Consider the following 144179-nt stretch of genomic DNA (forward strand, 5'->3'; position numbering starts at 1 on the left):
AGAGATCGGACAACCATTTGTCTGAAATGGTATACAGGGTTTCCCGTCAGAGCAGAGGGCTGGACTAGAAGACCTCCAAGGTCCCTTCCAACTCTTTGTTATTCTGTTCTGTTAAGTGACGCCTATAAGGTCTGCCTCCGGTGATGGCACCTGACGTCATTCCCGTCACCACGAGAACTCACCCAAAGGGGAGGCGCCATGGGCAGGGCGAGCCGTCTGTATTGCCGGGAAAGGGAAGCGTTCGTGCGCGGCGGAGGTTCCATGGATCGCTTCGCCTGGGCTACTGGCCTCTTGGAGATCCACGAGAACCTCGTCACGCAGCAGCGCGGGGTCCGCCTGTACGATGGGGAGGAAAAGGTCAGGGCGGCTAGTGGCAGCTGCGCCAGGAGGGAGGGAAGCCGGCGGGGAGGGCGGAGGGGCCCCGGCCTCTCCTAAAGGCAGCTGGCAAAGTGGGGAATGGGGATTGAGGAGCCCACCAGGTCGTTCTTCGACCGGAGAAAGCCGCGGGTGCGCTACTGAGAGACGGGGAGTCGCCTAAACAGGAATCCACTTCCATCCCGGATTTCAGGCCCCAGAGAATCATGCGTATGGTAGATCCGGTTCCTCGAATGTCCTTTTCCTTTGGTTTAATTAGCTTTGCCTTCTTTATTCGTTACTCAAAAAGTGGCAATTGTGTTGAAATCGATTTCTCCATGCCCTTTTGCACTAATGTCAGTAGTCCCGTATTTATATATATATATACATTTATGCAATCTCTAAGGAAAGCTGTAATCTTGTTAGGAATGTTATGCATCTTCGTTGCCCTGCTGTGTTGCCTCTTCGATCATATGTGAAGTTGTTTCTTAAGTACTATAGTCCATCTCTTGGGCATAAAACATCTAAAACGGTGTGCAAATGCAATGAAAACATAATAAAATTACAGTGTTAAAATATGGGAATGTAAACGTCCCCCAAATCTTTCTTACAGGGCAGTTGCTATTGTTTCCTATTTGAACTGAACTGATTATTTGGCCAGGTGTAATTAGACATACAAGGAGTTTGTCTCTGGTGCAGAAGCTCAGAGTGTACATACAAAACAATAGAATCATAATCATAATACCAATAAGGGTAGTAAAGAAGATGAAGGATAAATAATATTGCAGCCATACTACATGAGTAAATACATATAGACATTAAACAACATTGAGAATTAGGGGTTCATCAACGTGAAAGCACAAAAGAAAAAACTGTCCCTGTGTCTAGTTGTTTGGGCATGGATTGCCCTATAGTGCCTCCCAAGGGGAGGATTTGAAACAGTTTATGTCCAGGTTGTGAAGGGCCTGTAGATATCTTCTCAGCCCTCTTTCTGACCCACCCAGCATACAGGTTCTCTCTGGAAGGCAGGCTGGTTGCAATTGTTCTTTCTGCAGCCTAGTTAATATCCCTGTCTGTAACCTGTAGTGGAGTCTGTAATTGTAATTTCTCATGTGTTTCCCATAGATTCCTTCACCTTTTACCAGCAAAAAGGAGAAAAAATCCAAACCCTTAAAGATAAAATGCTTGGTTGAGAAACTTTCAATACTCAATACTACCAATTTTTCATGGGTAGAATTAATAGTTTTGAAACAAGAGACATAAAACTTTGCTCTTGAATGATACATGATATTAAAGCATTCTCTGTTTAAAAGAAATATTCTCTCCTTCACTTTGTCTTCTGTGAACCCAGCTACTATATTTTGCAAACGATGGTCTGTGAACATAAACTTGTGGTTTATTAATAAATCATAATTAAACAGAATATTGCTTCTCACAATATGTGAATCAATCCAGTATAGTATCTTAATTTTTTTCCTTACTGTCAGCAGTGACCATGTCTTAAAAAGGAAGTAAAAAAAGTATTGTTTGTATCAAGTATTGCTCAGAGTTTTAGACTTCTTTTCTGTATATGTCTGTTTTCGGCCTGGATACAGCACGAAGACAGCTTTGGTCGCGTTGGTTGATGATCTCTGGAGGGCCCGGGACGGGTTATTCCTCTGCCCTGATCCTGTTAGATCTCTCAGCGGCTTTTGATACCATCGACCATGGTATCCTGCTGCACCGGCTAGGGAGTTTGGGAGTGGGAGCACCGTTTATCGGTGGTTCTCCTCCTACCTCTCTGACCGGTCGCAGTCGGTGTTGGCAGGAGGGCAGAGATCGACTATGAGGCGCCTCATGTATGGGGTGCCGCAGGGGTCGATTCTCTCGCCCCTCCTGTTCGACATCTATATGAAGTCGCTGGGTGAGATCATCAGTGGCTTTGGGGTGAGTTACCAACTGTACGCTGATGATACGCAGCTGTACTTTTCCACCCCAGGCCACCCCAACGAAGCTGTCGAAGTGCTGTCTGGAAGCCGTACGGGTCTGGATGGGGAGAAACAGGCTCAAACTCAATCCCTCCAAGACAGAGTGGCTGTGGATGCCGGCATCCCGGTACAGTCAGCTGCAACCACAGCTGACTGTTGGGGGCGAGTCACTGGCCCCGATGGAGAGGGTGCGCAACTTAGGCGTTCTCCTGGATGGGCGGTTGTCCTTTGAAGACCATTTGATGACCGTCTCCAGGAGAGCTTTTTATGAGGTACGCCTGATTCGCCAGTTGCGCCCCTTTCTAGACCAGGATTCCTTATGCACAGTCACTCATGCTCTTGTTACCTCTCGCCTGGACTACTGCAATGCTCTCTACATGGGGCTCCCGTTGAAGAGCACCCGGAGACTCCAGTTAATTCAGAATGCAGCTGCGCGGATGATAGAGGGAGCTGTTCGGAGCTCCCATATAACACCAATCCTGCGTAAGCTGCATTGGCTGCCTGTGGTCTTCCGGGTGCACTTCAAGGTGTTGGTTACCACCTTTAAAGCGCTCCATGGCTTAGGACTGGGTTACTTACGGGACCGCCTACTGCCACCGTTTGCCTCCCACCGACCCATGCGCTCTCACATAGAGGGACTCCTTAGGGTGCCGTCAGCCAAGCAATGTCAGCTGGCGGCCCCCAGGGGAAGGGCCTTCTCTGTGGGGGCCCCTACCCTCTGGAATGAACTTCTCCCTGGACTCTGACAGCTTCCTGATCTTCGGACCTTTCGCCGCGAGCTTAAAACCTATCTATTTTTCCGCGCAGGACTGGCATAGAATTTATAGATTTTTCTATGGGTTTTAATTTTTAATTTGTTTTTAGGGTTTTAAATATGTTTTAAATTTTGGGCCAAATTTTGAATAAGTTTTTTAGTTTCTGTTTTATTTATATTGTATGTACTTTGTTGTTTTTAAATAAAAAAATTGGCTGTTAACCGCCCTGAGTCCTTCGGGAGAAGGGCGGTATACAAATTAAAATATTATTATTATTATTATTATTATTATTATTATTATTATTATTATTATTATTATTATTATTATTATTATTATTATTATTATTATTATTATTATTATTATTATTATTATTATTATTATTATTATTATTATTATTATCATTATCATTATCATTATCATTATATTATCATTATCATTATTATTATTATTATTACAGTGCCTTGATGGGTATCCTTAGAAGAGATTCATGTATTCTCAGATTAAGCTTTCATTTTAGCAATGCTTGGCTTAGTTCATGCAGTTTCATTGGAATACAGGTGTCATGGATTTTCATTCTAGCCACTTACATTTTTCAAGTCTTTTTCAAGTTCTTGGAAGGAAGGAAAATTGAACAGTGAGTCTGAATGATCCTACTGGGCCATTCAATTAAAAAACTCTACAATTGGGATCATATATGTGGCTGTGGCTGCCGGCATCCTGGTACAGTCAGCTGAGTCCTCGGCTGACTGTTGGGGGCGAGTCATTGGCCCCGATGGAAGGGGTGCGCAACTTGGGCGTCCTCCTGGATGAACGGCTGTCTTTTGAAGATCATTTGACGGCCGTCTCCAGGAGAACTTTCTACCAGGTTCGCCTGGTGCGCCAGTTGCGCCCCTTTCTAGACCGGGATGCCCTATGCACGGTCACTCACGCCCTCGTGACGTCTCGCCTGGATTACTGCAATGCCCTCTACATGGGGCTCCCCTTGAAGGGCATCCGGAGGCTGCAGTTAGTTCAGAATGCGGCTGCGTGGGTTATAGAGGGAGCCCCTCGTGGCTCCCGTATGACACCAATCCTGCGCAGACTGCACTGGCTACCTGTGGCCTTCCGGGTGCGCTTCAAAGTTTTGGTAACCACCTTCAAAGCGCTCCATGGCATAGGGCCGGGTTATTTACGGGACCGCCTACTGCTACCGAATACCTCTCACCGACCCGTGCGCTCTCACAGAGAGGGACTCCTCAGGGTGCCGTCAGCTAGGCAGTGTCGTCTGGCGACGCCCAGGGGAAGGGCCTTCTCTGTGGGGGCCCCCACCCTCTGGAACGAACTCCCCCCAGGACTCCGTCAACTTCCGGACCTCCGAACCTTCCGTCGCGAGCTCAAGACACATTTATTCATCTGTGCAGGACTGGCTTAGATTTTAAATTTATAGGGGTTTTTAAATTGGTTTTTTAATATTCATATTTAGATCTTTTAATAATTGGGCATTAGAATAAGTTTTTTAATGATTATCTTAATTTGTATACAAATGTTTTTATGTGCCTGTGAACCGCCCTGAGTCCTTCGGGAGATAGGGCGGTATACAAATTTGAATAATAAATAAAATAAATAAATAAATATATGATACATTGATAAGGCAGAGTGATTGGGTTCATGCTAACAAAAAAAGGAATCATGAAACAGGCTAGCATGAACTCTTATATTTTGACTAAGGGAGTCCCTTAGATAGGTAGGTAGAGCTAGTTACGAAAATACCTTGAGGAAAACATACAACATTAATTAAAATGACTTAGATGTGGTGACAAGAAAATATTTCTTTTCCATAAGTCTGCTACAAAACACAAAAGCTCAGCCATCATTTGTTGTTAGTTCTTTATATCTTGAATTCTTGCATTACATTTTCTTTTGACTTTTTTTTTCAATTTGTCACCTTGCACTTTATTGTTTTTCCTATGGAAATGGATGTACACCATGAAATTAGAAGGAATGTAATTTCTTCTCCCTTTCTACAGTCTAATTTTGAAAAATTAATTAACCAAACACATGTTCACAAAGTATTTTCCTAACACAACATGTATGATTCTACAAAAAATAGCATATTGAAAGAAACAAAGGTTCTGAATATCTTAAAATCTACTCATTTTTTTTCTCTAGTTGAAGTTTGAAACTGGAGTATTGCTCCTTAGTACACACAGATTGATCTGGAGAGATCAGAAAAATCATGTAAGTAGATCTATTGTTGCATATGTAATTTTCCTGTAATATATGATAAATATATTGATTGATAATTGTATGGCCAAAATAAGTCTTTATGTTCAACTTCATATTTTTCAGTTTGTTAATTTTTTTTAAAAAATAGAAGTTTTATGACAAGCAAAGTAAGCTCAGAAATTAATGAGTGTGATTTATTTGGATCATTCAACAAGTTCTCAAAATAGCTGTGGGTTATCCTACATCTAAGCTCTTCTCTGAGGGATTGGGACCAGAAAACCAAAAACATTTCTAGCAAAGAAAGACCAGCCTACCGCCGTCCATTCCTCAAAAGACCAATAGTTTTTACTATTGGTTTACCTCAGATTCTATTGGGAGATTCTGCTGCAATTGCTTGATAGGTACAGAAGCCATTGGGAGGAGAGTTAGGTCTTGATCCTTCCCAGCTCAAGGACTAAAGAATACAAAAGCCTCCAAAAGGCCATATCTGCTTATCCCCAAGAAGATTGTATAGATCAATGTTGCTAAGGATTGTTAGCTCAGTAATTCCATGCAAAATTTGGAGAAGCCATATTATTGTATAACTTCTGTGACATAAGTCATTTATTTCTGTGAATTGGTTTCTATTTATAGAATGAAGCAGAGTAATTCTTTTCGTACAGTTCCTGTGCATTCTCACTGTTGGCTCTGGAGGGTCCCTCAACCCACCACAATAGATGATGAAATGTTGGCGGGATTTCAGGGGGAAAAATGGTAAAATAATAAAAAGTTGGTGTGGTGATTGAACTAGTATTGGGAGACAATCCTCAGCTCCAGAATGTTGCTGCTGTGAGAAAACATGGGAAGAGGGAGCCCTCTATATACCACCTTGAGCTCTTTGCACTTGTATTCATGTCGGAAGCGCCTAAGGCGTTTCTGGGTTGAAAATATTAGCGGGTGACATGACTGTTGCCAGGGAACACCTGATTGGGGGCTCCTTTCATGTCTCCGTTAATGTGCTCACTGAAGTGATATCTATCTACTTGTGATTGTTCGATTTCGAACTGCTAGGTGGGCAGGAGCTGGAGCAAATGGTGAGAGCTCACCCCACCATGCAGCAGCAATCAGGTTTTGAACATGGGATTACTAATCAGCCCAGCGTCCTAACCTCATGAGCCACCATGCTTCCCATCTTGAGCTCTTGAATGAAAGGGAGGACATTTATCTAACAAATAATTTTAAAAATGTGCTGAGTGAATAGAATCTGCATGAGTAACTTTGGATTCCATTCCCTATGTTTACTGGGAAGCAAATCCTTTCAAACCTTCCGAGTACCTGCATGCAGGTGTAAACTGAATTTGAGTACAAAAATATGTATATGCCTAATCATTTATTTAGTTATTTGACCTGCTTAGCCTTATTATTGAGAATTCAATGAACATTTCAAAAATATATTAATAATTAATACAATACTGTAAACTTTGTAACTTATATTCTAAGAACTTTCAGTCTAAGCTGTTGAAATAGCTGTGTCCAAAAAGTCCTGTGATCAATTAATAAGAGTTACTTATTAAAAACAACCTCTTGCTTTTTATTATTAAAGTTATCAAATAATAGTAAAACTACCTTCCAAAGGAATCTGGTAAAGGAATCTCAGTTTATTTTTTGAATGTCCAAAACAGAACAATCCACAAAGAGGATTTCCCATTATTAGAAAGTTGCTAATACCAATCAGGTTTAAGGATGCTGTTATCTTTTAGGATTATACGTCCTTATATCTATCAAAGTGAGAATTCTTACAAAACAAATTGGTAAGACAGCATACACCAAGGATCATTCTGATATATGACTGGATGGTTTCAGGATTTGTTCATAATCTTGATTATTCTCTCCTGTGCTCTAGTCCAGTCAGCAACTGCTCCCCCATTATTTAAACTGCTATCTTCCTTTCCATATTATTGGATAGTGATTACATTTATAAATGTATTGCTGCCAATTGTCTTCTTCAACAAATAGATAAATGGAAATCAGAAATCCAGTGTTTTTTTCTTCTGTGTATGCTATTGAAGTACTAAAAAGTGTAATCGCCCTGAATACTGTGAAATTGGTGATCTTGTTTTATCCCAGATGTTTGCCGTATAATTTGCACTTCCATCTTATTCAGGACTAGTCAGTTGTAAGCCCAATGAGTTCACTGGGTCTTACTCTGCATTGCAGCAGGTGAAAGCAACAATAAGTTTATATTTTCTCGTAATTTAGTTATTGAAGGGCCTTCGAAACTGCAGTTAACAGATTACATATTTACCACATTTGTATCTTCGCTGTGCTTTTAAGATCACTCTTTAATCTGTGAAGAACATTTCATGATGTCTATAAGTACAGGTAGTCCTCGACTTATGACCACAATTGAGCGCAAAATGTCTGTTGCTAAGTGAAACATTTAAGTGAACTTTGCCCCATTTTACATCCTTTCTTGCTATTGTTGTTAAGTGAATCACTGCAGTTGTTAGCCAAACTGTTGTTAAGTGAATTTGGCTTCCCTATTGACTTTGCTTATCAAAAGATATCACATGACTGTGGGACGCTTCAACCGTCGTAAGTACGAGTCGGTTGCCAAGTGTCTGAATTTTGATCACATGACCATGGGAGTACTGCAACGATCGTAAGTGTGAAAAACAGCATAAGTCCCTTTTTTCAGTGCCGTTGTAGCTTTGCATGGTCACTAAATGAACTGTTGTAAGTCAAGGACTACCTGTAAAATATTTATGTCAGCATTGATTCTGAGTAGCATCCCAAGGCATCAGATGAAAAGAGGAGGAATCTGCTAGAGTATCTTTTTCCCAGTGTTGCTTTCTAGATCTGCTGGGGTTTACACTCCCCACTTTCTCAGGCAACATAGAAGAAAATAGGAAGATAGAGCTTGCAGATGTTCTTTGGGTTGACAGATGGGTTCTTATAAGCTTTCTTTAAAAGTGCCAAACAAAAAATAATAAGATTTTACTGGATATTAGTTTTATGCTATTGAATAATATTTTTGCATAACGATACCATGTAATTTAATATTTATTTGATGACAGACCCTGTTGTGGGAACAATATTAGCTATTTACAGTTTATTAGAATAAATACTGTGTTCCACCAAATACGTCTTCACTTTACCCTTTGTGTCGTATTGCAGGAATGCTGTATGGCTGTTCCCCTTTCCCAAATTATCTTCATTGAAGAGCAAGCAGCGGGGATAGGAAAAAGGTAAAATACCATCAACAAAAATCTTCGAAGGGCACCTAAGATTTATTGGCCATTGCTGTATTTTCTTTTGCTAGTAGCTATTCGGTCAGTTTTTCCCCCAGAACAGGGATATTGTAAGGAAAAGTGGAAAGAATATGTCACCTTGAACTCAAGATAGGAAAGGATGTAAATTAAATATTTGCCTCCTATCAACTTGATAACTTTCTTGCAGGAATTTTATATACTGTGCCATCTGATAATTGGAAATTTTGATTGATAGGTTTTGGCTTTCAGAGGTTTATTTGTGCCTTATTTTGACCAAGAATGATGTTTCTGTCCCAAATATTCCAGTAAATATATTCAAAGTGTAGGATTTTAAACTGATGATTAAAAATGCAAAATTATTTAAAGGTTATAGAAACTTTCTATTTCCCCATTTACTTTTTGACTTGTTTTTAAATGAAAGGTAATCTGAATGAATTTTTTAAAAAATTGATTTTTGATTTTAGGAATTTATTCTTTAATAACAAAAAATACATTTTCTCCTTTTCTCCTATTTTTTTTTAATATATCTTTAGTGCCAAAATAGTAGTGCATCTTCATCCAGTAGGTTCCAATAAGGATCCTGGTCCATTCCAGACTAGTAAATACTCATATATCAAGCTTTCTTTCAAAGAACATGGTCAGATTGAGGTAGGTATACTTTCTAAATGACTGTTCTATAAAAATAACAGGAAATTTTTTTAGTGTGGTTAAAAGAGAGATAAGGGAATTTATTATACAGAATTCCAAGATGGTGATGATTATGGTTCGTTGCACAGTAAGCCAGATGTTCAGACTGGATTTGGCATTTTTATAGACCTATCAAGTTTTTTCCAAGGTGCTGGGTAGACAGATGTTGATGTTTGATGGTGTTTAGAGCAAGGGCCTCCAACCAAGCTTTGCTGGCTGAGGAATTCTGGGAGTTGAAGTCCACAAGTCTTAAAGTTGCCAAGGTTGGAGACCCCTGCTTTAGACTATTGTCGCAGGATGTAAGCTGAGTAAAGCTGCGTTTACCAATTGAATAATTCTGAATTATTATTATACGTTATTATACGTTTTTCTGTGGTTTGGATCAAAATGGACTGAAGTACTTTTGGATTCTTTCAGCAACGAGTGATACATTAAATTTCACATTATTACCTAGTTTAGGTTTTATGAAAGCAACTTTATCTATTTGCAGCATATACAAAATATTGAAATTTTAGTTTCAATGCATTTTTGTAATTACTCACTTTTGGAAATTATTGCCATATACCCAGTTCTTCAGGAGGCTTACGGAAGAAATGTCTCAGCGCAGATGGGAGAACATGCCAGCTTCCCAAACCATAGATGTTGACAGGGCTTCACAGGTATCTATTTAGCTTGGATATCTCATTTCTAAGTAAGATTGATATTTAACACACGATAGAGAAAATATCAGAGGAAGTGGCTGCCTGGGAGCATAGGAGGTGATGTGTTGTCAAGCAAGTATATTGGATTAATACACTGGTCTGCAACCTTAAACACTCAGAGAGCCATTTGGACCCATTTCCCACAGAAAAGAAAAGACCAGGAGCAACAAAACCTTTCCCATGCCTGACTATTTCTTGAGTGGCCACAAAACTAGCATATGTAGTTAAATTAAACATTCTGCTTTCTTCTGAAACGTAACTTTTCTTGGATTTATCCATGGTTGGTCAACTGGGGGTTGAAAAGCTCAATAAATCACGTGCCAGGTGTCGCACATTGGCGGTTGCGACGCATATTTTGAGTGACAGGGAGTTGCAGCAGAGGGGTGTAAGAGCCACATGCGGCTCCAGAGCTGCAGGTTGTTGACCCCTGGATTAATACAATAATAGTTGCAAGTGAACCTCTTTCAAAATAATATAAAAGATATAATTAGGTCTTTATTTCATAAAGAAGTACACACTACATAGTTGATAACTTTTCTTATTAGGTAAAAGGAAAAATATAATAATTTAAAATGCCAATATAATTGATATCCTGAAAAAGATTTTAGGAAATCAATGATATCCTGTCTTTATTTGGATAGTGAATTATGATTAAAGTGAAACTTGGTTTAGCAGACTTTGAATGCAACAGACAAATGTCCATTGTGTTTGTCATTTTACAAATTTGCATAAGGTAATCACGCTGATAACCATTTTAATTTAGCAAACCCATCATGAATGACGGATATCCATTTTCCCCAGGTGTTCTGTTAAATCAAGATTTCACATATACCTACATGAGGCTTAAACTCATCAGTTCCTCTCTCTTTCTCTAGCACAGCCACAAGGAAACAGGGAAATATTTCTTCCCTTTTTAACTACCTGGAATTTAGCTTTATCTCTCAACACAACAATTTGTGTTTTTCCTTAACAGAGATTTTCTGAACTTTAAAATATAGTTTATGCAGTTTATATCAATAATATACAACTGCAATTAACCCCTTTTGTCATTAATTGAAAACTAAAGGAAAGACATCTAATCTGCATTGGATAATGAATGAGAGGTGACAAGTCCCTGTCCTATGCACATTCATTCTGTTCATATATTGCTCAAAGAGCCAGTATGGCCTAGTGCAGCGGCGTCATGTGACATATCAGATTTTCCCTGCCTTTACTAAACCAGACATGGGTATAGCCAGTGCGTGACACATCCGGCCCATGGGCCAGGAGTTTGACAGCCCTGGTCTAATGGTTAAGGCATCAAGTTAGAAAGCAGGGGACCATGAGATCAAGTGCCACCTTAGCCATAAAAGCTAACTACATGACTTTGGGCCAATTCCTCTCACTCAGCCCAACTCACCTCAGAAACCATGTTTTGCCCTATGGCAAAAATAATTGTATTGCTTTAATTATTTATTTATTTATAAATAACAAATCATGTACCAAACTTGGTTTGTTGGTTTATTTTCTCTAATATTACTGATGTTGTAAGCATTTTCTTTTCCTATGGGGTTATCTTTTTGCACTCTACCTAGTTCACAGATACAAAACAAAGAAGGCAGAAAGAAGGCAAAACAAACTAGGAAACTGTCAATATTATGTACTTACCTGTCAGCAAAATATTATGTTTTTTTCCCTGTCTTCTTCAAACTGTGGTTTTAGTTGGATACAAAAGATGGTCACTGTGTAATACTGCTTCTAAATGAACTATCAATGTTTGTTGCATCTTTCCTTACATTGCTTTTCCATCATAATTTGTTCATCATATGTTATTCAGAGTGGAAGAATAAGAGCTGCAGGAATTGTTGGCATTGAGAGGAAATTAGAAGAAAGAAGAAAAGAGATGGATAAAAACATTTCTGAGGCAAGTAATTTTCTTCAGAACTAATATAACTGTAACCATTTCTAGTTTACGATTTTAAGGGACCAAAATGCATTCATGTTTTGGAACAGGGGACCTTTTCCAAAACCAAATATTTTGTCAAGGTTAGGAAAACCAAGAGCTATCACTATTTGGGGCAGGCAAAAAGAACAGAAATAGAGAATTCTATAAACCTGAGGATTTTCTATTGTGAAAAGCTTTTTCTTTTTTAATTTGTATTTTTTGTAACTTTAGTCTCTTTTTTTCTTCTGTACTTTTGGTTATCTTATTTTTGGATGTTCAGTTTGGGGAGAATAAATCTTTTGTGGAGAATGGTTGTCACTGGAAATTGTTACTTTATTATTGGATATATTTCTAGTCATGATTCAGGATTATGTACATGTTTCTTCAGCATGGATTATGTTCTTTATTCAGTTAAAATGCAGATGTTCCCTTTAGGCCAAACTATGACTGAACACATAAGCACAAGTAGCCTCTTGCTCACACTTGCTCATTCAAGAGGGGGAACTGTTTATTGTTGCTTTTGGTAAACCATAATCTCTTCTTTTGTCTACTGAGGATCCTGGTTCAGCACATACCCTGCTCATTTCTAATATAAGGCAACTTTTAATCATAGGTTTTGACACTGACTTTTATATTGGCCTACAAGTTTCTGATTCAGGTGATAAATGAAAGCAAATACAATTGAAATCAATTTCCTGGCCATATAGAGATGAAGGCAAACCAAGGGCTTTCTGCATCTGGTAGATGCCAAGTTGAATTAAGTTAAGCATCCTGCAGATCGAGTCATGTGTCTCTCACTGGTTAATTTTCTACAAATCTTTACAAGAAACAGTCATCTCACTACTGTTCAGCTTGTGAACTATCAACGCAAAGGAGGCTCTTTTAGCAGATTTACAAAAATGTACCAATATTGCATTTTTCATATGACCATGAGCCACATGTAACTCTGCTGTCTCTTTCTTCCTCTGTTTATCGGAGGACACAAGGAATGGATGTCACCTGAGGGAAACCATTGTGAAGTAATGCTGATTTCAGATCATTCAGTTTTAAAACTAGTGCCCTGAATTTTAGAATAGACTTCCTGCATCTGCTAGTTATTGTTAATTTTTTTAAAGTGATTCCGTTAGTTGTCTCAGGAAGTTCCTTTCAGGTGTATATACATTTTTCTTTGTACTAAAGCCTGAATCATTTGGTGGAAGGATTATTTAAAACACACTTGTCTGTTGATCTAGATTTTTGTTCTTTTATTGTTGGGTAAGAAATTTTTTCATGTTGAGAGCAAGGCTAAATATGCAATTTTAATTAGAATAGTGAGTTTTGCAAATATATATATATGTAGAAAAAACTACATAGCACCATGCCCTATTAAATTCTTCCAGATTTTCCTACTGTTAATTTACTTTCAGCTTGTAAAATTATGGTATGTATAATTACAGATCAGATGAGAATATTCCACTTTAGTAACTACCTGTGTTTTCCCGAAAATAAGACCCTGTCTTATATTTTTTTTGAACCCTGAACTAAGTTCTTGGCCTTATTGCCATGCGCTCAAAAGCCCGTTTGGGCTTAGGGGATGTCTTCTTTTGGGGGAAACAGGGTATTTACTTTCAAACCATGTTGAAAATGAGTTGCTAGAAGAAAGGAGGCTTTTTAAAGCTAAGTTTCTAGTATATTTTTCTAGTCAAAAGAAATCCATTTAGATTACAAAGCAGAAGCATGTATATAATTATTTATGCATTAAAATTACTGATACTTGAACTCCAAAAATGGCAACCAATTGTTTTTAGTTTTTTTAATTTGGGAGGAAAATTAATGGTGAAGTTACAGGTGTGTTGCAATTGCATTTTATTGCAATATGAAGGAATTATGTATTACTAAATCAGTTTATCATTTCAGGCTTTTGAAGACCTCAGCAAGCTGATGGAAAAGGTAATACCTCCACTTTATTAGTAAGCATGCTGATTAACTGGGGACTGGAGAAACTAATTTTATTCAACAGACTCAAATAGGGGAGGAAGGTTCTGTGACTCGGCTATATAGAAGTATAACTTGTATCATTCCATATATATAAATACATGCACGCACTATAAATAAACTGCATTATTTGAATCATCATAGCTTAATGATTACTTATGAAGTTATTATCATATAAAATAATTAAATAAAGTGAAATATTATTGACAGTATGTCTAGATGGTAGATATTTGTCTATACAGCGAGCAATTGACTCCAACTCAATAATACCTAACTGGATTGTGAAGAAAGGGAAATGCCAGCCAAACCTAATCCAAGAACTCTCTTTCCTAGCTTTGACCTGCTGAACAGTTCAGCAACTCAGGCTTGTTCCATGAAGAGTGTTCTCAAAATAAAGGAGCAAGATCATGATTTTGTGGTTTATTTTGTGTCTTACAGGCAAAGGAAATGGTGGAATTGTCTAAATCAATTGCTAGCAAGATAAGAGAGAAGCAGGGTGACATCACTGAAGATGAGGTCAGTTAATATTCTGCTAAATTATGATTCCTTCATCATTCTAAGTTGTAAAACAGCTCCTTTTTCGATAAACTAGGTCAATGTGATTTTGCTCAGTGAATATTGGTAAACAAATGTTAACAAGGTAAATAAGATTGGTGTTATGTAAATATAGCCAATTTAGTGGAGTGCCATGTGGTCCACAATATGGTTGCATATACAAGTGGGGACTTATCAACATTCAGTTTCATTCCATTTCTATACTTTATCTTGCCCTTGAGTTCAAATCTCTTTTCCGCCATCCCAATTTTAATAAACACAAAGCTGAGACTCTTATATTATTAAGGGAAGCTTTTCAAAAGAGAATATCCTCATGGAAAATCTATCAATCCACTGTGTGGATTAGCAAGCTTCCTCAAATCTGTTTACCAGAAAGTAAGCGACAAAAGAATGATGGGACTTTTTTCAAATATGCCACTGTACATCATGACCATGTCAGGCTGAGGAACATTTCTTTTTCTTTCCCTCCTTCCTTCCTTCCTTCCTTCCTTCCTTCCTTCCTTCCTTCCTTCCTTCCTTCCTTCCTTCCTTCCTTCCTTCCTTCCGTCCCTCCCTCCTTTCTTTTATGGTTCTTCCGTACGGGGACATCATTCTTTTGTTTTGAATTTTCCCTCTTTTTGTGTGTGTGCATTAGGATCTTCCAAGTTCACGTAATCTATTTTAATTAATTACTGTTTGATAAAGAATCTGATATTCTCAATTTTAATTTGTCATTTTTTTTAGACAATAAGATTCAAATCCTATTTGTTGAGCATGGGCATTGCCAATCCAGTTACCCGGGAAACCTATGGATCTGGCACTCATTACCATATGCAACTGGCAAAGCAATTAGCTGGAATTTTACAGGCACCTTTAGAGGTAAAGTACTTAACTGTCTTTTTTTTTATTTTTATGTGCAGCCTTATATACCAGCACATTGTGACTTTAGCCAAACATAAAAGGTCAAGGAAGTCAAATCTACTTAGCATGTGGATCAGAGAACATATGAAATCCTGAGGTTGTAGTCTAGATACAGAATTTGAAAAAGGAAATCTTGGAAAATCACTATTGAACTGTTGTCAAAAAAATTAAGTTAACATATTGGATTCCAAGGGAGTCTTTATTTTATACATCCATACATCATCCGGAATCTACAGATCCCAGTTCCTCCACTATAATTCTGTTTTCCTTTCTCAAAATAGAGAAAAAATAATAATAGCTTACCTAATAAGATAAATATACTGCTTTATGAAATCAGAGCTGTTTATAAATAAATCCATTAAAATACACATAGTCCTCATTTAGCCACCACAATTGAGATTAACAACTTGGTCACTAAGTGATATGGCCATTAAGTGGAACACCACTTGACTGCGACCGTGCTTCCAATTTTCCTTCAGCTTCCCTTTTCCCCCACTCCTGCGTCCTTTGGGATGCTTATCCCAGTGCTGGAATAATCAGCAAGAAGAGCATTAATGTTTGTATTTATATTCATTTGAGGAAAAGGGATTACAAGATAGGAAGGAAGCACACAATGGAAAAGGAATATGCTGGGGCCTGCTGTTTGCCTGATGGCACTCCTGGCTCCCAACCCTGAGCCATTTAGGAGGCAAAACAAAAATCAAGGTGTGAAAATAATTAAAATATTTTCAGTTTTTAAGCAGCATCTGCAAATTAAGACTATAGAGCTTAGCTTCTTAACTTGAGGTAAGCACTTTTATGGGAAGCACTGTAGGTAAAAGCTCTGCACTGAAAAACAACTCAAAAGAGATTTCTTATTTAGGCAATTTCTCCATTCCTTTCTCCAGGGGGTGGGGTTGGGGATGGGGAGAAAAACTTCAGGTCAGGCCCAGGGCATCAAGTTCTGACTTACTGTGATGACCCCGGTTGTATGCTACTGGTCACGTGCTCTCCAGCCGAACACAACAACCCCGGGCGTGATACAAAGGCAACACAGCCAGAGAACCGATATGACTCCCTTTATTATCACCAACTGTGGCCCCAATGTCCCTTTCAATTTTCCGGCCTGGAGAGAGCTATTCCACCAACCTGGAGTAGTCTTTGGCTGGCAATACTTCAGTTCCAAGCGTTGTAAGCAGAAAACTTATAACAAAAAAATCCAAAGGCAAGACAAGGTAATTAATCCAGCAGGGCAAGCAAAATAAGGAATTCCACAAGTAAAGTAGCACGGCAATAAATCAAACCAGTTGGGAGGATGCCAGGGTTCAAAGAAACACCAGATAAATTCCGTGTTTGTTCCTGACAAACGCCCCTCCCATTTGCCTTTCCTTTTAAACTCTATCAGCACCTGTGCCTTGTAAAGAGGATTGGGTCCCTTTCCTCCCTCGTAAGCCACACAACCCATGTTGCTCTCTTCTCCGTTCCTCCCTGCACTGTCTAGGATAGGGGTCTGCAAACTTGGCTCTTTTAAGACTTGTGGACTTCAAAGCCCAGAGTTCCTCAGCCAGCAAAGCAACACACAAGGAATTTGTCTCCGGTACAGAAGCGCTCATTAAAAACTATTGTAGCATAAATGTTATATTTGAATGGCATAGAATAATGGAGGCATTTTGAAAGAAGATTGCAGGACACTAATGTGGTTATCCACATCCATGCATGCTAAGAGGAGAGAGATTTGAATGCATGACAAATAAAGTAACACAAGTTCTGGGAAAATTCAGTTCAGAATAAATATAGATCACATTTCTATTTTTTCGCTTTGTATACTACTAAAACTCTCGATTCCTATAATCTTTAATTGGGTGAAATGGTGCACCATAGGGCAAAACGTTTTGAGCCAAGTTAACTCAAATGAACTAATTTGCAGAATGTGTCCAAAATCCAGGATCTATGATTCCCATAAAATTGAAATTTGGCAAATTTTATAAATATTTTATGACATAAAAATTACCATAAAAGAGTTTGTGGCATAATTCAAAATGTCATAAAACATTTCCCGTACTGATGTTTGACAGTGCTATACTGTTCAAAGTAGGCTATTTTTAAGACAGATACACCTGAATGCATCCCAGCTTTTCCAGTAAAGGAAGTACGTTAGAAACACTCACATTCTTGGAAGCATTGAGAAATCTGATAAGGAAATACCTCTGAAAGGATGACCCAGGGAGTCACGGGTTATCTAGTATTTTATTAAAAGCTAAATCTTAGAAAAAGGATTCTTATCATCATCAGTCTTTCATGTCTCTGCTAGTGATAGAAAGAGACGGCTGATTTGAGGTATATTTTTGGCAACGTTAAGTACCACTGGCAAAAAATGACTGGAAGGACTTGACACATTTATGCCTCTGTTGAATGTTCTGGTACTGTTGTCCTCTGTACCACTGTCCTGCACCTGTTGGTTTTGGCACCAGATATGTTGCTGCTGCGAAGCTACATCTGTTCGGGTTATAACTTCAGCACCATTTTTAATTTTCCAGTCCTCTCTCTGGAAATATTGATATTGTCAGATTGCCAGATTTGCTTTGTGTTTTAAGAGCTGTTCTTAAATCAATAGGAACGGGGAGGAATAATGTCCCTCACAGAAGTTTATTGTCTGGTGAATCGTGCTCGTGGCCTAGAGGTAAGGAATGCATTGTCTTCTGCACTTTAACAAAGCTATTTGAGCTGCACTAAATATGCCAAGGAACTTTTCTGGAGTAACTGCTGATGGTAAATATTGGAACTTAACCATTAGTTGTGCTATTGGTCAACAGCATAAAGATTGTTCTAGCATGATAAGCCATCTGGCAATGCATTAGAAATCAGTAGAATGTAAACAAGTCTGTAGATTGCCATTTTTAAGGCTACAACTCTATTCAAATTTACCTGAAATGAAATTCCATTGAACTCACTAGGGTTATTATTAGGAAACAGAGAAACATATATACCATTATATTGTTAAAATATAAGGAAGATCCTATGGTTAAAAAAAGTTATGTAAAATGGTTAAAAAAAGTTATGTAAAATGAAAGCCAGAAAAAGATGGGTCTGCCGATTGTTAACGTGTGTGTGTGTGTGTGTGTATGTGTATGTGTACATTATACACATATAAACCTCTGCTTTGAGAGCCTGGGACTGTTGATAGAATAAAATAGCTAAAGGATGTGCACAAACTTGGTTAGGAGATGTAAACATCTCACAGAAATTTAGTTGAAACTAGAATATCTGCAAGGCTTTCTGCTACAAATCAGCTAGCGGGAGACCCAAGGGATGTTCCATTGCCAGCATCTTGTTGTGAAATTGCCAGATGCGCAGGAGGAGGAATGGATTCCAGCTATTGTGCATTTTGAGGCTAGCACGTTTGAAACAAAGAAGTAGATGGTGGCAAATTCTGCTCTCCACTGTTCTTTCCAGGGGCTCAGTAACATGGTGATAAGGTAGGACAGGCTTCCCCGATCTGGTGCTGGCTGACTGCATCAGTTTTTAATGCCTATTATCACAGCTAGCTGGTAGTAAAGACTGGAGGACTGTAGGTTATGTAATCCAACACATCATGTTAAAGAATGACAGTAAAACATTCAAAAAAGACAAATACGCATGTCTTCAGCATGTACCTTCTGAATGTATGCTATTCCCCATTCTTTAAGTGTCACGCATTCGTATTTTTAAAGAAAGAATGGAGTTTATAATACTTGTCAACATTACTCAGGTGTAATCATTGTCCCTTAATTGCTCTTTAAATCTCATAAAGGACTGCAAAGGCCTTGTAGGGATATCCTAAATATATGTATAATTATTATAAGATTAATCTTATGTATGTTTTCTCATTAGTTGCTTTCCCCTGAAGATCTAGTAAATGCTTGTAAGATGTTGGAATCGCTAAAGTTACCTCTAAGGTAAGAAGTCTTCAAATTCTAATGGGGTGCAGGGGAAACCTCAAAGGGTGGGATGGGGCTCAGTCCCTTTCCTTCCTTAGCAGGAATAGCAATAGCACTTAGATGTATACACTGCTTCATAGTGCTTTACTGCCCTCTTTAAGCAGTTTACAGAGTCAGCATATTGCCCCCAACAGTCTGGTCCTGACCTGGGATAAAAGGCTGAGTCAACTGTGAACTGGTCAGGATCAAACTGCTGGCAGTGGGTAGAATTAACCTGCAATACTGCATTCTAACCACTGCGCCACCAGGGCTCTATTTACTTGTTAGATTTATATCCTGCCATTTGTTCAGGATCTCCAGAGGTGCACATAGAACCTATTTGATGTGTTTTTCAGATCCTTATAAAACATATGTGGAGAAAAAAAGATTCAGAATTAGGGAGCAGCAAAAAGCAAAACCCAAATCTAAGTGTGGAGTTTTCTCATCATATGAAAATGCCCATACTATAGTCCGATATCATTCTCATAAAGCTGGCCATGCTGCTTTCTCATGTATTTATGTAGAAATCATACTGGACTAAACCTTTCAGTTCTTCATCCGCCCTGTAATGTCTTTCACAGTACTCTGACATATGCAATTAAGTTATGTCAAGTTGTTATCACTATATATAGAAAAAGCTTTGCTAACAGAAATTTTTTTGTCAGGCTATTAAAGGCACTGGAATAAAGAGGATTTTAAAAAGTTGACAACTTCATGTTCCAGTCTAATGAAATGGAAATACTACAAAGAGATTTGATTTTATTTCTTTGCCAAACACACAGCTATTTATCTTACCAAAAGGAAATTTTACATACATACATACATATCCTTCCAAATAGAACTGTAGTCCTCCAGTTTAAGAGTTTAATATTTAATAGACTAATAATTATATGGGAGATCAGTTTAAAACGAATAGTTTTGTAGGTTTTATTGTTAAAAAAAAATAGAGAAATTAGCAATTAACAGTATAAATACATGAGGAAAGAGTTATGTGATATTTGGATTGACACAAAAGTTTACACATAGGGAGGTTGTAAATCAAGCAGAGTGTGCAAGTCATGGAGATGCTACGGATGCACAGTGTGGAAAAGACATTGGAAAGGTGGATAAATAAAGAACATTATTTCAGGAACAGGAAAGAGGAAGTGTGGAATTGCAAAGAAGGACCTAATTGATCAGGAGGGGCTCTGGGAAAAACCCTCAGTGTTTTTAGATCAAAGTAGGCTGCATAACAATGAGGAAGGAGGAGGAGTTTGGGGAAGGCTAATTAAAACGGCTAAAGAAAGCAAGACAAAGTAACCCATGGTAGGAAAACAGGAACTTGAGGAAACCATGGGTGATGGAGATATGAGAAAAAGCAGAGCAAAGAAAAAAATCTAGTAGGGGCACTGCCCATTTGCAAGAAAGGAACTCAGCAGGCATCAGTATATGGGCAGCAACTAATTTTAAGCTGTGTTCATACAAGATCAGTTACAAACTTGGGCACTGCTTTTATGTAACATGCTAAATGTGATAAATTTTTTCAGTGTATTAATGTGGAACAGCTTACAAATCTATTTAAACCAACAAGACAGGTTAATAGAATAGAATAGAATAGAATAGAATTTTATTGGCCAAGTGTGATTGGACACACAAGGAATTTATCTTGGTGCATATGCTCTCAGTGTACATAAAAGAAAAGATACGTTCATTCAGTATAATGAACGTATAATACGTTAATTCAGTATAATTCATTCAGATAATTCAATATCCAGGTGGAACCTATTGTGTAACTGAAGCCACAGAACTGCTAGGACTTCTGCCTCTAAATCCTCATATGGAAGTATTCTATTTCATTGCGTCCTTGTAAGCAAAAAGGGGAAGCAGAAGGTACCAAGGCATAGTATTAAGAGCTGTGGTGGCATAGTGGTTATAGAATTCAGTATTGTAAGCTAACTCAGCTCACTGCCATCAGTTCAATCCTGACGGGGTTCAGGATTGACTCAGCCTTCCATCCTTCTGAGGACGGTAAAATGAGGACCCAGATTTTGTTGGGAGCTATACACTGACACTATAAACCGCTTAGAGAGGGCTGTAAAGCACTTCAAAGCGTTATATAAGTCTAAGGGCTACTGCTAGTGCTATTAGCATTTGGGCATCATATTGGTGGTAGTCCAACTCTTTGGTGACAGATTAGCGTTCAGATTTGTGTTTTTCTTTCTTTTTGGGATTTAGGTTACGTATATTCGATAGTGGCGTTATGGTGATTGAACTCCTATCACATAATGAAGAAGAAATGGTGGCTTCTGCTTTAGAGACAGTATGTATTTTAAGGGAAGAGTCATATTGTTATTGCCCAGCCTGGCATCTAGATGGGCTTCTTCCTTGTGCTTATTATCTTTTGTTAAGCACACATCCGTAGAGACCCACACATTTAAACCTGCCAGGAGAAAAGACATCTATCTGGTTTGGGCTCAGTATATTTAACTTTAATGTTGACAGATTCCCCTCTATCTGCATATATTATTTCCTATCTTTATTGAAACAGGTTTCTTATGCTGCAAATACAGACGTCGTTTTAACCCTTGTTTCCACCTAGACTATTCATCATGAAAATACTTGTTTGGAAAACTTCTAAATTCATTCTAAACCCCGTTTTTAAACATTAGACGTTTTTGTTTTTGCCTTACTTTTTAAAATAATAAATGAATTTGTTAAATTAAATTGCAAAGCAGGAAAGGCCTGGTAATTGACCCAAAGTTTAGGGGCACAGGCCTGGCTTCAAAAGGTTTCCTGTTTCTGGGAGTAGGAATAAGTTTTATGTGAAAAAAGGGATGGTGGTTTCACATGTATTGAAGATAAGCTAGATATTTATCAAATTTGTTAGCCTTTTGTTACCCTTTCTTCTGCCAACAACTTGATTGTATATGGGTCCATAGGCTCTCTCTCATAAACAGTACTGCTTTGTGCCACAAATTGTATTTCTTTTGGACGCTCACATTGCATTGCATCACATACATGTAGTCTTCGACTTACGATCACAATTGAACCCAAAATTTCTGTTGCTAAGTGAGACATGTTACGTGAGTTTGGCCGCATTCTACAGCTTTTCTTGCCACAGTTGTTAAGTGAATCACCACAGTTCTTAACTTAGTAACATGTTGTTGAGTAAATCTGGCTTCCCCATTGACTTTGTCTGTCAGGTCACAATTGGTGATCACATGACCCCAGGAGATTGCAACTGTCATAAATATGAGTCAATTGCCAAGCATCTGAATTTTGATCACGTGACCATGGGGATACTGCAATGATCACAAGTATGAAAAATGGTTATGTCACACTTTTTTCAGTGCCATTGTACCTTCAAACAGTCACTAAATGAACTGTTGTAAATCGAGGACTATCTGTGCAGAAAAGAGGCAATGCTTGCATCAGAATCTTGCAATTCTGATCTTTTCAATTTGAGCCCTTTTCCTCCCCATAGATACTCCTGATATCACATTGACTCACCACATTCTTGGGGAAGAGGACAAGAGAGAATTATTTTCTCAGAACTCTCAGGATTTGTCAAGGCCAGACAAGGATTGTGTTTCTCATGTAAATCCCACAGACAACTTACATATGGAGAAAGCCCAACATATAAACTTAAAAAAGTTCCACGTTTCCTTAACCCACAATATCCTCTTCCTCTTAGTTTTATAGCTCAAGTTCCATAGAACAGGCCAGTTTGCATGTCACATTAAGTTATTCAGAGTCGAATCCACCTGGGAGAAGATGGTTGACTGATAATGTATTGGCATGATTAAGCAAGTTTAGCATGACGTGTGGTAAGCAATATTCTGACTTTGCCCAGAGCAAGCTAGGTAACACAATGAATAATAAACTTATTAACCTGTTATTAAAAATTATCAGATTATGGTGTTTCCAGGGGTGGGTAGTAGATGGAACTAGAGTCTTGTGTTTGTGTATCTAAGCAAGCCGTTGATGACTTGTGAGCCTTAATCATTCAGAGGTGGAATCCATATGTCTCCTGGTGGGAATGTTTACAAAGCCAGCTTCAGTGTTATTTGTAATTGCAATTACATACTCACGTGCAAGAGTCATTCTTTCTTTGTAAACATGTGCTAGTATCACTGTGGCCAACAGAAGCATGCAGTCTTCTTCAGAAAGACCACTCGATTATGGGAATTCTCATTGCTTCACTCTCTCCTCATTTTATCAACCGCTTCTAGGGCTTGGGTTAGGGGAAACTAGCTTTTGGATCCCCACTAGACATCTAAGGCTTAAGGGTACAGTCATAACATGACAGTGTCTTATATCTCTAAAAGCAGTGGTGTTTATTCCTAGTAGACAGTTACAGAACTGCCAGGTTTATTTTGGGGAATTCTTTGATATCAAGTTTGCATGGAAAAAATGTGTGGAAGTTTTAACAGTTGCTCAGAATGGTAAAGCTGTTGAATCAAGGATAGTAGAAAAATAGATATTCACTATATGATATATGAAAAAAAAACCCAATAAGATGGTAGAAAATCATTGTAGTACAGAATATTTATTCCGCTCTGAACCTTTTCTTCCCTCTTAGGTTTCTGAGAAGGGATCTCTTACCGCTGAAGAGTTTGCAAAGCTTGTAGGAATGTCTGTGCTTTTAGCCAAAGAAAGGTAAAACCCCTCCACATATTCTGATTTTAATGACAGAAGATATTATAATTGATGAATTAATTGATTATAATTCAAAAATCTTTTACTCTTTTTTTGCAGGTTGCTGTTAGCTGAAAAGATGGGTCAGCTTTGCAGAGACGATTCTGTAGAAGGCTTGCGATTCTATCCAAATTTATTTCTTACCCAAAGCTGATTATTCATTTTCTTTATTTTTCTCTTATTTAAATATGTTTGCTAGATGCAAACATCTAGCTAGTCTGAAGAAAAGAATGTCAAGAGATATATACATTTATATCATGGTTTTGCTAAATTGTAATGATGTATGAGTAATTCACCAGGCAGGGAAGAAGGGATTAGCTATGTGTAGAAAGAGAATAACACTCCTAAAAGCTTATAGATATCATGAAACTGCAGCTATTTCAGATCTTGAGAGCAAATTGGCTATGAAGGTCCATTTAATGACCTTTTGTTTCAAGAAGGAAGGAAGAAAAAGTGAAGTGATTTAAAAAAACATGGAGGGGAGGTTAACTGTGGGCTATTTGCAAGGCTAGACAAATCAACAAGCAGTCTATTTGTTAAATGTAGTCTCCCTATTCCATCTTTTGCCATGGATTTGCATCTGCAACTTGAAATCAATAAAATATTAATAGAAGGAAAATAATATTTCTAGAACAGTTTAATACAAAATAATGTTAAAAATGTAATTTATTTTAGAAATGTCCGTATTTTAGGAACAAAACTTCCTTATCTACATTTGCTTGTAATTCTTTTCAAAGGAAGAATGGATCAAAAAACTTTTTTTTGTATGGCTTCATGTTGAATGTTAAGACAAGGAGCGCTGTGAACTCAAATTTCCTTCCTTCCATTCTTTGATTGTTTGATTCTACAAAGTTTCTATTTTTGTCTTTTCTTTGGCATAGCTGTGAAGGACATTTGCCATGAGTCCTTCTAAATCAGACGGTGTTTTATGTTTCATCTTTATATTAAAAAATAAAGATGAAAGATTGAATCATTCTTTATCTTGGAAAAGTTTGCTGGTACTGTATCAGTTTTTATATGAAACAAGAAGAGAACTTTGGTTTCACAAGTTATCTGTTATTTTTTTACTAAGATTATATCCTATTAAATACCAATAATCTCATTGCCCTGTTGTTCTGTTTCCCCACCAGATGCACAGTTCACACTTGGATAGCCAATAGAGTTTTAACATCAAGAGTGTCTAAAACATACATTAATACCAAAATAAGGTATTTAAGTTGTCAGTGTGGCTATTTGTATTCATAGAAATCATTTGAATGTTTATTCTGATAATAAAGTTCAATTCAATTTTAAATGTGTAAACTAAAATACAAATACAAGGATTGTACTTTGTTACATTACATTTCTGACTCTATATTTGTATTTTCAGTTGAATTCACTGAAATTTTAAAACCTAGAGAATAAGTCATTTTGCCAGTGCAATCTTTTTAAAAGTTGCTGTCATCTCCCATTTTGATTATTTGATGAAACTATATTTTTGTTGTGCAAAATAACAGCTGATTTTATACTTCTAATTTTTTGCTACTTTCAGATATTAAAGTGTATGTGAGGCATTCCTGCTTAAGAAGGAACACACAGTATTTTTCTGTGACTATAGTTGGCAGCAGTTTCTGTCGATTTCAATAAATCTGTTTAAAGCAACCAGTGTTTATATTATAAGTGGTGTGCTTGTCAGGGAGTCTTCTGAATAAAACTTAGCTGGGTGGGCTCATTTGGAGATTGGTTGTCCATAACTGGGAAAAATACATTAAGTTTGTTAATTGTTCATGTCTTAATTTGCAAACAGAATCAGTGTCTTTGTTCTTGACATTTTTCTTTTCAAGAAAATATGTGAAGAAGTAGGCCACCCTCCCTTTCCTTGTGTGATTACTTTGAAGGAAGGGTGCTGATTATATATCCTGTTGTTGAGACAGCATTTTTTGTGCTATTTTTTTGGTACACTCTGTTAAATCCGTTAAGAAATAGTGCTTGAACATTGTTCTGATTATTAGAAAATTGGGATTGTCCCTTTTTAAATTTCTCAATAAAAGTGCAATGAAAAGTCAGCCTACTTTCCACTATAAAAGAAAAAATAGGGAGAAGAAACTGCCAGAACCATCAGTAAACAGCCCAACCAAACAATTTCTAAGACCGCCCCCACCCACACAGACAGGCAAGACACCAAAATATAAACTGCAAGAAAACAAGCAAGCTAAGAGAACACCAAGGATCCCCCTCAGGAAGAAGATGGCATAGGTGAACTTCCTTACTGCTGGGAATCTCATCACATATATTGTCTGCCTGTTACTTCAGGGCTGCCATGGAGTGGAATTAGCCGAGCTGTTCTCAGCCAGTGCAAGTTCCTCATCTCAGTGGGCAGCAAAGAAAATGAAAACTCCACTGCAACGCGCTTGACATATGGCAGAATTCATAGAATAGAATAGAATAGAATAGAATAGAATAGAATAGAATAGAATAGAACAACAGAATTGGAAGGGACCTTGGAGATCTTGTAGTCCAACCCCGCTTAGGCAGGAAACCCTATACCACTTCAGACAAATGGTTATCCAACATCTTAAAAACTTCCAGTGTTGGAGCATTCACAACTTCTAGAGGCAAGTTGTTCCATTGTTCTAACTGTCAGGAAATTTCTCTTTGGTTCTAAGTTGCTTCTTGATTAGTTTCCACCCATTGCTTCTTGTCCTGCCCGCAGGTGGTTTGGAGAATAGCTTGACTCCCTCTTCTTCGTGGCAGCCCCTGAGATATTGGATCACTGCTATCATGTCTCCGTTACTCTTTTTCATTAAACTAGACATACCCAGTTCCTGCAACCGTTCTTCATGTTTTAGCTTCCAGTCCCCTTATCATATAGTTATGTTATATTTATCCTATATATATAATATTTATCCTTGTTTAACTGAACCCACAAAGTTCAGTTCATGAAACAGCTATGGGGAGAATAAAGAACAACCCACTCACCCCCGGGGCAATCATTTTGCTGATGTCTCCATATGTATTCGTTTTTCTTGTACAAATGCCATCTTGGACTGATGCAGAAATGTATTAAAATGGTAGCAAATCTTAGTACAAGGACGTTCCTGGGGACAAACCCTTGAGGTTACAGCTCTATAAACTCTTGTAACCTATTTTAGAATGACTAAACAGACGTCTCCAAGATGCTTACACAAAGGACAGAAATCACTAGTACCTCCTGTTCATGTTGCCCATCAAATAAACATACAGCTATTATAAGTAGGAGTCATGGTTTGTCTCAACCTACATTAATTTGACTAATCACATATTGAAAGCATCTTAAGTTGGTAGCAACAGTAACTATGATCAGCCCTTGCATTTATGATCTTTGCAGATCTGTATACTTCAGCAAAGGATAGCTGAAGGAAGAGGATAAGCCCAGTTGTGGTTTCATTTAGTAACTGCTTTGCTTAATGACTGAGTTGCCTGTCCCCATTGCGGTCTGTAAACAAGGAGTGTATCTCCAGCTCTCATAACGCATCTAAAGTATTTCATTCACCATTTTTGACAAATTTTCAAAAGGTCTGTTCATTTATCACAGAGAGTGCTTGCCTTCATTCCTGCAAAGATGATCAATCTCTCTGGCATCTCTAGCCGCAGATGGCAGGGCCCATTTCCTCCTCGAGCATATAACCTTTTTCAGCTGAATAGGCTCTTACAAGCATTATTTAGCCTTTTACAATAGTTTATTTAATGTTTCACCCATTTTCAGATCAACTGAATGGTCCTTCAATTAGAATTCATTAACAAACCATCATTCCTCCTGTCAATTGTCAAAAGCCCAGATCCAATAGAGAAATCTTGCTGGCTACTATTATGCTTAGGTTAAGGAAGGGAGTGTGGTCACTGGTGTGTGTTTCTGTGCAGAAGTAACGAAATACGCGCATCCTAGCTTCAAGGGAAAAGTCAGTGGCCGGACAGTCACCAGCAAAAACCGTCAGGCTTCCTCGCACCTTCCCACGGTAATCGAGGCAGCCACTTAAAAAAAAAAAAATCCCTGAAAACTACACGGGGGGTGGGAAACCCACCCAAAATCTCTTCTACACCCTTCGCGCCAAACCTCCACCTGTCTCAAAGCATTCATTGCTGCCCCGCAGCGCGCGGGACCTCCGGACTCTTCCCACCGCGCTTCTTTCCCGCCTAAGAGGCGCGAGGGAAATTTTTCAGGGGAGCGAGGCGAGCGCCTGGGCACTTGCCGGGGATTCTCTCATCTCGCCGATGAACCCGATTCTCTGGGTTCCCACGAGACCGCGTGTTTTTAACCACGGGCAAACTTTGCGGGCGCCATCGCGCGCTATCCGCAAAGCGCTGGTCGTGGGGAGAAGTCCTGTCCAGCCTTACAAACCAGTCCCGCAATTCTGAGCCGGGGAGGGTGTGTGGGGTGGGGGCGGAATCGGCCTTTTCCCGCAGAAGGGCGCGGTGAGAGGCGGCGGGACGCGCTTCTTTCCCGACCCGGCTGGGCTCGGCGGCTGCGCCGGCGCTTTCCAGTGGGGCGGGCCAGCCAGCCAGCCAGCCTGTCCGCTTCCCGTCTCTCTCTCTCTTTTGCGCCACGCCCGAGGCCAGAGGCGCATCTCTCTCCTTTCCAGCTCGGGCGCGCCTCGTCCGGTAGCCAAGGAGAAGTCTCCGCGGTGCTCCCGTTCCAGACATGAGCCCCCAACGTGGGGAGAAACGGGCGAGACGTCGGCGGCGAGGCCAGCTGTTGTCGCTCCCGCGGCTTTTGCTCCTCAACTTCTTCACCTGACGTCCCGCTGGGGAGCTCCTTCCCTGAGCAAATTGGAGAGATCCCCTTCGAGGATCAAGTTCGGACTGGATCGCTTTGCGCTGCCGGGGCGCGCAGCCGAGGATACGGCGGCCCGCACTCCTTCAGTGAGCTCGCCTCTCTACCTCCTGCTCAGCCTGTTAATGCCTCTTATCCCGCAGTTGCCCAGCGCGCTTTTGAAGTGGTAGGTAGGCACTTAAGTTTATGGGTCTGTGAAGAAGGAAAATGCAATGTATATTCGTGGGATGGTGGAGGGTTGCTTTTCTTATTATCTGGGTGGCTTGCTTTGGGAATGTAGGTAATCCTCGATTTATCACTACAGTGGAGCAACTGTAGTGATTCACTTACCACGAAATTGAGGCAAAATTCACTTAACAGCTGCCTCGCTTAGCAACATAAATCTTGGTCGTAAGTTGAGGATCACTGTCCTGTACCATGTTGCTTGCAATAAGGACTTCTGCCTTTTTGAAAACTCTGCAGATGCTTCTTTTTGTTTGTAAAATAAATTCAAGGATGCTGGCACTGGCACACATAGAACATTTTTTGTTCATGCTTATTCCAAAGTACAGGTACTCTTTGATTTACAACCACAATTGAGCCCAAATTTTTTTGTTATTAAGTGAGACCTTTTTTAACTGAGTTTTGCCCCATTTTACAACTCTACTTGTCACAGTTGTTAAGTCAATCGTTGCAGTTGATAAATTACTAACCTGGTTGTTAAGTGAATCTGGCTACCCCATTGACCTTGCTTGTCAGAAGGTTGCAAAAAGTGATCGCATGACCCTGGGACGCAGCAATGTTCATAAATATGAACCAGTTGCGAAGCATCTGAATTTTGATATGTGATTGTGGGGATGCTGCACAGGTTTCAACTTTGAAAAATGGTCATAAGTCATTTTTTTCAGTGCCTTTGTAACTTTGAGCAGTCACTAAATGACGTGGTATAAGTTGAGGACTACCTGTATAGTTTTTAAAAGACTTGTGATTTTTTTTATGCACCGATCTGTTTCTGCTCTGGAGTTGATCAATTCAGTAAAATCTGGCCATATGCAGTTGAACATGAACTCATTCTTTCTTGTCCCAACATGATTTTCGGATTTCTCTCTTAGTGTTTCATTGATTGCTCTAATACTCTCCACATTTTTTTCTCTCTTCTTCTTTCATTGAATTTCTGAGCTAACCAATAATTTCTGTGCAAACTAATGAAGTATGTAATTGAAACCCAGATCCCCCAGGCTAATAGCAGAAAAATTAGAAAGAATCAAGACAGGAGCAAGTCTGCAATGGGAAAATAAAGTGATCATGAAAAGTTAAAATAACTTTAAAGGATCGTCATACATACAGAGAGTAATGTATTATTGTCAGTACTGAAAGTATGTTAAAGGGCCTAGCTCAGCTTTGTGTCCTGAAGTGGAATTGCATTGTGCATGCATAAATTTAACAATTTTGTAGTGACACAGAACCTTTGGTTAAATACACTGGCAGGATCCAGTCTGCTAGAGGCATGGATTGTTCATGGACAGTGGGACTTCTCATGGGATACAGAAACCACTTTTTTTGCAGGTGTGTTTCTGTTCTAAAACAATGGCATTGCATGCAGTGTAAAAGCATTTTGAATTGCTTATGATGCCAAGGCACCTTTTTGGATGCTTTTGCCATGCTATGGCAACACAATCTGTATCTATCCAGGCTAGCCCAACCTACATATTCAGGTGTATTGTTGCTGAGATCCTGAATTCATTTAGTTAGCTTTTGAACAACTTAATTAAGTATAGAGAAACACCAGTTTCAAATGTCTGGTTCCCAGAGGTCTTCTTTGCCGTTCTTAGTTTCTTATTTGCATAAAAGACTCAATGATAGCTATATGGTGGAGGCTGATGCTCCAGCCACTCAGACCACAGACTATACTGGACGAAAATGCTGGACATTAGATTGAAACTACAACTTCAAGGGAAGGTGATTGGAAAGTCTAAGAATTAGGACTGCAGGTCCTCCAAGAGCTAATAGACATTGTCTTTTGATTTTTATTTCCATGGCTTTTGATTTCAGAGAAATGTGTAAGAACTGAAGTTTGTTTTGGGCTGGAATAGGACATGAAGAATAAAAGGAGTTGGGAGATCATCAAATCAGGATGAAACAGAGGTTGAACATTTTTCCAAACCTACTTCTAGTTGTGCTCTGTGACTATGGTGAGTATGAGGAAACATTAGATAGAAATTACACCACTATTGTCATTTTGAAATGTCATATCCAGTTGGATGGACTGGCAAATCCCATCATTCCTTGATGTATGTTAAAAAGCACTAAGTTTGTCAGTAGGTGACTTGAGGAAACTTGAGTTATTCCCCTTTCCTATAATTCTAAACACCTGGAGGAAGTCTGGGGCAAGCAGACTAACCTGTTGTCCTCTCTGTTTTCTCTGCCCTCCATATATGAAGGGTGAACTCTCTGTAAAAAAAGGATCCTCCCCCAATGGTGGTTTTGGATGGTGGGGAAGCAGACAATGTCATGGATCCAAAACCACATTTCTTTATGAATTTTAGATTTAACAGCAACAACATTGGCCACAATTGAATTGAACCAAACAAAAGATAAGGTCTCTTACCTTGGTATATACATTACAAAACAGTTTTTGGCAAATATCAAGGGAACTATTTAAAGTTTTAGCTAGGAGCTTTAATTTTAGCTAGTTAATGGTTTTTAACTTTCTAGAAAAACAGATGTTCTTTCTAAAAAATTGAAATCCAGTATGGGACAGGGAATGAAAAGTAGTGGAGATAGATTTGGCCAATGTAGTTGCTCTCTGTTACATTGTATGATGTAGCAGCTTTAAAATTATTTGTTTGTAAGAATGGTAAGAGAGAGAAGATTTAGGAGAGAGAAATGGAGACAGTGGGGGTTTCTTGCTTGTGGTTAAGAGATGTACTTACTTTTATTAAAAACAGCTAAGAATCAGAGAATTAATGGACCTAGCACATTATAAATGCAAGTTCATTACTTCATCTTAATTATTGTATAACCCAGCAATTGTACATATGCACACAGTTTGGACAGAATTACTATTTTGAAAAACAGGACAGGGCTTTTTGAATCTTTCACCTGTTCTACATATGAACATTGGTATTTAATTACATTAAATTAGGATTAAAACAGAATAACAGAATGACAGAGTTGGAAGGGACCTTCGAGGTCTTCTAGTCCAACCCCGATTAAATTAAATTGGGATTGTAAATTAAGCAGATAATAGGTTGTGAGCCATTTATTCTGTAGATTAAGATAGGTAATAGCAACCTTTAGAGACGTAATTCTAGCATCCCTTCCCATAGAGTATAGTTTTCAGGGATGTTGAGAATTGTCATGCCGTAGGTGGAATACTATACTTGGTTAAATTTCCTGAAAAGCATGTAAGTTCTATGTCTTCATGCTCTTCTCATTAATTGCGCTATCAAATTCTTTTTTTCTCCAGTTCTCGGAGCAATCAAACTTCTCTTGGACCAACAGACTCATATAGCTTTAAGCAATGTTACAGTATCTGTTAGTTTTCAAAATTATTATGATGCTAACGACACACTGAAAAACACTTCTATTCTACTCATGGAGGCCAGCAGCAACCAAACTATTGCCAAAAAACAGCTCCCGGAAGACCATCGTCAAGGTGTAGTTGGTTTTGAGTGTTCCTATTTTAAGAATGCTGGGAATTACTGGTTGAAGCTGGCTTCTGAAAACATTGGAGAGTTTAATTCCCAACAGAATGGAGAAACTCTTCTACTCAACGTGAAATGGCCTATATTTGACTTTGATTTGAGGAGGACGTCAGGTGGTCATGGGAATTCCCTTCAGCTCGGGCTGTTTACTAACGAGTTATTATGTCCCATAAATAAAACAGTGATTTCTCTGGATGTCATTCTAACCAGCAACCTATACGAAGTAGGGACATTGATCTCAAATGAGACTCTGGGCCTGAGAACAAGGAAAAGCCTTTCTCTCTTTGAGTCGCAGTGGGTGAAATTGGACTGCCATGTGATTAGCCCAGAAGCATACATCACTACACTACTGAAATCAGCAGAGACAGGCTCAATCATTGCTTCATCAGGATCTATAGACCTTGTGCGCAAATTTGGATACAAGCTAGCCATATCAGAAGAAGTGCTATGCGAGTCATCGGTTGTGGCTTCTGTTATTTCTCCTCCATGCACATCTTCTGCTGGACACATTGCTGTGTTTAAGTATAACCCTTTGGGTCAAATGGTGTCAAAGCTATATGAAAGCATCTTGAATCCAGAGGACCATCAGCTAGAACTCAGTTGCACGTTGTTCGACAGTGGCACAAACAAATACTGTTTTGAATTTAGCTCTTCCACCCAAGTGAATTCCGCACCATGGGCAAAAGAATGTGTACTAATCCAAAGGAATGTTGGTTTGTATTACTTTTCCAAAATGTCTCATTTGAAACTGAAGGATTTCAGGGTCTTCTTGGATGCATATTCCTTCTGGAAACTAGAATATAATACAAAAGCATAATCCATCAACTTTTGCAAATAAGCCTGCAACAGTGCTGAGTTGCACATACAGGATAGGATTTCTGCTAAATATGGTAAAATTTTTGCCGTGACAGTTTGCTAGATGGATGAAAGGACAAGGAGAAAGGATTGTATTCTATGTTCCTATACCTATTAAAGGAATGAATATCTTATGAATTTTTAAAACATCTAGATAAATTGTATATTCTATATACAAGCTCTCCTATGTATGCAGTTCTATAGATGGTGCTGTACTATGCCACTGAAATCTTGCTTTTCTTCTTTAAAAAGAAAGAAATTTTCTTGTACATTTTTTTTCCCTGTGGCTTCTAAAGTAGAGGCACCAGATGTGAGCTGCAAAAATCTACAAGGCCACAAGATAGCTGTGAAGAAAAATACAGATAGTCCTCAACTGATGGGCACAATTGAGCCAAAAATTTCTGTTGCTAACTGAAATATTTGTTAAGTGAGTTTAGCCCTGTGAAAAACATCATAAGTCACTTTTTTCAGTGCTGTTATAACTTCAAATGGTCATTAAGTGAACTGTTGTAAGTGGAGGACTACCTGTATTTTTCCCTGACATCTAATAATTGTCCAGATCTTGAAATCCAGATCTCATAACCATCTAATTTGTATCCTTTGCCTCATTTCAACTTTTACACCTTCTCTTGTTTTATCTAAATATTTTTTTAAAAAGTATTCCCCATTCTAGGAGACACGTATTGTATGATGATGAGTAAATTTAAATAATGCAGAAATTTGAATGTGTGAGCATTGGCTTCAGATCCAGATTAGTCACAAAGTGTTCCAGTTGCCTTGGGCAAGGCATGGCAAACCGCTTTGATTTTCTACCAGACTTTATGGTGCAAACTTCAGCTAGAAAAAGGAGAGTATCTAGTCACTTACAGAAACATGCTAAGTTGCTCTGGTGAGATACAAGTGGTTTGCTCAACCAAGTAGGAAAATATCTTTCTTTTGCAATTAATTATGGCAAATATCCAAAGAAATGTGATGATGGTGACTACTATGTGACATGCAACAGAGATCTTTTTTTAAAAATGTAGCCTTACATGGTCTTAAGACATGAACCAACAGCCATTTTGAATCTCTTCACATAGTAAATAGATCAGTGGTAGGATTCCAATTTTTTTACTACTGGTTCTGTGGTAGAGGCTTGGTGGGCGTGGCAGGGGAAGGATACTGTAAAATCTCCATTCCCACCCCACTCCAGGGGAAGGTTACTGCAAGATCCCCATTTCCTCTGGATCAGCTGAGACTCGGGAGGCAGAGAATAGATGGCGTCAGGGCCAGTCAGAGGTGGTATTTACCGGTTCTCTGAACTACTCAAAATTTCCACTAGAACTGGTCAGAAGCTACTGAATACCACCTCTGAAATAGATGAAGCTTAAATAAGATTATTATGGAGATCATAGATCACACATGGTGTCTTGCAAAATGTGTTGGGATTACAACTGCCAATATTCACAGACCAACATATCTGTATAGTGCCAAATTATGACAGCGCGATATAAGGGTATTAATGGCATTCTGTGCTAGGATTCTGCAATCAAACTCCTACACAGTACGATATGTTCCAGGTTCCATTGCCCACCAATAGAATTTGTGTGTTGGGGCTCATTTGGGCAGACTCTTCAAGCTACACATGAATGAGTTTACACTGGAAGAATGTAGGCTGTTGCTTGGCATTATTAGAAATTCCTTTTCAGGGAGGGAGGGCACAAGGCAGTCTCACCATGGCAATAATTCTGGCAGTTGAATAGGTAGCTGCTTATTACTGGACCTTCTACTTTCTCCGTGAGAGAAGGCTTCCAGGGTAAGCCATTGAAAATCATATTGATGTCATTTCTGAGGTAAATTGTCTTATTTATTAAATGTTCCACAATTATGAAGAAGTTGTGATCTCTAATTGCCAGGCTTTTTTTTTAATTAGTTCTGCACCTTTTCTTCTCAGCAGCCCAACATAAAAGAATTAAACATTACTTCTATGCCAGGAAATGAATCACCTATTTCTCTGTTTGAAACTGTTACTAAAGGCTTAGAACCAGGATTGCCATCATAAGCCCTCTGGTAATTCTAGTAGAGCTGCATGTTCCCTCTGACTCAGTCATCACCCATCCAAGCGCTGTTCTTATCTATTTTATACGGAAATGAGAATTAAGTATAGTGGACAAAGGAGGAAATTATGACATAAACAAGAGACCTCAGAAAGCATTGTGATCAATATATTGGTATAACTGTCTCTATTTTGAGGTGGCCTAATTATAAAAACTTTCTCAACCAACTATTTCAAATCATTTGCAAGAATGATTTCTCCCATTCCAGTAGCTCATTGACCAGGAAGAAAAGCAGAAAGGAAATGGTTCAGAGGAAGACATTCCTGACCCAACAGAGATGGAAGGGGCCTTTGACAGCATTCTTGAATTTTGATGTAGGGGAATTTGCTAATCTAGGTTCTTCTAGTATGGTAACCAGTGTGACTAACCTGAGAGCTTTTAATCTGGAGAACTTTGATGCAGCTGACATACTGAGGTTTCTGAAAGTTGACTGAAGCATTTCACTTGTTCCTAGCACTCCCAGAAGATAGGGCTCATTGTTACTTTTCATTTCTTGAATTGTTTCTATGGATTTTTTTTAGAGGAAGGGTGAGAAACCTATAGCTCAGTAGTATGTGGCTAATATATGTGACCACAATAATTGGGAGTAATAGAGGTTGGAATCCAACAGTGTGTGGATGACCATAAATTTTTGAATACTTCTTTAAGTGGATGAAACTTCTGTAAGTTTTGAAGCTTAGTGGATATAATTTTGAGCTCAGCCTTATCTGCTCCGATCTTGGATCCTTACCTATTTTGACACAGTCTGATTTATTTACATGAAATTAGATCTGAATCTAGGAAGGTCTGTTCTTTTTACCAAGTATTCAGCTATTTTTTTCCCTTGTTTATAGAGGAGTTATCTGGAGATATACGCCAGAATTAGCATATTACAGATACCGGTATTTGCTTAATGGGCAATTGTTGTAATCAAGAAGTACTACGTTTGAACAGATTTTGAGTAGCACATTTTTTTCATATCATATTTGTCTACATTAAGTGTTTCTAATGTGAAAATTTTTAAATTTATATAACATCAAATTATTTATTGGGCCTGCTGCCCAGGATTGCCTACTTTGGATGGCCAACAAGTCTAGAGTCTATTTTTTATTTATTTATTTATTTATTTAGTCACAACAGTATATGTAGGTATCATACAAAAAGATTATATAGTATATAAACACATATATGAGTAAATATAAGGAGGTATAAGCATATATATAGGAAGAAGAAAAGAAAAACAAACAATAGGACAGGAACGGTAGGCACATTTGTGCGCTTATGCACGCCCCTTATGGTCCTCTTAGGAATGGGGTGAGGTCAATAGTAGAAAGTTTTTGGTTAAAGCTTTTAGGATTATGGGAAGAGACCAGAGTCAGGTAAAGTATTCCAAGCACTGATGATTCTGTTACAGAAGTCGTATTTTCTGCAATCTAGATTAAAGCGGTTGACATTAAATTTAAATCTATTAGTTGCTCTAGTATTATTGCAATTAAAGCTGAAGTAGTCTTTAACAAGAAGGACATACAATAGATGATTCTGTGAGTTAAGCTTCGGTCTTGTCGAAGGCGACGGAGTTCCAAGTTTTCTAAGCCTAGGATTTCAAGTCTGGTCTTGCCACTTCTTATATGCAACTTCTTTAACTGAAGATTATCTTCTTTAACCTTATATGAGGGACTGAATCTAGAAGCATTGCATAGAAAAAGGTTTGTTCCATCACCACATGGGACTCCTCCATCATTAAGTGACAATCACTTAATGCTTCAATAACATGATATATCACCTATTAGGTGTCAGTCTGAAGAAACTGCAGTGTTGATCACCACAAAATGGAGACTTTTTCCCAGGTCAGTCATTCTACATGTTGGTTTTACCTATGCGGAATGTTGAAAGCCACCCAAAAACAAGACGGCATGAAAATGACAAAATTCTTGCTTGTAAAATTAGATCATATTATGCTGCAGTTAAGAGTGTTTGGGGGTCTCTGCTTTTAGATTTATGTAACATGTATCTACTAATACCCAGTTAGTAACACTTTTAATCTCTCAAGCATAAGCGGTGAAGACAAGAGTGTTGTTTAAGGAACAAAAGTCAATGTGCAAATGAGATAGAAGCAAGGATGGTTTGCAAGGTTAAAAAGGGATGCAGTGGCACGCGGAAGAAGGTAGAAGCTCAATTTATATATTTTTTATCTTATGTCTTCCGTTGGTTTGACTTATTATTAATCATTTTCTTTCTGCATTTTGCATAAAGTTTTTTACCCTAAAAGAAGAGAGGATGATGGGTATCTACATAAGCATATGTGTAGAGATGTTGTTTCCTGCTAATTGGCCTTTGGTTATTTTCTGGTCAAGTAGAAAAGCAAGTTCATCACAAAAATGCACTTTCCTGAAGGGTCATCAGCTTCAGCTGTTTTACCTTGCTGTACGGCATTTATATATCCCAGATCTTCTGCTACCATTTGCAGTCTGGTAAATTTCTCAGATTTTTTGTCTACCCCATAACAACTGATGCCACTAATGGCCTACAGTTAGTCCTCAACTTACAACAGCTCATTTAGTGACTTCAAAGTTACAACGGCACTGAAAAAAGAGCCTTTTGACCATTTTTCACACAACAGTTGCAGCATCCCCATGATCATGTGATAAAATTTTGCATGCTTGGCAACCAATTCATATTTATGATCGTTGCAATGGCCCAGGATCATGTGATCTTTTGCAACTTTCTGACAAGCAAAGTCAACGGGGAAGCCAGATTCACTTAATAACCGTGTTACTAACTTAACAACTGCAGTGATTCACTTAACAACTGCGGCAAGAAAGGTCGTAAAAATGGGGCAAAATTCACTTAACAAATGTCTCGTGTAGCAACATAAATGTTGAACTCAAACTGTGGTCGTAAATCAAGGACTATCTGTATTTTTTTGTGGAGAGGGATAATTTCAGTTTCCACAAGGAATTTGAATCCATCTACTCTCTAGAACAGGGGTCTGCAACCTTAAACACTCAAAGAGCCATTTGGACCCGTTTCCCACAGAAAATAAAACACTGGGAGCCACAAAACCCTTCCCTTGCCTGACTTTTTTGAGCATCTACAAAACTAGCATATGTAGTTGAATTGAACGTTCTGTTTTCTTCTGAAACTTTTATTTTCTTGGATTTATCCATGGTTGGCCCACCGGGGGTTGAAAAGCTCAATAAATCGTGTGCCGGCGGTTGTCGCACATTGGCGGTTGAGTGACAGGGAGCCTCAGCAGAGGGGTGAATGAGCCACAAGTGGCTCCAGAGCCACAGGTTGCTGACCCCTGCTCTAGAAGTAATAAATTAATCTATCTTGCTTTTTCTGCAGGATGGTTGATAGCTTTCAGTGAACGTTTCCCTACAGTAATGTAATTTATGTTCTCCTAGGAGGATCCTGGAGCACTTGGCAAGCCTGGAGCTCATGTAGTGCCACTTGTGGAGGTGGCATTCGTGAGCGTTTTCGGGAATGCCTCATGCCTTTCCCAGTCCACATGAAGCAAGGTTGCCCAGGAAGGCAACAAGAAACTTCTCCATGTTCTTTGGAGGAATGTCCCAGTATGTAAGATGTTTAAAAAACTATAGTCTATACAACTTTGAATTATTTTTGAATGTGTTCAAGAGATCTCTCTGCCCAATATATTTTTTTGGGGACAACAGTCAGCATGGAAGTCTAGGGCAGGCAGCTTTGAAGGAAGGAAACACGAGTAAAGGGCTGTGTCTGATTAGCACACTTGCATATACTCATGTAATCAACATTTCCCAGGGTACTGCCATTTAAGGTCACCTAGAGTCCAGTGAAAATGTGATACAATATTTATACATGCACTGGAAATTTTACAAGTTGCAAGGCCATACATCTAGAGCACGGGTATCAAACTCATGGCATCAAGTTGCCATCACGTGACGTATCGTGACGTTTTTCCCTTCATGGAGCTAGGGTGGGCGCAATTTGACACCCCTGATCTAGAGAGCATTGTTGGGAAAGGCTGCCATGTATTGTTTACATATTGAGATACATATTGACCAATCAATCAACTGACCAATTGATGTCATAAAATTATTCTTGACTGACAGCTATGCAAATACATGGTCTTTTAACAGTTTTTAACCTTACCTCCAGGATTACAAAGGATTACAAAGAAACCCAGGATAAGCCCTATTTGGAATTGCTGCCCACACATCTCAAGCTAAAAGATTTAGTTGATACAGAACTTGCTCCATCTCAAAACAAGATTGACTGCAAGTCCTACTTTAGAAAGAATATTTCTGTGTTTGGTGTTGTTCACTTCCTGGTCAATAGAGCATTGTGTGGGCCCAAACACCTGATTAAGTTGAGATGGCAAGCTTATTTCTTTTACGCAGTCTTAATTTACATATCTCAAAAATGTTTCACAAAATCGTGAACACGAAGAGCAACTCCAAAATGTCCCAGTAAATATTTTTTTTACAATAAATACCTTGTTTCCTGAATATCTAGATCAGCCTTTTTGAATGAGGCTGTCACTTCTGCACAAATAGCACACATTTGTACTATGATTTAATTGTGCAATAAATTTTAGTTACAAAAGAGGTAAAATTGGCTTCAAACCTATTTTGGGCCAGCTCCAACACCACATCTGAGTAAAAAGCAGTGACTACAAAGCTACATATATCTAAGCATCGGAAATCAGTCTGTTAAAAGATTGCATTTCAACTAGTGATGTTCTGGCATACAGTGATATCAGGAAGCCAATGCTGAAGTAGTTTACAAAGTGCTTTAAGGCCATAGAGTGAGAAACAGTAAGCATTTTAATTTGATGGGTTGATTGGCATTTATAAACTGTCTGTTATGTGATGTTTTTGCTCTTTGTTTCAGTCACCACAACTGGCCTCCTCACACCACTGTCTCCTGAAATGGAAGGAGAAAGAGCTGCCAATAATCTAATAACTATCACTGGGATATCATTATGCTTATCTATCATCTTTGCAACCATCCTTATCACCTTATGGCGAAAGCTTTGCAGAACCCCGAAGTGCAGCAGTCCAGTTAACTGTGACTCCCCTCATTCATCTGGCTTCCAAAAAAATTCCGATGAAGAGGATATTTGTCCAGACAGACGTCAACAAGAAAGCTTTTCTGAGAGAGAAGCCTCTTGTTTTCCCCCAGGAGAAGCGTCTGATATAACCTTGAATTTCAGGAGTAGCCTTCATTCAGTCCCTGAAGATGGAGGAGGAGGAGTTAATGAGAATTTGCAGTCCAACGCTCAAAAAATCATCCCTCCTATTTACAGCTATCGCCTTGCCCAGCAGCAGTTGAAAGAAATGAAGAAAAAGGGACTTACAGAAACAACCAAACTTTATCATGTGGCTCAGAACTCTCTCATGGACACAATGAAAACAGAAAACCAGGAGGTAGCTGCTGCAAGTAAGTTTAGAATCAAATCTCCATTTCCAGAACAGCCACCCAATTACCTAAAGTTATCAGGGGACAGACCCTGTTCTAGAATGGATGGTACATTTTTGCAGGCCGATTCCGTCTGGAGCCCTGGTCATTCCTCAATGAGGAGAAGCCATCACAGATATTTTGATAACAAAGGAGAGTCAACAGACAGAGGATACCAAAAAAGTTCACAGTTCAGAAGAACAGCAAGTTTTCATGAAACTAGAAAAGCAAAGCCATTTCGGAAAAGAAGCATGTCCACTCTTACGCCAAGTCAGCCTTCATTCAACCACTGCAGAGCCAAAGTGTGGGATCATGTTATGGAAAAGCAGCATTGTGTTAAATCTAAAAATGCAGCACAGAACTCTACGGAACTTGAACTGTATCACAGCATTCCATTGACCACAGAGTCATTGAGCTGGGCAGGACATATTGCTCACAAACAGAAGCTTCCAGAGAAGAAACCAGATCTGGTTCACAATCGTCCACTGGGATCTTTCGTATCTTGTGTCGATAACTCAGAGCACAAGAGAACCAGAAGTGGACGCTTTTTAAACCCTGCCAGTACTTGGAGGAAAGAGTCTACTTTCCTAACTCTCAAGGATGATCACCAGAAAGCAGAGACCCTGAGTCCCTCGCAGTATAGAAAGAGCAAATGTCAAAGTTTTCCATCAGATTCTGGGTGCCACTTCTATGACAACACTTCCTTTGCTCTGATTGACTCAGAACAGCAAATGTATGACCTGCCTGGATATTTTGAGTTAAATGAAGGTGAAATAAGTACTTTGACTGCTGAAAATTTGGTGATCTGAATTTCTTGTGGGCAAAAGGGAAGCTGCAGCATTAGCAACTGCAAAAGCTCTTAAACTTTCAAAGTGTACTTTAACAGAAAACTTCTTAAGAAGAAGGGAAGGAGACCTAATTATCATTCCATTGAAGCAGGCCAAAACTTGGGAAAAGTAAATGATACCCTAACACAAAAATAATGACTAAATATGTACTTGTGCAGTCTCTCTCTCTCTCTAAACTATCTCAGAAATAGACTCTTTAAGGCCAAAGTTAGCCTGTATGCTTACATATACAGTTTACAGTATTGGACAATGGTATTGGAGCATATAATACATTTTAAATTGGTTACCCTTACAATCCTCAGAATTCCTCGTCAATGGCTGCTAAGTGACTGTGAAAATGTCTATGACATTCTATACCATGGCATTCAGTGGCCTATAAAATCAGACTTGGAGGTCTGCATTTGGTATTAGTTAAGAGGTTAGTGTGGTTACAGGCACAGCTGGAATATAGCCGGTCTATTCATTTCTATTGGACAAGCACTGGATGCTTCTTTAACCACTGTTTGCATCACAGCAACTCCAATTACAAACTTGCCAAGCCTGTTAGATATACTTGGTCTCAAAGCAATAGTCTGCTTCAGAAGAATCCACTTTAAAAAAGATTATTCCCCTTACAAGGAAACTTATCTTTTGCAAATTTCAATAAATTTCAGTTGAAGAAACTGTTTAAAATTAAGTAGTTTGGGCTTGGTTTCTCCCACTGGCATATAGTTATAAAAAGTGTTTGTTTCAGAACATGTAAGTGAAAAAATGTAATGTGAAACAAGAAATGTTATTAGTGTTTTGTAATCGACAAATTCTATACATTGATAAACAGTGAACTAATGTTTATTTTTATGCTGTTTGAAAGACAATGATATAATTGTGATTACGACTTTTTGCAATTGCTGCTGGTTTAATTGCATTAAATATGGCTGATGTAAATGTACTAAATAATTTCTCACACATTAGGAATTAATATAATTGTTCACATTTTACCAGAAGGCTGAGAGAACATCCATCCCAAAGCTACACTTAGCCCATCATGGAGTTGCAATATTTCAAACATTATAAATTGAAAAGTGACAGCTTTAAACACATGGTGCTTATTCAGAATAATAAAAAAAAAACCTCTTGTGAAAATGCACATCTAGCTTTATATTTAATTAGGCAGCTGTCAAGATTTTCACTTTTCTTTCCTTTTTTCAAATTTAAGAAAATCATAAAAATACAAATTTAGAAAGGACAAGGAGATGCCAGGTAAAACTGTCTTCCCAAGCTAACATTATTTCGATCTTTTACAGCAGCCAGAAACCCCTTCCCTTCCTTAGAAGGTCTCTGATGGGATTCACATGAAACTGATCTCATTCTTTCTTTATGTACCATAAAACCCTTTCTCCTCAATGACTTACATTTTCTTTTTCTGTGTTTCCCTGAAAGATGGTTAATTTTTGGAAGAGAGGGAACAAAATGAATTCCAAAAACAAATTCAGTTTATGCAAAGCAGTATTCAACAACTGAATATTTTTGTAAAGGAAAAGTAAATAATAAGCAGGATTGTCCTTTGTGCCTTCAACAAAGTAGAGGGTTTCTCCCCACCTCCCCCAGCCCATTTTTGAGGGCAGGTTCTGTATATATGAAAAGCTGTCTTTTTAATTGTCAGCTACTGTACAGGGATGATAAAATGGTTGGCAAACCAAAGCAAAATCTAATTTTTCTCCTTACTGTAGCATGCTCCTTACTGTAAGATTTTTTTTCATTGTGCTAAGTCTCAAGCCAAGGGCCACATTTACAGTAATTTTGGCATGCCTGCTTCTCTTTCTTAAACGTGCATGGAAAAAAAATATCTCAGTTGATTTCACCATTTCCACTCTCTCCATCCAGAAAGGACTGGAACCTGATTTTCATAGCTGTATATTTCAAGGAATACCACAGGCCTCGCCAAGTTGACCAAACCACTCCATTATCAAAGGGACCCGAGTATGTCCCTTTCTTGTAATATTGTCCATTAAGATTTGCTGCATGGCACCTTGTGGAAATGTCAGAGGAAAAAAAAACAGAAAAAGATGTTAATGAAAGGCCAGGGAATGTCCCAAATGCAGATTAGTAGATAAAATGATATAAATCTTAATTATCACCAGATGTTACATTATGACCAATTGGTGTTAGAATTGTCTTTCAACCAGATTACCTTTAGTTGTACTGGACCGGAACCAGGGATTGGGTGGGTGGGGGGAAATGTTCCAGCTGAAGGGCACCAGATCAAGAAAGTGTTTAATATGAAAAATTACAGTTTAACTCGTTGCTCTTAAATAAAATTGATCATTTTCTATAATAAAACCACATGAGCTGCTTTACGCCGCCACTTGGCCTATTGCCTGATATATATTTTCTTGAATTCATGCTATTTCCATTTGGGGCCCTTCAGTAAATGGTAATCTTTAAAATAGAAGGTAGATGGGAAGAAAAGATGGATGAAGGATTGCAGGATTGAAAACGGAATATATACAATGGTCCTTAGTTTGTGAGCGTTTCTGAATTTTCAGTATTTATATATATATAGATATGACTTTTAAAAGTTATCTGCTCTTCCCACAACACTAAAACTAGATAGAGAGAGAACCTATTTAAACTAAACGAATGAAGAACATTGTATGGGAGGTCTTGCCACATTTAAAGAATAGAATTCTGGGTATTCACTATAAAAATCTGATCTTCACAACATGTGGAGGTATGTGGAAGGGTGTCAAACAAAGGAGATTTCTGAGGATGTCTAAAAGATAATTGTTGGTGCTCACCAGATTGGAAAAGCTTACAAAATTATTTCCAAAGAGTTTGGACTCTACCAGTCAACTGCCAGGCAGACTATGAAGAAAGAAGCAACTTAGAACTAAGGAGAAATTTCCTGACAGAACAGTTAATAAGTGGAACGACTTGCCTGCAGAAGTTGTGAATGCTCCAACACTGGAAATTTTTAAGAAAATGTTGGATAACCATCTGTCTGAGATGGTGTAGGGTTTCCTGCCTGGGCAGGGGGTTGGACTAGAAGGCCTCCAAGGTCCCTTCCAACTCTGTTGTTGTTATTGTTGTTATTATTATTAAATACAGGCAATTCATCACCACCGTTACCCTTTCCAGGAGTGGTTGCCCAACCAAGATCATAACCAAGAGGAAGGTATGTAACACTCCAGAAAATCTAAAAAAATGGTGGGTTCAAATTTTACTACTGGTTCTGTGGCTGTGGCTTGATGGGCATGACAAGGGAAGGATACTGCAAAATCCCCATTGCCTCCCAATCAGCTGGGATTCAGGAGGCAGAGAATAGATGGGGGTGGGGCCAGTCAGAGGTGGTATTTACCAGTTCTCCGAACTACTCAAAATTTCCGCTACCGGTTCTCCAGAACTGGTCAGAACCTGCTGAAACCTACCTCTGGTAATGTCTAAGAAAATAAAATCCTCTCTTGCTTGGTGAATGTCAGTGTTCATGAGCCACCATGAGGAAAACACTGAAGAACAACGGTATATGTTGACAGGATTGTAAGAAGAAATCCACTGCTCTGCCCCCCTCCCCCCAAAAAAAACATTTTACAGTTTGCAAAAGAGCACATAATAAACCAGGATGCTTTTGGAAAAAATGTTCGGCAGACTGATGAGACCAAAGCAGTTCTTTCCGCTTGATCATATTTGGTAAAAGATAAACACTGCATTCTAGCATAAGAACCCTATTATCCCATTTATGAAACGTAGTAGTGAAAGTATCATGTTTGGGCCTGCTTTGCAGCCTCTGGACCAAGACAGCTTACCATCACCAATAAAACAGCAAACTGTAGGAAAGTGTCAGGGTACCTGTCCATGAACTGAAGCTCAAGAGAAAGTGGATGCAGCACTTTCAGCAGTGCTGAAAGACAACAACAATCTGCAGCAAGACAACAACAATCGCAAGTTGTATGATTGAAGAATGGTTAAGGAAGAAAGTTAATGTTTGGTATGGCCAAGTCAAAGGCCTGATCTTAGGCCCATAGAAATGTGGAAGGACCTGAAGTTCATGAGAGGAAGCTCGACAATATCTGTGACTTGAAACAGTTTTTCAAAAAGGAATGAGCAAATGGGCAAAAATTTCTCCCAAGCCAATATGCAGGGTTGATCAACAGTTTTCAGAAACATTTAGTTGCTGGCAGAGACAGTTATTGCTGCCACATGAGGATACACCAATTACTGAAAGCAAAAATTGACATACTTTTGCCGTGCAGCAATTCGTAGCTTTGGATCATTTTACTCCACAAATCAATGAACAAGTATAATGCTTTTAATGGGGTTCTCTTTATCTAGTTTTAGGATATGGGGAGAACTGATCTGTTTTAAGTCATAGTTGGCAAAAGCACTACATAATTTGACCCATGAAGAGAACCGATGTACTTTTATTCTCTACATTGCAATTCTTCTCGCTCACCTTTTGCCAGATGGAAATTGTGTTAATAATGGTAATTTTTTTCCTTCTAAACCTTCTTGCATTTGAGCATAGCAGCAATGGAAAGGATGGAGGTTCTTGTGCTCTCCTCCTGAAGACATGGAGATAATGCTAGTGCTTGCAAACTGATTTGTGTTCATCTCTTTTTAAAGTCCATTTTCCCTTTAGGGAAACCAAAGATGGTTCTCTTTTCATCCTCTCCCCCATCCTGAGGGATGAATTAGGCTAAGTATGGGTGCCTGGTCTCAGATAACCCAGTGAAGCTTCCTAGCTATGGAGGAGGAGGAAACCTGGACTTCCTTGCCTATCTCTGTATCCCATTTATTTTTCTCTAGAACTGGCAATAAGTATATCTGAGCGTAACACACAAAATTGCAACCCTCCCCAAATTCAGACATCGAGAAGGGAGATCTGCTCAACTGCCTACTCTTTTGACTTCAAAAGGGTTCCTGCCAATTAACTCACCTGTTAAACCACCAGCCACATTTGTTCTCTTCTGCGCAGTTGCCTGTTAGGAACCTGTCATGGTCCCGATCAGGAGCAGAGAAGGGCATGCCGTTGAGTGATGCAGACCATTGGCTCTCAAAGTTGCTCTCCCCAGACAAAGCATTCCCAGCAGTCCCGGAATAAATGCCAAACCATAGCCTGTAATTGTTCTGAAGGAAAGCCACAGGACCTCATGTTACTAAGTTTCGAGATTAAGGAGGGAGTCATATGTCACAGACTTCTGCTACCACGAAATATCACAAAACCTCAGAGCCTAATCACATGGAAGCCAGCTATGCTGAGTCTTGATTAGCGCCCAGTTAAAGCTTTTCATGGATTAGGCAGAAATCGGAGCATTCCATAATTCCCACCCAACAAGGGCACTGATTAAATACGGAGCCCCTGCTAGCAGTGTTTAATGGCCCACAGATGAAGACAGCATGCAGACATTCCCTGCCTTGCCTTCGACCACCTCTCCCAAGCACCACCAATGCTCTTTTGACTTTCTTAGCCTTTGGAAACGTAGCTTTCTAAATGCCAACCCCTTATTTGACATTTCTGCATTTGAATGGAGGAAGGGATGGCAGGTGGTAATTATGGAAGGAAGGGGAGCCATTTCCCTGGTGAAGCAGAATGCTTCCGTAAGAGTTTCTAAATTATGATACGATTTCACCTCTCTTGAGGGGATCCTAGCGGATTCTTTAGAATCATTGTTACAATTTTTTGGACTTCTATTCTAGAAGCTCTTTGATTTACCAATATGACTTTTTTTTTCATGATTTTCAGCTCAAATTGAATGGAGATTGCTTCAGTTTTCTGTTTGTATAGGTCTTTGGTCATATATTTCATTTACTATATTAGCTAATGGGGATCCTGATGACATAGTGTTCTATTGTCTGCCAGCTCTCATATGACAGGTCTATAGGACCAATTATTCATTTGCATAGGTCAGACTACTCACTGTCTCATTCCTGATCTGGAAGTCATCATAAATGGCATATCGTCTCTCTCCATGCCAGTCCATTAGATCAATTTTCAGTGAAATTCCTTCTAAAATATATAAAAAAAAACTTTGGCTAATAAGGGGCACAGTGAACCATTCACTGCAATTTTTGCAAGAGTGAGCAATCTTTCACTTGAGGGACCACATTTTTAAAATATCATTTTTGGTGGATTAGAACTACAGGGCAGGGATGATATTAAGGTGTCATGTAAACAAGACTTTTTTTATTGAGTTGTTGATGATAAACATTTAAAGTGTGAAAAGCATGACTAAAGGCTTTGTTCTATCTTTCCCCCCTTGAACTTGATGGAAAAACGATACAAATTGTGATTTTCTGCTAACTTCTGGTGGAAAAAATCCTGTCAGGGATACAGTTCTAGCCCCCTGTACAGCCAGCAAGGCAATGGTTGTTGTTTCAATATTTTTGTAACCAGATTAACATGCAAAAGAAAAAAAAAGCAAATATTACATTAAGAACAGAAAAGCAGCATAAGGAGAAAGGGTTAGCCACTCTCTTCAATGGTTCTGCATAACCATTTTTATTTTTATTTTGCATTTCACTCTGATGATTACTTGGGCACTGAACAAAATTTAGAAAGCAAACATATATATGAAAGTTAAAAATAAGAATCATAAGTAATATTAAAATTAATACTGACATCAGTAATGAAAAATTGAGCAAAGTGAATGCATTTTACAGACTTTTTGTAAATGCAGAGAGATTGAAGACTAGCTGCAACTCCAGAAAAAGTAGCTGGAAAGCCAAGCAGAAGATCCTTCCTCACTTGCCAGAAGGACTTGCCTCTGAGAGTGGAAACACTGGCCTTTTTAACTGCTGCATCCCATTGCTTTTTTTTTTTTTTTTTTAGGCAGAGAAGAATACATTGCATCCCTAAGGAGATATTAATAGTCTTCTTTAATAACAGAACTGGCCACTTTAATCATAAATAAGATTATCTGAAGTCACAAAAAATAAGCACAGGCAATGTGACCCATAGAAATCTATACTGGACCCCAGCTCTGTTCCCGTGTATATCCATAACAGGTCAAGTCTTGGTAATATAGTCTCCTGTTCCTCCACACCTAAATGTGCCTAGATTCTCACATTGCCTGTCCTTGATGTTCACCAACACTGTGTTCCTTGCTATTTTGTGTGAAGGCAAGAAGAAACTATGAGGCCAAACATATTTCTACCACTGTACATAATTTATCCTTAATAGGCTCTTCCAGAATTTAGCATAAGAGAAATGAAGAAGATCTAAAGGTCTGTATTCTCTAGTAGGCTGATACAAAACATTGATTTATCTGTGTTTAAATTAATTGGTAGTATTCTTACCATTGAAAAGAAGATCATAAATTTTATCATTACCAAGCCAATATTCATCATCCTTGCCCTGTAATTGTCCAAATCCTTCTTTGTAATCGAGCCATTCTCTGCAACAAAGAGGTGTACATGAATTAGGCTCAGTAGACAACTTAGTGCTAAGTAATATGTGATTATAATATTTTAATGATTATTACCTTTACATCACATCTATCTTTCATGATAGAATTCACGACAGTGTACATGTGATTTTTTTAGGAATATTACTTAGAATTTGCTGTAAAAGTGGCAGTTATTATATGTATTCAGGCCATTCCCTCTGATTACCAGCCAATTGCCTATAAGCCTCCGATTGGGTTGTGCTAATATTTTGTTTGATTAATTAATTAATATCTCAGCTGTATTATTTTTACAAATAACTCAGGATGGTGAACATAACCAACACACCTTCCTCTGCCTCTTGCTCCATAACAACAACCCTGTGAGGTGACATGGGCTGAGAGTGAGCGACTGGCCTAAGGTCACCACCTAGCAGCCTAGCTGGCTTTCATGGCTAAAGCGGAACTAGAACTCATGGTCCCCTGCTTTCTGCCAGGTGCCTTGACCGCTAGGCCGAACTAGCTCTCAAGTACAAGTCTCAAATACAAGTGGATTATTATATTTCCCTCCTCTTATATGGCAAAAGATAGTCAGACATAGAAGTTCAAGAAAAAATCCATATTCTCACTTAACAGGAGGTGGAACAAAGGTCATTCTACTTTGGTTCACTTTTTCCTTTCTTCTCATATTTTACTGTGTGAAACACTGTAAAAGAGCTTTGCATTTGGACCTGTCTGACTTCATACTGTTGACTGTGCTCAGTAGCCAAGTCAAATTATTTTTGGTCCGGCTCCAGTGTATTTTAAATCATAGCAAAGTAGACATTGTTTGCGTTATTACAGCCCTGTAGAAATTAGGGAGTGAGCTGCTTTCCTATCTTTTGCATCACTCTGTCTCTTTTTCATGGGCACTTTTCAGTATACTGAGGAACTGCAGCTTTATTTATTTATTTATTTATTTATTTATAATTTAATTTCTCCCGAAGGATTCAGGGCCTTATCAGCTCTCCTCAAAGTAATGCTTTATGGTTGAAGACTGGCAGAAACTAAGATGGCTGAAGATACAGTATTTCCACATCACCACCATTTCTATTTTCCAATTCCCCACAAAAAAAGTTTGGATTTAATTTTAATCATCATTTCCTTGATCATTAACTGTGGAGATAGCATACAGTAAAAAGAACACCATGAGTCAATCGCTGTTCATCCACAGCTGAAAAAATAAGACCACCAAAAATGTTGTCCACTGTCCTCCCTCCTGAATTACTGCAGACATACAGGGATAACAAAATTATTCTTTCTGTGCTTTGTATTCAGTGAAATAAAATCCATTTCTAGGGCCTCCCCTTCCACATTTCTACTTTACAATGTCTGCATTTGTTTGTGCCTTGTTAAAAAAAAAATGTAAGCAGTTTCTCTGAGAATTCTCTGAGAATATTTTTTTCTAATTGTACAGTTAAAGCCTTCTTGAATATTGTGAAAATAAAGAATTCCATTTTTGTAACCAAATACATAGCTAAAAAGCCCTAACCACAGTTGTTTGCTCCTACGGAAGCTGAAATAGAGGAAGGTGGGAGGGACAGTACATACAGTATATATTGCAACCCTTATGGTACAGACAGAGAGACACAACACCAAAACTCAGAGCCAGGAACTAAAACAAGAATTTTTGCCACAGGAAAACACAGTTGATCTACAACTCCTGCAGAACTACCATGTTGCAAAAGAAAAGATCAGCTTGTCAGGTCTTCAGATAAACCTGCAACTATAAAGCAACACAATTTGACTTTTGAATCCCATAGTCCTGGAGAAAAACTGAGAACAAGACTGAATTCTAGTTGGGGGATATGTATTCTTGCATTTCATTTTGAAATATATTTTTCTAAATGTGTGTGTGTGATTCATAGCAAATAATGTCTGCAAATTTTATGCACATCTTTGTCTTTGTGAGGGCATTTCTTAATTTGGGATGACACATAAAGAAACTGTAGAGTCTTTCCAGGTGATCTATTAACTATACTCAAAAACTTACCGGTAGAAATTTTCTTTGCCGTTGCACCGCCGTTGAATTACCGTCCAACCACCTCCATCTGACATATCACAGTACACAAGAAAAGGTTCTCTGTCCTGTCGTGGTTTAATTCTATAGTACCCACTTTCTCTTTTTCCTCTGTTAAACAGCATTGCACAATCTAAACAAAGCATCAAAACAAAACAACAATAGCTCCAAATGTTGGAACTACATCCAGCAATCCTGCACAGAACAGGAAAATCAGAGGTGGGTTTTAGCAGGTTCTGATCAGTTCTGGAGAACCAGTAGCAGAAATTTTAAGTAGTTTGGAGAACCTGTAGTAAAAATTTTGACTGCCCCCACCCCCATCTATTCTCTGCCTCCCGAGTCCCAGCTGATCGGGAGGAAATGGGGATTTTGCAGTAACCTTCCCCTGGAGTGGGGTAGGAATGGAGATTTTACAATATCCTTCCCTGCCATGCCCACCAAGCCACACCATGCCCACTAAGCCACACCAAGCCATACCCACAGAAACAGTAGTAAACATTTTTGAAACCCACCACTGAGGAAAGTGTATCTTTTTTTTTTTTGGTATTCCTTTATTGCTCCAAATTCATAGGATCTTACTATAGATCTAAATCATGGATGTATTTACTTAATATCCCATTTTCTCTGGAAGAGCTGAAGTTGATATGTAATGACTCCCTCCTCCCATTTTAATTATTTATTTATCAAATACATACACTGCCCATTTCACTTTCTGAGTGGGCGATTTATACATAAGAGCCGTAAAACCACATAAAAAGACAGCATAAGAAACAGAATTAAAAACAGAATTGAAAGCAAAGTCTAAAAAGGTAGCAAAAGTGCCCTCAAGCCACTGCCCATCTCAGGGTTGCCTACCGCTCATAGATCCCCATGTCTGCTGGCAGAGCTAGGTTTCTAAGCTTTTCTGGGGGCCAGAAGAGTGGGGGAGCTACCTTATCTCAGGGTGCAGAATGTTCCATAAGGCAGGGGCAACAGAAGAGAAAACTCTCTTCCTAGACCCCACCAGTTGAAATTCTTTACTGATGGGATCCATAACAACCACCCTCTGAGGTAAGCTGGGACAGAGTGACTGGCCTTAAATCATCCACTGAGCTTCCACGCCAGAAGGCGGACTTGAATTTGCGTCTCCTTGACTTGGCCAGTACGTCCTCCTAGCTGGGAGACTCGCAGCTCAGGTGATTATGGAGACTCTCCATCTCATTCTCTAGTTTTTAGAACATCTGAAAGAAAATCACTGCTTTTCAAGGATGTGACTTTTCTTTCTTTGGGGCCCAAAGAGACAGTGGCACGGGTGAGCAAAGCCTGAGATGAAAGACATCCAGACAATTCCTTTGAACCTTCCAGTGTGTGCTCATACCACCCATTGCTTTCCCAGGCAAATAAAACTGAAACTTATCCCAGAGGTCCTTTTTAAAAGGCAATTGGACTTTCTTGGTTTTTTTCCTTGAAAACATTTTGCTTCCCATCCATCTTCGGTTCGTTTTGCTTCTTGGATGAGAAGCAAAACGTTTTCAAGGAAAAAAACCAAGAAAGTCCAATTGCCTTTTGAAAAGCACCTTTGGGATAACCATCACCTGGATGATTGAGAATCTCCATAAACATTTAAAATTGAAACGTTAAAAAGTGTAGCTCATGGTCTCAAAAAGATTGACTATACCTTATTAAAAGCTACAAATGAATAATTAGGTTTTGTGGAAGAGGAATCTGAACACTGGTTTGTTTTGTATGTCTCATTTGCTCAAAAAGCAGTCTTAATTCTGGTGTAGACACAGATAAATCATAGTTATTTAAATGTATTCATAAGTTTTATATCAGAGACACAGAACTTTTTCAGTCCCATTTTGGGAAAGATTTCAAAAGCCATACTTCCACTCTGATACAGTCAATGTTAAAGTGGATAGAGCCCTTCTCTGAAAAACGATCCTTCTAAATCTAAAACAAAGAACAATTGCGTAATCTTTCTCCCAAATTCTCAAGTTATCAAGACATAATTTGAAGAAGCTGCCTTTCTACATGCTTTCTTAGTGGCAAAGTCCACTAGATTCAGAGCAAACACCAGAATAAACTTTTCTTGTGTAATTACATTTCCAGGTAAGCAAAATTTTGCAAAGTAAAAACAAATGAAAGCAAAGAACAATAGCTAAATATAGTTTACATTTAAAGCACTCACCATATTTTTCTATCCTTATAAACCATTCTTGCTTCTGCCACATCCATACTTAGCTTCTATACACCGCCTACTAAACTTTCCACTTCTCTTTTTTTGAAAGTTTCATCCATTGGACCCAACAACCACTTTACTGGTTCTTTATCTCAATCTATTCATCCTGTTTTCATATACAGTAGGGTATTCCTTTAGTTATTAGATCCTCTTTCATTCTGTCAGTCAAAACCACCTCAACATACTTCTTTCAGACTGGTCATGCTCCCTTTTGTACTTGATCCACACTCATTCACTAACCACTCTTGGTCTTAAATTTGACTTCACCACATTCATTTCTTGAACAATCCATTCCTATTGTATTTAGCTTGCTTTTATATTTCTTAAGACCTGCCCAATTCTCACAATATAGGGAGAATTTCACTCTTATACAAGCTTTTTTGTTTCTTTAACAAGCATTTCTTTCTTGCAACAGATTACGTAGTACTACTTGCCACTTTTCTATCAAGATTGATACTGCTTAAAATCTCTCATTTCCTCATCTTTAGTAAATGTTTTGTCAAAGTATACAAATTAAACTTTTCAGTCATACAGTGGTACCTCAGTCCTCATCAGTAATTCGTTCTGGAAGACACGTCGAATACCAAAACCAACGGGTACTGAGAAAACCATGTGATTTACCACATGACCCACTATTTTGGCTAGAAGAATAGAACAGAATAACAGAGTTGGAAGGGATCTTGGAGGTCTTCAAGTCCAACCCTCTAATAGACAGTCACAAGGTAGCCAGACATCAGCCAGTTCTTCCTTGCATGTCGACTACCAAGAGAAAGATAGCGCCAGGATAAGATTTCTGCTTCAAAATGCATCGAATTTGACGAGTTTTGAAGGAGAGGTATGACTGTATATTCCATTTTCCTTGTGAACTACAACTATATATATTAACTGTTACATTAATTTCCAAAGCCACACTCCTCATTTACATCATACAATTTTTATAATGTTTGCTGCAAATCATTTGGGTTCCCACTGATCAATATAGCCATCCCCAATTAATTGGGCTCAAGGCATTTTGAACTACCAATCCCCACTTCTCTAGGAAATATGGCTCTTAGGATGTTTGGAACAGAATAACAAAATAATAGTTGAAAGAGACCTTGGAGGTCTTCTGGTCCAGCCCTCTGCTCAAACAGGAAACCCTATATTATTTCAGACAAATGGTTGTCCAGTGTCCTTAAAAACCTCCAGCGTTGGAACACCCACAACTTATGAAGGCATATCGTTCCACTGATTGTTCTGTCATAATATGCCTGAAAACCAAGAGTCCAAAGAAGGCTATCCTAACAAGATAATTCTCAAAAAAGACAGATATCTCCCCTAAATAGAGTACCTTGATCATAGACTAAGAGACTTCCACTAGTTATGGGCAAAAATATATCCAGAGGTACCGTCTTCCTGGCAGAGAAAACTTTGCTTTTTCTTCTGTGATAATTGTTCCCCAGCAAGTCTTTCAACTGAAATTCAAATAACTGGAATAAATCTTGAAGCATTTTCAATTTCTTCTGTAGTTTGCTGTTTTCTAAGAGGCATTCCTCCTTTTTCTGAAAGTAAGAGGAAAAATATTCGCCTGAAGAACACATCTATTTTTAACTTTGTATTTAGAGTAAGATAAAGTTTCCTAACATGATTTTCAGCATTGATTGTGCATTTGTTCAATCTATGGTAGTTATGATTATTCAGCAATAGGATGCCAGTAGGATTAGGCCATAGTGTGTGTGTGTGTCTGAACACGTGTGTGAGTGTGTTAGCCCATACCATGTAGGACTTTTTCATATTGAAGGCAGCATGATTGAAAAAGGGAGCAGGCTGAAGTCTTATACGCCACAACAGAGATTGCACAACACAACAATTGCAATTGCAACACAACAATTGCTCATTATTCAACAAGTGAGCAGGTGTGTTCATTATATATTTAGATTTAAATATAAAAATTTAAATATAAACTATTATAATCCTCATCAATGGCTTCAGTGTTGACCAAACCAAAAAAACTAACTCTCCTTGATTTGAGAAAATTTCCAAATATTCAGCAATTTTACAGCCACTCAGGATTCTTTTCTTGATTGTTAGTAGAAACTCATCACACGTATCCAGCTTCTACATACCGAGAGTCGTGGTGCAGGTGAACAAAATGGTCCAAGGAACAGGAACAGCAGCAGAAGGAGCTGAATCATTGGGATATTCATTTGACAGAGCTCTGAGGTGAAAGGGGAGGACAGGGATATCTTGCATTATGTGCTGACAATAACTTAGTTTCTAAACCTTTCCTTTTTGACATTGAGAGTGCTATCCCCATGCCTTCTCTTCCCTTGTTTCTCTGGATGATAATTAATTAAAGCATGTCTTTTGGGCACAGTTTTATTTCTTTTTATTTTTACATCTTTTATTTTCTATTTATATGCAGTATTAAAAAAGAGGAAAGCATTATTAGTTTTGGTTTTGTTGCCATTAACATTTTGCATTTCCTACACACATCCCACTGGGTGGCAGCAGAGATGCAGAAGTTTTTTTACTGCATTTGCTTTGACACCAGCATTCATCAGTACACCTATAATTCAAATTTCTTTGTTAAGACAGAAACCAAGCTTGCTGTCATAAATTATCCTCTGCAGATTTGAATGCCAGATTCTGCTTGCAGATTCTCTAACGGGACACAGATTAATTTATAGTTCATCTGGTGTGCAAGACAGCCTCAGATTCTCCTCGACTTCTTGCTGTTTATTCATCTGCTCAAATCATCTCCAGCTACAGCACAGCAGTCCTTAGATTTATAGGCAGACAGTATTGCTATCTGATTCTATTCCAAAGTGATTGAGATATAAAGCATCACAGCCAAAGGAACACAGGGAGAAAAGCAACTTCCTTTTTTATTTGCTACAGCAGCAATGGGACTTTCACTGTGATATGTTGCCATACTGGTTGCTTAGCTGATCTCCAAATATTTGTGTTCGTACATTGCACTCAGTGTAAACTTTTATGTGATTTAGGAAGGATGCATGAACCTAAGCCTTTGAGATGCTGACCACCTGATATGTATAATTTCTGGGCTGGCTGTACTCATCTTGGTGCCAGCTTGCCAGCCAATTGCTCAACTTCCTGTCAGGTGTGTATTTGCACAAAATGCAAAATGTTAATCATACCTCAAACACCACTGAATATGCCCAATGCAACATGAAAACCACAACAGGTCATAGCTTATTATTCTCTCTACAAACTTTGTTTTTTCTGGGGCTTCCTGTTTTATTCATTTAGCGTTGTTAGGGGCAAAAACAACCATCCCAGTGGTGAAATGCTACTGGTTTGGGTGAACTGGTAGTGATAAAAGCTATCGGTTCAGGCGAACCAGTAGTTTAAAAAAAGCTACCAGTTCATCTGAACCGGTAAGGAATTCCTGCTTTCTACAAATCTAAATCATGTGGCACAGCTGTTTCCCCCCCTCACTGTTCTACTTACCTTGTTAAGTCTCCTTTTTCCGTGTGAAGCGCCCATTTGGAGTGCACCGTGCATGCGCATGCGTGCAACATGTGTTTGGTGCACACTGCTCATGCACGCACAGCATGCTTTTGGTGTGCACGTAGCACACATTTGGCACGCACCGCGCATGCGTGGGCAGCGAATCGGTGGCAATCCGCAGAGGATTTCACCACTGAACCATCCCATTAGGGTGAAAAACCATAATTGTATGAAAAGAGGGATGAACGGGTTCTCATACAACACTCATGACATTCATCAGACTGGAGGGATATTTTATATACAGGGGTCTTCATTATTTTGACCCTCAATTCTACCCTGCAAGTAAGTATTGTCCAGTCATTTTTAATTTCTCAGGTTGGTTCTGGAATTAAGAGAGGCCCAGTGGCAAATCATAATTTCAAGGAAACATTTTCAGAAAACATAGTTTATTCATGGTCTCATGAATGTCATGAGTGTTGTATGAGGACCTGTTGACTAACTGAAACCTTTTCATATACTGATGTACAGTACTAACTTTATAGAGAGTCAAAATGAAAATAAGCCTATGATGTACCATTAAGCATTAATGTATTAAACTTTACTACAGAATAAATCTACTTGAGAAACAGATACAAAATCAAAATACAATAGTTAATATCCATTTTGATACATTTTAATTACAGAAATCAAAAACTCCACAAACCGCATTATAGTTTAGCACAATGTATGAATAGCAATAGAAATAGCCCTTATTTATATACGGCTTCACAGCGCTTTACAATCTTAAGTAATCTACAAAGTCAGCCTATTGCCCCCAACAATCTGAGTTCTTATTTTGCCAATCTCGGAAGGATGGAAGACTGAGTCAACCTTGAGCAGCTGAGGATCAAATTGCTGGCAGTTGGCAGAGTTAGCCTGCAATACTGCATTCTAATCACTGCACCACCACAGCTCAATAGACAATGAGGAATTCTGTAGGTTCCACTGCACCTCCCTTATTATGCTTCCCTAGTTTAAGTATACAGTACTCATTATATGGGCAATTACATGATTGAATCCATTCCACTGACAGCTTATAGCACAAGCCTATGTGTGTAAGTACTTCCCACTGATAAGTGGTTAGATGATTGCAGCCTTCTTGTCTATGAGGCAAATCTATATTTCTGCCAATGCTTTATACATTTTGACCAAAACCATAGACTTCAGATATTATGCAAACCACGTTTGGACTGAGTAAGAGCATATAACTGCAGCCATTTATGGGTTCCCTTGATAAAGTTTTTATATGACATATCAGAAAACACATACATTTTGTGTCCCTACAAAAATGCAGAGATTGTATCTGAACAGAAAAAAAAAGTATGACCGGAGTAGACCTATGTACTCTGTGATTAGACCCAAAATATTGTGATCATAATACACTCAGAACATTTTGTTCTTTCCCAAGATAGCCATTTTGAAATTCTGAAAGCCCTTCAAATTGTGCCTGCCAAAGTTACTCCCTTTTCCAGGAACAGACAAAATTCAGAGTAAATCACTTCTCAGCTAATTACAATAACGACCTATTAATATTTGTTTACTCATGAAACTCTGAATAGCATTTAAACCATTTAAACCAAATAGCATTTGCACCTATTCTTCTGGCAACAATGTAAATTACATAAATGTGCTCCCTTTTTAAAAAAACCATGAAATTTTAACAAGTAATATTATCATCAGCCTATTTCATAAACAACAAAATTCTCAGAAGGCAGTTGCTTCACTGCTCTCAGTGGTTTTGACTGCAAAGTGAACATACTGGCCAAGTTCACTTATCATGCTGTTTAAAATATGTATAGTTTTAGCTTAGAATATTATGTGTGCAATCAGTAGGGACTTTACATGTGATATATAGTCTGAACCAGCCAATCTTTCCTCTCCTCCACCCCCTCTCTTCTACATGAAAACAGACTTAGAATTACATTAATATATTAAAGGCAACACATAGCATGAATTTATAAAATAAAAATAAGAAAAGATAGATGACAGCTTTCAAATAATGCTATGAAGAAAACTAAGCAGATTAACTTCAAATATAAAGACCTAATTTCTGAGCTTGGTTGCTTGCTTGTCAACATTTCAGTACCCAACTAGGTAATATCATCAGTACAAGTGACTGTGGGTTTGCTCCTATACAGTAGTTTGCCCAGCCAGTATTGGTGGGATTATGGTTTTCTCCTTGGTAGTTCTTCAATTAGGGTATTGTTTTGTGCTTGATTGTTTGTCTGGTGTTAATCCCTGCTTATCTGGATCTCAGCTGCTAAAGAGAACATGCTCATGTCTTTTTGTTTCCTTCTTAACTTTTTTGTTGTCTCTTGTGTCTAAATATGGTTTATTTCTGTGTGTCTCTTAATAGCTGAAGTGTAAATTTAAAGTAGCCTGATTTGGCCATATGTGTTCCAGCACCTTAACCACAAGAGCAGCTTAATTACATCAGTAATGTGTGCACGGTGTGCAATATTGCAGAAATATCAAAAGTGGCAAGATGTCAGGGAAGGAGTCACAATTCAAGCCCTACTCCTTTGACCATATTTTTGTCATTGCTGCACACACAAAAGGGACAGGGCACGGATCAGGATGACCCATTCACCATTTTGTTAGTTTTGACACCCTCTCTTGCTCCCTTCCTCACTGCATAATACTATTCCCATTAGAAAGAAGTTGAGCATTGGGCTTCAATGATGTTCTTTATTAAAGCTAGGCAACGTTTCAATTCCCCCAAAAAGTGTTTTGGGGGCTAGGTCTTTTCTCAAAATCAGCAGCAGGTAGCTGCATGATGTTAGGAAAAGGGCTCTGTTTTAAAAAGTTGCAGACAGATCTTACCTACCTACTCCTGAACAGAACATATTTTTTGAAAACAAATCCAAGGCATTGAATATCTCTAATATGTGTTTTCTCAGAATTTCAGTAAAATCATATAGGCCAATCCCCCTCCATTGAGCTGTACTGCATATAGCATGATTAGGAAAAATGTGGTTGCCAGATCTTGATGAACTGTAAGGCCTATCATCCCCAATCATTAGCAATGCTGATCTAACACACTTACGTTCTCATTCTGTTGAGAAGATACAATGGTTTCTGATTTCTTAATTCTTCAACTTTGTTTTGTTCAAGTTACTTTTATTCCTGCAATTAATTTAATACCTTCCAGATGTGTTGAACCTCAGCTCCCATGGAAGCCAAACCAAATATACAAAATAAGGTAAAAATTCTTATTCTGAGCTCCAGACCAGATCATTACATGGAAGTATACATGCAATTTTCTTGACAGAAATACGTAAGTGATTTACTACTGTCTCCTTGCAAGGTTGTTTTTTTTTTTTAAATTTCCTAAATCTGACATACAGTCCCAGAATTCTTAGTGGTCCTCCATTCAGTACCAACTAGGCCCAAGCCCGCTTTTTGGGAATTCAGCCACTGTGTAAAATAAATAGTAGCCTTTGTGTTAGTAACAGATTCCACTAAATCTATGCAGCAACAAGAAGGACTAGAACAACAGGAAGAAAGAATAACGAAACACAAGAGGAAAGCAAATTGTGGAAATTCTATCCTCTACCTTTCAAAATGTGACCTAGACTGTTAGCTATTAATGCTGTAGAACTGAATGCAGCTGATTTGACTGTTTAAGTATTATGTGAAAATTAATTACATACTAATAGCTTCTCTCTGTCTCTTTCGTCTTTTTTATTTTCCTTATTTCTTCCATCCTGCCAACAACTTGGCCAGTGGTATTCCTGTTCTTAGCGGCTGCAGCGGATCTCAGCTTGGATAGAAACTGGTTGCAATAAACATACCAAACCCCACCCCAATTGAGTAACTTGGCTTGTTGTTGAGGTCAGAAATATTTAGCTGGATAGAAGCGTTATAATGTGGACCAGCATCTGTTTCAAATCAGCAAATAATAAAAATAGATACTGGATGTTTCTGCAAATTTAGAGAATGAATCTGTACTGCAACTCACTGGTGTTAATCTCCCACACTGTAAATATGGGATTGCCTACAGCAATATTTACTTCAGGCATTCATTATAATGAATGCCTATTGATTTCCTTAATCAGAGGAAATCCTCCTTAACATAGTAAACATATATATGATCATGCTATGAATTAATTTAGAGATCTTGTGGTAGACATGAATTCTTGTGGTTTTCCTGTTCACACTTTCCAGCTACTCCTACATGTTGGCCCCACGTTCAATAAACATTCACATGGGAGTACAGGATTTCACAGACTGGACGCAGACTATCTGTACTGTTATGTTCGGGCAATGAAGAGGCAGGAGACCAGTGAGTGACAACAGCTCTTTAGTTTATTGTGACCCCAGCAAGCACAACCGGCAAAAACCCCTCTTTAAATACTCTTTTGGTTGAGGCTTCAACCAATCAGCAACGTGCAATTTTCCCGCTCAAAATCCCCTCTCAAAGTTCAAAATACATTACATGTACTTTCAGGGAAATTGTTCAAATGATAACATGCTGACAGGTTGTTCCTAAGTCATTGGTATGTTTTGCCAGTCTCAACTGTCTCCTTGCAAGGTTTCAACTGCTTCAAAAATATCTTGTAGTAAACAGAACAGTAAAACAACTTAATTCTGTCCTATCCAATGCAAATTCCAGTCCACAATGTATATCCTGAGGTAATAAGATAGGGATTTTAATGAAACCAGAGTTAAGACCAATTCCTTAATACAAAGTGCAGTCATTTTTCTCCTGGCATTTCCTTAAGCACCACCCATTATAAATTGTGCTTCCCCCTCACTTTTGTATAAGAGTGTAGAAAAGTTGAAAGTCCTATATCTTGGTCCATTGAAGAATATACAGCAGAGCCTCAGAATTACTATAACCAAGGAAAAATGCTACAGTGTGGTGGCAATAATACATTTATTTTTAAAGAGTGATTAAATGTCAGATTTTATTTATTTATATTTGCCTTTATTATTTTTACAAATAATTCAAAGAGGTGAACATAACCAACACACATTCCTCCTATTTTCCCCACAACAACTCCTCTATGAGTTGGATTGGGCTGAGAGTCAGTGACTGGCTGAAGGTCACCCAGTTGGCTTTCATGGCTAAAGTGGGACTAACTCACAGTTTCCTATTTTCTAGCCTGGTGTCGTAACCGTTAAGCCAAACTAGCTCATTCCCTCGAATTGTATAAACAAATTAGGAAATATTCACAGGCTGTAAAAATAACTACTATAAATCTATCTGAGAGCTTTTTTATAATTAAAGATAAAAACAAATTGAAAATGAACATATGCAAATATGGTAGAAAGATGTAAATGAAAAAAGCTTACCCTATTTGTCATGGTTTGATGCATTCAAGTGCTTGAGCAACTGAAGATGCATGAGTTTTCCTTCTTCTGTAGAGATAGTGTGCATGCTTCCCTATCTTCTTCCCTCCCTACCCTGTCAACAAATATAAATTTATATGTAGAAAAATCAAAAACATGTCAAAGGTTTTATTAGAAATACTTTTAGCTCCCTCTACTGACAATAAAGGGCACGAACTGTGGAAATTTTAGAAGAAATTCTTAAATGACATAGGTGGTTCAATATGCAGGAAGAAGAGAACCTGAGTTTTTGTCCTTTCAGTGGAAAAAGAGAATAGGAAGGTAGAAGAAAAAAGAGAGAACATGACAAATAAAGCCCAAAATTCTTTATGTTGCTGTAATACTTCAGAAAGTCAGTGTGGTGCAGAGGTGGGTTTCAGCAGGTTCTGACCAGTTCTGGAGAACCAGTAGTGGAAATGTTGAGTAGTTCGGAGAACCGGTAGTAAAAATTCTGACTGGCCCCGCCTCCTTCTATTTTCTGCCTCCCGAGTCCCAGCCCCAGTTCCCCCCAGGAGGAAATGGGGATTTTGCAGTATCCTTCCCCTGGAGTGGGTTGGGAATGGAAATTTTACAGTGTCCTTTCTCTGACATGCCCAACAAGCCACCCCCACCAAACCACCCCCACAGATCCAGGGTAGCAAAAAATTTTGGAACCCACCACTAGTGTGGTGTATAGATTAAGATATTGGACTAGAAGTGAGAGATCCAGGTTTAAGATTCTCTTAGTCATTTGTGTTCATGTAATACAGTTTCCTCAAGTCAAGTTTCTTGGCCCAGATTCAAGTTCTACTTATCTTAATAAAACTTGGTAAATCTTCCTCCTGTCCTTCAAGTTCATTCCCTACTTCATCTACACAGTTTAACCCTATCTAGAAATACAAAACTTCCAGGCACTGAGAAAGCACTTTGACAGCATCATCTGAATGGCCTGGGGCAGAGATGTACACATTTTAGCAGAGGGATGAGGCAGAATCTCTCCCCCCTCCCCAAACACCAACCGAAAGCAACAATGGAAGAAGTCAGTCTCTCCTGCTCCCAGCTCCCTCAGCTGGCCCAGAATCAATTGTAAAGTCACTGATAGATCAAGAGTGGCCAGGACAGGTACACTCCTCCAAACTGAGTTGTCATCCAAAAGTGTGATTATTGCCATCTCTGTGCTATATCCCAGCCTGAACTCTGACTGCTATGGGTCCAGAATCCAGATAATATACTTCCTACAGGCGTTTGAAGTTGCAGGCCTACCACCACCTTCTCACCTACTTTCCCTAAAGACAGGGGGAACCACTCCATCCTAAAAGGGGACATTTACTACAACTTTGACATAGCTAAATATTACCTTCTGAGAGACCTTAACTTGCCAGGAGGGAGATGAATGTAACTTTCAAGTAGTAGGATTTAATGTCCCACAGACTCTTTAACCAAATCAGACTCAGCCCAGATAAACAGACAAAACTGGACACTTCGATGAAAAAGCTTTTATCCTGCCTTTTATCATGGACTAATTCAGGCTTATAGCTTCCATGTGAGGCTGTTACTACAGAACCGTTCTGCTTCTCAAACAGACATATATAGGAAATCCAAATATTGCTGTTTTTAAATTATATTCTACAAAGGGTTTCCATCAATGAGAAAGACAAAAAAGCCATAAATATTTTTGAATGGTAATAAAAGGAAACGTCTGTTTGAAAACTCTTCCAATCCTATTTAAATTGTTGTAATTAATGGGTATGGCTCTATATTGTTGAAAGAGGGTTAGATTTTTAGTATTTATTATACTGAAATAAATGATTGCCGTAAACCCCATGTACATTGGCTCAGAAGTGAGTTCCTGTTAATTTAATGGCACTTATTCTAGGAATTTTTGAATGCTAATGCTAACTTTTGAATAGTCTAGCTCTTGAGGTTGACCTCAGTAACCACATATGCATAGTTTCAAATAGTTGTGTCCCTGCATTATACAAAGAAATAAACCAAGGGGCAGTAACCTTTTTTGAGACTAAGGCACATACTTAAAATAAATAAATCTGGCCTCCAAAGTCATGACAATAATTTAATTAAAATTATTAATCATTTTTTGTTCATTGCTATAGGGAGAGAGTGCTTTAGCTACCAAATTAAAATGCTTTAAAAATTAAAGTTTAGCGGGCTTAGTTTACTATTTTAGGCATATGTAAATGAAAGTGAAGAAAAATCATGTTGCCAAAATCTAGTTTTCAGCAGTGCAATTTGGGAGATCTGGAGATATAAAAATAGAACTGGAGTCCATGGTTGCTTTTTACCATCATAAGCCATACTTTTACAAACCACAATGGCCAAGTTTATACATAGTGATCTTGGTCTTGAGCTGCTGTTGGCAATAAGACTCATCCATGCCCTCTGGTGAATGCTCTCTAACACAGGGGTCTCCAACCTTGGTCACTTTAAGACTTGTGGACTTCAATTCCCAGAATTCCTTAGCAAAGTTGGCTGACAAATTCTGGGAGTTGAAGTCCACAAGTCTTAAAGTGACCAAGGTTGGAGACCCCTGCTCTAACAAATTCTCTTAATGGTCCTCCAATATTTTCCTATAGAAAGCCGTATGTTATAGAATGACTTCCTTCTTCAGGTCAAATAACCAATCACTCTAATGTCCTTCTAGAAATTACCTGTATTAAAAAAAAATTAGAGAACTTTTGGGAGCTGAGTGTTATTTGTACCACTGTAATTTCTTCTTCCTATTTATTACCTTACTTTTAGTATTATTATATTGTTGTAAATAAGGCCAAATATCAACAAAAGACCATAATGGGTTTGACAGAGTTTTATGTACACTAAACACCCTGTAGTCACAAGGAGTAGGTGGTATACAATGTGGATATATACCTGATCAAAATAAATACGTTAGATTAAGCTCCCAGTCTTCTGCATTCCTCTGCATTGTGATTAAAACAAATCATAATAGCATGCTGTAATGCACAAAACAAGGACCTGAAATGAATCTACACCGGTAGATTTGTGCAAAGCCTAGATTTATTAAGACACAGGGAGGCTTGCCAATCAAGTTTTATGGCTTGGCATATTGTCATATTATATGAGAACCCCGTATGCCTTTTTATTATGTGGTGCAGAAATGCAGCCAATTTCGTGTAATAGTCAAACCAAGGTTTAGGATTACATAGCACCGGTCAACTATGTGTGTCTGTTCAAAACAAGGCCACGGTTAATAAAATCCAACGTTATGAAAAATCGGAGTACAGAATACAGCGTTCCCGAGGCAGCCGAACACCTCGGTAAAGGAAAAAGGGCAAATCCACCCGCTTTGCGCCCTTCTGCGCCGCAAAGCGAGCGGGCGCGCGCGCACCTCCACGGGCCTCTCGCGGGACAATATCCGCCCTCTGAGCTAAGCCACGCGCGGCCTTGGCAACGGCATTCCACAGGAGAACTTTGCGGGGAGCCGCCATCGCTTCAGTCCTGCGCTTTTCCCGCCAGTGATGATGGCAATACGGAGGCTCAAGTCCCTGTCGGGTAGAGTCGCAACCGAGTCAGCATGAGGAGGCGCCCCCAAAGGGGCGGCTTTTCTCAGCCATTCTGGTTGCCGCTGGTCGTAGCCCGAAACTACCAGGCAAGCCGGGCGGGATCCAGATTCCCTCGTACACTTTAAGTAAAACACGAGGTGGCCGAACACGGGGGCAGCCCTTCATGCCCCAGCAGCCAATTCACTTGGAAACCGGGCACCTTTGCCGTCTTCGGAAGCCTAAAGGAGAGCTTCCTTTGTGCCCCTTCCTCCCTGTAAGCCCTGATCCGATGAGTGAGCCCCCTCCCCAACTCTAGTCTCGCTTGGGAAGGAGAAGAAAAAAACAAAATAAAACAGGTTGGAAAACCCGGAATCTTCCTCCCTCTTTCCTGCTGCGATCGGATGGCATCTGTTAAATTTCTGCTAATTTCTATTTATTTAATTAATTTCTGCCGCTGCCCATCTCAACCCAGGGTCTGGGCAGCTTTTAATTCCAAAACAATAAAACGTTTAAAACCTATTTTCGGGGAAAACACGGTATATATAAATAGTAAATAAATAATATAAATAAGTAATAATTACAACAACATAGCTCATCAATTCTAACTGGCTCATGAATGATTGCAGCTGGCACATTAGCTATAGATGTCCAATCTACATGCCACAGCTCCTTTGCTGTTCTAAATATTCAACAGAAAAGCTGATAGCCTGTGTAGGAATTTAGCACCCACCCCCCTCCTAGAAGAATGAAATATTTTAGAAAATATTTAAAAAGGCAGAATATATTTCCCTGGATGAGAAATGGAGAAACATGTTTTAAAGACAAAGCAGCTCCCTGCAACTTCCTGCCACCCCCCACCTTTTGTCAATGGGCCATCATCTGCATCATAATAGAACCCATCTAGCAACTGAAACCCACCACATGGCACCTGGGAAGATTACATCAGCCAGCAAGGCTAGCTAAGACCCCCACCCCCAGGGAGTCTGACAGCCAATCAGGGTACTCTTCTTGTGCCCCAGAAAGTTCAAAGCTCAGAAAAAGCATAAAGCCAGGGAGCACACAGGATCTCAGCCCCTTTTTCTGTTCAGGATCTCAAGCCATGTGATCCTGACCACCATTAAACCATCTTTCCAAGCAGCCTCCATGTTTCCAGTGTCTTTGTCCCCACTTGGAACTGAACCCAGATGGATATTTCTTCCAACACCTGAAAATGTTAAGAAGCCCCCCCCCCTTTCATTTTGCAGGAAATATTTTAAAAACTTGATCAGGTGAATTACTCATTCGTCTGAAGTAATGTGTAACCAACTTCATTCACCTCTGAAAAATAGGCTGAAGCCAGCTTTCTCTAACAGAATTTATTTATAATAATCCTGTATTTTCTATTTTTTCTTTCTGAAAAACAAAGAGAAATGGAATATGTGTTTACAGGTCATCTTTGATTTACAACCAGTTGCGTAGCAACTATTCAAAGTTATGAAGAAGCTCCCTGTGGATTCTTATGACTTGGTTCTAAAGTTCTAAAAGCTACCCCCCCCCCCAACAATCACATGACCACATTTATGGCATTTACTTCTGGTTTTCAGCAAAAGTAGCCCATAGCAAATGGCTGCAAAAGTCATAAAATCAGGCTGGTCAAGTGGGTGACCTGATTTATGACTGTTACAACTTACGACCATGATGGACAGGCTCCATTGTAGTCATAAATTTATTTATTAATTAAATAATTAATTAAATTAATTAATTCCTTTAGTATACTGAGAGCTTTTAATCTGGAACCACTGTAGTGAAGCCTTCCAGATCTGCATGTGGCTTTCATGTGCCAACCAATTTATAGACAAATATGCAGTTGATTTTGGTGGATTAACTTAAATAGCCTTATGTATACATTAATTGAAAGAAGCTGTACTTTACAGCATGGAGAACACTTGCCTATAAAATAACCAAGAGTCAGACACAAATAAATGATAAAAAATAACAACTATATTATTAAGTCAGACACAAATAAATGATAAAAAATAACAACAATACATTAATTATTTATTTTATATTTATTAAGCAACTTGTATGTATAAAATGCCACTTTTGTTATTCTCAACAGTTCCTGTTTTTTCTCTTCATAGGCAGTATCTCAGCCGTGTTACACAACATAAGAAGTAAAATACAATGTCAACTTTAAAACCTAAATTAGAAGGCTCTGTTCGGTGAGTTATTTTAATTGGAATATAAATGTAACCATAGTTCCAGTGCTCTCGACACAAAGAACTTGAGATTTGGTTGCTAGTGCCTCAAGTTAATACTAGATATGTAATAACATATCTACTCAAACATATGAAAATACAGTTTGAGTTCAAGTTTTACTTTTGTGAGAGTATGAATTAATTTAATTAATGTGTGTTTGGTTTGTGAGATTTATAAATTCTTGAAATGCTTTGTCATTCTTACAATCTTTATAATTGTTCCATTATATTTTAAAACTTTACAGTTGCTCTAATAAATAAAAATTTACATCTATCGTAGTAAGTTCTACTTTCTTCCATCAGATTTACCTTAAGTACAGGTAACGCTCCTCTTATTTCAGAAATATTAACAGAATCAGGAGGTTGTGAGTTCGATTCTAGGTAGAGGCATATGTGCGTGACCATATCTATAATTCAATGCGCCCTGCGCTCCCCCCGCTTTTGGCATGCGATGGCACAGTGGGCCTGGTAGGACCATTTTTCACCCTCCCCAGGCTCCAGAGACTTTCTAGGAGCCTGGGGAGGGTGAAAACGGCCTCCCACCACCACCACCGGAGGCCCTCCAGAGGCTGGAAATGACCCATTTCCCAACTTCCAAAAGGCCTGTTTTTCACCCTCCAGAGGCTTTCTAGGAGCCTGGGGAGGGCGAAAATGGCCTTCCCCACCCCCCGGAGGCCGGAAACAGCGCATTTCCTGACTTCCTGTGGGCCCAGAAGGCCCAAAAATCAGCAGGCTGGCATGCAGACGCACCCTGGAGCTGAGCTAGTACAATGCTTGCATGCCCACAGATATGGCTCTGCGTGCCACCAGTGGCATGCGTGCCATAGGTTCGCCATCACGGGCCTAGACTATAGGCTAGATTGAAAAATAAAAGACAAAAATTAAAAACAGGTCAATGGCAAAGCACTCCTGTTTATTGGTAAGAAAACTACACAGAATGTCCATGAAAGCAGTTCGGGTCAAGCTCAAACTGGAAGAAGATTTTACATTTTAGTTAGTTTCATTCAAAAACTGGGAATGGAAATATTTTTAAGATGCACTTTATGTTGGGTTTCACACATGATAGTAAGTTATGGTTTGTTTTAGTATGCTTTGTGGAAAAAGCTATAATGTCCTCTTCTGCATATAATAGTATTTGTAAACTACAGTACAATGGCTACATTTCTATATCATGCTAAGTCATAATCAAATCAAATGACTATATCAGATCCTATCATGTGTGAACCTGAATAAAAAAAATCATTTTTGTGAGTTAATACCTTCTTTATTATCCAATCATGTGTACTTCCCCTCACATTATTATTTCAATAGTTTGAACTGGGCAGTAATATCAATAGGCAAACTACCATATTTTACAGTAAATAAGACATTTCATTAGAATGCTAACTTGTGATGTGCAGGACATTTTGTATTCTGTCTGAATGTGGAAAAAGCTTGTACAGACAAGTGTGTAGTATAACCCATGACATTATTAGTCTGCACATTTTCCCACTTGAAACTGTCTCAGTTTTATGTACTGGAGGTGATGACTTTCATTGGAGTAAACAGAAAAATCAACACTGCTACTGATTAAATATGTGAAGAGGATGCAACACTTTTTCAAGATATGCCTTTGGCTGTTCCTTTCCATCCTTGACTAATTTTGATTCCTGCAGTTTTTGAAGAAAGTACATGTTTACTTTACTAAAGTGAACTATAGTATGTTAAAATGTATTAGACAGAATGCCTTTTCATTCAGTGTTAAAGCAGCATTCTACAATTTAGCATCTTCCAGATGTAATAAGGGTAAAATCATTCTTGAATCAAACTCAGTTCCTGGTGATTACATGGACACATACACATGGAACACCAATATGAAAGTTGTTTGCCTCTGCCTTCTGGGATATTTTCTACTTCCCAATTTAGTCTAGAATCCTAGAATGTCACATCTGGAGGGCAGTGGGGAAGATGATGTTGTATGTTGCCTTTGAAGAGAAACTATTAACTATAGCAGCTTGGTTGATTACAGGTAATCCCCGGGTTACGAGCATTTCCTTAGCAAACATTCAAAGTTATGTGATAAGCGCCCCCTAGCGTTTACTAACAAGTCCTGAAATTATGAGTATTTATTTATTTATTTTATTTATTTATTTTGTCACAACAGTATATATAAGCATAAGCATGAAAATAACTATATAATATATAAGCATATATATGAGCATAAGTATGTAATAACTATATTAATTGCATATAATGAAAGGAAACAATAGGACAGGAACGGTAGGCACGTTTGTGCTCTTATGCACGCCCCTTATAGACCTCTTAGGAATGGGGTGAGGTCAATAGTAGAGAGTTTTTGGTTAAAGCTTTGGGGATTTTGAGAAGAGACCACAGAGTCAGGTAGTGTGTTCCAAGTATTAATAACTGTTACAGAAGTCATATTTTCTGCAATCAAGATTGAAGCGGTTAACATTGAGTTTAAATCTATTGTTTGCTCTTGTATTGTTATGATTGAAGCTGAAGTAGTCTTCAACAGGAAGGACATTGCAATAGATGATTCTATGAGTTAAACACAGGTCCTGTCAAAGGCAGCGGAGTTCTAAGTTTTCTAAATTCAAGATTTCAAGTCTGGTGGTATAAGGTATTTTGTTGTATTCAGAGGAGTGGAGAATTCTTCATGTAAAATATTTCTGAACACGTTCAATTGTATTGATATCTGAAATGTGGTATGGGTTCCAGACAGGCAAGCTGTATTCAAGAATTGGTCTAGCAAATGTTTAATAAGCTCTATTAGCAGTGTAGTGTTTCTGGAGAAGAAGCTATATAAGATTAGGTTTACAACTCTTAAAGCCTTTTTTGCGATGTATTTGCAATGGGCTTTGGCACTTAGATCATTGGATATGAAAACTCCAAGGTCTTTGACAGAGTGGGGGTCATCTGTAAGGTAATGTCCATTGAGTTTGTATTTAGTGTTTGGATTCTTTTTTCCAATGTGTAAGACAGAGCATTTGCTGGTTGAGATTCGGAGTTGCCAAGTTTTTGACCATTCTGACACAAAGTCAAGGTCTTTTTGAAGGGTAGCTGTATTGTTGGTAGTGTTAAATAGTTTGACATCATCAGCGAAGAGAACACAATATTGCAGCACCACGGCAGTTGTTTGCTGTTATGAACTACTGCAGAGGCTCTGAAACATTCACCCTGCCAATTCCCCCCCTTCCGAGTCTTCACAGACACTTCACCTGTGGAGACTCACTTACCTTGCAAAGATCTCCTCTCTGTTGTAGTTTCTTTGCCTGTATTTGTAGAGAGCAGAGGCCTAACATAGCGAGATCAGTAGTGTGAGATCTTGCATTATTTTATTCCTGTAGGCTTCAGCAGTCCTTTGCAAAAAGCCTTTGTTGGCACCAGCACATCTTGAGAGGAGCGGACACATCCCTCTGAAGCCCTATTTCTACTGGTAAAGGCTTTTGCAAAGGGCTGCCAAAGCCTACAGGAACGCAGTCCTCAAGCGCTTTCCTGACGAGAAAGCAGCCCCGTAAGGCCGCACGTAGCCTTCTGCAGTTGTTTTCTTACCGGAAATCAGCTTGATGAGGCCTCCAGCGGACAGAAAGCAGCCCTGTAAGGCCTTGCGCAGCCTTATGGGACTGCTTTCTCACCACAGAAGCCTTGTCAAGCTGATCTCCAGTGAGAAAGCAAATGCAGAAGGCTCCATGTGGCCTTATGGGGCTGCTTTCTTGCCACCAGAGGCCTCAGCAAGCCCTTTGCTGACAAGAAAGGAGGCAGCAGGCACAGAAACAGGCTGGGGAGGAGACAGATCTTCATAAGGTAAGTAACGCGGGGCGGCAGGATGGGGAGGAAACCATTGTGGGGACCCCAGGGGAAGGAGAATGACCTACCTGTGGGTCGGGGAGGCTTGGGTAGTCTGAAGTAGGTGGTCTTTTCCCTCACTAGGTCCCCCATGGCCTTCCCCATCCTAAGGTACCTCATGTGCACTTAACAAGCCGCACATTTGCCCACACATTAAATTAGTGAATGTGTGGGCAAAAGCAGGGAGTTATCTTTCCCACAAATTCTTGAGTTACGGATAGAATGGGCAGGATCCATTAGATTCATAAATTGAGGAATACCTGTAATTCTGTGGCAGAAATCAAGTGACCAAGGGAATTACTGAAGAGGATGCAGGCACACACGTACTAAATAAGTTGAACTTCCTGAACAGTTTGACAAATTTAAACAACACAAGTCATTTGTCTTTGGTATAAATGGATATGATTATGTTACCAATGAAGAAGAAATGTTATAATAGCAGCTTGACTAATTAATTCTATGGCAGAACTGAGGTAACCAAGGAGTCTGAAGTTTCTCTTGATGATGGTGTTGAAGAAGTTTCTGATTCAAACTCATGGACAAAGTAAGCTGATAAATTTAAATAAAACACAATATTGTAATATAAATAACATTTCTCTGTTATTGAGTTGACTTAGTTGAGAAAAGCAAATTAGGATTTTTTTAATGCTTATATTTAACAAGCGTTTGGACTACTGCAATGCACTTTATATGGGGCTATCCTTGAAGAGCATTTAGAAACTTCAACTGGTGCAGAGTGCAGTGGTGTGGGCAGTTCTTGAAGCCCTTAGGATAGGCCATGTTAACCACTACTCTGTAAGCTGCATTGGCAGCCTGTTTGCCTCCAGGTGCAATTCAAGATGCTAGTAATGCTAGTAATGCCATTTAAAGATCTGCATGACATGGGTCCAAGTTACTTGAGAAACTGCCTCATCCCTTTGGGACTGGCCCACCCCCTCCATGCTGGAAAAAAGAACATGCTGCGAGCCCCACAGTCAAGCAATTTTGGCTGGGGTGGTCCAGGAGGTGTTCTCTACCATAGCTCCTGCCCTTTGGAACATCTTGACTTCTGACATGAGATCAGCTTCCACCCTTCTGACCTATAATGGCTTGGGGTCCCAATGGTGGAGCATCACACTGGAAGTGGTTGATGAATTAAGAGCGCGCCCTCCTGCATATCCTGCTCCCTCCCTCCCCATCTTTTAACTATAATTTTACCATTGTAATTTCCATTTTTATTTTTTAGAAATATTTATTTTTTAAGAATTGTAATGCTATATGACACCCACGGTAACTTCAAAATGAGATGACAAATAAATTTAATCAATCAATCAATCAATCAACCCAAATAGTGGACCACACAAAACTTCACAGAATTATGTATGCATTTATTTATGAAATGTATAGGCCACCCCATATTATATATAGTAAATTTCTTGTCAATATGTACCGAGATGGCAGTAAAGTCACACAAGGTTGTAAAAGTATGCATAAAGGGAAAATGTGGCCAGTGAGGGCGGTAATAAAAAGCACTTCCCAATTTGGCAATGTAGTTATCAGACTCTGTAGTAAATAACTATAAATAGTAAAATAACATTGAAAAATTAATTACACAATTAACAACCATTAGAACCATAGGGAAAAAAACAAAAATTCTTACAGACGTAATCTGAATATAACAAACTTCAGACTCTAGTTCTGGGTTGCTTGTTAATAGAATGGTATGCAAGGGACATTATTTTCTTATTTTTGGATAAGAAAAGCAGGCTTTCTGTTTTGCAGGCATAGTTGATCTATGCAGTTGAATCCAGGGTATAAGCACTCAATTGGTTTTCTTATTTATTTTATTTATTAGATTTTGTTATCCCACCTTTATTACTTTATAGTAATAAACATACATAATACTCCTTTCCCCTATCTTCTCCATAACAGTAATCCTGCTGATTTACATACCTAAGGCAGGACTAGAATTTTCATTCTCCTGGTTTCTAGCCTGGTGCTTTGACTACTAGACCAAATTGGCTTTCTTTCTTGATGGAATCCTGTTTGTTCTTTTTTTGATAGGATTCTATTAATGAATAAAATTTATAAATGTCAATTTAGTTATTTTTTAAAGCTTGGATTCAAAAATCCTTGAGACAAATAGAAACAATTGATACTTTGAGGAATTATAAGGAAAACAAAAAGGATTACTAGGAAAATATAACTAGTACCTAGCAGGCCTAGAAATGTGAGTGTTACTGGGGGTATAATTCTAGACTGTCTTATAAGTACAATAAAAGTTTATGTATTATTTGATACCACTACAGTACTTAAATTTGATCAGGGAGTACAAATATAATTCTATTTTGTAAGGCTTGATTTGTTCTTTGAAATCTTAGTCAAAATCTTTAACCATTTTTCTTTTACTCCCTTTCTCTACCAACTATTCAGCAGGATGAAAAAAAAGATATCTCCATGTGTGATGTCTTTTGGATTCAGGTAAATATTATGATACAGTGATTTTTCCCTTTCAGTTACCACAGTTTTACTGTATCAGAATGTATTGCTCAGTTTATACATTATTATAAACCATGGTATTTTTCAGCAAGTCAGTTTGCTGGATTCATTTAGTTATTAAACCATAATTTATAATTTACAATCCATAAAGTCTGACTACACATGACACATAATAACAAACTATATTATGGTGTAGCTCAATGTAAGAAGTCTACAATGCACATGCCTCCTGCATATATAACTTTGGGGACACTGTCTACATTTGCATTAATAACATAATTGACTAGGTTTTTTCCATGTCTTTTCAACTGTTTTATTGTGCACATGGGCAGGTTGTACATCACACTTGTGACTCTCCAACACCTTGTCATTCCACTACCGAATTGATAGGATTTGATAAGACCATTTTCTTTCCAAAATAATCATCCCCAAAATTTATTTCTCTACAGCTCTCATTATCAAAAACTGTAGTTAATGATAACTCGGGATTACAGAAGATGTGGTCTAAAACCAGTTGGATCTTAACATATTATATAACAGAAAAACAAGAAGTATAGAATTATGACTTCCATTCTTTTTGTTTTGAAATATGCCTATATTTCTCATCTCCCTTGCACTTGCAGATTTTTTGGTGTGGTGCTTATTTTTGTGGATGTTTCACTTGTGATTCTTTCTCTGTTTATTGATGAAGAACGTGAAACTGTTGAATCCATGATTGGAAACCTCTCTTTGAGCATAGCGCTATTTTTCTTCGTAGATGTACTCCTGCGAGTGTTTATTGAAGGGTAAGAGCATCTGTGCACATAGAAATTTGCTGATTCTTACAGGCACATTGATGGAATGAAATGTGAGAATTTAGAACTAGCCCTAGAGATTGAAGGGAGATCTATATATTCTTATAGTAGAATTGTACTGGGAATAATATGTTTCAAAGATTTTCTTTTTAAAGGTTTAAAGTTTTGGGGGAATCTGTAAAATATAGTTTGGAATACTGCTGTACATATTTCTAGAGATTGTATTATGGTAATTATTCAAGACACTGAAATGCTTTGAGGTAGATTGCATCCAAAGATATTTTCTGAGCTTTTTCTTTTCTTTTTCTTTTTTAATTTATATGTTTCTGATAGAGAGAAAAGATGGAAAACTTGATCAGTAAAAGACAGGAGGCTTCTAAGTGGAATTTTATATCATCTTGACTGTGTGAAAAATGTCATGAATTAGGCAGCATTGTTGCATCTCAGGAATAATCTAGAAGCAAACTTAGTTCCACCTTTCCTTCCAATTTCTCCCCCAACAGCCTGTATTTTATGATCACTGAACATGATCAATGCTAAGCTGTTTCTTTTAAATGGATTGTGTGTCTAGCTTTTTAAAATGACTTTTTTTGTATTTTAAAAAAATAATTGCGTTTTCCCCCCCAAAGGTGCTGATAATAATAAAAGAATGGATTACGTATAGATTCTGAGGTGATAATGTATACAATATGGGTTTTACAGCAGGCAGTTGCAATGTGGAATGCCGTGGCAGGATATTTTTGAACCACAAATAATCAAATTGCCCCAGATTTGATAAAGATTCAAAGCGTTAGAAATCTGGACAGTTGGTTTTGGTTTCTGAATCTCCCTTCAACAGCTTGGGGTGACTTACTTTATTTATTTATTTATTTGTCAAACACAATAGTATATATAAGTATAAGCATGAAATAACCACCGCAGATGGGGACTGCAGCCAAGAAATTAAAAGACGCTTGCTCCTGGGGAGGAAAGCTATGGCAAATCTAGAAAGCGTACTAAAAAGCAGAGACATCCCCCTGCCAACAAAAGTGTGTATAGTCAAGGCTATGGTTTTCCCAGTTGCAATGTATGGCTGTGAAGGTTGGACCATAAGAAAGGCTGAGCGCCAAAGAATTGAGGCCTTTGAACTCTGGTGCTGGAGAAGACTCCTGCAAGTCCCTTGGACTGCAGGGCGAACAAACAAGTCAGTTCTAGAGGAGATCAACCCTGACTGCTCTTTAGAAGCCAGATCCTGAAGATGAAACTGAAATACTTTGGCCACCTAATGAGAAAGAAGGACTCCCTGGAGAAGAGCCTAATGCTGGGAAAGATTGAAGGCAAAAGAAGAAGGGGACGACAGAGAACGAGGTGGCTGGATGGAGTCACTGAAGCAGTAGGCATGAGTTTAAATGGACTCCAGAGGATGGTAGAGGACAGGAAGGCCTGGAGGAATGTTGTCCATGGGGTCGCGATGGGTTGGACACCACTTCGCAACTAACAACAACAAACCATACGACTTGGATACAATCAAAGGGAACATTAGGACAGGAACGGTAGGCACGCTGGTGCTCTCATGCATGCCCCTTACAGACCTCTTAGGAATGGGGTGAGGTCAGTAGTAGATAGACTTTGGTTAAAGCTTTGGGGATTTTGGGAAGAGACCACAGAGTCAGGTAGTGCATTCCAGGCATTAACATCTCTGTTACTGAAGTCATATTTTCTACAATCAAGATTGGAGCAGTTCACATTAAGTTTAAATCTATCGTGTATCGTTGCGATTGAAGCTGAAGTAGTCTTCGACACGAAGGACATTGTAGCAGATGATTTTATGAGTTATACTCAGGTCATGCCGAAGGCGGCGGAATTCTAAATTTTCTAAACCCAAGATTTCAAGTCTGGTGGCAAGACTTTTAGTTTACAAAATGAGAAAAGCTTGCCAAAAAAAGAGAGAGTAAATTATAGTCTTATTGGTAGCAGCTGTTTGATGGCAACTGTATCATTATGGCAGTGGGAGAGGGACACCATTAAGCTATTGTTACTTAGTTTTTGAATATTCTTATTTGTTTTGCATTTCAGATTCAAAAACTACTTCAAATCTAAATTAAACCTTCTAGATAGCATCATTGTTGTGGGTACATTGTTGGTCGATATTATATGTATTTCCTCTGACTTAGGTGGAATAACTGTATATCCAAGGTAAGAAATATGTACCTCTCCAGCTCAAAGGTGCTTTTTCAAAAGGCAACTAGACTGTTTTTTCCTTGAGGAAGAAGCAGACATTTTGCTTCTCATCCCTCTCTCTTCACAGAGGGGGAGGGATAAGACACCACCTATACTCTGTCATATAACACAGCTTTTGCAGCAGTTATTCCACCCCCATTTGCTCTCTGATACAGATGACCCTGAGGGCACAGATAGACTCCCAAGTGGTCTCAAGAGCTGCAAAGAAATATAATCCTTCCAACTCCCCCCCCCATCTTGTCTGAACTAATCTTTCCATCACCCCCACCATCCTGCTAGAACCATGAAGCTTCTTGGATGAGAAGAAAAATGTCTTTTTCTTCTTCCTCAGGAAAAAAAACAGTCAAGCTGCCTTTTTGAGAAAGCACCTTTTAGATAACTGACCTGCATGACTAAGAATTTCCACAGGCACTTGATCAGCCTAACTCCAAAATGAAGAAATGTGATGTTTTATTTCTTTCCTATTTGTTAAAGACCTCAATTTTTATTCTTTAAAAGTGAGAAATGGGATGAGATGAGATTATAAATTATCAGGTCTTGCATGCATTGATTTTTACCTAGCTTATTGTGGGTTTTTTGTTTGATGAGTGATATTGTTTTGATATATAACACTAGTTGTTTCATTTGCTCCCAAAACAAAGTAAATGGCATTCTTAGTCCCTTTTCTACCACAATAATGCTGATATCTGTAGAAATCCTTTATCTGTGGGACGATATGGTAGGAGATGACGTCGTATAATAGTTTGGCGGGATTGAAACTTAAAGATTCCCAAACCTGAATACCATTGTAGGTGGGCCTAAACTGTGATATGAGTATAGCCAAAGTTGGCACTAATAGTTGATATAATCTCATTCTTTCTATTTCCCAGAGCAGTTGTCGTTTTTCGAATGTTGAGAATTATAATTCTGGTAAGAATTTTTCGATTGGCTGCTGAGGCAGAACGACTTGAAAAAGTGACTCGGAGGATGGTAAGTGAAATAGAATGTTGCCAGCTCTGAATTTGCTGAATTCACTTCCTAAGAAGGCTGATATAGTGGTTTGTGGGCTTGTAAACAGGTAAACGGAACCAGCCTTTTTATGTATATATTTTGAAATCTCTGATTGACTCTTCTTTCTTTTGAATACATTAATTAATTTTAATTGACTTTTTCCCTTAAATTCTGTGGTTAACTTTGTACAGGAAGATGGAATAGAAGGACTTGAAGACTTTTTCACAGGAGATGGAAGGCCAATGTTAGCTTAGAATAGAAGGTTGCATTTCCAATCTATCTAAAGAGCACCAGACAGAAAACACTGAGGTCTTTTGTTGAAAGATAGACCTTCTCAGACCTTGTGATTCCATGTAATATTCAGGTTTTCATTCTGAGTTTCAGATGATATGTCATCTGCTTCACATTGATTACGAATTTTGCACTTTAAACTCTTGTTCTTGATTTTCTGAAGAACCCATAATAGTACAGGTAGTCCTCAACTTACAACAGTTCATTTAGTGACCGCTCAAAGTTACAACAGCACTGAAAAAAGTGACTTAACAGTTGTTTACAGTTTTACGGCCTTTCCAGCTTCCCTATGATCATGTGATCAAAACTCAGATGCTTGACAACTGGTTCGTATTTATGATTGTTGCTGTGTCCCAAGACCATGTGATTGCCTTTTGCTACCTTTTGACAAGCAAAGTCAATGGGAAAGCCAGATTCACTTAAGTTACTTATCAACTTCAATGATTCACTTAACAATTGAGTCAAGAAAGGTCGTAAAATGGGGCAAAAATTCACTTAATAAATGTCTCATTTAATAGCATATTTTGGGCTCAATTGTGGTTGTAAGTCGAGGACTACCTACAAGGCGGAAGACAATAAATCAGCATCTTTGTGAATTTTATGCTCTGAAAGCCTGAGCTCAAAGTAGCATGTGTGTGTGTGTATGTGTGTGTGTTACTTCATTTTAATAGTGAAACTGAGTCGGGAACGACTAGCATGCATGTGCGAGGGAAACCGTTACCTTTTCCTTTTTAGCAGTATGATATATTTGCAAATGGGTGACAGTACTGTGTCTAAACACATCTTTTTGATTTTGTACCACTTGATCTAATTTTTTTAAAAAAGATAACATCATGTATGTGTAACTTGTCTGAGGATATATTTAAAAAGCCACCAACAGTAGATTAGGACAAAGAGTTGGCTGCAGTTAATATTTTCTTGCAAATTATCTTTCTCTGACTTCCAGTATCTATATTTCCATCCTAAAATGTGAGCAAAGAATAGCCAGATTTTTGAAAGAAAAAAAACCCCTGCAAATTTTATAAAACCTATTCATTATAGAGATTTATTGGGGAGGAGGTTTTTTTTGTGAATAGAGTTTATGTTTACAATATGTTTAATACAGATTACTATTCATTGTACCAGCCTTTGCAGTGTTTTTTAAAAAAGTGCTTTTGTACTTGCTGAATTAAACTAAGTAATGATTTTAAAGCCAAGGTGCTTCAGAGTTAGGCAGAAAAATATTGGAAAATTTTTCAAGAAGTATTCAGTTGCAAACCATTTCTCCACCCATTGTGTTAAGCAGTTACCAGGAGATGAGTGATTTGAAGATGTCTTCATCTTTAATGGGGTAATTTCTGGAATCTATGCTTCCGTGACTGACTACTTATTTCCTAAAATCACTATTTAATATTGTTTTTTTCTCTTTTGGCTGACAGGTCTCAGAAAATAAAAGGCGTTACACAAGAGGTGGCTTTGACTTGGATCTCACGTATGTCACTGGTTAGTATTTCTTGACTACTGGAGAGATTGGTCAAAAATGGAGATCTAGGCATCCAAGGATAATGGAAGAATGTGTGTAAGATGAACACAATAAGAACCCTTTGATCCATTTTCCATCTCTATAGAGACTGCTTTTATGGAAATAGTGACACCTGTGCTTCTCTTTACTATTGCTTCTTTGTGTTGAGAATCAGTGCTTGCTGAGGTAGACATTACCAATTATACTGAGCAGTTAAAGTCTAACTATTTGCAACAGAACATTTCTAGAGTGAGAGTCATGTAAAAAATCTTAATGTGGCCAAGAGCCAATGCCACCTCTTTCAACCTTTCCACTTACATAGCCGTGCCTCTGTTTATATGAAAAGGAAATTACCAGTAGATCTTTAATTTTGTCATTATACTTTGTCATAATAGAGAACGTTTATATATAAAATTTTGATATCATGGGTTAGTGATGTTCTTACAAAAGGCAGAGTGCTGGTCCTAGGGAATGAGGACCAATGGCCGGAGTTGGAGGGGAATACCAGTGTGAATTAATTGCATTAGCAGCTTTTGCCAATGACTGTGGCATTACCTTTTCTGGCTAGTAATTCATGGGTGACTAGATCTTGAGCATGTTGTTTGGCTGTAGTTTGAAAGAAACTATAGTCCCATTTTTTCCCCAGCCTGATGCCCTTCAAGTGTTTTGGAATTATAATACCCAAAGTAACATAGGTAACATAGCTATTGGAATATTGACTGGCAGTTCTGGAATCTGTGTTAGTGTATTTAGAAGGTATTATGTTGTGGAAAGTTGCAATACAGCATCTAATACAGGATAAATTAGATTAGTAACACATTTGTCTTTTTCATGGAGCTTTATAATCCATTTGTACTGCACAATATAAACAGTTACTGATTGATATTGGGGTTTAGATATGTGCCAATAAAATACTTCTTTATTTAGAAATATTTCCTTAAAAATCAAATTTTCAAAGCTGTAGCATCTTTTTTATTTGAATGTCATAAGACATCTGATGATGTGCCGCTAATATACCGGTAAATTGTTTGACCCTTCACCAGGTCAAATGATGATCATATTTTTCTTTTTAATTGTTAGATGTCTTATAATCTTTATTGTAATACAACACATTTTTCTGTTTTTTTTATATAAAGCAGCAAATTTATACAGTAAGCATAAGTCCTTGACTTATAACTATTCATTTAGTGACAGTTCGAAGTTACCACAGCACTGAAAAAAGTGACTTCTGATGGCTTTTCACACTTTCTCATTTAAGTTGAAAACAATACTTTAATCAAGGAACTAATAAGAAAAAAACATACCCCTACCAACACTGGAAGGGGCAAGCTACTGTACTTTGCTATTGTGGAGCAAATATCACAGTCACACTGATGATGTTACTTAGTTGGTAACAAAACATCTGCAAGCAAACAAGCTCGGCAAACAAGGACTCCACAGTTACTTTTTTCCTGCCTAAAATTTAATTCTTGCTTGGTGGTGTTAACCTTAAAATTGTCCTGCTTCAGTTTTTTAAAAATCTTTTGTACTTAACTGATTTAAGTCACTAATTAATCCAGTTTTCTCCCGTTAAAAAATGTTTTACCAGAGTTATATCTGCAACTATGACCACAGAATTTCAAGCTGTCACGTTTTTGCTTAAGAAAATGTACAAATTCCAAAACTCAGAGTTGTATGTGACAGAAAGGGCCTTGTCATAATCTCTAAAACTATGAAATGCTTTTTCTTGCTTTTAATCTACAATTATATGAAAAAGTACACTCCATGTAAAAAAAAATTACTTTTTTATTATAAGTGGGCATATCATTTTATCTTCATTCAAATAGTATGTAAATATAAAGGTATTAATTGAAGAAAAAAATTTATAAAATTGACTTTGCAATCATTAATTCAACAACAAAAAAGAGCAAATATGCCATTTCCTTCTGTGAAAAAAAAATATACCTTTGGTTCTAATACCTGGTATTACCTTTTTGATAGAAACATGCTTTTCAATTGGTATCAGGTTCTACTGGTGAAATGCTGACTGATTTTCGCTACACATGTTTTCTGGTACTATGGCCAAATAACTCTATCTTACATCCTTCCATGTAGATGTAATTTGTGCAGCTTCTTTACAATAGCATTTTCCTGCATTTTGATATCAGCAGTGGTCAGAACTATTTGCAGGTGATGAAATTCTGGGCTTTGTAAATGTCCACTTGTAGATCTTCCAGATAGAGGAATCATAGATGTCCCAAATAATTGACAATTTTTTGAAATCTTTCCCATACTCATAGGCATTATAATCTTCTTTCTGAAGGCTTCTGAGAGTTCTTTGGATTCAGGCAGGAGTTCAAGAACAAAATCAATTAAATGTTTGAAGTTTTAGTAAAATAGGTTTAATAAGGCCTGATCTGGTATACTTTACCTGAGTTTAATATTAGGTATTTGGTGCATGATATTTCTAATAATTTATCTCCTTTACCATTGTTGAAATGAAGATTAAATATTTGTATGTTGAAATATATTGAAAACATAAAAAACCAATGAGGTAAACTTACATTTTCACATGACTCTACTTGAAGTAGTGAACCTATGAAAAATCTCACATTTGTCTCACAATGCAGATCTTACATTTTCTTTCTTTTTTGTTTGTTTGTATCTATTCATTAGCTCGTGTTATAGCAATGTCGTTTCCATCTTCTGGGCAGCAAGCTTTCTACAGGAATCCTATATGGGTAATCTGAAGATTAAAAGATAATGGAAATAATTTCTGTTATTCTGTGAATCTTCCTCTTTGTTTTTCTCCACTCTCAGTTATTATTGGCTGTGTTTAATTTTAGTATGATTGTAAGAGAGAATAATGGTAATTGTAGAAGAAAAGACCTCTTGGTAGTTAAAGCTATATTGTAAAGTAAAAGATAATCTGCCTTTAGGATTTTTTCCTCAAAGTTTTAGTCATGAATTCATATATAAATTTAGCATCTACTTAACATATGAAAAAATAGGTTTGAATGATAAGCAATGAGAAATGATAACTACTCAAGGAGAGAGCCAACCTATTATTATTATTATTATTATTATTATTATTATTATTATTATTATTATTATTATTATTATTATTATTATTATTATTATTTATTCAATTTTTATACCGCCCTTCTCCTGAAGGACTCAGGGCGGTGTACAGCCAAGGTAAAAAACAAAACAATACAATATACAATTAAAATACAAATTAAAAAACTTATTATAAAATTTGGCCTAAAAACTTTAAAATATATAAAATTAAAAAACCCCTTAAAATTAATAATAGAAATTTAAAACCAATAAAATTTAAGCTAAGAACTAAGGAGAAATTTCCTGACAATCAGTTGAACGACTTGCCCAGAAATTATGGTTGCTCCAACAATGGAGGCTTTTCAGAAGAGATTGGACAGCCATTTGTCTGAAATGATACAGAGCCATGATGGCGAACCTATGGCACGTGTGCCACAGGTGGCACGCGGAGCCATATCTGTGGGCACGTAAGCGTTGCCCTAGCTCAGCTCCACTATGCATGCGCTGGCCAGCTGATTTTTGGGCCTTCCGGGCCCACCAGAAGTTGGGAAACAGGTGTTTCTGGCCTCGGGAGGGCTTCCGGGGGGATGGAGAAGGCCATTTTTGCCCTCCCCAGGCTCCAAGAAAGCCTCTGGAGCCTGGGGAGAGCAAAAAATGGGCCTTTCAGGCCCACTGGAAGTCAGGAAATGGCCTATTTCTAGCCTCGGGGGGATGGGGGTGGGGAGGTGGGGAAGGCCATTCTTGCTGTCCCCAGGCTCCAAGAAAGCCTTGAGTCTGGTGAGGGCAAAAAATGTGCTAAAAGCGTGGGGAGCATGGGGGGGTTGCGCATGCATGCGCGGGGGTGGGATGGAGTGCGGGGGGGCATTGAATTATGCATGTGGGTACACGTACGCGCTACCCCCCCCCCGCCTACCCCCGCTTTTGGCACACAACTACAAAAAGGTTAGCCATCACTTATATAGTTTCCTGCTTGAGCAGGAGGCTGGACTAGAAGACCTCCAAGGTCCCTTCCAACTTGTTATTCTGTTAATAATGGTATTCAATTCCTCTTCTAAATTGGTGAGTTCTGCAGGCCTCAGAATGCTGACTATCTGGCTCCTTTAGCAGTTATCAAATTTAGCAGTGAAAAGTACAATTCTTTGAGTTTGCAAATAAAGCAGAAAAGTACTTTCTGCATTTTGAATAAAAAGTCAGTATGATCTGCATAATAAAGATTTACTGTAGGTTCTCCACACTATGGATTATGGTATGATAAGCACATATCCATATAATGGATAAGCAGGGAGTTATAGGTCCCAAAATGCACCTCCCAAACTGAGTTCAGCTAATCCATGGGTGGGCTTATATGGTAGCACTTTTTAAAAATACATATACAGGTAGTCTTCAACTTACAAAAATTTGTTCAGTGATTGTTTGAAATTACAATTGCAGTGAAAAAAAGTGGCTTATGACCTTTTTTCACATGACTGCTGCAATATCCCCATAGTCACGTGATCAAAATTCAGCTGCTTGACAACTGACTCATATTTATGACAGTTGCAGTGTCCCTTGGTCATGTAATCACCTTTTGTAATCTTCTGACAAAATAAAATGAAGCCAGAGTCACTTAACAATGGTATTAATAACTTAACACCTGCAGTGATTCACTTAACAACTGTAGCAAGAAAGGTCATGAAATGGAGCAAAATCCACTTCTTGCTTAGCAACCGAAAGTTTGGGCTCAATTATGGTCGTAAATTGAGGAGTAGTATATAAGCAGATAAGCTGACCCTTGAATTTTTAATTAAAATACCATGAAAAACGTGCCACCTGAAGATAAGCAAATTGTGAAAATTAAAACATGCAGAAAATTTTAGGGTTGGCTTCCCCTTGGGTGGCACATTTTTCAAGGTACAGCATTTTGATTAAAAATTCAAGGGGCAGCTTATCAACAGATGGACTGATCTGTAAAAATAAGCAGTGTATGTATTTTGGTTTATCTCTTTCCCGAGTAGTTCCTTAGCTTATTGATGGACTTTAGCAATACCAGTATTTATAATTCACTCAGGCATAGTGGTTGGAAATTATGGAAGTAGAAATCAGATTGTAGGAGGTTGCTGTATGTCTCTATATTGGTACCAAAACCCCCTATCTGAGATTTGAATCTTCCTTGAAATACTTTCTGTCTGAAACCAGCTACATAAATAAAATTGTTAATAACACAAGCCACCTTGACAATTAAAGTATATTATTCTTTTTTATAAGGAAGTTGCAAAGTTCTTGGATACAAAACATGAAGACCACTACAAAGTCTACAATCTTTGTAGTAAGTATGACTTTGTTTCCTAATCACCAAAACTGGAGCAGCCAGGAAAACTTCAACTACATCTGTTCTAATCACAAACCAGGCCACCCACCACCTTCAGTTTTAGCCCTGTTTTCTAGGTATGCAGTGAATGTCTATAACTGATGGAGGACATGAACCTGGATATCACATATCTTAACCACACCACATTAAATCAGTAACTGCTTCCTTTTAAAATAAAGTTCTGAATGATATAGAACTCAGTATTTATGATAGCCTTAAGATACATTCATATTCTCATTTTTTAAAACCTCTTTAACATAATGATTGTCATTTAGTCTTCCTCAGTCCAGGAAGTTTTCCCAGCTTAGTGGTTTCCATCTAATGGGTTCAATACCTTGCTGATAGATGTTAACTGAAGACTGTTTCTTTTAGCAACAAGATTCAGTATAATAGCAGGGAAGTGGGTTGAACATGTTGCTGTTTGCTACCCTATTAACTCCAGTAGAAATTTGAAATTAATATAGTTTTGCTTTTTTTCTACACAGTTTAATAGCATGCATCTTTGTGTATGTATTTAATGAACCATATACATATTGATACTTCAGGTGGCCATGCACTGCTGGGCTTTGAATACGGAGATGTAATACATACTGAAATTTGATACATCTCATTCAATAAATATAGAATGTAGATGTTTTTGTTGCTAATTTTTTAAAAAATCTTCTCCAATCGGTTGTTAAAACTGAAACTTCCACTGACTAATTAGGGGGGAGGCAGATTTACATCAAATTTATATAAAATTCGATATAGATCAAGGGTTGCGAGCCTTTTTGGAGTAGGTACATTTAAAGTTTTGAGTACAAATGGTGTTGTTGCAAAACAATTGCTGGTCAAGATTGCCTGTTCTCAAGATGACTGGCAGGAACGTAACCAATTTCAAAGTAAAGAATGTTACCTGCCATGCTATTAGTATTCCTTTTACTGGATATGCTATATTGCCCTGGCTTAGTGTTGCCCATTTTTTGAGCAGGTAGGCATACTTCCAAACTAAACATATTGATTAAAGTTGCTTAACATTTTTATTTTCTTAAGGGACCCAGATATTCATGAAAGAAGGATGAAAATAAACAGTTTCCCATTTTAAAACTGGATATTTTAATATTAAAAAAATCAGGTGGAGCATGGAGTTGTGTAGATGCCTGAAGGGAATTGTGGGCTAAATAGTGTCCCAGGTACCATTTAAGGACATTTAAGGTCTAGATATTTGTCCAAAGTATTGCTTTGTAATTTTCCTAATGGAACTTGATCTCTGTTTATATACATAATATCTGTATAATTTTTCCTGCAGGTGAGCAAGGCTATGACCCAGAGATTTTCCATTATAGAGTGGAGCGGATGTTTATTGATGACCACAGTGTTCCCACTCTAGCGTAAGTATGATTCTGCAATTGTTCTATGTAGATTTGACAATAAACCAACCGGCTGAATAAACCCAAGTCCAGTTGATTAAAGTTTGCAGATATCTATAGTCCAGTAGTGGGTTTCACTTACCTTCACTACCGGTTTGGAACTGTGAGCGCGGGTGCGCGCGCGGTTGCTTCGCTTGTGCACAATGCTCTTGCCCATGCGCAGAATCTTCTGCACATGCACAGAGTGTCCATGATGACATCCGGGCAGGTGGGCGGAGCCTCCTGCTGCTACTGGTTCGCCCATACTGGAGCGAACTGGGAGAAATCTACTACTGCTATAGTCTATGAAAATATATAACCCTTGAAAATCTATAGATCATTGAATTTATATATTGCTGTCCCACAACTTTTGGCAGTTCACAATAATAAGGTACAAATAAAATACAATAAAATGTAAATTAATTAAAACTGCATAACTGATCCCTGCAACATTAGTTAACACTCAAAGGCCCTCTGGAATAACTTACTTTTAACTTGTTTCCTGAAAATTGTAATCAATGGACTCAATCTTATCTCCAGAGAGAGGCCATTCCAGAGGGCCGGAGTCATCAGAGAGAAATAGTGCCTCTGAACTCCAGCCCCATCACTTCCTCTATAGGAGCCAGGAGGGCTGTCGTACAGGTGGTAGAATCATGCTGGAGAGTAGGCTATTTCCTTCAGTCAGCAGGTCAAAAAATCCCAGATAACACAGCGAGATAATACTTCACTTGTCCTATTGGATACCATGCAAGACTTCAGTGAATTGGCAAAGTGCTGTACAGAATGATTGTTGTAATCAGCTAAACCCAGAGATGATACAGTGAGATCCAATTAAGTTCAGTCCTTTATTTGCTTGCACCTAATGTACAGAATTTTACCAAGATAAAACTGTAACTATCTAACCTACTATATATCCTGTAAGATTCTAGGATGTGATTACCCTGAATCTCTTCCCCCTTTTCCTTCTCCAGTTTAGGATTCCACAATCTCAATTTGGGCTTCTTTTTGGGAAGACTCTTGAGTTGGCAAAATACTCCCCTTCTGCTAATAAATTGATCATAAACTATGATCAACTAGACTGCTTGCCTGGTGTGATGGAATGTGCATCTGCAGCAGCAGAAGGGGAGCATTTTGCCAAATCAGAGTCTTCCTCCTTGATGATCCAGACAAAAGAGGACAACTCGCCATGGTCAACACATGGCAGGAAAATTTGCCATGGCCAATTTGCGACAGGACAACTCACTGCAGGAAAATGCAACAATTCAATTTAATTATTTAAAATAGTTAAAAATTGTTTTATTCTTTGTGAATTAAAGAAATGATGCCAAAGGAGGAACAAAATGAAATGTGAATGTGTCATTTCATTTTGTTCCTCCATTGGCATCCTTTCTTTAATGATTCTATTCCACTATTTCTTTGATATTGGTGTAACTCTTGTCCTGTGGCGAGTTGTCCCATGGCAAGTTGGCCATGGCAAGTTGCCTGCGGTGAGTTGTCATAGAAACTCCAGGCATTAATTCTGTCATTTTTTCTTTGGAGCTCCTTGGTAAACTCAGATGAATTCCAAGATTGGCAAGCAGAGACTGCTTTGTTGCAATTTGTCGTGTCCCACTCCTCCGATGACGGCCGGGTCAGGGAAATCCGAATCAGGCGTGCCTCTGCAGCTCTGCCAAAGTCCTAGCAAAGTCCTCAAGGCAGGCAGGAGACCAGAAAGTGACTTCAGCAAAATATGTTCAACTTTGCCTGACTCAGAGACTGCCAGAAAGCAAATCCTTTATATAGGCCATGGGATGTGGCTCCATGACTCAGCACTTATCCAGGCCTGCCCCTCCCTTCCTTCTGACGCCGCCGCCTATCAATTCTTCTGAAGCGAGGGTCACTCCAGTCGGCAGCTGTTGGTAATTGACCTCCCTCAGGCTCACATGCTGTGGGGGAGGGGGAGGGGTCTAGTTGCTCCGTTTGCCTGGGCATGGAGCCAGGGCTGGGGCCGGGAGGTGCTCCCTCCTCCGCAACCTGTCTGGGCATGGAGCCAGGGCTGGGGCCGGGAGGTGCCCCCTCCTCCTCAGCCTGTCTGGGCATGGAGCCAGGGCTGGGGCCGGGAGGCATACTAGGACATTCTTCAGCGTTCGGAAGCAGATAAGAAGACCCCGGCTGCGGTGAGAGCGGGCAAGACACAACACAATTTCATCAAGAGCCAGGTTTCTTCCTGTAGCTAGCAGTCAATTAACCAACTGGCAGAACTTCTGGCCAGATGGCTGGGAAACTTCCCGAGCACCCTCCAGAAATTCTCCAGGTCATCTCAGATTTTGGAACAGAAATTTCCAATTGGTTTGGGCACTGGAGAAGTCATGATGGCAAGTGATTGACTATAACAAAATATAACACCATACACATCTGGATCACAAAGCAATTGCTCAGAAGTAAAAACTAGATCAGTAAAAGTCTACTTGTATTTGTGAAACCAGATTACCTGGGACAAGTGTATGGTTGCCATGGAGGCCGTGAATTCCTGGGCCTTCTTTTACCCAGCTTTCAGGGCCAGTAAAATAAGGGTTAGGGTGAGGTCATCCAGCACCAAAAAGAGAGGGGAGCCTGCTGAAAGACCAAAGAGCAGAAATCCCTACTGTCTAATTCATATGGAAACATTTGCATCCTATTGATTCTGGTGCGGAACTGCAGTCACAAAGTGTCTTTTAAGAACAGTGCTACTTTCCTTTCTACCCTTTGTAGCTGTAGGACCCCGGATCAAGAAGGGCAGAATTCTGTAACCAAATTTAGGTAACACATGTGAGGTCAGTTAATTTATTCACAAGTAGATTGTGGGCAAAAGTGGTTTTACTGCAGGTAGAGATGGCATTTACTAGCAGCCAATTGGAACCAAGGTCCTTGGCAGTAATTTTAGTAATTTTTTTAGAGTGTGCATGTATTTAAGCAAAATGGAAAGAAATTAAAACATGCAATATAAATAACAATAACAATGAAACTTCTAGTAACGTATGTATTTCCTAATAACATATCATAACATAATACTAACACAACCTTAGTAGACGTAATAGAAAGAAGGAATGATCTTGTGGGACAGAAGGAAGAGCTGCTACCAAGATAAGGGTCAGATAAAAGAAATCTGAGTCCGGGGCAAAATTGTAACCTGAGAAACATCTCATACAAGATGTTTTCTTATTTCTCATAAATGGTGGGGGTGGATGGGAAATGCATTTAGGTTGCAGGTTTGTGTTACTGTAACTTTATAGTAAAAGTAGTATTGGCCTGCATGATTTCAGTTTCCTAGTCTGGTCTACTTTGAAGGGCTGATAGTATAAACCCAGAATCAAACCCACTGGATATAAGCAGGGATGGTCATCAGATTGTTGATTACTCTTCCTCACAATTGTTTTTCTGGGCCTCCTCATATACCCTTCAACCCATCATAATTGGGATCCTCCTGCTGCCATCCTTAATGGTGTGCTCACAATACACGTTCCTCCCTTACAAGCCAGTTAACTAACCATACACCCATACTCTGGGCTCAGTAGTCCAGTTCTTGCAAAGCCACTCTAGCAGGCTTGGCACTCTAGCACTCCTATCCTGACCCTTCCTATTCCCATAATCTATCATAATATCTCTTAAAATGCCATTCCTCATGAAAGCCATACTGCCTAATCTACCTGTCTCTTCTCCCAAGAAAAGAAGACTGTTAATAAGTTCAGCTTGTTTCCAGTTGTGAACAGCAATGCAAGCTCTTTTAGTGGGAAGTCCTTAAAATTTCTCCTATGAACTTGTGCTTCATGTGGCTTATCTCCAGAGGCAACTAAAGAAGCCTAAATGGGGGGAAGAAGGGAGAAGGGGGGAAAGGAAAGGAAAGGAGAGGAGAGAAGAGGAAGGAGAAAAGAAAGTAGAAAAGGATAGAAGAAGGCAGGGAAGGGAAAGAGAGAAGAAGGATTGTTGTAAAATAAGGGAGAAGAAAGGATAGAAGAGCAACTCTGGATATAATTAAAAAATCTTTTTTCTTTTTTTTCCTTTAGAAAATATATGTATATGTGTGATTAATTATGAATAAGAGAATGTACATCTACAATATGTTTATAAGAAATAAAATAAAATAAAAGCTTTTTTTTAAAAAGAAGCCTAAATGGACATGGTTTGTGGTTATAAGACATTCCACTGCCAGATGGACTTGTGCTGTTCTGATAAATGAGAGAACATTTTAATTTTTCTACAATAATATCTACATAAGCTCTTAAACAAGGCATTCTTCCTTTTCTTTAAGGGAGACTCTCACATTCACTGCCAATGTGAGGCAGTGGATGGAACAGGACAGCCACAATGTTGTAGCAATACACTGTAAAGGTGGGAAAGGTATGTGAACTTTCTGATTTGGAAGGCATTCCCAAAGATCCCTCTTTTGACAATTGTTCTGGTCCAGATGGTGTAAAAAGATGCCCTGAATTGGACACAGAGGCTAACAACTGTCAGTATTAATGCTGAAGGGCTGATAAAATGTTTTCAGATAATGTATTAGTTAAGGGATGTGCTGACCATAGCCTCACATGGTCTTGAAAAATAGCCCTACGCAGAATGCACTGTAGTGATCCAGTTTCTTTCAGACATACTCAAGGGGAATGTCATTTTTAGCCCTTCTGTAAACCTTAGAGTATTAGTCATTATTTGAGATTCATGGAAATTCTGTAATAGATTTAGCATTCACTGATAGTACCTGTCTGCAAAAGTTGTTTGCATCACCTGTGATAGATGTACAGGGTGAACTTTTCGTAGGTTCAGATGCTTTTCATTTTTTAGGAGGTGTGCAGGGGTGGGGTTGCTTAATACTGATGCTGTCATTGCCTCATTCTTGGGGACAAGTAAACACGAGAGCATCATTATTTCTAAGTCACTGATTTCCCTTTTTGATGCAGGTAGGACTGGAACTATGATTTGCATCTGGCTTATTGACACCGGCCAGTTTAAGACTGCACAGGTACCAAAGTAATGTTAATATTTTTCCTCTTGTTTCTGAATGAAATGAAGTATCTGAAATGACTATGCAGAGCATGTTGAAAAGTGCTACCTCCCATAATTTCTTCTGTGTGGGATCCGAATGTTAAATGGGATTAAAAACTGATACTTTCATTATGGCTTGACCAAACCACCTAGCATGCAACTTCTTGTTTGTTCAATGTCATCTTTGATAAGGACTTTGAATTTGCCATAGCCAGGACTTCATGTAATAGAGCCTGATATGCTGTTCTGTCACCATGTGAAATTCCTTCAGCAAGGCTTATTCCTATGTGTGCCCAATTGTTTTTTTCTCTGTTTACTATTTTACCTGTTTGCCTGCAGTAAATGTTAAATTGACCAACTTGGATGTCTCCTGGTATTCTATATAAAGTTGGTATTAACTGCAGTGCGGCCCATAGAGTTCTTCCAAAAATTGCTTATGAATTGTAATTTATAATGTGACTGAAAAGAAAATATTAAATATTATTTATTTTATTTTTTTATTTTTTCAAATTTATATACCGCCCTATCTCCCTAAGGACTCAGGGCTGTTCACAGGCAGTTAAAATACATATAAGTACAGATTAAAAACAACAATTAAAAAACTTATTCTATTGCCCAAATTTAAAATAGTATAAATAATAAAAACCCCTTAAAACCCATAACTTTAAAATCTAATCCAGTCCCGCGCAGATGAATAAGTATGTTTTAAGCTCGCGACGAAAGGTTCGGAGGTCCGGAAGTTGACGAAGTCCTGGAGGGAGTTCGTTCCAGAGGGTGGGAGCCCCCACAGAGAAGGCCCTTCCCCTGGGTGTCGCCAGACGGCACTGCCTAGCTGACGGCACCCTGAGGAGTCCCTCTCTGTGAGAGCGCACGGGTCGGTGGGAGGTATTTGGTAGCAGTAGGCGGTCCCGTAAATAGCCCGGCCCTATGCCATATGTATTACACTAACTGTTTCTTTAATTAAATCCAAATTAAGTTTTACCCCACTCTGCCCAGTTGGTTTTCTTGGACACATCTATTTTCTGAAGTATAGCTCTAGTATGCTACTCACAAATAATGAGTAGTTCTGAGGCATTCTGCGAATCCAAAGCTGTGCACTTTTCTCATAAAAATTTCTAGTTAGTTGTTCTTAAACCCAATACTGTAAGGTGCTACAATAGTTATAGTAACACTATTCTCAATTTTAAAGGAAAGTTTGGAGTACTTTGGCAAACGAAGAACTGATGAAACTACTAGCACCAAGTTTCAGGGTGTTGAAACTCCATCACAGGTAAAAATGTACTGTGAAGCCATGTGTAAGGATGAATCAAAGAACTAACACAATTGATTGGCAAAAAATAACTTGTGTAATTTAAATAGTTATTTTCTGTTTTTACCTTGCATTTCTTAAGTGCTGCTTCACTTCTTTCATCTAATCATATGAACTTTGGTTTGGTCATGTTTTGATTAAGCGAAACTTGGGACATGAATGATAAATTTCCCCCCCTATGAAGTCAAACATCAGAGAATGATATGAGAAATATCTTGGGAGATGGGGCAAAGAAATGCTGCCTAGAGAATGGTCAGATAAGAGACAGCGTATCCGATAGCTGGATAATAATTGGGACGAGGCTCAGAAGGGAATTTCTCGGGCTATATCTTCAGACTTTCAAATTTCTATTAATGTAGCTTCATAATAAAGTAGAATTAGCTTATCTGATCTTGTTTCATGTCTGGCAACTTGGTAAGACTGACATCAGGTTTGCAAGTTTGAAAGTACAGTTCTCCCACTGTCTCATTTATAGCCTGAGAAACTCAGGAGGGTCCTTTCCGAGCCTGTTGCCCCATCCACCATCCAGCTGCAAGGTATTTCCTGGGCAATATCTCTCTGCTCCATCTCCCAACAACTTTGCCACATATCATGACAAATAGCCTTTCCTTTTTTTGGATTAGCAGGGCATTTGCTTTCCTTAAGATTTTGATTTTATACAGATATGAATATTTAATTAGCTATATTTATTATAGATTTCTTTATAAAATTATTTTTATCTCAAGGCACTCCTAAATTTTATTTGCAGAGTAGGTATGTAGAATATTATACAATCTTGAAATCGAAATACAACCTGAGCCTCCCACCAGAGAAGCCTTTCAGAATCAGATGCATAAAAGTCTATGCTATCCAAGGTAAGTGCCACTAAAACGCTGTAGCAAGGGGTTTTTCCAGGTGATGCTGCAATCTCAGCATCTAGATAGTTGTGTTCCGTCCATCACACAGTACCATACCATCAAAGTAGGTCTGTGAATGATCAGGCTGCATATTCTTTACATTTACAGCTTGCTGGACTCATTCTAGCTGGTCAGTTCATATCCACAAAAAACCATGGCTGTTGGTTGTGTTGAAACAGACTGCCCCATCTCCCTCTGTTGGAGGTAGAATTTAAAAACCACCAAGTATCTGGGGAAGAACTTGGAAAGAAGTTACAGAAGTAAGGTGGGGGAAAGAATAGAGTTTAACATCTCTTTGAATGGCCTCTATTAAATGGCTAGAATGTTTATAAGTCAAAGGAGAAATCTAAATAATTTAATCAGAAGGAACATCTGATTTAAAAGTTACTAGTTTTTTGTAGAAATAGGTAAAACAGGATTTTGCATTACATTTTTAGTTTGTTTTCTCTGGCTGTTAAGTCTAATTTTTTTGCATTTATTTATGCAGGATAATACACTGGCTATATTATGTTTAGCTGTCTGTCATCCTTTCTTCAAACTTTGACATAAAGACACTAGATTCTCTTAGGATACTTTTATGAGTTGGAATTCCTGTAATTTCTCTTCTGAATTCCATGAAAGTCGCTATTTATAGCAGACCAGTATCATCTTAAAAAGAGGATGTTCAAACCTTTCAGACTATTTCCACACATGTTCAGCCACCCATTTTAGCCAGGTAGCAGCTACAACATATCCTTGTGTTGGTACTATTTTAGCCCACTGATGTCATTTTAGGAAGTGAACTGACCAGTTGCCTATGAGTTTCAAGAGATCTGTGCTCCTCTTTGGTGGAGATTCTTTACTTAACCTGTATCTCACCATTTTAGGTTTCTCATTGTAGAAATGTACTTGCACATTTGGGGAAAGTACACAAATACAGAATTGTTGGTTTAGCAGCATTGCAAGTTTCAGAGGTTGGAAGGCAAGTTTGCTGCCATGAAGCTGAAATCTGTTGAGATTTTTCAATGCACCTGCAATTTCTAAGCAATCTATCTCCCTATTGAACAGCTTTCCTTCATACTACAGCTGCAGTTCCCCCCCCCCCAATCAGTAAATACATACATGCATAGATATATATGAAACATAGAAAAATACACTGTCAATTTTAGTCTTTTCCTTTTGTGAAGAGTAAAAGGAATGCTTGCTTAGATGTGGATCAAGTAAAAGGCAGTTATTGGCCAGCTTGAATGTAAAGCAATCTAGGAATGATTGATTGATGGTTTTCTCTATGAATTATATATTAGCAAACCTATAAATACTATTGTATTTCTAGCATTTAAATAGTCAAATTATCAGAACAGTCCAAATCAATCCTGGGAGCATTTTAAACTGGATTGAAAAAGACCAGGAGATGAAAGAGCTGGTCATTTTGCAACATCACGGGATATTTTTGGTTTAAAATACTAATTCCATTGTTTAGATCCAGTAATTATCTAATGCATGTCTTGTGTCTAATTCTCCTCTTTTCCCCTCTTTAGGAGTTGGTAAAGGCAATGGGACTGATTTCAGAATAAAGATATTTATGAAGAAGGAAGTAGCATTTCAATGCAATTGTGCAACACAAACAAACTGCAAGGTCAGAGCTTCATGTTAATTTAACGATCCTGCAGTCATGAAGGCCAGGATTTGTTGATAAGAGTTCCCATTCATCCCATGTTCAATTGCAGCACGGATCTGTGTACTGAAATGGAAACTGATGCATCCTTGCTTTGAATTCCCTGATTGAACAACTCCAAATAGGCAGTAATGAATAAAGTAGTGAGAAAGGGCCATGCTTAGTAGTATGCATGCCAGGTATTGTTTCAGTTCAGTCTGTAATGTCTATAAATGGGGAGGAAAAACTTAGTTGAGGTCCTGGAGAACCAGTATAAAAAAGAAAGTACTAGGGATACTAACAATTTGACTTGCAATATGGCAGCTTCTGCTATTCCTTTTGGCTGTGTTGTGAGAATAACAGATCCTTTTGCAGTTCTTTACAACAATAACTAGCATGCTATTTGACTACCATCCAGAAAGGTTGTTAGATTATTATATGTCAGGAAAGTTCTCACAAATAGTGATAAATTAACTAGAGGTGGCACTAATCTATCTGAGGATCAGAGAAGAATGTATTTTTAATGCTCATGCCCTGAGAGAAATAACTTTTGAGAAGCAAACTAGGAAAAGCTGCATTCAGAGTAGAGATAATTATTACCTAGAGCACTAGTGGAGAACTCTTAATGTTGCATGTGGCTATATAGTTATAGAACTATAATCTGTTCAAGAGCTAAATGGCAGTTTTATGGCATGACTTCTTACCCTTAAAATTTCCTTTTGAGCCTGAATGGGTAATGTAATATGCATATGACTGTCAGTCTCTCACATACATAATCTTGTCCTCTGAAGTGCAGAGACTAACTGAAATATTAACAGATAATGAGCAGAATCTCCCCCCAAGCTCCTTTGTGGTGATTTCAGTGCACAAGGAAAAGAACTAATAAACTACAGTCTTGCATTTGGTGAGAAACATTTAGTGAGTGAAAATAAAATGTGTATCTTTTGTTTCAGTTGTTCCTTGATCATGAAAATGACCTGTTAGTAATTGGTTTGAAGAACTGTCCTGTCATCAGAAATGATGTGAAAGTCAGATTTGAAGCTACTTCTGTAAGTTGAGAAATGGTGACTTTGTTATATACTTTTCACATTTGTAACTCTGTTGAAATAGTCATTCCATTCCATCTCAGTCACAAAACCTTTAAATGGTTTAACCATTCTGCTGACCTTATACCCACCTACCAAACTTGGCTGACTTTAAAAAACTAAAGGAGTCCACCAGGAAATGCCAGGCTAAAAAACTCTAAAAAGCAGTGGCAAACTACTTCCAGATTATTATTAAGGAAATTACATAGACATGCCTCAAAGTGACCAATTGTTGATTTGGATTGGAAAAAAAACTTCAGACTTTTCTGTTTTGCAGTCTTAAGCTGCTAGACTTCTCTGCATAAATTGACCAGAAGTGGCCATCTTAAGACATCTTATTATGGATTTCAATTCTTTCTATGGTTTGGCTGTGATGATGGCTTGATGTTTTATCCAAGTAGCAATAACTGTATTTCTTGTCTTTTTTTTTAAATGTAGGATATTCCAAAAGGCTATGATGGCTGTGCTTTCTTTTTTTGTTTCCACACAGCTTTTGTACAGGACTATCAGTAAGTTGTGATGTTTGAAAGCACACATGTATTGGAAAAGAAAGCCAAAATGCACCCAGACCTATGAGCCAGGGTGTAAGAGATTTTAGGTTACAGAAGCTTAGCTTAAGTCTCCATAGAAAGAGACAGTCATTTCTTTATTTCTATGCGGTTTTGTATTTTTGGGGGATAGTCTGTTGAGAAAATGAGGCCTGCCATTTAATATTGCTTAGTATGAGCCAACTCTTCAGAGAATGCCAGCTTTAAAAAAATGCCTCTACCATGTAGAGCAAGGGTCACCAACCTTTCGGACCTCAGGGACGACTAAATTCATAATTTTAAATCCTGCAGACCACTAATATGATCTGCCTAATGACCGACTGGGTGGGCGTGGCTAGGGAGTCATATGTCTGGGTGGGCATGGGCAACTTGATGTCACTCATATAGAGGGGCGCCTCGCCAGCCTCTACTCACCCCTCCCCTCCCAGCCACTCCTCACCTCCCCAGGCTCCTTAGGACCCCAACAGGAAGCAGTTGTTGTAGCTAAGCAGCCACTACAAGAAAGAGTTGATAAAACAGCTGGCTCAGTTCAAATAGGATGTGACCAAGGCGGTGGCTCAGCAGAAGTACCTTACTGAGGACTATGAGCATAGACTTTCCAAGCAGAGGGAAGACCTGCAGAAGTGCAAGGCCAGGTACTGGCACCTGAAGGCTCAGTGGGCTGAAATGGTCAGCCAGTTCCAGACCATGATGCAGTCCCACTGGAACAAGGCCCTCCGGCTCTTCACCACCAGTGTCACTTCCCTTCAGCCTTTGCCCAAAGCCCCGCACCAGGAGGCCAAAGCAGACCCCAAGTCAGAATTTCTGTCCCCCTCTGACCCACACAAAAAGACACCAAAGGGGGAGACTTTCTTCAGCAACACAACCATTCATTACATGTATCTGGCCCAGGGATTGTACTTTGAGGACCCCTGATTTAGTGCAATATAAAAAATGCAAATAATTTTTCTGTGGACCACCAAAATTTTCTCATGGACCACCAGTTGGTGACCACTGATGTAAAGAGACGTTCCTATTTTCCTATTACTGTTTTTCCTTTAATGGATTTATGAAGCTTACCAAGTCTCTAAGTTATGTGATTATTTAGTAAAAGTTCACAACTTTTTTTTGAAAATAATTCCTCAGTGGTACCATTCAGTTTGTCACTGCAGATAAATAACTTTATTTGCCATGTAGGAGATCCAAAATACTAGAGTGGCACCTTAGTGCTTTTAAGCAAAGAGATAATTTCTGTTGCAAATGTTATTTCTCTCTTTCGTTATTCTATTAAACTATGTTTCTTATTGCTTGTTTGCTAATGTTTGGAAATACATTTAGCATTGGCTAGAATTTATTTTGCATTCAAGCTATTATAGTTTTTTTCACAAACGATGCTCTTTTTAAACTATTTATATTTTTACTTGCTTGGGGGCATTTATAGCAATAGTGGGTTTCAATTTAGTTTGCTACTGGTTCGCTCATGTGCTTCTGTGCATGCACAGGTGGGCGGAGCCGCCTGCTGCCGCTGCTACCAGTTTGCCCTCGGGGTGAACCGGTAGCAACCCATCACTGATTTTTCCTCCCGCTTGCATCTATTGATTGCATCTATGTGACATCATCATAAATAAGTATTGTCGAGTGCCAATACTCATGAAAGTATGAGTTTTATGTGCTTGAAAATACAGCTTTCTTAGATGTGGCACACCTGTCATTCTTTCTATGAGTAATATTTAGAGGTGAATGATAGCATTGCAGAGACACAATGGCACTATCCATGCACAGGAGACAGACATGTGCATTCTTAATGGAAACCAAAGGGTTGCTGAAGAGCTGAATATTTTTCTGGGAAAATAAAATAAACAGGCTATATTCTGTTACTTTAAAATTCAGTGCTATAAGAAAAAATATTTTGTTCTTTTCTGTGCAACAGTTTAAATCATTTACATTAGAGAACTAGTTTTTTTTCTCTTTTCCCTAGTCTTTTCTTCACAAGAAATGAAATCGATAACTTACACAAGCCAAAGATGTGGAAGATGTTCAGAGATAATTTTGCTGTGGAGATAGTTTTCACTGACCCATGACTGAAGCAAGCAGAAACAGCCTTAACTGGGAATTGCATAATAATTCACTAACCTGGTTTTGCACCCAATATGGAATTGTATTTTGAGACAACTTCTCAGTGTGCAGAATCACCTTGCATGTAAAAATAAAACTAAGGCCTAGTGCGCTATCATGATTACAACAATTAATTTTGCCATCTGGATTGTGTGTAAGACAATTACAGGGTCTTCCAAGAGTTTTACTACTCTCCTCTGTTCCCACCCCTCTTTGTAAACTCAGTAGCAAGTTTACAAGTTCTTCATCATCTTATTCTGTTCTTTTAAAAATCTTTTAAAAATGACTGAGTTATTGGCCAGTTTCCAACAGCAGTTTATGACTGGGAGTCTGGAGATCAGATTTAACTATATTGTGATGGCTTCTAATGCCAGATTCATCAGATTTATGTGTGAGCCATGATGTCCCAATGTTTGAGATCAAAGATTTTACCTGCTTTCCCCTCCCCCTCAATGGCTGGAGTTTATGATATGTAATGATGATGGCTCCTTCACCATAGATAGTGCATGTAAGTGATTACATTACCTCCCCAAATTTTACCTTATAAATAACCTTTCATGGTTTTTTTTGGCAAGCAAGAAATTCTACCTATTGATCTAGTTACAGTATAATATTTGTTCATGAATTCCAGTTCAGCAGCTTTATACCCAATTGGGCTTATTATCAGGGGATGTCTTATTTTCAGGGAAACAGGGTATTAGTTCCACATTGATGTTTTGTCATTTCATATATATTATCCCTTTAAGTTTGCAGCACAATATCCTGAAGGGATGAAATGCTTTCCCCTTATGCTTCTTCTAGGTTTAATGTATGATTTATATAATTTTATGATTTAATTTAAACGATGTCCAACATTGGAATAGATAATATGAAATCAATTTTTGATTAAAATTGGTAGTTGGGAGCATAGTGCAAATGGTATATCAGCATCAGGAAATTGTACAGTATGGTAATGATTTTGTGTAATATGTAAGGACAGGTTTAACAAATAATATCCACAAAAATAATACGCTGTATTTTTATTCTGAAATGTTGTCAGTCCTTCTAATCACCTGTATGCAAACCTGTCAAGCAACATTAGGTATTCAGTTATGTAGTCTATTGCCATGTATTGCATACTTGTCAACTTTTAAGAGCTATGAACTTCAACTCCTAGAGTTCTTCAGCTAGTATTCTGGATGGGGAATTCTGGGAGTGGAAGTCTGCACATCTTAAAGCCAGCAATTTTGAAAAACATAGATCTAGTAAGAAGTTGTTAATACTACTTTAAATTTCCAAAGTTAGCATGTAATGCAGAATTTGCTACTACCGTATTCCAAAATGTTTGGTATATATAAAATTAGTCTATAACATGAATATTTGTGAAGGATATTGTTAAATGCATTGAATTTCAGCTAAAAGCTCGTTCTGTAGGTTGAATCCAGATGCAATGTCAGTGAGTTAAATGCAGACTACACTCCATTCAAAAGCATTATTATAGAAGCTGAGCCAATTGTTGTCCACATCACTACTAATAATATGCTATTATAAAATGATTATAGCCAAACACAGCAGATGATATTAATACCTTTTACTTTTAAAAGAAATGCTTAGACTTGTGTAGATTGTATGTCGTTAGAGAATGAAAAAAAAATTCTAATTTCTCTAATTAACAGTTTCAGAACAAAGGGCACTGTATTCTGGGAACACGGAACATTATAAAGAAATATTGGGTACCGGATTACAAGTGATTTTTTTAGAAGTCTATTTATGTGTAATGTGCTTTCCAATGCTCTCTGATGTGTGAGAATCAAGTAACCGGTAAGTAGAATAGTATACAAATTAACTAATGTGGGACATTATAAAAAATACTCTGCAATGCACCTCCTGCTCAGCTTCCCAGCATATTAAGTTACTTCTATAATGCAGTCACTATGTTGCAAGCTAATAGTTAACTGATATTGCCGCATATTCTTTTTTAAAGCCCCATGACTAACATTTCTATAGAAGTGAGTAATTAAAATCCCTTATAAGATCATGTAGTATCAGTGCTGATCTAGATGTGTAAATTCACAAAGCACACAACATTTAGAAAATACAGCATTTTTACTGAAATCATTTTTTTTTTAAAAATGCAGTGATTTCACTCTTATTTCACATTTTAAAATCTGTCGCTCACAGTTGGACAATTACTGTGGTGACCACACTTAGTCTAATGATGTCAGTCTGTGATAAAAGTTCTAGCTATCAAACTGGTTCATCATCAGTTTACGGCTGTGTTCATAGGCAAGGAACAGGGCACCGTTGGCTGGGAATGCGCGGATCATAGTAGGTTTCAGTCCAGAGTACAAAGCAAACACACCTATGAGCAAGACATAAGCATCAGAAAAACTACTGTAGAATTTCACTTTTTTAAAACTCGCTTTTTTAAAACTCGGACTATGTTGCACTGATTTAAAATTGAAGAAGGAAATCCAACAAAAGCTAAACTTTTAGGAATTTCAGCTTGCCTGCAAATTCAGAAGAAATGGTTAAATATTTTTGGTTTGATCAGATGACTTTATCTCAATTTATTATTTATCTTACTTTAAGGAGTGGTTGATAAGGTCCAGAAATATGTTAAGCAATATAATCTATTCAAAAAATAAAAGATGAAATTGTAAGACTGAAATGACTGGATTATAGTAATAATAAAACTATATATAAATCTATCCTGCGGTTGATTTGGAGATTTGAAAGAAAAAATAAATCTAAATTTTTATCTGGACTATGTCTATCATAGGTCTGTAGTTCTCAACCTTTTCTTCACCTTTTGTGGCCACAGACCATGGTCACAGACCCCCAAGATTTAAGATTTAAATCATAACAGTTCTTCAAGCCTTTGTGGACCCCTGGTTACAATAATGGACCACAGGTTGAGAACCACCGCCATAGGTTAATTATATCTTAGAGTGCTTAAATTATGCAACCTAACTTTTTTACCAAAAATTAGACTAGAAGGCTGCTAAGTGCAAGTGAAGGAATCAATAATAAATGAAATGAATGTACAATTTATAAAAAGTATAGTAACATCAAAATGACATGTAGATATAATATAAATGATGTAGTTATGTAAAGTCATATTTGATTCAAATGACATAACACATTATTTGTCATTCACTTAGGAGCCCTTGTTCTATTCTAAAGCCTTAAACAAATCATACTACAATTTGATTTTGGAGTATTGTACTGTGATATGAACATTCCTGGGGATGATGTGAGCTGCAGCCCAAACCTGAAGGGGGCAGATCAGGAAAGTCTGCTGTATGTTAAAAGAGGTTGATCCTAAAGACTAATTAACCATTCTAAGGGCTGAGATGATGGAGACAGAAAAGAACTGGGTTTACATATTACAGCAAGTTCAAATGTGGGTTACTGTTTGTGATTTAGTCTCGGCTGCAGGCATAAAAACAATTCTAGCTGAAGGATAGTTGAGAAGTTAAGATATACCCGTTGCAGAAGTTAAGATATACCCTCACCCATGGTCCCATTAGTCTCTTCCATATTCTAACCTTCATTCTTGACAACACTTGCAAAAGTTCTCATAAAGCCAGTTTGTTTTCCTGCCATGGAAAGAACTTGAATCCTAGATTTGATGCAGTCCACTGGGTAAACAGCAATCCAGAGACACATGCCACCAAAGCCACCACTGAGCATCAATGCAACCGGACCTATTAAAAACAAGCAGCAGGAGCTTAATACTGTATATTGTAGTATGATAGCAAAAAGCCCAAGTGATCCCCCCCCCCCACAATTTCATTAAAAAAAATAAGGTAACTCCCATCTCCTACTAAAGCAGGTAAGTATGTTTGTTTTAAGGTTCAGTGTATCGGTGTGTTACGAGAATCACTTGAAATATGTTATTTGTGTGTGTTGGCTATTGAATTGTCCAATTCTCTGCTAAATCTCTGACTTGACTGCTTTAGGGGATTTTTTTTCCTTCCTTGTGCAGGTCAAGAACTGAAGGAAGGACTGGACACTGGTTCTTCTCCTAATTTGGGTTGGACTTTTTTTTCCTTTAATCAGCAGTAATCTTTAAGGCAGTTAGTCTATGTATGATATGCCATACACTAAATAAATAAATAATTTAAAGCTACTGTGTTTATATGAGAAGATTTTGAACAGGCAACAAGGTTTTTTTTTATTATACAGAAATCCTTTGGGCTTAAAAGTCAGCAAGGGTGGGACTAAAAGAAGCTGTATTTATCTTGAGACAAGAAGACATATTGTTAGCAAGCTCAGACATACCCAATTCCTCTTTTGGTTTTCCAAATGCCAAAAAGGTCCGGCTCAGTTCGTAGACTCCAAAGAATAAAAAGTAGCCTGGAATTTCACGTAGCAAAGTGCTGAACCAACCACGATAGAAGCCAAGGGGGCCGTCCTTTTGCAGTACACTTTTGATTACTGACCAAACTGTACTAGGAGAAGAAAAAGAATATTATTACAAACATAGGTTGCCAGCTATTGATGGGAAAAGCTAGCTGAGAAAACTGCATCCAAAGATGTCTGGTTCCCGTCTTGGAGCACTGTCAAACCACATTACACACCAATGGTTAAAATTAAGATATGTATTTCACAAAAACCCATCTCAGAAGTAGTTTGGTACTATTTTTTGACTATAGATATCTAGATACTACTAATGCCTCATTAAAAAAACTTTTAATTGCCAGTGGTTAAGCTTCTAGGATTCTTGTCTATTACTTAAAACAGGAAAAGTGTGATTGATGTTGGACAGATCCTAGAGCTGCAGTTCATTCATATCTGGTGAGCCATATATTTTCTAGTCATAAGAGGAAAAATAATGGGTTTAAACTACTTGAGAATCTGCTAAGGCACTATAACCGGTCCCAGATTCCATAAAATCTAAATTACAGATGCCGAAGCTTGAGGGAGAAGATGAGATAAAGATGGAGTTGATTCTTATGAATACGTAAATCTTAAAAGGAGTGCCTCACTATCACCAAAGGTTCATTGAAATGTGTGCTGTGTGAGCAAGATATAAACCAGAAGGTTGGACTAAACTGTAATGCTAGCCATAAATATGTTTTAAAAACGGCCTATCTATCATGGTATGTAATTAATTAAATAGTTTATATGCCCCACTTACCAAGACAACTCATGGCAGCATACATAACAACAACAATAAAGATTTATGGATTTGAAGATCAAGAAAGATGTAGATTAAATGAGGGGCTGAAGAGAATTGTATAATATCTAAGAGAGAAGGGACTATGCGATTGTAACTTGAACTGAAAAAAAAAAAGATGAGAAGTGATTCTATTTCCTAAGTTTAATTCCCTCCTCCTTCCTTCTTTCCTTCTATTTATCTTTTGCTCTGTGAAAAAAATTCTTAATGAATTTAAGTCAATAAAAATGTAATAAAATAATTTTTTAAAAAAATAATAAACAAACCTGTAAGTGCAGAGAAATAAACTCATTCAAAGGATCAAACCACTTCCGAACCTGGAAAAGGCAGGCAGGGTTGAGGCTAACGAATTACTTACTTGTGCTGTTGCACTATCTTCCCAGATAATTGCATTTCGTGCATGGCCTGCAGGCGGCACTTCACAAGCTCTGTAGGGCAGAGGGCCAAAGTGGCAAAGGCAGAAGCAAAGGAGCCAGCCACTGCATTTTGAAGGTCGCTGCAAAAAAAAAACAAAAAAAACCCACATGTATCTAGTACATGGAAATCACATGCCTTGACCCAGTCACTGCTGCAAGTAATTTTAAAAAGAGATAGCAAAGGAGCATTTTATAGCATCCCACCTGATTGAAGCAACCATAGGGAAAATAGAAGGTAGGCGTATTGGGTATGCTTGCTGTCTTGAATTATATATATAATTAGTGGTATAAAATCATATCACCATGATCATGCTTTCAACACTGGATTTAATGAATCATCTTTTAAATGTCATGCTGTAAAACAGGATGCTATATAATTATCATTGGTATCATTGATAAGGGTCTTTTTGTACCAGGCATTAAAGGAAAAGCATAGTCTACAACAGTTCCAAGTATCTTACTCCCTATCAGAATGTATCTAGATAGCTTCAACATTTCTTTAAAAAATAAGTAAGCATAACCTCTTTTTGTTGTTTTTAATGGGCAACTGATCAACAGTGATAAACTGGTAATAAAATTAGAGAAAAAAAGTTAGGGATGTGATAGAATCCATTTTTTTTTCAGTTACCATCCTTTCTTTCTCAGTGGCCCAGCACATTTTCACAATATTTCTATTTTTGCTTTGCCTACCCTTGGATGCCTACATGATCTAAATGGGGCAGTCCTCCAAAGCTCCATAATCATTCACTCATGTTGGTTTCTATCATTTGTTTTCCAGGCCTATCCATTGTCCTGAGTGTTCTCTTTTCAAAAGTTTCAAATGTCCTGCATCCATCTTCAAGAATCCTTTAACTTAACCCAACTCATAGGCATTGAAAGGACGTTAATACTCCCTCTCAGTTCATCAACTTTCACACCAAGCTTATAGATGCTTTGCAATCTATTTGGCTTTAAAAGAAGCTAAGCTAATATATATTTTATTTTTGTTCATTTTAATTTTGTTTTAGAATTTTTTGCAATTCATATTGTCAACAGTTAACGTTTAGAAAATTATTAATTGATCTTAAGAATAAACAAATTCTCCAATCACGCAATGCTCTGAAAGTAGGTCATGTATTTGTCAAAGGTCACAGATCAGATTAGCAGATTTATGGGGGAATCTACTGAAGCCTCACATGATTCTGCCAGTTGACTAATGATCACAAACAGGTAAATTCCGGATATAACTCAAGGATTTAGGACATGGGATATGGAAAGAATATATTACCTGCTTGTTGTTGACCTGAAATCTATCAATCTGCTGGAAAAGATACTGTTAACTGGATTTTCATTGGAATGTTCAAAGAAGCATTTCATCCTTTGCTATAGAAATCTGATTAGCAAAGAGTAAAAAATCCTGATCTGTAAAGAAATCAGTATGTGGATAGGCTGGAAGAGAGTGGATGGGTGTGCATCCATTATATATTTTGCAAAGCCATGATATGATTTGATTTTTGGTTCAGTTATTGTATGAATCTAGCCACCATGATTTGCAAACCATGCCTATTATTTATCATGTTATAGGAACTCGGCTATTTAAAATTCCTTAAAACCATAGTTTAAAACAGAGGCGGGCAACTCCTTTACATTGGGGACTTCAACTCCTGATTTTCTGGCGAGTCACCAGGAAACTATCCAATGATCTAGTGACATCAACAAAAGGGGAAGAGCTCAGTATTTTTCACCTGCTTTTCAAGGTATTGGTGGAGATGTACAGTGGGAATGGGAGCAAGCCACTTTTATCCCCATCCTTGCTTAAGAAACCCCCCATATAGGATGAAATTGCATGATTGTGTTTCTGCTGTCCTCAGCACCTGGACTGCAGACTTGTATTAGGTCTCTGAAAAGCCTCCTGCTTACATTCTCACCCAAATAAGACAGGCAGCCTGTGAGCTTCCCATCCTTAGTTTAAGGTAAAGTAAGGTCAGAATTTAAACTCAGTTTAAATTCAGTAGGCTTGAGTTTAAATGGACTCCAGAGGATGGTAGAGGACAGGAAGGTCTGGAGGAATGTTGTCCATGGGGTCGCGATGGGTCGGACATGACTTCGCAACTAACAACAACAACAAAGGTCAGAAAGTGCCATGTTACAAACAGCAAGTTTTCTTGCCATTCCTTCAGGAATAAGAAGGCAAGGAAAAGCTTTTCAGATTTTCTTCTAAATGACAAAAGAAGTCGTTCTTGCAGACTCCTCACTGAGAAATTTGAGGTAGTAGGCTGGCTTGCCTGGAACACTCTGACCCATAACCTAATTAAGTGAATTATTTGGAGAAAGCTTATGGCTCAATTAATCAAAACTTAAATGATTTTATTCACAGTTATTTTAATTTTAAATTACTGTCATCTATCCTAAATACCAGAAATGCAGAGGGGGAAAAAATCAAGATATAATTAAAAGAAAAACATGAGAGTTAAGGAGCAGAGTTTCTATTTCAACAGGATTTCCATTTTCTGGTGTGAAAACTGCCCTTCTACTTCCTAGCTGTGATACTATTTTTTTTTTAAAAAAAAAGCTTCTATTAGTTGCAGAGCGGTTGAGGGAATAACACACTAACCTCAGCTTTGCTTTCCTTTCTAGGCCAGCAATTTTCCTCACGATATTTTGGCAAAAGCCATAACACATAAAGAGCACAGCATTTTCAGCAATGTTTGCCACAAGTGCAGGGGTGGTCCCCTTGTAGAAGCCACGGAACCCTACTTGCTTGTAGGTCTTCACAAAACAGTCCACAAGCCCTTGGTACATGGTGGGAAACGTCTGCATTTTCACCTTTGCAGTGTCAAATGGTTGACCGGTTATCACGCAGGCAGTACCTCCTGCATGAGAAAGGAAAGTAAAAACATCAGAAATGGGAGTTGTTGGGTGGCTGGTTTTTGTTTTGTGTTTTGGCTATTACATAACATTCTCAAGCAAAAGGAGGTAAACTGGAGAAAGAAAATTATCCTTGAAAAAAAAAGGCAGATATTAATGTGTGTGTGTGTATGTTAGTTATAATTTTATAATATTTTAAGCTTGAAGCTAGGGATAACCAGAATATTTGCTTTGCTCTAGGAGTTATCAAGATTTTCACACCGGGCACTATCTGGCAATTTCATATGGTTCCAAACCTCCCTGATCTTAAAAAATATTCAAAACTAAAAACCAAGTCTTATGAATCTGAAGGAAAGAACATATTTTCTGAGATTTGGATTATTTTTCACTTCAGTCATTACTTCCCTCTTTCAAAATAAATAATAATATGTATTAAAATCATGCTCTCTCTTTTTTACAAGCCTACAATCCCTTAATTCAGGATAGAATCCTGGATGGAGCTGATATATTAAAATCATAATATCCCAATTATTTTTTTCAAATAAGGGACTTATTAAAACCCATCTCACAGAGTGGTGGTTGTGAGGAAAGTTCAAAGTGAGAGAGTTATGTATGCTATCTTGAATTGCACAAAAGGTGAAATGAATAACTGACTTGGATTGGAAGACAAGAAAACTAATGATAATGGACCATGCTTTGTAGCCAAAAGTGATATTGATCGGCTCTATTTGCCAAGAGTTGAAGAAGCTCTTAAAGGTGAAACAAACTGGAGGAAAAAAAGCATGGCCTGAATGACTTACATTAAGAAAAGCCAAGAATCCTTGCTGAAGGTATTCAATCAAGAAAAACTCTTGAAAACAGCACAGGTGAAGGCTGAGTATAGAAAACAACTGAAAACTCACGTTAATTGGAAAAACAAATCAATGTATTAAAGATATAGAAGGAAAAGCTGATAAAAAAAACTCACATGGAGTTGGTTAAGATCAGGAGTGTTAATGAAAGAAACTGAAGGCTTTATTTTAGTAGCTCAAGAACAAATTGCAAACTACCGGTAGTTGCATGGAGGCAAATATTTAACATGTAACAAACAACAGCAAATATTGCCTTTGTAGTAAAAAGGATGACGCAATTGACAGTTTGATTAGTGGCTGCAGCAAAATTTCACAAACTGCCAAAAATCTTCATTGGAAACATTATCAGAGGATTGGATTTGAATGTAATAAAAGCCCCTGGGATCATCAAGGTTTTGGAAAATGAGCGAGTTAACATCTTATGGGAATTTAAGAACCGAACAGACAAGCATCTTCTTAATAACATGCCTGATATCTATTGAAAAGAAGAAAGTCTGGTTCATTTATGTTGCTATTTTGGATTATGCTAGGACTGAGGAAAAATAATTGGAAAAAATTATGAAATATCAGAACTTGCAGATCAGAGTTGAACGATGGGGAAAAAAATCTGTTGTTATACCAATTTTGATTGGGGCCCTTGGAGCATAACCTAAAGGAATCCTTCAGTATCTGGAAATATTGAATTCATTAGACCTGAACACCTAATATTACAAAATTAGGAACTGGTTGGAACTGTCTATATTCTTAGATACTACTTCAATAATTCTTAGGTCCTTGGTTAGGACTTGAATGACATTTCCACCAGTCTCAGACAGTGAATCTCTGCAAAGTATCCACACATACCATAAACTGAATCAGTGTAGTATAGGGAGCCCCAACCTCCGGGCCGCAGTGGGAAGTGGGTGAGCTCCATTTGGGTGAGCAGTGGGCACCAGTGCCCATCACTCATGCAAAAGTACTTGCCAGCCACTTGCGTGGAACTATCCCCCCTTTCCCCTTCACCAATTTGCATAGCCGGAAAGGTTGGGGACCTCTGATGAAGTACAAGCTTTCTCTAATCTGGTATTGTCTAGCTATTTTAGAATAACAATTTAAAATTTCTCAGCCAATGCAGTTTTTAGCATGCTGGTGGGAAATTCTGGGAGTTGCAGTATATGGAAAACATCACAGTTTAGAAAAGTAGCACAGAGGGCCTCTGTGACTATGACTCAGATTTAAGAAACCAAAGTTCATTTCCTCACTCAGCCGGAAAAATGATCTTTTATTTATTTATTTATTTATTTATTCATATTTATATACCGCCCTATCTCCCTAAGGACTCAGGGCGGTGTACAGCCATACAAATATACAGAATAAAAACATTCAACTAAAAAACTTATTATAAAGGCCAGATATTTAAAATAAGATATAAATAGTAAAACCCAATTTAAAACCCAAGCTAAAATTTAGTCTAAATTTAATCTATATCAGTACTATCATAAAAAAGTGGAACAACTGCTGATGCTTGCTCTAAGATTAAGTTACTTGAACGAATTATGGGATTTCTGCAATTTAACAATATATAATAGTAGGAATCCCAGCACCACATTTTTTTTTCTGAAGAAAACTCACATTCACCTAACTTGGAAGTGCTGTGTGATGAATGTTCTATAGATTTAGAACAGGATGTCAAACTTGTGTTGTCATAGCGTTGTGTGACATATCATAACTTTTTCCCCCTTCGCTAAACTGGGTGTGGGTGTGGCCAGTGCGTGACACATCTGGTCTTGGGGCCGCGAGTTTGACAGCCCTGATCTAGAAGAACGGCACAATACTTCTAAGATTTTTTTTTTTTAAAAAAGCTGGGAAAAGCTCAGGAGTGGCACTGAGGAACTTAAGATGATGAAAAGAAAAGAGAATTAGTTCTATAAAATCCTGATACCCTAAGCAAAAGAAATACAATGATCTTACCTAGTTGGGAAACAAAACATCTGCAAGAAAACTATCAAGCTCAGAGAGCACCAAGGACCTACAGAAGAAACACTTGGGAACAAAAAGTTATCTTCACATCATTCTCCTCCAAAATCAAAGAACCAAAGAACGTCAGTCTGGAGGCTTTTCTAAATGAAATGCTTTGAACTATAAAAATAATTCTTTGCATCCAAGAACACGCATTTTACCAGTGAAATTAATTATTTTGTGCTCTGGAGAATCATTTTTAAAAACTGAATGCAGATATAGAAAAGACCCTATCCTTCCACAGTGGTGACAACTACACTAATTTAAGAAATGCAAGTAAGGTACAAGCCTGGCTCTGTCTTGGGCATGTGGGCATTTGTATTTTCTGCTTTTCCTACCTTCTTCTTAAAGAACAGTACAAGCAAGCAGCTAAATGACCCCTGCCAATTTCTCTTTCATACTAGTACTGGCTTCATGTAGATTCTACTTCTGGATCTTTGTCCAGATATACAACAGAGTAGTATTTCTTAACTTTGTCAACTTTAAAATGTGTGGACTTCAACTTTCAGAATTCCTCAGGCAGTATGCTGGCTATTAAACTCCACTAATGACCAACCTTTTGGGCACCAGGGAGCAATTCTGTGGAGAGAGGTTTTTCCACGGAACGGAAGGGGCATGGTTTCATGTGCTGCCTGCATCCCACGGATGGGGCTTTGCTTGTTTGCACAGCCTGGTTGCTGGCATGTCATGGGAAAATGCTGGTCCACAGTGGCCTAGATGACACACCTAGATCAGACTTAGCAGGAAGAAAATGCAGCAGTTCTGCATTGGAACCTATTTGGGGGGCTTCTGATATCAGCAGTTTTTTTGTCTGTAAATCTCGTCAGAAGGACAGGAGTCTTGAGTAAATTTGCAGCTTTCCTCTCTTACACAAACAGCTGGTTTTCACTTTAAAGTATTATGCATCTCTTGGTTCTCTAGCTTATAGGCTTCCTGTGAGCATCTGCTTGGCCTCGGAGGGAGAAAGCCCCCGCCAAGGAGAGCCCTATGCTCCAAACCAGGATAGGCCTTGTTTTATGTCTGTGGTTGATGGGCAGCCTTCCCTTTTCATCTGGGTAACAGCTGAGACTATAGAGAAATACCAATAGCTGTCATCTACACTGCTGCATTCCTGAAAGCAAACAAATAAAAGGCAGTTGACTGACCAGCGCACTACTTAACTATAGAATGCGGCACAAAACAAAGATTATCTTGTCTCTCCAATCGGTCATTGCTCAACGTTTTCTTGTGACATATTTTGAAATGCTTGTGTAAGCATGAAATAAGGGCTCAATAAATTAAAAGCTGCAGTTAGGAAATTATTAGACAAAAAAATGCTTACACATTTACTTTTCCTCCGTAGGAAGGGATTAGACGAAAGGAAGCAATTCATGGGAAGCTCATAATTTAGGGCAAGGTCAAAACATTATTCCCTGTTAGTGCCCTCCACTATAAAAGCCACTTTTAGCCCCCGTGCTGCTGTTAACAGAATTGCCTTATGCCTCCAGAGAAGAATTTTGTTTAAATAGCATAAAAGCATCAGCTATCAGTTTTTAACAGGATTTATGTAAACATAACAGACTTACCTACAGCCCCAGCTGTGAGGTCAATGGCAGCTTGGATGACAGGATTTGTTTTCATATTTTTTTTATTTGCTTTGTGGTGACTCTAAATCACAAAGTTTCCTGTAGCATGCAGGGCACTGGGATGAGTATCTCTAAATTAGATTTGGAGAGGGAAGAAAATGAAAATGTTAGTTTGACAGCATTTAACTATATAGTAAGTTGTTCAGGCCTTTGTTTTTTAACTAAAAGTTACTTCAATATATATGATAAATTATTGAGATTGGATTTCTCATCCAAGCCATGCAGAAATGTCACAAAAATACACACTTTTTAAATAAAATGTTAGCAAAAAGAAAGTACGGCACAAGTTCCTCCTTAGGATCTAAGCACAATGATTCATGAACTATATTCAGTTCTCAACAATTTCAGTGATTTTCACCAGAAGTTAGCTCCCAATAAAAGCATCAGACAGAATAAAGCCATATTGCCAAATACCATCAAACTCTCCTGCCCCAGCATCCTACTATTTCCCGTTCGTATTTCCTAAAACTCTATTGAATCCTGCACAGCTCTAGCACTCTCTCTTGCTATAAATATATGCAGGCTCACTACGGTTAACTATCAGATGACTTAAGTTTGTTCCAATGCATTCTTGTAAAATCTTAAGACTTTAATATATATATTCAGGAGACATATTTTGATTTCTTCTCCACTATGTATCAGGTTGAGGAATGATTTATTTTAAAATAACTTCAAGACTCATAAGGCATTGAAGATAGTGAGTCACACTCTTGCCTCATCTATCAGCTACTTGGGGCTGCCCTTGAAAATAACTCAAAAGGCAGAGAATGGCACAGCCTTCTTGCTGATTGGTACCAATCAGTTTTACAGAGCACCGCTGATATTGTAGGAGCTGCAATGTTTGCCAGTAAGTTTATGGCTCAACATGATGTGGTGGGATTATCTAGTCAGCCCTATACAGCTTAGGAACATGTTACCTTTAGGATCATCTTTATATTAACTCTGCCTGCCCTACAAAGAGTCTTATCTTTTATCCAGGGGATAAAGAATCATACCCACTTACAGGGGGCTTGAGATATTCTTAGTAGCAGATCCTTTTCTCTAGAACAGCTGGACCAAGGTCAAATGTGCTGGTACTCTGATGTATTTCTGTAAAAAAGAAAGAACAGTCCTTTCCAGACCATTCAGATATAAAGATTTGTCCATCAACAGCAATAATTTGGATTGCCATTTTTTAAAAAAATTACTAATAATGTGTAATGGTTTTTAACAGGCTGCTATATTTATGAATCTTTTATAGATGGGTTGTTGTATTTATTATAAGCAGTCTAGAACTGCAAGAACAGTTACAATAATTGTAATGTGACACAAATAATCATTAATATATAAATACTAAATACAAGAATCCCATCACTAGCTAACTAAAATTGTGTCTTTCAGGATGGCAGTGGACAATTGATGGCAATCAGTAACACACAAATAGTTATTAACAGTTTCAATAACTTTAATGGAGAGACATATACAAAACAACATTTATCTTTATTTCCACTCTCTCTCTCTCTATCTTCCATCTATAGAAAAACTTGGCATCCTAACAAAAAATAGATATCTGCCTACCAGTGATACCTATAGAGGGGTCAGAATTTTGCCAATCTCAGCGACCAACAAAACAAACATAATTAAATATTATATATTTATTTGAACATTTTATCTTTGTATTACTAAATCTATCACACAGTATATAAAATTGATGATCATCAGGATTGAGAAATTTGCAATTTAAAGTGTAACAATGTAACACTAATATTTAATGGTTATATTACTTTCTTTTGAGTCCTTTATTTCAGCTCTTGAATTTAATCAATTTAACATTTTTCTCATCTCCAAAATTTACCAAGATTTTGTCATCTTATATGTATAAACTTTTAATAGGGAAAAGGAAATCAGTACAGGTAGTCCTCAATTTACAACCACAATTGAGCCCAACATTTCTGTTGCTAAATTAGAGATTTATTATATGAGTTTTGCCCCATTTCATGACCTTTCTTGCGACAGTTGTTAAGTGAATCACTGCAGTTAAATTAGTGACATGGTTGTTAAGTGAATCTGGCTTTCCCATTGACTTGGCTTGTCAGAAGGTTGCAAAAGGGTGAACACATGACCCCGGGACACTGCAACCGTCATAAATATGAATCAGTTGCAAAGCATATGAATTTTGATCATGTGGCCAAGGGATGCTGCAATGGTTATAAGTGTGGAAAAAAAAGGTCTTTTTTTTCAGTACCATTGTAATTTTGAACAGTCACTAAATGAACTGTTGTAAGTTGAGGACTACCTGTAGTGGTTTAAGGCACCAAACTAGAAAACAGAAGACTATGATTTCTAGTCCTGCCTTTAGGTACCAAGCCAGCTGGGTAACAATGGGCCAATCTCTCTCTTAGAGAAGTATTACATATATTCGCAGCCTTAAGTTACTCGTGCTTTAATAAAGGTGGGATACAAATCAAACAATAGAATAGAATAGAATTTTTTATTGGCCAAGTGTGATTGGACACACAAGGAATTTGTCTTGGTGCATACTGTAAAAAGGTAAAGGTAAAGGTTCCCCTTGCACATACGTGCTAGTCGTTGCCAACTCTAGGGGGTGTTGCTCATCTCGTTTCAAAGCCGAAGAGCCAGTGCTGTCCAAAGACGTCGCCGTGGTCATGTGGCTGGCATGACTCAACGCCAAAGGCGCACAGAACGCTGTTACCTTCCCACGAAAGGTGGTCCCTATTTTTTCTACTTGTATTTTTACGTGCTTTTGAAACTGCTAGGTTGGCAGAAGCTGGGACAAGTAACGGGAGCTCACCCCATTACACGGCAGCACTAGGGATTCGAACCGCTGAGCTGCCAACCTTTCGATTGACTAGCTCAACGTCCTAGTCCCTGAGCCACCGCATACTGTACAAAGCAATAAATTATAGATATAGATAAGATATAGTTATAGATAATATCTAGATAAATTTAGGCGAATATATTTAGGCATTTGGTAAATTCATGTGTCATTGTATGTATATACCTAAATCAGGGCTTGGGAATGCTTTGGGTTCTATTCCAAAAATTTGCTTTAGCAACGCCAAGGGCACTAACCTAGCATCACTCTATAGCTCTTTAAAGTAGCTGCATCTGCATCTTTTCCCGGGCTTGTGGGCCACCTCATCCAGGGAAGAGGCTCAGCTATTTTAAAGATCTGGGGGCAGATGCTACCTCCATCTCTCCAGCTGCAAAGCCAACAATAGCTTGCGTCTACCAGTAGAGAATCAAGTGATGCATTATTTGTCAGATAATGTCAAACTAGTTACTAAGTCTGCATTGCTACTAAACTTCTCATCCTTTCTATCACCCATCTCCTCCCATTTATGACTGTCTGACTGTAATCTTGTTGCTGGTATCCTTAAGATTTATACTGATATTGATTGTTTCCTGATTGCTTAATTGTAGCCTATGACTATCATTAAGTGTTGTATCATTAAGTGTTAAATTTGTACCCTATGACTATCATTAAGTGTTGTAAGTGTTGTACCTTGATGAAGATATCTTCTTTTATATACACTGAGAGCATATGCACCAAGACAAATTCCTTGTGTGTCCAATCATACTTGGCCAATAAAAAATTCTATTCTATTCTATTCTATTTAAAAACGAGGGGGGGGGGGAAGCCGGCACCGACCCGAGATGAAAGACTACTAGACCAAGGAAGAATCCGAGTATTAAGAAAACAAGACTTCGCACCGACCGATCCCTGGAGACAGAAGAGGGCAGCTCTCCGAGGGAGGGACGGACGGTGTCCCAGGTGGATGTCCGCTGAAATCGGCTACTTCTCTCCGCTGGAATTGCCGCCGAAAGCCCTGCGCTTCCCTTCGGCTGACTCAGCTGCATTGCCTCTCCAGAACGGCTCGGCTCGCTTTCCTCGCAGCGAGCGCTATATACCTGCGATCAAAAGGGCGCCCGCCCGCCACCCGCCACCCGCTTGGCAGTGGAAAGGACAGGAGGAGGAGCTGGAGCTCTGGAGCTCGGGCCCGGGAAGCGGAACCGGAGGCGGGGAGGGTTTTGCTACTGCTGCCCCCGCCCCTCCAAAGCCCGCCCCGAAGGTCGGCCAGGTGGCCTTGGCAGCCTTAGAGGGAGCGGGGGGGTGGGGGGAGGCCGCGAGTCTCTGGGGCGTTTTGCAATGTACCTTTTAAAGGAGAATATTTGCAGCTCAGGGTTGAGTACGAGGGGTCCTTGGTGCGCTCTGAGCTTCATTGTTTTCTTGCAGACGTTTCATGACCCAAACTACTACCCTAGGTAACATCATCACTGACGATCTTATCTCGTTTGAGTAATGAACCGTCGGCGAGAAAACAAGCATGCTCAGAGAGCACCCTGAAATTACCTTTTAGACATTGGTAAATTAAAATTCCCTTCTTGGATGGATCTACCCCTTTGCATGCCACACATATAGGTGATTATCACCTCACTCTATATGCAAGATATCTATCTATCTATCTATCTATCTATCTATCTATCTATCTATCTATCATCACCATCATCAATCATTATCATCTATCTATCTATCTATCTATCTATCTATCTATCTATCTATCTATCTATCTATCTATCTATCATCTACCATTGTCTGTCTGTCTGTCTCTCTCTCTATGCATCTATCTATCTATCTCGTTAGGTTTGGGGCTTAGGGTATTAGGTGAACCTCACCAATACAATTTACAAATCATCATGCAGTAAATATTTAAACGGCGGCATCCCTTTTCCCTCCCGTTTAGAACGAGAAACGACCATCTCCAAAAAAGAAAAAAGAAAAGAAAAAAAAGAGCGCGAAGGTTTATCCGGCTGCGGAACCAATATTCGGGCGCTTCCGTTCCGGGCGGACTGGTGGGGGGACCTTGTCGGAACCTTCTGGCGGAAGCATTTTGTGGTGGTACTGAAAGAGTGAGCGTGACTCCTGGCCGCTTCTAGGATAATGTGGCGGAGAAGCGCCAGAGTGCCCGGGAGCCTCTGTGCTCTGGTTCGCTTCGGTGCTCCAAGCGAGGAGGTGGTGGTGGCCTTGCACAGGTACTTGGGAGAGCAGAAGGTTGCTTTATTCCCCCCCCACGCCCCCGTAAGAGTATCGGTGTTCCATGCCCCATTTCAAAGGCAATTAATATTCTCCTTTCAGATGTTTGCAGGGGAGGGTGCGTGTTGCCACTTCGCATCATTCTTTTTCCAAATGTTCTTTGACAAATCACGCGCAGGCGGTAGGTTTTAGAGGTGAGAGAGTGATAAAACGCCCCTTTTTAATATTAAATTCAGCTCGCTCAGGAAGTTTTGGGTTGAATGCACGAAAGACATGAGGTTTGGCGGTGGTTGCTACAAATTCGACCGATTTTGTCAATCAGGATAGTGTTAATGTACTGGGTGAACACCAGCTCGGGTTCAGCAACAGTAATTTTACACATGATTACAATAACAGAACAACAGAGGTTGGAAGGGACCTTGGAGATCTTCTAGTCCAACCCCCTGCTCAGGCAGGAAAACCTACCCATGTTTCCCCGAAAGTAAGACCCTGTTTTATATTTTTTGAACCAAAAATAAGTGCTTGGCCTTATTGCCATGGGCTCAAAAGCCCGATTGGGCTTATTATCGGGGGATGTCTTATTTTGGGGGAAACAGGGTATACCATTTCAGACAATCTTCTTTAAAAACTCCAGTGTTGGGGCACCCACAATTTCTGGAGGCAACTCATTCCACTGATTAATTGTTCTAAACGTTTGGAAATTTCTCCTTAGTTCTAGGGTATGTTGCTTCTCTCCTTGATTAGTTTCCATCCACTGCTTCTTGTCCAGCCTTCAGGTGTTTTGGAGAATAACACTGCAGTGTGTTTCAACTACATTAAGATGAACATATCCAGCCTAATTCTGTTTCTTCAAAGTTCATACTGTGGGAATTTGGGAATTCCTTCTTGTCTCTGTCAAACATACCCACTGTCATCCTTGGGATTTTCTCATCTGATAGCCCCCATTCTGTAAACCCTAACCCTTACAAGATTGTTTCTAATCAATTTTATTTGCAAAATAGCATCTTTTTTTAAAAAAAACTCAAAATCAGTGTAAGATATGGTTCTTCTCCAGAAAAATATTTACTAAGCCATTGAAAGCCTGATTATGTGCCCTGGCCTGAAATCCAGAGTATGTGAAGGAACTCATTTCTTGATTATTTTAACATCTATGGATTATCACATCTTCTTGGCTGCTGTAGGTATTTCATTATTATTATTATTTTGTATTGTGAGTGTAGTTTGGATTGCAATTGATTTTGTGATTGCCATCCAGCATCACTTGTTTAAGATGGGCAGCCATACAAATTGAATAAATATTAGAAAAACTCAAAAACAAAGGAGTGATTGTTATTATATGCTAACAAGTTTATATTGCATATATTTTCCCTGGAATTGTATTTTTTAAATTTAAACATTAAAAGTAAATTTGAGTTTCTGGTGGAGTTTACTATATGTATAGGAAGTATAGTATAGCAGCTTTGTGAAATAAGGCACATTTTGTATGTTTTAACATTAGGGTACTTTGACATTTAAAAAAAACCCCTGGAATTAACTGACCATAAAACATTAAATGTTTACATGTATTATATATCTCAGTCTTGTTGCACATATTTGCACAATCTCATAATAATCTCTTGTTATGAGATTTTAAGTTGTAAAAAAAATTAAAAATCAGTTTGTATCACTAGTCTGTGCTTTCTACATCTTTCCTAGTAAAGCACACAAATTCTTTAGCACCACCCCTGCCTTCTGCACTAAGGAAGATGACCAAGTCAGCTGCACCAATACAAATGTTTCACCAGATAAGGAGCAGAAAAAAGAAGTACAAAGAAAGAAAGATTTGCTGCAATTAATCCATGGAATGAAAATAGAACTAAGTACCAAGAAGAAGATTATGGAGAATGCCCAAAGCAGATTGCTGGAAGATGATGAAAAAAGGTAAAGTTATGATAGCATATTTTCATACTGTTTGTCAACAAATGCTGTGGTTGTTTGAAGAGATACATACCAAAAAGGGCCAGTGAATATGATAAATAAATGGTGTATTTAAAAGAAAAATAATAAAGAGCCAGAAGGACACTTGATATGTATTCTGTCTGATTCAGCTTTATTCATTGTGTTGTGAAAATAAGGAGAAATTCTTCAGACTCTTTATTCTGATTTTGTGTGGAGTCATTCTCAATCAAGGACTCCAAACCTGTGGCTCTGGGTATGACCCCAAGAGTTCTCTCATTAAATTGTTTTGTCAAATTGCGGTGTCAAGGACCAAAGAAAAAACTCCAACCAGTTGCCAGGAACTAGACAGTCCCATTTATTTTATGTTTATTTATTTGTATCTCATCTTTATTATTTGTACAAATGACTCAAGGCAGTGAACATAAACAGTACCCCTTCCTCCTCCTATTTTTCCCAAAACAACAACCCTGTGAGATGAGCTGGGCTGACAGAAAGTGACTGGTCCAAGATCACCCAGCTGTTTTCATGCTGAGGAGGAACTAGAACCCACAGTCTCCTGGTGTCTAGCCTGGTGCCTTCACCAGTAGGCCAAACTGGTTCTTTACCAGGATACCTGTTTCTGTTGGCATTACCAGTTTATTATCCCAGTTCTGCAGTACCACAGCTAAAGCCTTATGAGGGTTCCTCAACAATCCCAGGTTGCTTTTCCTTGCATTAATGTTTCTCACATCACTTTTTGTTTTTTGCTTTCATTATAAGCATTGGGTTTCCTTCCTGCTTGCTTGTCCTGGCTTCTGCCTTTTCATTGTGAATCATGGATCATCCACTAGAGAACTTTGACCAGCTAACTAGGCAGAAAGAGTTCTGTCTGCTGCATATGAGAGGGACTAGGATATTAAAATATTATACAGTGAGAAGAAAGTAGATTAAAACGCTTTCTGTTTTCTGGATAACATCTGAAGTCCTCCAGATGCTGTTGCTTTTCATAATAACTGCAATTGATGAGACCTAGAATCTAGCAACATATGGAGTACAGTAGGTTAACTACTTCAGGGTTACATACGGTAGGATATACAAAGATCCATGTAAACATTACTGATATATCTTTTTGTGCAAATGTGTAGGTTTTTTTCTTAGAGATAAAAATATGAAGATAACCAGAATACTTGTTATATACTGTTAGTGCTAGTACTTTGTAGTTTTAGAAATATGTTATCTGGAGCCTGCCTGATGTTGATCAATCATAAGAGGACTGCGCTAAATATTTTTTTAAAAATGTATATTTGGGTTTGATTCATTTTTCAGAACAAACTTTCCTGAGAATGAAGATTTGGTCTTATTAATAGTGATTCAAATTTCCGAAGGAGAAAAAAAAGGAACTGGAAAATTTCCAATGCAAATTAAGGGAATTTGAATAGGAAAATGGCCAGTTTGAAATGGAAATTTTTCTGATAAAAGCAGTGAATAATTTAAAATATTTGTGAGGGGTTATCACATAAAAAACAGTAATTGAAATGTTAAAGTTGTTTAATACTGTATTATGCAATTGGTATAATTTACCATTACTAAATTATTACATTTATGAAGCTATTTTTCAGTGGAAAAATTAAGGCCTGGAAAATGTTTCCTTTCCATGACTAGTAAGGACTCAAGTTGAACATATGTCCTGCTTTACCGAGAACGGTTCCCTATTTGAAGGGGTTGAAGCTGTCTGTCAGTTGAACCTTGCTAGTACAGTGTGACCATTTCAAAAAAAAATTGGATGATGTGTTCTACTGTATTCATTGTTAAATTTTCTGCCTGTTCTCAGAAGGTTAGCAAAATATGGGCAACAACAAATGTGAACTGAGCATTTATATTTTGGATTTCTTTTTTCAGCGACCAACATGTTCCAGAATTGGAGGCAGCAGCCTCTGCTGTTGCATCTTCACTCCCTTTCGATAAACAAAAGACAACTTCTGAACTGTTGCATTTGGTAAAAAAGCACAAGGAAGAAATGAATGCGCATAGAATGGCCGACCTAAGGTTTGTAGCTATAACTCTGTTCCCATAATATGCTTGTCACATTGAAAAAAGACAAATAGTAATAATTTGCTTTTATTTGCCTTCTTTTAAAAATGCAAAATTGGATTTGGAGTCAAGAAAGTTTAAAGCAGTCTTAACCAATCTTTTCATTTCCATATTTATTTGAAGTTGTACAATACATTGCTGTAATTTCTCATTTTTCTGCTTCTGTCTTCTTTGGGAAATTCCACAAAAGAGTGTAAAATCAAATATGCAGCAACAAGCAGTATTGAAATATTTGCATTAATATATTTCAGGATTTTTTTCTCAGTATTGGCTAGAAACGGTTTTGGGGCTACCAAGCTTAACTAAGAGATTAATTAGTAAAGTTTATAAAATCCATTCATACTAAACCTGCTGAATCCATCAAAGTGCCAGCTCAGAAGAAAAACCATCTATTAGCCAGCTTCTTGCAGAACAACTTAAGCAAAACAAAATTACAGTAAGCCTGAAGCAGGAAGATACATATTTGGGCTGTCCAGCACTTCAGATTCAGTTTTTAAAAGATGCTTTGCACTTGGAACACATGCAGGACAAATGTAGCAACTCTGTACAGTTGCTGTCATGCTTCTTGGGATCACATCGTTGCCTTCCACATTTGTTCCTGATCATCAGACTTACAAATTTTGCACATCCTTATCAGATATTTAGTTCTTCAGTTTAATGTTTACCCATTTAATCACTTGTTGAATCAAACAGTAGTTAGGTTAATATATATTTTTATTTAAATACCTAATTTATAAAACAAAATAGTTCACACACAGATCTTCCAGGAAATAATTTACTTTTCTCAGGAAGAAAGGAATAAATGTATCCTTGTATAACTGAATATAGTCTTGCATTTCTTTGTTTTTCTGCCAGTAAATTATGGCTAAGCTTTTCTGTTTTTGCAGTGATATAAGATAACCTATGGGTATCACTGCTTTACAAAATCTTCACCATCAGTTTCTTTTGTAAACATAGGAAACTGAATATTTGCGGAATTGAAATTATAACAGTACAGAATTTGACGGGGAATGAGTATTCTCTCAGTGGAAATTATGGCGTAAATTCACAAAATATATTAAACGTTTAAACTTTATTATAAATAATAAAATTTAGCGCCAAGATACACATTCAATATCCCAGGTCTTTAAACTAAAGTTGATATTAAAGGATGGCATGGTGTTCAGACACTAATTTTGTTCACAACATTTTCTTTATCCCACTGTGCCCTGACATATTAATTAATTGAAAAAGCATAATACAGTTCTTGTTTAATTCCAGCTCGGATGGCTTACAAAAAACACAGCAACAATAGTAACATGTTGCTTAGAGGGAAAAAGAATCCATTCTAGAATGCTTGCTCTTTCTATTAAGAGTGATTTTGAAGGAAGATTTCCACTTTATGGATGAAATAAACTGGCGTTTTTACCAAATCAGTAAAACTGGCTTGTTCATCATACTGCCCTGTCAGTGATGAAAATATTCAGTCTGGCATAATGGTTTGGGCAATTAAAAATTAGTGCTTTAGTTTTGCCACAAACCTTTCCTTTAATCTCATTTTCTCCAGGCCATCATTCTACAGATTTCTTGTCTGAGCTAGAAAACTGCAGTCAATGCAGACGAGTAAGCTTCCTTTAAAGCAACTCAAAAAAATAGAGCAGTCTTCTTCAATGTGGTGCTCTCCGGATGTGTTGGGGCTGCAGTCTCAATATTCCTAGACTAGTTGGCTAAAAATTACAGGAGCTTATAGACCCAGTGTTTCTAAAAGATACAAATTAGGAAGGCTAAACATTGAATAGCTAAAGGTTATATAGTTTGGCATATGATTTTTGCGGGGATCCTTGTGCTGATAAGACCTTTTAATACCTATAGGAAGTGGCAATATATATTGAGCTTTATGGAATAAGATGTCATTAATATGTTGTTAATACCCAGTAATGCTATTACCATCTTGAAGCAGGTGTTTGAGAACATCAGATAGAGCCCTCAGGTCAGCTGATGGAATATATAGTCAATATGAAGACTATGGTTAAACAACATTGCTTTCTTATTTATTTAACACCCAATATAAGGATCTCATCTGGGAATGTGGTTAAATTGCTTGCTATTAGAAAAATAGGTGGCCAGGTAGGTCTCTTCAGGTATGCTTCCAGGTCCCTGTTCTACCATCCATAGGTTTGTATATTGGAAAACTGATACTTAATGCTTCCCTTGGAAATACCCTGGGAGTTTTGCTAACAGCATCTTTTGCCTATCCTCTAGGTTAGCAGTCAGGTGCATATTCATTACTTTCTTAATAAAACTTCTCTGATCTTCAGCAGCCCAATCTAGTTAAGGTGCTTGTACTGATGTACAGAATTCTTTGTGGTCTGGCATTAATAACTACCTTCACTCATTTTTCAGTTTACTATTTACAAATAATGCAAGGTTAAACAGAGCATTTTCTGTTACTGCCCTAATGCTTTGGAAGATATTACCACTGACTATTGCCAACATACGCCAATTCCTACTGAATTCTAAGAAAATAGGGAAGATAGCCTTGTTCTGGCTGATCTTCTGGAGAAGGATAGACCGAATTGTATTATTTTGTAAATTGTGTAAAGATGATGGATACAGAGTTCATTTGTTTGTTTAAAGGCATCTTTGGCACTGTTCTTTAGATTATAAGCTTTCTATTACCATAATTCAAACACAGAAAATATAGTCATTTCTGCTAGGTTTCTGGTCTGTGAAACATTAGATAAAGGAAGATGGAAGGGGGGGGGAGAAGAATAGGTTTCAGAACATCCCCTCAATTGAATTTTTCTTTACATTTCATGTTTTCATATTTATCTTTCTTTTCTTTATTGCACCAGAATAGCAAGCATGAACAAAAAATCTGTATGTGCATCCTTCAATACATGCCAATATTTACATGCTAATATTTTTAATTTTAGCAAGATTATGGCAAGCATGAAAATTAGAAGAAAACCTATTGCACGAAAAGCCTTCAAAGCATCCAGTGAAATTGCATGTGATGAAGATGAAGACGGCAATATGGCACATATTAATGAAATCAGTAGAATTAAAAGGTACTTTACTTGGTGATTTTCTGCATGTATCTCTTTAAAATCCTGAGTTTATAAATCATTACAGGTAGTCCTTGATTTACAACTATTCGTTTAGTGACCATTCAAAGTTACAACAGCACCAAAAATGTGACTTATAACCATTTTCCATACATATGACTGTTGTAGCATCCACATGGTCATGTGCTCAAAATGCAGGTGCTTGGCAAGAATTGCCGTGCATTGATGACATTGCACTGTCGCAGGGTCATGTGATTACCACTTGTAATCTTCCCATCTGGTTTCCTGATAAACAGAGTCAAATGGGGGAAGCCAGATTCGCTTAACAACTTCAATGATTCATATAAAAACTGTGACAAAAAGTCACCAAATGAGGCACAACTTGCTTAACAATTGCCTGGCTTAGGCACAGAAATTTTGGGCTCAATTGTGGTTTTAAGTCAAGGACTACCTCTACAAGGATGGCCAAATGTTGCTGTGTTGAAGCATGCCACATTCTTTCTCCTTATTACCCCTCACCCACCCTTTATTGTCATGTGCTACAGAAGATTAGACTTGTCACATTTTTAATATGCCATAAAAATCAGGCTTAATAAAATAGCTTAAGGCTGGCAGGTAAACTCTAACTGCAGGCTACTTCTGTTGACTGCCGCTGATTGCAATTCAGCAGTTCGATTCTCACCAGGCTCAAGGTTGACTCAGCCTTCCATCCTTCTGAGATCAGCGTAAGGAGAACCCAGGTTGTTGTGGGCAGTAGGCTGTAAAACTGCTTAGAAAGGGCTGTAAATCACTGTAAAGCAGCATATTGGGTATCTGCAAAAAGAAGGGATGACCTCTGTGAACCTGATGTTGGCCAATTGCTATATCAGTTATGGAGCATAGATATTGAAAAACAAACAGATATTTTTAAAAAATCATCAAAATAGGTCACTAATTTTAGAGAGTTCTCTTTAAGGTTATAATCAACCTGTTCCCCATCTCACTATTCCCTTTTGGGGTAAGCAACATTTTCGGTTAAACATTTTTCAGAAAGGGAATAAGAAAAGGAAAGAAAGTAAAGCGTGATACAAAAATGAAATATAGCTAAAGTTAATTGTACTAGCAGCATTCAATGTACCGCTCCATACTTTTCTATCCTACTAACCATTGTTGCCTCTACCACATCCATACACTCCTTCATACACCATCCTTTGTTTGTTAAAATTCTCACCAGTGGACAGATGCATGCTCTTACATAATTCATTTTTGCTTCATTTAACAAGCATTTATTCCTCGGGGTAAACTATATTCCACATACTACCTTTCAGCCATTATTTGCGTATTTTAAATTTTTTCTATACCTTTTCCATCCTTTTGTGAACATTCCCCCAAAGTATACCAATGCAGCTACTTACTTTTACTCCGTTTGTGCCTAATAGGAAATTGTTCAGCCCACTTCCTTGTTAAATACAGTATGTTGCTCTTTGATATGTACATTTTTAGATCCATGCTTCTTTTTGGACCATATAGTCTGTCTGACTTTTGCTGAAAATCATTCAGGTTCTCGGGTAACAAGGCAACATTGTCTTCATATTGAAAAATTCATATGTTCACAAAACATCCCAACCAACACATCCCTTCCTGTGACCATGAGCATTCCTTATTAGGTCACTTCTCCAAAACAATGCCATCTGTTGGAATCTAGGAGGCATGGTAATTGGCTGCAATGGCTGCCATCTCCTTATGATTCAACTAGCCTTCTAGACTGGTTGGCCTTCACAGAGTCTTTGAAGACTTCGATATTCCTGCAAGATGTCTTGAGAGTCTGATCACATGTGGTTTCACCCCAATTATGTGATTTATTTTTGTTCTTGTTTATGGGAAACTAATCTGATGATTGTACGCTTCTAGAGTCACATTTTGGCAAGTTGGGTGGCCACATAAATGTGTATAAATAAATTTAATTTAGGTGTGTGGGTTTGAATACAAGAATATATTCTTCATTGTTACATGGTTGAAAAATGTGTGGGCAATGATTGTTTGAAAACAGATCAGGAGTATGTTTAAGATTTCAAACTGTTTAGGACAGGGTTCAGAATTATTCATATTGGATCCTTTAGTAAAAGGAGAATTTTTAATTATTATTTTTTTAGGAAACTCTATTCTGAAGAAAGGCTACAGATTTTCACTCCTAAGTCAGAGGGAGCACATGAAACAGGTTAGTTACAAAATAGTTACTATAATCAGACCAGGAAGATAATTTGAGTGTAATAAAACTCATCCATTCTATACGCATTGCATTAGTCTTGAACATGCCACAAACCATGTTATAGAAACTCCCTATGTGTATTTGGAGAAAAGGCTAATTGCTCAACAACAAGGGAGAATTTGAAACGAGATATTCAAGACAATGTAAATCAATAACAATTTAGGGAATTTTACCTGGTGTTTGCATAGAAGTATTGAAAATTATGTTAAAGGCAGACATTTGGCTCTCAGTCAGAGAAGAGTTTTCACTTTAGTAATTGAGTATAGGCTTCACATATAAAAAGTTTGTTTTTAATTCCTGGCACCTCTAGATAAGTTTTTTTTTAAAAAATCCAATTCGAATGCCCAAACCAGTTTTGTCCAGTTTGATGCCCTCTAGATCCATTGGACTGACAATTCTATAATTCCCAGAATTCATGCCTCCCAGTAGCCTAATGCATTAAAGCAGGGGTGTCAAATTCATGTCGTCACAATGTTGTCACATGATATATTGGGACTTTTTCCCCCTCCGCTTAACTGGACGTGGGCGTAACCAGCATATGACGCATCCGGTCTGTGGGTTGGGAGTTTGATGGCCCCGCATTATAGGATTCCTGGTAGCTGAAGCTGCTTTCAACAGTTGTACACAGACAAATTGTTCAATAATTTGGCTTGATCTAAAGTAGCATCCTAGGTTCCCACTAATGAGGAACTTGAGGCAGATACAGGCAGCCCTCTACTTACAAAAGTCCATTTAGTGACCATTCAAAGTTACAATATTACTGAAAAAAGTGACTTATGACCATTTTTCATACTTACGACTGTTACAGCATCCCCAGTCAAAATTCAGACTCTTGGCAACTGGCTCATATTTATGGCAGTTGTAGAGTCTGGGTTTTTTTTTCATGTGATATCCCCTTTTGCAACCTTCTGACAAACAAAGCCAATGAGAAAGCTGGATTCACTTAACAACCATGTTACTAATTTACCAACTGATTCATTTAACAACTGTGGCAAGAAAAGTAAAATGGGGCAAAACTCATTTAACAAATGTTTCACTTAGCAACAGAAAATTTGGGCTCAGTTGTGGTCATAAGTTGAGGACTACCTGCATTGCCTTTTAGTTTTAATGGGAAAGGATTTGGAAAGGATATTCTTATAGGCATTTTATCAGCACATATTCCAAAGCATTTTTGGAATTTTGACCACGTTTACCTGCTAATTACAGAAAAGCTGTATCGCCAGAAGAAAATTGTCCACGCTGTTCTCTGTCTCCCTCTTTTGAAACATGTAGTATTTCAAAGAATTCAATGACTGGTTGTTTTCAAGTGATATACAGGGGGTTCTCAACTTACAATCATTCATTCAATGACAGCTCAAAATTTGCGACTGCTGAAGGAATGGACTCGCATCCCATGTCCGAAAATATGGCCCCCCGTGGTCATGTGATCAAAATTCAAGTGCTTTGGTAGCCCATTTACAGTTACAGGGACACTGCAACCCCACACCTATCTCCCCCATCTATGTTGTTTCAGCCACCCTGAACTCTGTCTTCTGTGGCAGCACACTTCAGCAAGCAACAGCCTTCATTTGCACCCCTGCATTCATTCACTCCCTGCAAGCGCCAGCATTCGTTCGCATGCCATGCTTCCTGAGGCTTGCCATTCCACAAGCAGAATGTAGGATGGCCAAAAAAGCACAGAATTGGAGATAGGGAAGTGGGGAAAGTTGACCCTAACCCCTAACAACCACAACAGGAAAAGAAGAGATTGTGGTTGGTTAGCGATGCAGTCGTGTGACATCTGGCTTTATAAGCACATTGCTTAGCGACCAAAATCCCTGTCTCGATTGTGGTTGTAAGCTAAGGACTTACTACAACATTTGTTTTAAAGAAGAGATTCCTTTATAGGAAAGCTAGAGAAAATTCCTCCAGCTTTTTTATTTTTCACTTCAGGCTGAAACACAAGGAAATAAAATTATAATTTCTCTTGCTTTTCCTGCTAGTTCAAATAATGTCAAAAAATACTTATCCGCATAGTACTCTTCATTCATGTAGCATTTTTGAACATATGTTCAAATAATAATTATTTTTTAAATTGAAATATCTATTCAGTCAGTTTTGGAGCTAATAAAGCAGAAAAATTTGTAAGGAAAATTGAGAACAGAAAGTGATATGGAAAACAGTTGTCCTTTTATTGAGCTGTGGTATGCTGTTAGGGCGTGTCAAATTTTTCAACTTTACATACATACATACATACATATATATGTGTGTGTGTATGTATGTATACTCTGTGTGTATATATAAATGAATTGAATATACTGGTAGATAGATAGATAGATAGATAGATAGATAGATAGATAGATAGATAGATAGATAGATAGATAGATAGCTATTGTTGTGGCTTCAGCCCCCCCCCCCCCAGGCCTGGCCCCTTGCCAGAGAGTGACTCAGAGAGTGAGGGGGAAAGGCCATCAGGGCTCCCTTCTGCAGGGCCGACTTCCCTGGCTCAGCTCCAGGAGCCAGAGGCAGGCCAAGTGGAAGAAATAACGAGGCCTCTGTCTCCTGTATCTCTCTCCCATCCCCCGCCCAGGCAATGCTCCCAGACGCAGCTGAGGACAATCAGTCCTGGTTGGACCCTAGGTTTCGTAGACAGGAAAGGCAGGAACAACAGAAGCAGGGGTGGGGCAGGCCTAGAAAATGCTGAGTCACGGAGCCACATCCCACAGGGTATAAAAGCAGCAGGGGCTGCTATACTACTCTGTGATGAGCAAATCAACTGCTTAGAGAGAACTTGAGCTGAAGTACTGTTTGTTCCTGGTTTCCTGGTTGACTCGCCGGCATCAAGAAAAGATAAGAGAGAAACTTGGCAGACGCTCGCTAGTTTGCTGCCAGAGCTGATAGCTGCCGTGGACTGAATTGCCAGCTAATTAAGTCATTGCTCGTGCCTCCCGGACTGAGGTGGGGGGGGAACAGAATATGTATGTATATATGTATGTATAATCAATTCCATTGAATAGCATTTCCGTGGACTACTTGACTTACTAAACAGTTACTTGTTTTGATGGTGTCTTTTTAATACATTGGCAATTTAGACTCACTAGCAATACCAACAATTTGGGATCTGGAATTTGCCAAAACTATTACAGCCAACTTTTCACATCCACCACAGAATGGTTTTGAGGAGATGATACAGTGGACAAATGAGGGAAAACTTTGGGAGTTCCCAATTAACAATGAAGCTGGTGAGTATCCTAAAAGGGCTCTGAACTTGGTTCCACCCCTCAGTGAAAATTGGGAATGGAAGTTTTGAGGGGTTGGATTTAGAGAGAGTTGAAAAAATGTTCATATTATATATTGTATAGTCTAGTTTAGTCTAGTCTAGTCTAGTATATAGTATATTGTACAAAAGATGGGTAAGTCATTTGCAGAATTTGCATATTGTTTTTGAGACTTACTTTTGACTGGTTTCAAACATAATTGTTTTTATTTTATTTTGTTTTGTTTAAATATATTAAGAAACAAATCAATTCTGAATTGCCATCAGTTTTTATCACTTTTTAAAATGAAGAAATCCCTTTTATTTCATGTCCTCAAAATGAGAATTAAAGTCTACTTCAAATATTTGAATGAAGAAAACAGGACATAATTTCATTTGATAAGTGAAAAAGATAATGTATGTGGTCCTTTCAGATACATCTTAATCAAGAGTTACCTTGAACTGCAAGATGGGCAATACAGTGGTACTTTGGTACTCAATTGCTTTGAAACTCATTGAATTTGGTACTCAATGCATTTTGACACAAAATTTTTGTCCCTGTACTCATAGTTTGTTTGGTACTCAATACATGAGCTAGAACTTATCACTGTCGGCTGCCTTGTGACACACTACATTATTCCTTATGGGAAAAATTTGTTTGGTACTCATTGTTTTTGATACTCATTATGCATCCTGGAACCAATTAACGATGAGTACTGAGGTACCACTGTATATAAATTTGATAAATATAAATAAATAATCTGCTCTGCTTCAGTTTTATCAATTTGATTTTTAAAAAATCCTTTTAATAGAATGTAAGTTGAATGACAGACTCAAAAATGTAAATGTCTTTTTGGGACATCCAGATAGCACAAGAGGATGTATAAAACTTTTCATTCCACTTGGTCAGCTGAGCAATGTATTGAATTTATAAAAACTGTTGCAGTATTTTTAAAAAACAAATAATTATCAAAGTGGCTTTTAAAAGATCAAGATATCACTGGGAATATTGGCTTAGATGACCATAGGCATTAATGTTTGCAAATCATTTGCAAATTATATGAATTGGTAGGGCAGTCTGCTCAGGGAGGTTGTGAATTGAAGTGTTTTGACAGTGATTGTATCTTTTCTTTTGCCAGGACTTGAAAATGATGGTGAATTTTATGAACATATATTTCTGGATAAGCATTTGGCAGACTTTCCTAAAGAAGGACCAATTCGCCACTTCATGGAACTTGTAACATGCGGACTTTCTAAAAATCCCTATTTAAGTGTGAAACAAAAGGTAGAACACATTCAATGGTTCCGGGATTATTTCAAGGAAAAAGAACAGTTGCTTAAGGAAATTGAAGCCCATGAGAAGGAAGCCTTGGTTCAAATAGAGAATATATCGAAATGAAAACTCAAAAAGTCATGTTCTAATGTAAATAATCATTTGGAGGTTGTACATCATAATCTGGAAAGAACCTGATTCAAAAATAGCAAAACTGGCAACAGTGGTTTAATCTGGCTTGCAAATTGTGGAATAAAATGTATATTTCTCTGTTTATTAATGTTCTTAAAATAGTGCTTATAGTGTTTTGCTTTAAAAATATTGGAGTGAAATCATTCTGAAGATTAAAGAGATTAAAGAGAAACCATCAACTGCTGTTCATTGGTATTGAAAGGATTAAGATAAACCTTTCTGTATTTTTACAGTTTTATTTCCCCATTTTCAGCAATGAAAATAGAAAATAGAATTAAATCACATAATTTATTCAACTTGTTTATTGCTTGAAATTTATTCCAGAAAGAAATACCTTGCAAAAGGATATGCTGTTTCTTTCCACATGGATCTATATATTGCACCAGCTTATGTTTTCTGTGCCTTCATCCTCAACTTTGTGTGTGTGTGTGTGTATACATTTAATTAGATACGCTAAGATAAGATTTTATTCAGACTCGCTGATTCTTTTGAAATTTGAAGATAAATAATATTAGATACTGCTTGAAATACTTACATTTTTAAAACAAATCTGAATTACTAATACCATGTATTTATCAGTGTTGTCTGATTTTTCACCTCTCCCATTCTTTTCAATGTTTTTTAAACATAATTTTAAAAAAATCATTATACCTGTATTATAAATTCTACTTTTTGGCTAATTATGCCACTTCAGTTAATACTTCTATATCCAATATCTTTTCAACATTTCTCATGAGATCAATGTATATATATTTTAAACCCATCCAATAGGCACCTTAAGTAACATTCCAGTTTTCTTAACAGTCTCAAGTAAGTTTTACAAGGACAAGCTAATGGCATTAATTTATGCAAATGAGATCTTTTCAGTTCAAAGAAAATGCTGGTTGTTGAGTACAATATTGTGGTTTATTTGCTTGGTTTTAAAGATTTCTATCCTACTTTTCATTCAGGAGCCCAAGGCAGTGTGTGTGTGTTTGTGTGTATGTTGTCAACTCGCGAAGCTTCCCTAAGCTTCCCTGTTCTCGAGTTGCCATAGGCAGGGGGCATCAGTCAGAACCCTGACATGTGTTTGATTATTTTTTATCCCACCTTTATCACAAGTACTTCAAGGCATCAAACATACTTAATACTCCTTCCTCTTATTTTCCCTCCAACAGCCCTGTGAGGCAGGTTGGGCTGAGAGAAAGTAACTGGCCCAAGGTCACCCAGTTGGCTTTCATGTCTAAGGCAGGACTAGAACTCTTGGTTTCTAGGCCAGCACCTTAACCACTAGATCTGCCTCCTCCCCCCTTTTCTGGACAATAAGATCCTAGTGAGTTACATTGAGTTAAGAATGATGGCGTGACCCAGTCATAATTAAATACTACATAGATGATCAGGAATGATCCGGTAAAGCCAATCAAATTTTTATGATGGTGTTGGACCAGCATAAGGTAGAAATATCGGTGCTCTTGCAAGGAATTTTGCAACTTCATAGACAAAACATTGGGAAGTTTTTTAAAAAGATAGAATTTAGTCCAGTGACCAAGTATTCAGAAAATAAGAGCATTGCTAATACCATTATAGTGCAGAAACATACTCAACTGTTCATCTTCACATGGACATAAGCACCATAAATTTTCTTATATTCCCTTTAATATAACTGAATATAACTTACTATAAATAGCTTCTGTGGCTGGGACTGTTAGTTTTGTAAGCTGCTTAGAAAGTGATAATCTGCTTTTTGATTAGGGAAGGTTAGGAAATCTACTTAAGTCAGGCTCATTTTATGTCTATAATGCATGATTTAAGAAATAGTATTGCCTGATCATAACTGGGAGTAGATAAGGTGGTGTAAACTTAAGCTTGGGCAGTACATGCCTAAAGGATAACTATCACTTGGATTGAAAACCATCTGTAAGTATTAAGGGCCAGGACCAGCAAAGAAAGCAGAATCTAAGCCAATAGTTAAATATAATTAACTACATAACAAAAACAAATAGAGAATGGGATCTAATATAGATCAGACAGTTGAGGATTATATGCAAACATTTGTTTGATCATTACAAGAAAAGCTACCAGTATACTGTACCACATTTTTGCTCCCACAAGATGTCAGTGTTGATCTATTTCACCTAACTAAAGTAAACATCTTCCCAGACTCCAATCAAGAGTAACCCTATAATAGCTAAACAATACCTTGCAAAAAAACTTGCTACTAAAGCAAGATACCATGAAAATATTTCTGGATACCAAAGTTAAAAATCTTGAAATGAAAATGAATACGGCAATAGAGAGAGATAAGAAGAAGGAGAGACATGGAAAGGGAGAAGGAGGGAGAGAGAAAGAAGAAGGGGAAGAGGAGAGGAAGAAAGGGAGGGGAAATAAGAGTAGGAGAGAAGGTTAGAGAGGGAGGAAGAATGGAGGAGGGGGAGAAAGGAAGGGGAAGTAGAGAAGGAGTAGGAGAGGAGAGAGGAAAGTAGGAAGGATAAAAGAAGGGAGGGAGAGGAATGAGAAAGAAAAGAAAGATTCCTAAAAATGGAAAAGATGAAATGGAAGAAAGACAACCCCAAACATGTTTGAATATATCAGGATAAAAATTGAAATATCTAAAAAATAATAAAAGAGAATAAATATTAATAAAAATGGAGAAACTAGAACTCGAGGGTGAAAGATGTGATTTATATAAATGAGCATGGAAATATTAAGACATGATTAAAACATGGAAAAAGAATATTCTGGCAGAAATTGTAACTAAGTAAAATGTATTTAGATATGTTAAGTTGTATAAGATATGATATGGCCAATACTCTGTTCATAAACTATGTGTGTGGGGGGGGGATTAAAAAATCAATAAAAACTTGTTTAAAAAAAAAGATGTTAGTGTTGACTTATTTCGCCTAACTAAAATAAACATCTTCCCAGATTCCAATCAAGAGTAACCCTACAATAGCTAAACAAAAGCTTGCAAAAAAACCTTGCTACTAAAGCAAGATACCATGAAAATATTTCTGATTTTTAAAAAATTAATAACTTTTATCTCTGTTTCTAAATTTAGCCTCCCCCCCCCTAGAACTAGGTCACAAACATTTGAATTTACCTTCTGGCAATCTAGTTTGGTGTAGTGGTTAAGGCGATGGCTAAGAAATCATTATTTTATCCTGCTCTTTTTAGATACAACTAAACCTAATATTCTTGCCTCCCATTTTCCCCATGAGGTGGCTTCCCCTGTGAAGTGGTTGTGCTAAGAATGACTAGCCCAAAATCACCCACTCACTTTTGTGTTTAAGGGAGGCCTCCCTTAGATACAAAAAGTATGTTTGCCACCTTGAGTTATATCTAAAAGGAGCAAGATAAAATAATATAATGACCAATTCAATCATACTGGACAGGTCTCATCAGAGGAGCCAGATGAAAATTGTCTCTCTCATAAACAATATGGTGAGACGTAAATTACAGAAACATACTAGATTGGTCATCATCCAAGTCAACATGGACTATGCTAGGTGTTGGAGTTCCTGGACATTTAGTGACGCATGGCAGTTACAAATCAAGTCCACTGAGATCTGGAGGGCCACTTTACAACACTATCGGCATTGACAAAATCACCATCAGTCAGTTGCAAAAGGCAGCTTCACTTGGAACAGCTTACATTCTGTGACAATACCTTTAATAATATTAAACATCTGCCCAACCCAGGTTGTTGGAAAGGACTTGATAGATAGACAAAAATGCCAAATCCAGTTTAAACACCTGGCTGTCCTGCTATGCTCCATCGTGGTGGGGATGTTCCTGGCAGACATGAATAAAACACCAGAAATATACTCCCAAGAAGAGTCACTCAACCAGCAAATGCTCTGTCTTACACATTGGAAAAAAGAATCCAAACTCTAAATACAAACTCGATGGACATTACCTTACAGATGACCCCCACCCTGTTAAAGATCTTGGAGTTTTCATATCCAATGATCTAAGTGCCAAAGCCCACTGCAACTACATCGCAAAAAAGGCTTTAAGAGTTCTAAACCTAATCTTACGTAGCTTCTCCAGAAACACCACACTACTTACCAGAGCTTATAAAACATTTGCTAGACCAATTCTTGAATACCGCTCGCCTGTCTGGAACCCATACCACATTTCAGACATCAATACAATTGTGTCCAGAAATATTTTACAAGAAGAGTTCTCCACTCCTCCGTAACCAACAAAATACCTTATGCCACCAGACTTGAAATCTTGGGTTTAGAAAACTTAGAACTGTGCTGCCTTCGACAGGACCTGTGTTTAACTCATAGAATCATCTATTGCAATGTCCTTCCTGTTAAAGACTACTTCAGCTTCAATCACAATACAAGAGCAAACAATAGATTTAAACTTAATGTTTATTTATTTATTATTTATTATTTAAATTTCTATACCGCCCTTCTCCCAGAAGACTCAGGACGGTGTACAGCCAGAATAAAACAATTGATACAGAAATTAAAACCAATTTAAAAAGCGAAAATTCAAGGTTGGCTGGAAACTATAAAAATCCAATAAAAACCCCATTTAAAAACCATTAGGCCAGTCCTGCGCGATGAAACAGAAATGTTTTCAGCTCGTGTCGAAAGGTCCGGAGATCAGGGAGTTGGCGGATACCTGGTGGTAGCTTGTTCCAGAGGGTTGGAGCCCCCACAGAGAAGGCCCTCCCCCTGGGGGTCGCCAGCAGACATTGTCTGGCCGACGGCACCCTGAGGAGACCCTCCCTATGGGAGTGTGCTGGTCGATGGGAGGCCGCCGGTAGCAGTAGGCGGTCCCGTAAATAACCCGGTCCTATGCCATGGAGCACTTTAAAGGTGGTAACCAACATCTTGAATTGCACTTGAAAGACCACCGGAAGCCAGTGCAGCCTGCGCAGGAGAGGTGTTATATGGGAACCACGAGTCGCTCCCTCTATCACCCGCGCGGCCGCATTCTGAACCAGTTGGAGCCTTCGGGTGCTCTTCAAGGGGAGCCCCATGTAGAGAGCATTGCAGTAGTCCAGACGGGAAGTGACGAGGGCGTGAGTGACTGTGCACAGGGAATCCCGGTCTAAGAAGGGACGCAACTGGCGTATCAGGCGAACCTGATAAAAAGCTCCTCTGGCGACGGCCGTCATATGCTCTTCCAATGACAGCCGTGCATCCAGAAGGACTCCCAGATTGCGGACACTCTCTGTGGGGGCCAATGACTTGTCCCCCACAGTCAGCGATGGCATCAGCTGATTATACTGGGATGCCGGCATCCACAGCCACTCGGTCTTGGCGGGGTTGAGTCGGAGCCTGTTTTTCCCCATCCAGACCCGCACGGCCTCCAGACACCGGGACATCACTTCAAGGGCTTCGCTGGGGTGGTTAGGGGTGGAAATGTACAGCTGTGTATCATCAGCGTACAGATGACACCGCACCCCAAAACCACGGATGATCTCGCCCAGCGGCTTCATATAGATGTTGAACAGGAGAGGCAAGAGAACCGACCCCTGAGGCACCCCACATAAGAGATGCCTCGCGGTCAATCTCTGCCTCCCTGCCAACCCCGTCTGCGACCGGTCAGAGAGGAAGGAGGAGAACCACCGAAAAAAGGTGGCCCCCACTCCTAACCCCTCCAGCCATCACAGCAAGATACCATGGTCGATGGTATCAAAAGCCACTGAGAGATCTAATAGGACCAGGGCAGAGGAACAACCCCTGTCCCGGGCCCTCCAGAGATCATCCGCCAACGTGACCAATGCCGACTCTGTGCTGTACCCAGGCCGGAAACCGGACTGGAACGGGTCCAGATAGACAGTTTCATCCAGGTACTGAGGGAGCTGATGCACTACTACAGTCTCAACAACCTTCGCCACAAAACGAAGGTTGGAGACTGGACGATAATTCGATAAAACAGATGGATCCAGGGAGGGCTTCTTGAGGAGGGGTCTCACCACAGCCTCTTTCAAGGCGGTAGGAAGACACCCTCCCTCAGAGAAGCGTTAACAATTCCCTGAAGCCAGGCTCGTGTAACCTCCTGTGTGGCCAGTATCAACCAGGAGGGACACGGGTCCAATAAACATGTGGTTGCATTCAGCCTCCTCAGTATCCTGTCCATGTCCTCGGGAGCCACAGTGTCAAACTCCTCCCAGATGACATGTTAACCACTTCAATCTTGATTGCAGAAAATATGACTTCTGTAACAGAGTTGTTAATGCTTGGAACACACTACCTGACTCTGTGGTCTCTTCTCAAAATCCCCAAAACTTTAACCAAAAATTGTCTACTATTGACCTCACCCTATTCCTAAGAGGTCCGTAAGGGGCGTGCATAAGAGCACAAACATGCCTACTGTTCCTGTCCTATTGTTTTCTTTCATTATATCCAATCAATATAGTTATTACATACTTATGCTTATATATATATACGCTTATATATTATATAGTTACTTTCATGCTTATGCTTATATATACTGTTGTGACAAAATAAATAAAAAAAAAAGATGTGAAAGTCATTCAGAGTGCCAAGCAAGCAAGCTCTTATATTGGGCAGAAGGTGGTGGTAGGTGGACGATAATTTAGGCGACAATAGCAAATGCATTGTTTCATTTTGTACAAGAAAAGCAGTTTAAGCTACTCCTATATATTTTTTCCTAAACCCCCCCACCCCGGATAGAAAATATTAAATTATGCAAATATGGTGCCAGATGATAGGGTCCTTCATCTTCAGGTCTGATGGCACTAAAGATGAGGAAGAACTGAGGACCTCAGAGTACTAATGCTGTTTATGACATTTGATGTCCTGAAGGCCACAAATTAAGGCCTTCAGGACATCAAATTGCTGATCAGTTGCCATGCAGGAGAAAAACATCCAAAGTGCAGAGAGAGAGAATAGCAATGGGAAGATGAAATGTAAGAAGCATGAACATGGGAAACCTCAACATAGTGAAAGAAGAAGAAGAATAGAATTTTATTAGCCAAGTGTGATTGGACACACAAGGAATTTGTTTTGGTGCATATGCTTTTTCCTAAAAGGAAAAAAAAATACCTTCATCAAAGGTACAATATTTACAACACAAATGATAGTCATAGGTTGCAATTTAACCCTTAATGATAGCAACAAAAAGTTACAGTCATACAGCCATAAGTGGAAAGAGATTGGTGATGGAAACGATGAAAAGATTAATAGTAGTGTAGATTTAGTAAATAGTTTGACATTGTTGAGGGAATTATTTGTTTAGCAGAGAGATGGCCTTCGGGAAAAAACTGTTCTTGTGTCTAGTTGTTCTGGTGTTCAATGCTCTATAGCGTCATTTTGAGGGTAGGAGTTGAAACAATTTATGTCCAGAATGTGAGGAACCTGTAAATATTTTCACAGCCCTCTTCTTGATTCGTGCAGTATACAGGTCCTCAATGGAAGGCAGGTTGGTAGCAATTATTTTTTCTGCAGTTCTAATTATCCTCTGAAGTCTGTGTCTGTCTTGTTGGGTTGCAGAACCAAACCAGACAGTTATAGAGGTGCAAATGACAGACTCAATAATTCCTCTGTAGAACTGGATCAGTAGCTCCTTGGGCAGTTTGAGCTTTCTGAGTTGGCGCAGAAAGAACAGTCTTTGTTGTCCTTTTTTGATGATGTTTTTGATGTTAATTGTCCATTTTAGATCTCGTGATATGATAGAACCTAGAAATTTGAAGGTTTCTACTGTTGATACTGTGTTGTCAAGTAAAACGAATCAGTTAAATATTGACTTCTTAGGCATCAACAAATTGAAATGGATTGGAACTGGACATTTTCACTCATGATATCATGCTATTTACTACTCGGAACACCAAAAAAAGAACAATGTTGTTTTCATAGAAAGGAAGAATGTAGCAAAGGCAGTACTTCAGTTCAACACAGTCAATCACTGGATAATATAAATCACACTTTACAAACAACCCTTTAATATATCAACCACTCAAATTTATGCTCTAACCACTGATGCAAAGAAAAGGAAGTGGATAGATTTTATGTCCAAGTTCAATCTGAAATTGTCAACATAAGCAAGGAAGAACTGAGGACCTCAGAGTACTAATGCTGTTTATGACACGGCTAAATTAAGGCCTTCAGGACATCAAATTGCTGATCAGTTGCCATGCAGGAGAAAAACATCCAAAGTGCAGAGAGAGAGAATAACAATGGGAAGATGAAATGTAAGAAGCATGAACATGGGAAACCTCAACATAGTGAAAGAAGAAGAAGAATAGAATTTTATTAGCCAAGTGTGATTGGACACACAAGGAATTTGTTTTGGTGCATATGCTTTTTCCTAAAAGGAAAAAAAAATACCTTCATCAAAGGTACAACATTTACAACACAAATGATGGTCATAGGTTGCAATTTAACCCTTAATGATAGCAACAAAAAGTTACAGTCATACAGTCATAAGTGGAAACAGACTGGTGATGGAAATGATGAGAAGATTAATAGTAGTGTAGATTTAGTAAATAGTTTGACATCGTTGAGGGAATTATTTGTTTAGCAGAGTGATGGCCTTCGGGAAAAAACTGTTCTTGTGTCTAGTTGTTCTGATGTTCAATGCTCTATAGCGTCATTTTGAGGGTAGGAATTGAAACAGTTTATGTCCAGGATGTGAGGGATCTGTAAATATTTTCACGGCCCTCTTCTTGATTCGTGCAGTGTACAGGTCCTCAATGGAAGGCAGGTTGGTAGCAATTATTTTTTCTGCAGTTCTAATTATCCTCTGAAGTCTGTGTCTGTCTTGTTGGATTTCAGAACCAAACCAGACAGTTATAGAGGTGCAAATGACAGACTCAATAATTCCTCTGTAGAACTGGATCAGTAGCTCCTTGGGCAGTTTGAGCTTTCTGAGTTGGCGCAGAAAGAACAGTCTTTGTTGTCCTTTTTTGATGATGTTTTTGATGTTAATTGTCCATTTTAGATCTCGTGATATGATAGAACCTAGAAATTTGAAGGTTTCTACTGTTGATACTGTGTTGTCAAGTAAAACGAATCAGTTAAATATTGACTTCTTAGGCATCAACAAATTGAAATGGATTGGAACTGGACATTTTCACTCATGATATCATGCTATTTACTACTCGGAACACCAAAAAAAGAACAATGTTGTTTTCATAGAAAGGAAGAATGTAGCAAAGGCAGTACTTCAGTTCAACACAGTCAATCACTGGATAATATAAATCACACTTTACAAACAACCCTTTAATATATCAACCACTCAAATTTATGCTCTAACCACTGATGCAAAGAAAAGGAAGTGGATAGATTTTATGTCCAAGTTCAATCTGAAATTGACAACATAAGCAAGCAAGATGTGAGACAAATACTCTCGCTAAATTTCAGAGAGCTGAGACAAGTAGTGGTATTACAACATCTGTAAAGATATTGAAAATGGAAACAGACATGGAAAAACAGGAAAAGTCTTACAAAAGTTTTCCAAACTCAGAAGATTTGTACCTGGAACTGGCATGCTAAAGAATGCCATTGGATGGATCGTTATTGATTCAACGAAGATCAAAGAAAGAAGGAAAGGATAAACTGTAGAGATGTCAACATTCAAGATATCTTAAAATATATTCTGGTTAACACCAAGTTGGGAAGTCACAGGAATTAATGAAGAATCTATGGCAGGATATTTCAAGACATATAATAGGGTATGCAAACTACCATATAATATCCTTAGTTTTATATGTTATTAAAATAACGCTTAGGATCATTCAATGCAGAGTAGAACTCCGGAAAGAAAAGGATCTGCCAGATGTTTTTTGTTTTTTTTATTCAAAAAGTTTTACAAAAAATTTTTTTCCCCCTTTCCCCCCAACCCCCCTCCCTTCACTAATCCCTCCCCCCTGACTTCCCGGAAGAAGCACAAGGTATAGTTAAAAATAAAACAAACATATGCTAAGAAAATTTCCCCCAAAAACTATTATACCAATTTTCCCTCTCTAGCTCTGACTTCCTCCTAACATAACCAAAATCCTTCAGAAAAAAAAAATAACAATTAACAGTAACAAAATATATAAATCAATAGAACAAATTAATCCTAAAGTATTTAAAACCAGCTAAAGCATAAAAATCCAATCCAATTCAAAGAATATCTCCCTTATAGCTTCTATAACCATATAATTTCCCCCCCAGGTCTTTCTTACATAAACTCTTTCAAGAATATTCTATTTAAAATACAATACAACACATTATAAAATTTCAGTACCAAAAATTACAATAGCTATTCAAATTTAGTCCTTCCTCGTCAAAATCCAGTATAAATCCAAATACCTAGTCTTTTATGATAGATATAAAACATATAATCAACCCATTTCTTCCAGATCTTCCTTACATATTGTCTTTCAGGGACACTAATATTTTTGTCTGTTAATAATTCAAAACAACCTCGTTTCAAGAATAATAATTTTGTCTCTTGCCATTTTTTTTGATGCATTAATCTCTGTCTTTCCTTCATTACTCCTTTTGAAAAGTCAGTCACAATATTGCCTAGTAGTTCCTTATGTCCAAAAATCCACAAATTACTACCATATATTCCATCAGTCCAAAAAGAGAATTCTTGAAAAGCATTAAGCCTGTAAGTTTTTTCAGTTCGGGAGACAGCCTCCTGTAGCACAAATTCTGAAATTTCATCCAAACTATTTAAAGGAAACTTCTTTACATCAACTTGTTTATTCATGATCATATCTTTATATTTATCCACTTTTATTTGTATCTCCTCCATTCCATTTAAGTCCTGATCACACTGGTTAATTTCCTCCAAGCCTTGATCCAAAACGTCCCCATTTTTTATCAGTTCGTATTTTTGAATAATTAAATACATTCTTTCTGTGTAATCCTGTATAAAGTCACGAATCCATTATTCTGAAAGAAACTTCATGGCAAAGTTCTTGCTGAAAATCCCCTTATGAAATACTTAAACAACATAATATAATCCAACAATCCACAATCCAACACAATAAGATAAAATCTCCATTCAGTTTCGATTTCGCAGCAAGACTGTCGGTCTACTTTCAGTTGCTTTCAAACGCCATTTTAAAAAAAGGGGAAAATTTTTTTCTCTCTTTAAAAAAGGAGGAAGTCAGAAAATCAAAAATACTTGCAAACCAGTAATTGTTCACTCATGCTTCTTCCGTCTGCTTATAGAGATCCACAAAAAGAAATAAATTGTTAGCAGATCTTGGACACCTTCTTCTTTTCCTGCTTTTGCAGGAGACGCGCTGGATACTGGAGATAAGGAGGAATTCAATGGGATTCGACCTTTCGGGACTTTGCATAAGAAAAACAAAGCCCCTAGGCGAATCTACCACTCTCCCCCCCTGCTCTTTCCCCTGCTCTTTCAACCAGAGAGGGAAAATTAAGTCGGGAACAGCTGTTCGTAGCTGTTTACACCGGCTTTTACCATATCCAGTGCGGAGTGCCATAAATTAGCACCCAGCGAGAAAGGTGGCGCCAAGCGGAAGTCCCCAGATGTTCAAGATGGTTTTAAAACAGGTCAGAGAACAAAATACATTTTTGCTGAAGTATAGTGGATAGTTTAACCAAAAAAATTGCCCCTAACAGTTAGTATGCACACTTAATTTCTTTTGCTAAGTGAGATATTTGTTAAGTGAGTTTTGCCCCATTTTACGACCTTTCTTGCCACAGTTGTTAAGTGAATCACTGCAGCTGTTAAATTAGTAACACGGTTGTTAAATGAATCTGGCTTCCCCATTGACTTTGCCTGTTAGAAGGTCGCAAAAGGGGATCACATGACCCTGGAACACTGCAACCTGCATAAATATGAATCAGTTGCCAATTCAATTTGAATTTTGATCAAAGGATCACAGGAATGCTCTAAAGGTCGTAACTGTAAAAAACTGTCACAAATCACGTTTTTCAGGGCCGTTGTAACTTTGAATGGTCCCTAAATGAACTGTTGTAAGTTGAGAACTACCTGTATAGAAAGACCTTCAGTTGTGCTGATTGCATCAAGCTGTGGAAAGTCTTTAGGAAAATGAGAATCCAAGAACATTTCATTGTGCTCACATGAAACCTATGGGCAGCACAGGAAGCCGCAGTCTGGATGGAACATGGAGAAACAAACTGGTTTCAAGTCAGCAAGGAACTGAGACAAGGCTGTATACGCTCTCCTTATTTATTCAATTTATATGCTGAACATTAATTGAAGGAGATTAGATTGGAAGAAGATCAGCATTGTTTTAAAATGGAAAGAACCTTATACTGTGCTGATGACACAGCTTAAAATGCAAATGATCTCCAAGTTTTGCTGGAGAAGACAAGGAGCCTAATGAAAATAAGGAACTATGAGACTATGGGACTATTAAATATAAAGGCCAAAGTAATGAGAAATATAGCACCTATTGTAGCCTTAGAACTGATAATGAAGATAGTGAAGTGGTAGATAGCTTCTGCCTTTCAGGATTGACTATAGACCATAAAAAACAACCAGGAAAGATATATCCCACAGATTAAAACTTGGCAGAGTCGCAGTGAAACCTTGAAAAAGATATTCAGATGCTGTGACCTATTAGGAAAAAAAATCCCTGCGTAAAGAAAATTATGTAGGATTTTTAACACTCTATGGAGCAGCTGGTAAATTTCCAGCAGCTGGAAATGTCCTGTTCTACATGGAAAGCAGAAAGGGATGACAGAGCTTGTGAGTTTGGCATTTATTTATTTCATTGAGTAAAGCTTTAAAAATAAAGATAAAAAATGGCAAGCACAATGAAGCAAGGAGTCAGTTTCCTTTGCCAAACACCTAGGTGACGAAGCAGGTCTTTACAGCTCTTCTAAACAACAGAGTGAGAACCATCCACATTTTACAGGGGGAAGGTGCCTCAATAATTTAGTCCCATTAAGTAGCCAAGAGAGTCAACCTGGAGTTGGGTGGCCTAGAAATCTCTCCAACCAACCAATCAACCAGGAAAATATTGGAGAATGACTGTCAAAGCTACAACTCCAGCATCTTAAGCACGAAGGGATGCTATAGTGACCTGTGAAAACCTAACTCTGATGC

General features: G+C 38.2%; 6 protein-coding genes across 17 annotated transcripts; 4 read left to right on the forward strand and 2 right to left on the reverse strand.

Annotated features, from left to right (window-relative positions):
- Window positions 1-204: 204 nt before the first annotated feature.
- VPS36 (vacuolar protein sorting 36 homolog) lies at window positions 205-25526 on the forward strand. 4 transcript variants are annotated; one of them, XM_058179978.1, is made up of 14 exons: window positions 205-357; window positions 5225-5293; window positions 8438-8508; window positions 9066-9180; window positions 9789-9878; window positions 11737-11823; window positions 13741-13773; window positions 14257-14334; window positions 15097-15231; window positions 17867-17932; window positions 19123-19187; window positions 21423-21507; window positions 23770-23846; window positions 23946-25526. In XM_058179978.1, exons 1-14 carry the CDS (start codon window positions 262-264, stop codon window positions 24037-24039), a joined length of 1161 nt encoding a protein of 386 aa, XP_058035961.1. In that variant the 5' UTR covers window positions 205-261; the 3' UTR covers window positions 24040-25526. The 4 variants fall into 4 exon arrangements, with proteins under 4 accessions (XP_058035961.1, XP_058035984.1, XP_058035969.1 ...); XM_058180001.1 differs by lacking the exon at window positions 205-357 and adding an exon at window positions 386-585; XM_058179986.1 differs by lacking the exon at window positions 205-357 and adding an exon at window positions 387-590.
- A 2902-nt stretch (window positions 25527-28428) lies between these two features.
- THSD1 (thrombospondin type 1 domain containing 1) lies at window positions 28429-42406 on the forward strand. 2 transcript variants are annotated; one of them, XM_058180015.1, is made up of 5 exons: window positions 28429-28840; window positions 30706-30845; window positions 32123-33073; window positions 38698-38865; window positions 40166-42406. In XM_058180015.1, the coding sequence occupies exons 2-5, from the start codon at window positions 30788-30790 to the stop codon at window positions 41539-41541; spliced, it is 2553 nt and encodes an 850-aa protein (XP_058035998.1). In that variant the 5' UTR covers window positions 28429-28840; window positions 30706-30787; the 3' UTR covers window positions 41542-42406. The 2 variants fall into 2 exon arrangements, with proteins under 2 accessions (XP_058035998.1, XP_058036007.1); XM_058180024.1 differs by having other exon boundaries at window positions 30747-30845.
- Window positions 42393-62132, reverse strand: LOC131196771 (fibrinogen-like protein 1). 3 transcript variants are annotated; one of them, XM_058180038.1, is made up of 9 exons: window positions 62009-62132; window positions 55324-55415; window positions 54549-54759; window positions 50971-51130; window positions 48853-48950; window positions 48319-48408; window positions 47475-47563; window positions 46493-46683; window positions 42393-43588 (listed from the first exon to the last, which is right to left on the reverse strand). In XM_058180038.1, exons 2-9 carry the CDS (start codon window positions 55402-55404, stop codon window positions 43408-43410), a joined length of 1101 nt encoding a protein of 366 aa, XP_058036021.1. In that variant the 5' UTR covers window positions 55405-55415; window positions 62009-62132; the 3' UTR covers window positions 42393-43407. The 3 variants fall into 3 exon arrangements, with proteins under 3 accessions (XP_058036021.1, XP_058036040.1, XP_058036030.1); XM_058180057.1 differs by lacking the exon at window positions 48319-48408; XM_058180047.1 differs by lacking the exon at window positions 55324-55415 and having other exon boundaries at window positions 62009-62110.
- Window positions 62133-65476: 3344 nt separating this feature from the next.
- LOC131196780 (phosphatidylinositol 3,4,5-trisphosphate 3-phosphatase TPTE2-like) lies at window positions 65477-100643 on the forward strand. The gene is made up of 19 exons (XM_058180070.1): window positions 65477-65894; window positions 67659-67739; window positions 72088-72165; window positions 74034-74081; window positions 74723-74884; window positions 76949-77068; window positions 77983-78082; window positions 79813-79876; window positions 82551-82615; window positions 85179-85239; window positions 86570-86651; window positions 90937-91025; window positions 91583-91644; window positions 92857-92937; window positions 93725-93830; window positions 95390-95487; window positions 96459-96554; window positions 97029-97099; window positions 99096-100643. Exons 2-19 carry the CDS (start codon window positions 67702-67704, stop codon window positions 99196-99198), a joined length of 1524 nt encoding a protein of 507 aa, XP_058036053.1. The 5' UTR covers window positions 65477-65894; window positions 67659-67701; the 3' UTR covers window positions 99199-100643.
- Window positions 100644-100787: 144 nt separating this feature from the next.
- Window positions 100788-116104, reverse strand: SLC25A15 (solute carrier family 25 member 15). Of its 6 annotated transcripts, none has more exons than XM_058180098.1 (8): window positions 115852-116104; window positions 113137-113222; window positions 112074-112204; window positions 107406-107664; window positions 104755-104892; window positions 103499-103668; window positions 102763-102921; window positions 100788-101573 (listed from the first exon to the last, which is right to left on the reverse strand). In XM_058180098.1, exons 3-8 carry the CDS (start codon window positions 112126-112128, stop codon window positions 101452-101454), a joined length of 903 nt encoding a protein of 300 aa, XP_058036081.1. In that variant the 5' UTR covers window positions 112129-112204; window positions 113137-113222; window positions 115852-116104; the 3' UTR covers window positions 100788-101451. The 6 variants fall into 6 exon arrangements, with proteins under 6 accessions (XP_058036081.1, XP_058036091.1, XP_058036109.1 ...); XM_058180108.1 differs by having other exon boundaries at window positions 113137-113244; XM_058180126.1 differs by having other exon boundaries at window positions 115848-116104.
- Window positions 116105-116396: 292 nt separating this feature from the next.
- MRPS31 (mitochondrial ribosomal protein S31) lies at window positions 116397-134008 on the forward strand. The gene is made up of 8 exons (XM_058180085.1): window positions 116397-116556; window positions 116879-117167; window positions 118864-119088; window positions 120985-121131; window positions 124092-124226; window positions 126356-126420; window positions 129543-129692; window positions 130846-134008. Exons 2-8 carry the CDS (start codon window positions 117076-117078, stop codon window positions 131103-131105), a joined length of 1074 nt encoding a protein of 357 aa, XP_058036068.1. The 5' UTR covers window positions 116397-116556; window positions 116879-117075; the 3' UTR covers window positions 131106-134008.
- Window positions 134009-144179: the final 10171 nt, after the last annotated feature.

Source organism: Ahaetulla prasina, chromosome 1 (assembly GCF_028640845.1).
Source record: "Ahaetulla prasina isolate Xishuangbanna chromosome 1, ASM2864084v1, whole genome shotgun sequence".
Taxonomy (NCBI): domain Eukaryota; kingdom Metazoa; phylum Chordata; class Lepidosauria; order Squamata; family Colubridae; genus Ahaetulla; species Ahaetulla prasina.

What these genes read in the sequence shown, in the direction of transcription:
- VPS36 (XM_058179978.1), top strand. Translation starts at nt 262, where the DNA reads ATGGATCGCTTCGCCTGGGCTACTGGCCTCTTGGAGATCCACGAGAAC. An exon ending in GCAGCGGGGATAGGAAAAAG is followed by an intron (nt 8,509 to 9,065) that starts GTAAAATACCAT and finishes ATATATCTTTAG; the next exon opens with TGCCAAAATAGTAGTGCATC. An exon ending in GTGCTTTTAGCCAAAGAAAG is followed by an intron (nt 23,847 to 23,945) that starts GTAAAACCCCTC and finishes CTTTTTTTGCAG; the next exon opens with GTTGCTGTTAGCTGAAAAGA.
- THSD1 (XM_058180015.1), top strand. Translation starts at nt 30,788, where the DNA reads ATGAAACAGAGGTTGAACATTTTTCCAAACCTACTTCTAGTTGTGCTC. An exon ending in ACTAATCCAAAGGAATGTTG is followed by an intron (nt 33,074 to 38,697) that starts GTTTGTATTACT and finishes ATGTTCTCCTAG; the next exon opens with GAGGATCCTGGAGCACTTGG. An exon ending in TTCTTTGGAGGAATGTCCCA is followed by an intron (nt 38,866 to 40,165) that starts GTATGTAAGATG and finishes TCTTTGTTTCAG; the next exon opens with TCACCACAACTGGCCTCCTC.
- LOC131196771 (XM_058180038.1), bottom strand. Translation starts at nt 55,404, where the DNA reads ATGAATATCCCAATGATTCAGCTCCTTCTGCTGCTGTTCCTGTTCCTT. An exon ending in TTATGATCTTCTTTTCAATG is followed by an intron (nt 48,409 to 48,852) that starts GTAAGAATACTA and finishes ATATCTCCTTAG; the next exon opens with GGATGCAATGTATTCTTCTC. An exon ending in TCCAGATCAGGAATGAGACA is followed by an intron (nt 46,684 to 47,474) that starts GTGAGTAGTCTG and finishes GCTTTCCTTCAG; the next exon opens with AACAATTACAGGCTATGGTT.
- LOC131196780 (XM_058180070.1), top strand. Translation starts at nt 67,702, where the DNA reads ATGTCAACTTTAAAACCTAAATTAGAAGGCTCTGTTCG. An exon ending in TCTACAGGAATCCTATATGG is followed by an intron (nt 82,616 to 85,178) that starts GTAATCTGAAGA and finishes CTTTTTTATAAG; the next exon opens with GAAGTTGCAAAGTTCTTGGA. An exon ending in GCCAGTTTAAGACTGCACAG is followed by an intron (nt 91,645 to 92,856) that starts GTACCAAAGTAA and finishes TCAATTTTAAAG; the next exon opens with GAAAGTTTGGAGTACTTTGG.
- SLC25A15 (XM_058180129.1), bottom strand. Translation starts at nt 112,128, where the DNA reads ATGAAAACAAATCCTGTCATCCAAGCTGCCATTGACCTCACAGCTGGG. An exon ending in AAAACCAAAAGAGGAATTGG is followed by an intron (nt 102,922 to 103,498) that starts GTATGTCTGAGC and finishes TGTTTTTAATAG; the next exon opens with GTCCGGTTGCATTGATGCTC. An exon ending in AAGTGTTGTCAAGAATGAAG is followed by an intron (nt 101,574 to 102,762) that starts GTTAGAATATGG and finishes TCTTGCTCATAG; the next exon opens with GTGTGTTTGCTTTGTACTCT.
- MRPS31 (XM_058180085.1), top strand. Translation starts at nt 117,076, where the DNA reads ATGTGGCGGAGAAGCGCCAGAGTGCCCGGGAGCCTCTGTGCTCTGGTT. An exon ending in CTGGAAGATGATGAAAAAAG is followed by an intron (nt 119,089 to 120,984) that starts GTAAAGTTATGA and finishes TTCTTTTTTCAG; the next exon opens with CGACCAACATGTTCCAGAAT. An exon ending in GAAATCAGTAGAATTAAAAG is followed by an intron (nt 124,227 to 126,355) that starts GTACTTTACTTG and finishes TTATTTTTTTAG; the next exon opens with GAAACTCTATTCTGAAGAAA.